The sequence below is a fragment of the Coturnix japonica genome, chromosome Z (assembly GCF_001577835.2).
Source record: "Coturnix japonica isolate 7356 chromosome Z, Coturnix japonica 2.1, whole genome shotgun sequence".
NCBI lineage: Eukaryota > Metazoa > Chordata > Aves > Galliformes > Phasianidae > Coturnix > Coturnix japonica.
The window spans coordinates 14028766-14147278 of NC_029547.1; the positions used below are offsets into that span (position 1 = coordinate 14028766).

The 118513-nt window shown below is 38.9% G+C and overlaps 2 protein-coding genes across 5 annotated transcripts; one reads left to right on the forward strand and one right to left on the reverse strand.

The window, feature by feature from the left end:
• Positions 1–9926: 9926 nt before the first annotated feature.
• On the forward strand, positions 9927–63845 carry LOC107305887 (interleukin-31 receptor subunit alpha-like). The gene is made up of 15 exons (XM_032441320.1): positions 9927–9963; positions 39008–39058; positions 42726–42837; positions 46727–46893; positions 48071–48210; positions 48949–49084; positions 49225–49307; positions 51566–51776; positions 52626–52784; positions 53817–53939; positions 54504–54656; positions 56290–56433; positions 57237–57333; positions 59588–59651; positions 61056–63845. Exons 1-15 carry the CDS (start codon positions 9927–9929, stop codon positions 61527–61529), a joined length of 2151 nt encoding a protein of 716 aa, XP_032297211.1. The 3' UTR covers positions 61530–63845.
• A 3095-nt stretch (positions 63846–66940) lies between these two features.
• Positions 66941–107304, reverse strand: SREK1 (splicing regulatory glutamic acid and lysine rich protein 1). Of its 4 annotated transcripts, none has more exons than XM_015848561.2 (12): positions 106931–107304; positions 99217–99350; positions 91456–91571; positions 89682–89846; positions 87923–88101; positions 87138–87268; positions 85584–85698; positions 82526–82645; positions 78856–79359; positions 74477–74572; positions 73685–73820; positions 66941–72705 (listed from the first exon to the last, which is right to left on the reverse strand). In XM_015848561.2, the coding sequence occupies exons 1-12, from the start codon at positions 107089–107091 to the stop codon at positions 72553–72555; spliced, it is 2010 nt and encodes a 669-aa protein (XP_015704047.1). In that variant the 5' UTR covers positions 107092–107304; the 3' UTR covers positions 66941–72552. The 4 variants fall into 4 exon arrangements, with proteins under 4 accessions (XP_015704047.1, XP_015704049.1, XP_015704050.1 ...); XM_015848563.2 differs by lacking the exons at positions 99217–99350; positions 106931–107304 and adding exons at positions 91861–91984; positions 93102–96422; XM_015848564.2 differs by lacking the exon at positions 78856–79359 and having other exon boundaries at positions 106931–107296.
• Between the last annotated feature and the right edge of the window lie 11209 nt (positions 107305–118513).

Below are 118513 nucleotides of genomic sequence, written 5' to 3' on the forward strand. Positions count from 1 at the left end.
CCTTGTGCAGGTTCAGAGTGTTTTCATCAATAGGTGTGCCACTGGGGAACCATCACTGAATGGACAAGTTACCAGTGTGGTTCCCCAAGGTACCCCTGGCCCTATAACAGGACGCTTTTTAATCAATGAGGTGGGAAAAAAATAAAGTCATTACAGATAACATTTCCAATGGTTGCAAAGACTGATGGAGTGCCACATGAGAGACCAGATCCTTCACTCCATGTAATTTTAATGTCTGGAAGCTGGGCACAGAAAGTGCATTAAGTGAAGTTAAATGAAAAGTCACACAGTGTTGAGGTGGGGACTGATGATTGGTCACCCCTGTGCCCATTATCACTCCAAAGTGATTTCTTTATGTCTTTTTTTGTGCTATAAACAACAACCAGTACTGCAGAATTCCTATTGCTGCCAAAGATGTGATTGGCAGAAGACAGGTTTTCGAAGTCTTACTGACTCTGTGAACAGAAGTCTATATGCAGAGCTTGGAATACAAGGTTACTCAGCTACAAAGAGCACAAGCAGTGATTTAGCTGGCGGCTGTCATTAACAGGTCATGCTAAGGCCATGCTAAGAGATATCAGTACATGGCCAATCAATTGGAATGTGAAACGATCAGTTTTTCAAAGCTATAGTTTTAGTTAATTTAACTTGCTGATGTTGAAATATTCTATTTCACACATGTATTAATTATTATTTATTTTTACTCATACACTAATTCTTTCCTTTACTCATTCTGTGAAAATTATGTTTAAGAATTATTATTAAAATATGTATTCATCAACATACATCACATAATCTTCACAAATTTCACTCCCATAAAGGAAAAGAATTCTCCACACCAAAGTCACCATAAAATCCTTGTGACAAATCCACTGACAAAGGTGGACAGTTCACACACAGTTCTTCCCCGGTCCCTTAACCACAGGGGAACCACACAGATTCCCTATAGCTGTTAACATTCTGACAGTGTCCAGCCCACATTTTGTTCACTCTCTCTCCCAGTTACTGTCCTTACTGCAAAGTCCTCAAGACCCAGTGTTGGCCCCCAGGAAGGACTGTGCTTGTTTAACACCATTAGGTAGTTCAGCTCCACCAGGCTATTCTCACATGCTCATTCCTCAAAAAGAAAAGAGGAGAAAATATGTAGAGAATAAGGTAAGAAAAAGGAGATCACTCAGCAACTACTGCCACAGATTTAAAAGACTCAGCATAAGGGATATTAATGCAATTTGTTGCCTGTTGCTAACAGACGAGAGCAGTGAGAACTAGAAGCAAACGTCAGATGCTTTTCACCCATCCACCCTCTTCTATCTCCTCTACCTGAGAAGTGCCAGAGAATGAGGGATGGGGGCTGCAGTTAGTCCATAATTCTTTGTTTCTTCATGGTCACTCCCTGCCCACATGGGACCATCCCACTGGATGCTATCCTTCCCCAGCTGATCCTTCATGGGCTTTCCACAGGCTGCAGTTCTCCAGGCGCTACTCCAGCATGGCTCCATACCATGGGGAGAATCTGTCAGTCCACCAGACAAATATATAGCAAAATCAAATAGCAGGAAACTGATGTGAGAGCTCAAACTGGTAATAGAATTTTATTAAGTTTATATTTTTTTAATTTGTTTTTCATTATTTTTAAATGAGGAATTATTAATTAAGGAATTACTGTACTGTGATACAACCTACCACTGACAACTTTCAGCTAAAGCTTCAGTGTTTTTCTGGGAGAGGTACAGTAGTTGAATAAGAGTTTGTTTATTTAATTGTACGGTCTGTGCTGTAAACTAAAAATAGACAACCACTGATTGATCCACTCTAGTTTGATTATTTAAGTGTCCACATAATAAAACTGTCTTTACCCTCAGTGAACAGGAAAAATATTCTTTTTTCTGTGTAAAAAACTGTGTATTCCAACTTTCATTGCACACTGCTAAAAAGCAGCAGCATTTCTGCAGGCTAATATATTTATTTATTTTTAGTGGAATAAGATCTGTAGAGTCCTGGAACCCTTTCAGTTCGAAGCTCATATTTTTTTACCTAAAGAAAATGTTTCTGTTCCTGCAGGGTAGCACAAGTTTAGCTAAGAAAACTGTCATTTCTCCTTACCAGAAAACACAAGCCAATTGTAGACAACTCAGCTGTGTATTCATACCGTAAGGCTGTTTTCTCTGCTCCACTACCTTGATTTTAATGAAACCCGTCCTTGTGCTTCTGCTCACTTTGAATTAGCTATTCTTTATCCAGTCAAACTGATTGACTTTTTTGTCTCATGACTGCCCAAGTATGGAACAAACTTCTTTCACAACCATCAATACCACTTACAGATTGTGTTCTTTTTTATTTCCATTTATTCTTGTAAAAACATTGAAACACAAGAGACCAAACACTACCATTTTTATCATCATTTTATATATTTTACATGCAGCGTGTAAATATCTACAGCTGGAGTTTTGTCATAGTATCAAATACTACATCTATGTTTTCTTATTTATATTATGCACAGATAAACCAGGACCCATAAAGGATAATCAAAGTTCAAGAATGAGAACCAAGAAATTTGGTGTAAACTTACCTCTTACAATTAGAATTACTGGACTTGATTTTCTAGTTTCTGTGTCTTCATTTATTCAGTTAGTGAAAACAGAACTGTATAACTTTTCATATCTCTCAATTGGTACATATTTTCCATCCAATAACTCTCTGGAGGCTCAAGACTGGAGGGAACCTCAATATGTTATTAAGTATATTATTGCTTTGCCCCAGAAAGAACAATTATGTCAATGTCATTTCTGACAGGTATTTTACTAGTTCACTCTTAAGGGCTTTAAAAGATGGAGATCCCACCAATTCTCTAGGTAATTTATTCCAGTGCTTCACTCTCCTTCCAATTAAGCTGCAGTTTATACCTATTATTTCCAGGCAGAGAACATGAAGAATGGATTATTCCCTCTTTTTGAAACCATCTTTTATGTATTTGAAGATTGTTGTGTTCCTGCAGTCCTCTGCTTTCCAGGTTAAATAACCCAATTTGTTCAATCATTTTTCATAGGTCACATTTTCAGACACCTGAACATTCCCATTTTTTCTCTACTGAATTCTATCCAACTGTTCCAGGCATAATTGGCAAATTACTCTGAACGAAGCCTTTAAATGCTGAATCAATAGGAAGAATTCCTTCATGTCTTGGAGGCTACGCTTAAGGTAATAAATTCTCTTTGATCCCAAAGAACTTTGGTCTTTTTTCCCATCAATATGACACTGCTGAATCATGTTGAGCTAGCCCACTGTATGCCCAGTTTTAACCCCTATGTCCTTCCCTGCAGAACTGCTCTTTAAATTACTTTTACCCGTCCTATCTATGAAATATATAACTCTTGCCTAATGTATGTTTCTCCATTGATCATTATCTGATTATTTTCAGATCGTACCCCCAATTTGTCAAGATCATTTTAAATTGTTATACCATTCTCAATATATTCGCCCTCAGCTTGGTTCCATCTACAGATTTAATAACCATACTCTGTACTCCATCATCTTGGTTATTAAAGAAATTATTGAACAGCATATAGAATGTATGCTGCTCTATACATCCTTCTATTTTGACTGGGATCCATCAATAAATACTTTTGCAGTATTGTTTTCAAACCAGTTCTGAATCTATATCCACACAGCTCATGTTTCTTTAACTAGCATACAAAGTTGTCATTGTAGAATGCTAGAAGTCTTTCTAATGAGAAGATACAGAATGCATTAAAGCCTTTGGTCTATCACACATGTTTTCCTGTTAATGAAGAAAGTTTTAACTAACTGAAAATATCACATATAATTGACTCAAAACAAAATGCAAAGCCTGACTGGGTGAAATCCTTACAATGGATCACCAAATTGTGATTCTCGTCCCACCTTGGGACTGTCTTCCTTCCTACTTATTCTTCTTTTATCTAGACTCCACGGTGTATTGGGAATTTGAAGTACTTGCCATGCCTCTGTAAGAAGCAGAGAAGTTGCATATAGCTTTTCTTAAATGAAAAAAAAAAAAAAAATGTTGCACATCAAATCACAGAATCGTAGAATGCTTTGGATTGAATGGGACCTTTAAGATCATCTCATTCCATCCCCCCTGCTATAGACAGGGACACCTCTCTCTAGACCAGATGGCTTTAGAGCCCAGTCCAGACTCACTTTGAGCACCTCCAGGGAACCTCACTGGGCAATCTGTTCCACTGTCTCACCACCCTCACAGTAAAGAATTTCTTCCTAATGTCTAGTCTAAGTCTACCCTCTTCCAATTTAAAGCCACTCATAAACAAAATATGAAGTAGTTAGAGAACAATGTATAGCAGAAAATTCAAAACACATACATATGATAAGTGAAGCTAAAGATGATAGAAGAGTCTGTGGATGATGGAGTTGAGTCAGATAAGAAATTGCATTTGAAGTTTATTTTGAACAAGTGAAATTCTAGCAATGGTGTAGACTCATTACTTGACAGAGATGATAGATTTATTCAGAAGTAAAAATGTTTATGAAACCTTTCCATTCAGTATTTGAAATAAAAGATCACAGAAGGATGATTCTTGCACAATGAAATACCTTCTATGTTATTTGTGACAAAGAACATTAAACAGCTAACTGCATTTAATAATTTCTTTACACAAACAGGTGGGGAAATCTTGCATCTAGTTCATAAAGGAACTGTACAAGGATCACTCAGTCTCATTTATCTTAACATTCATTAAATTCTGGGCTACCTGGAAATTCCAGAAGATAGAAGGAATGATGTTCTGCCAAGAGTCTAAGGGAGCAAGTGCTATGAGCAGGATAAATACAGGAGAGGAGGATCTACTGAAGAGGCAGCATACGGTTTTAATAGATAAAATTTCATAGTGTAACAGATTTGCAACAGATTTATCAAAATTACTTTAAAAAATATAGAAGAATCTGATATTTTGCCCAGTTAAAACAGATGGCAGGCACTGCAGTGTTTCCAGACACCAGCTTCGAGTTTTGAAGGAGGCTTAAATTGAGGTAAAACAAAAAAGTAATTGAGCTGTCAGACACACTCTCTAGTAAACAATTATTCATACCAAAGAACTTGTCACTGATCCATCAGTTATATGAGGAGCAGTCCAAAATTATCCTGATGCAATTGGCTCAAGTTACAATACTTTAACAGATCAGAGAAAATACATATCCTCCCGCTGAACTATGTTTGGTTATGCATCATATTATTGTGTTCATGCTTTTATAAATGTTATCATCGAAGCAGCTGCCTCCAAGACGTGCTTCGTATAAGCATTTTGTATTATGATCAGTCTTGTGATCCTACTTGTACCGAGCTATGCAAATTTAAACTTTGCCTATAATTATCAGAAAATGGGAAACTGCCATATCAATTACCGGTCACATTGCAGAGGAGCTGATGGGGCCCATGGGGAAGTTCGCCATTCTCTAGAAGTCAGTCCCATAGAAAATGTTTGAAACTGGAAATGCAAGAACAGAAACAACAGAACCAACCATTCCTGAAAGTCTGGTTATCAACTCTCATAGTCACTCAGCTTGCTAATCTTTAGTCCAGCTGAAAATAGGACAACTGGAGTTAAAGCAAATCCAAATCACATTCAGAAACAAAAGCAAACAAGTCAGGAAATCAACACTAACTCCTGAGCCTGCAGCCCAGAGGACATGGATGAGGGTTTTTGTGAATTCTACATGCAGCAGGTACTTGCCCTCACAAATCCTTATTTAAGTCCCTTGGATTCTGGATCTAGTTCCATCTGCCAACACCAGTGTTGTAAACATTGGGCTTCTTACATCCATATAATGTTACATACATTAAATACACATTCTTACAAAAATAAATCCCTGGGAGACTGAAACTGAATTCGGAGAGCACTATTCATCTTGTCCCAGAGGTATTTCAAGAACATGATTTGTGTAGTCCTAAAGTAAGCACCTAAACTAGGTCAGATGAATTGAAACTTAAAAACCTCTTTTTTCTCTCCCTTTTCTATAAATAGACCTTCAGTGACCCTTCAAGTACCATCGTCTTCACTGTAACTACATGTAGGAGACAGAACAAAACCTGTGCTATCACCTAGATTAGGTGATTTCATCACCAGATTAGGTGGTTTCATTTTATTACCAGTTCTCAGATCTAACAACCTAGCACACACTAGCAGCACATTAGTTACCTAATTCTTTTTGTGAGAACACATCTCACAGTATTAGTCTATTATTTTAAAGGTCTGAAGTTTGGATCATTATACAAGTGTTCCCCACAGCCCAAAGCTTTAAGCACTTATTTATTACCCCAGCAAGAATGTCTAGACACCTGCATAAGTAGGTCTACCCATTGCAAAGACTGCAGTTTTAAGTCCGTGTGGGTGAACATTTCCTCATTTTTCAATTTGGTGTACAAGATCAACTCTAATTCCTTTGCTCTAACATCTGAACCATTTTTGGCCCTGCTCCATATCCTATTTTAGGTCAGAATGTCCTCCATGTCATAAATGAAGGACATAATACTTTGTTTCACTTGTAAATGTCAGGAAATGTAGCATTATCACCTATGTTACCAGTAGCACTAATGACACTGCAGACTAGACTGCTTTGTCTTCATCAAAGGCCATGCATCAGCTGAGACACAGTGCTGCTGATAACCTGAGTCAAATATCAGTGAAAAGAGCTCTTTATCGTGTAGGTCAGTGCTAGGGCAAACATCTGCAAATTGTACTTCACAAAAAAAAATAATAATAATAAAAAAATCTCATTGTCAAAGAATTCATATATTTAATTAGTTATTTATTTATTTTGCAGAGGGCAGAGAAGACGTGAATGTACTGTGACACAAGAAGTTGTAGGTGTGCACACAAGAAGCTCTTCACAGCTTGCTGAATATTTATACAAACCTCTTTCCTCACACCATTTTGGTTTGCTTTTGCAATGATTCTTTTGAATCTTTGAATTCTTTCTTTCTTCTTCCAAGCCAAGCTTACATTCTACCTTTTCAGACACCATAAGAATGACAGCAGACCAATGTGCCAAAGACATCATAAAGCAGCATAAACAAATCCAGCAACAAAGAACACTATACAGTAAGACCAGCGCTGGACTCCAGCCGTACATGTACTGGAAAGAAATCCCTGCATATTAGCAGAGTGAAAAAGTCTTTTATTTGCCCTCAGTTAACATGTGTCTGAGACAACTACGCACAGAAAAAACCCAAGTTGCATGGAATAATTCTCTAAATGACAAGCTACATTCACCAGCCTTTTAAGTACAGGTTTTTCCTATTGTGTGTGTTATATTAATGAATTTGCCATTTTTTTAAGACTAATTAGTTTAGGTTTTTAAGCTGATTTTTAGACTAACCTGTAATTAGTTTGCTTTTTTTCCCCCTTTGCCAGTTATTAGAGGGGAAGGAAGTTTACAAAAACAAGCTCCAAAGCATTGCTCAACACTGAAATCTAATCAGCTTTCTATTTGACTTATATCTACAACTAGCACCTTTTAATAATGCATTCCACCCCTGGTTCTGTGTCATGGCCGCTGCCTGTAAGTTCTTCATTATCAAGGAAGGATGCATTCAGAGCATCTTCATAATCAAGGAAGGATGCATGTAGAGCACTTTTGTGTTAGTTTGTATTGAAATTACAAACAATATAAATTAATTTCCATCAAAATTATATTTTGAATTAAGTGAAACTTCCCCCAGTGGAATCCTCTTGCTCTTTTTTTTTCTCATATGCAGATAAATAAAAGAAATATCTTGAGCTACTATGCACCATCTGGGTAAATGTCAGCTAGATCCCTACCTAGAGGGTTTGGGGTTTATTTCTCAAGAGGGAGGGTGTTGGTTTTGCTTTTCTTGCCTACAGTTTGCACAGCTGAATAATTTAAAAAGGTCTACGTGCTGAAAGATAAAATGAAGATGGAGTATATTGTTTCTGGCTACAATCCCCAGTGCTGTAGGTGGCATTTTCTGCTAATACAGCTTGGAGTATTATTGCTAACAAAAATATACTTGAATCATCATAATTAAGGCTGTGTCAAGTAAGACTTCTCTTAACATAAATTACATACACAAGTAAAACTGTGCACAAGTACCACTAATATGTATTTAATTCCTGTATCTCTGTTACCTCTAGAAGAATTATTTTATCTTTCAGTGAGCTCACCAAAATTACTGGGTTCTAAATATCAAATCAAAACAGAAACCATATAAATATTCTGTGCGAACATTTATTGCATTTGAAACATGGGATTTTTCCACATAATTAGCAAACTGACAAAAGGAACTGCACCTCAAGTTGTCTTCCCATTAGAGTTACGTACAGCAGGGCTGAGGTGAGGGTCCATTGAAATAGAGGACAAGGATATCACATGGGGCTTTGACCAAACAGAATTTGCAGTACAAATAAGGGAAACAGAATTTTGGAAAGGTCAAAGTGCAGAAGTATTATGAGTAAGCACCAGAGAATGCTAGAGCACCAAAACAGCTCAAAATCCCTGGTTTATCTAAGTGATGTGTTTTCTGTTTATGGTATAGAGAGAGGTGCCTCTTCTGCAAAAATGCCATGATTCTGCACCAGGTGCAAGTACCACGTGTTTGTCTCATGGGTTGTTCTTGTCTGCACTCCCAATTTTGTGTACTCTGATTTTTTTCTGCGCAAAATTCAATCTTGGGTTAAAAAAAAAAAAACAAAGCTGTGTATGTACAGCTCTCGCACTCTCATTCTTCAGACTGCATCTCCCTGAACTATATATAGTGCTTTATTAACAATGACAGTATTTTGTAATTGAATATCCAGATAAATTCTGTGTCGGGTCAAAATGGTTTATCTACAATCAATCTCCAATTGATTTGCCTGTAGAGCTGAAATATTTGCATATCTCCTCAAAGACTGAAGAGAACACATTGGGCAGCCCAGTGAAGCATCCCTGAAGGGCCGATAGTTAGAGAAGGGTCAAGGTGAGGGTCAATACAATACCTGCTAGAGCAGCAGTGAAGTCATCATTCTGAATTTATTCTCAGCTGAGGGACAACCTCATTTACTCCTGTACATTGAGAAAGGAGAGAAAAACAGGAAGAAAAAAAAAAAAAAAAGAGAGAGAGAGAGAGAGAGAGAAGGCGTAGGTAGAAATGATAAAAGGGGTAGGGAAGGACAACTTATAGAGAAAGGGAAGAAAGTGTGAAAGAAGACCAGGAAAGGAATCCATCCATAAACTGTACATTTCTACGCAACATTAGGGATCAGCAGTTTGGTTGCTCTTTGCTGCCTCAGTGCTGTTCTCCTCCTGCCTTCATTGAACGAGTGAGGCTTATGTAAGCAGCTGAGTGGAACCTCAAGAAACCACTCAAACGGCCCTTCTACCTGAACAAAGGTAGCTGCAACTCTGTCTGTGTAATCATAGGATGTAATCATGGAATCCTTAGAGTTGGAAGGGACCTCTGAAGGCCATCCAGTCCAACTCACATGCAGTGAACAGGGACACCACAGCCAGATCAGGTTGTCCAGTAATCCCTTGTAGATGTTCTTCTAAAAGCCCAAATGCTGTCTAACTGTCCTTAAAGCTGTTAGACATTACAACTCCAGGTTGCCTTTTCCAAAGCATTACAAGCAGATTCTATTCTCTAACTTGGTATTTTAAAACTTTTCCTTTCAAGGTTCCTGTGCCTTTAGATGTGGCCAATTGCAAATACAGCATCTAGCCAAATGAAAACATACACCACAGCTAGTTTTTCTCAATTACTTCTCAAAAATCTTTTGAAGACAATCCACACAGCAATTTTTGACACATGCAAAATCTAAATTTTAATTATTTCTCTGTGAGTAAAATTTTCGAGACCTTTCAGCATTCAAAACTCTTTGTATCCCTCCTACTCTCACTCCAAATGCTTTATTGGACTGAGGCAATACTGCAATATGACAAGCACCCCAACTGAGGTCGTGAAGCTTCAAGGTAAGAGGGAGGATATCTGCCCAGCTAAGGATATTCTATGATTCTATTCAACACCTTTGCAGCTGCTTTACAAAAGCTTTCTGTAACTATGAAGATGCAGCAGTTTTTACACATTATCTCTGGGGAGCTAAATCCTTCAGGGAGCATGAGTGTTTGAGGATACTTGCCCTGAACCATTCAAATTGCTGCAGATTTCTGCTGCTGATGGAGATGGCTGAAGATCCCAGACATGAGCCAGGTTCTGTGTGAGGAGCAAGCAGTGCCTGGGGTTCTGGGAAGCACTCCTGCACTGGCTTATTAAAATTTAATCTGTCTGAAACACAGCAGCAAGACGCAGCCTGCCACCAGCCCTGACAGAAAGCAGTATCTGGAACAAGCCCTACCAGCAGTGTCTTCCCCCTGCTCCCCACAGCAGAGGGACAGAACATCAGGCAATTTCAATGACCTAACATCTTATGATTATTCAGCACAGAAATGTATGATTTTTAGGTACTCAGAGGCAGAATAACATAATTGCCTGGTGCTGCAGACCACCTGAGTATTGCCAAATTCCATTCTTTCTCCTCCTGGACCTGTAAATGCTCAGACTTCTCAAAAGACAAATCCCAAATCATTTTTCTTCAGCTGATGTAATTCCTAAACTTAAGGAAATGTGATGTCAAAAAGAATTTGATTCATTATTAGGAGTCTTTTGCATTTAAGCGTTAGTACCTATTGTCTTCAGTTGGTGTTTGTTTGGAGAAAAGGAACAGACAGATTTATTTCCAAACAGCATATTTACAGGGCTTCCCAACACCTTCAGCTGTGTCATCCACTTCAGTTTAAAAAGCAGCTTGTGAGAAGGCAGAATCATACAGGAGAATCAACCCAAAAAATACAGAATTCAGCCTTTCTATAGGTTATTTCTATAACCTTCAACACCACAGGGGGTATCATATAGATTCTAAAACATTCTGATAACACTGTCTTAGAAAAAAATCAACTCAAAACAAAGTGAATGAAGTATAGATTTATTTGACATTTAAAAAAAAAATACCCTTGAACAACAGCTGCTGTTTGCTAAATGTGATGCAAATAGATTTGTTCAGAACTGCTGAGAAGGAGAAGCTAATTAGACATTTAAGAGTCCATCCCCTTCTTTCATTCTCAGTTAATCAAATGAGCAGTGTTAAGGGTCAGAATAACTCTCTCATACTTAGACCAACGGGAAGAACTGGAGATTCTTGTTGGGTTCCTGATACAGTAAATTAACAGATGACTTTTTGATAGAAGGAGATGGATTTTCTTTGCTGGAAATAGAAGGAAGACATATTAGTATTAATAGATCTGTTCATGAAAAGCCCTATCACAATTAGTGATCATCATCTATCATCATCACAATTTCACCAAGAGATCCTAATCACTCGTTCCCTCAATTACTCACAGGAAAAAAAGCAGAATGTTAAAGTGTTGAATGCAGGTCACCCACTTTATGGCTGGTACGAGATATAAGATGTCTGTGGCATATCTGAACAATTAATTTTACATTCCGTTAGACTTACTGTAAGAAAAAATATATGCCCACTTTGTCATTTAAATTGCAGCAGTGCTAAGGCACAGTCATTGAAAGAAACTGGAAACGGACTCTTGTGGGTACTGAAAATCCAAAGGAAAAGAAAATAATCGGTTATTTGTGCTTGTCTTTTCCTTACAATCATCCTCATCTCACAAATTCCAAAATGTTTTCTAACACTGGGTACATTTTTTACCATATGTTCATTAAATTTCTTTTTATTTTCATTAAATTTCATCATATGTTCACAGGAAACTCAGCGATAGCAAAATTAAGTTGTTAGGATATGCAGGGAGAAAATCAGAAAAGCAAAAGCCCAGCTTGAACTCAACCTAGTCACTGTGGTAAAAGAGTACAGAAAGCTTTTTTGGCAAAGCTGGTAGCTTGTAGCTTGGATAGGCATGCTTTGCGTGGTTAAAAACTGGCTGCAGGGCCTGACCCAGAGAGTGGAGGTGAATGGAGTTAAATCCAGCTGGCAACTGATCATGAGTGTTGCTCCCAAGGGAAGGGTACTGGGGCCTGTTCTGCTTAATTTCTTTATTGATGATCTGGATTAGGGGATTGCAGATGACGCAAGGCTGGAAGAAAAAGTTAATCTGCCTGGGAGTAGGAGGGGCCCTTCAGAGGGATCTAAACAAGCTGGATCACTAGATTGAAGCTAGTGGGATTAAGTTCAATGAGACCAAGTGCTGGAGTCTGCACTTTGGCCACAACAACACCAGGCAAACCTACAGGCTTTCAGCAGAGTGGTTGAAAGAAATGGACCTGGGTGTCCATTTCTTCAAATTTCTTCAAATCCCCTGGCTGCTACCTGTGAAATCGTCCCTTCAGTCACTGGGGAACACTGAATGCAGGAGGGCTGAGTGAGAAGAATGCAATGTTTCTAAATATGCTTGCATATGTGCCCATCTCCAATAACATCTGAACCACTGGTAAGAAGAATACATTCTAAAGTCTGACTGCCCACTGGATTAAATAGTGAGCTCTGAAAGGAGTTTATCACGTATTGCAAGTGTCATACCTCAAAGCAAATGAGAAAAAATGGTCCAATAAATGAACAGATTGAGGTGTGACCAAGCTTTCCCTGCTCTTCTCCTACTGCCTGGTTGCGAAAGGCTTAGTTACACCAGGTATATTGACCTCCAGCTCTTTCCTACTGATTTGATAGCAGATAGTTGTATCACGTACTTCATATTTTCTGGCTCAAGTGTTCTTTATCACTGTAGCAGTGTTTTGAGCTTGCAGATCTTTTATTCCCAATGTTTTTTATGTGCTTCTTGTTACTTTCTACCATTTATTACCAGTATTGTCACCAATGTCTACTTCCATCCTGTGCAGAGAAGCTGTAGGTGCCCCATTGCTGGAGACGCTCAAGGGCAGGTAGGACCATGGCAGCCTGAGTTGGTGGGTGGTAGCCCTGCCCACAGCATGGAATTTGGAACTAGACAATCTTCAATGTCTCTTCCAAATTAAGACATTCTATGATTCCATGATTTCTTTGTTAGAATAAAGTAAGAAAACAAATCAGCATGCCTTATTGCAAAAAGTAGTAAACAGCTACATAATTCAGGGATCACTGTATGACCTTCTTGGTGTTCTGACATGCAATTACTTAAATATTGCCTGATTAGCAGAACAGAAGATTTAATACCCTTCAAAGTTGAAACTAGAACATAGTTTGTATGCATGGTGTCACCATCTCTTTTTATTCCACAGATGAAAATTATGTAAACATTATTTGGATGCAATAACATTTAGTGCCCTCATGTTTGTTCTAACAAATTCATTATTTCCTTTGCAGTCAGTTTTAGCAGTGATCTTTTATTAGAACACATAGTCTGTGTTTTCATTTAATTTTCTGCAGGCCTTTTTTGTTTGGCTCATTTATCTTTCCTTATCCCTTGAAACCATCTACAGTAATTCAGTTCACTACAGCTAGACTTTCTGACAGAGCAAGAAGTAATCAGCTCCAGGCACAGCTGATTCCAAAGTCTGCCAACGAGTATCTCATGATTCTGACTATTTTTATGCTTTTTAGGTTATTGTATACTTTTTGTTTGCATTTCTTTGTCCTTCATCCTACCAAAGAGTTACTCCTTCCTCTTTCCTCTCTACTGAAAAACAGTTTGAGCAGCGTTGCAAAGAGAAATAGCAGCAAGCCAATGAAATAAAGCTTTCAGTTTGCTGTACCTAGTAAGTAATTACTATTAAGTAATCTCTTAAAACATTTCCTTCCAAAATACAGTAGTGCTATAGAATATTTTAACATAGATCAATTTGCTGTTTAAAACATTTTGGAAGTAAACCAAACTAATACGTAGGTACAAATACCTGTTTTCCTTAAGCTCTGTTTAAAATGTGTCTGATTCTTAGAAGCTAGATTCTGGTTTATGGTCAAGTTAGGGGGCTTGATGTAAGTAATTTGAGTCATTTGTCTTTCCCTGTCAAAACCAGTGTTCATGAAGGCTTCACAAGTGACAGGTACACACCGAAAAATGAACGGCACGCAGCTGGGGCAGACACTGTCCAAGGTGCCTAGGTTATCTAATAGTGCATTATGTACAGTTCACCTCTAGAGTATCATTTTAGATAGGGAAGCCTTTTCTCATAGAATGAGACACAGTCCGTAAGAGTTTTTTTCTTATCTGAATATATGGATGGTGCTCCACTGATAACACCTGGCTGGTATTTCTGTTGTACAGGAAAACTCATATGTTGGCATTCGTTTTTGCTCTTGAACTGGAATGAAGACAAAAATCTCCAAAATCTCTTACACAGTGAAGCAAACAGAAAAATATACATACAGCTTCAGATGGCAACGTTCAATGAAAACAAATGCTTCTCTTATATTTTGACCTGTCCAATATGTTTGGAATCTATACTATTCAGTTTAGTTTTAGCCTGATAATTGCCACCAATTACCAAATGTAAAGTGAAACACAGCCACAAGAAATTCTGTTTAATTTTTGGTCTGACATTTGTTAACATCACTGTTTTCTTTGTATTTCTCCAGTATTTCTTGTTTCTTTATCTGCAGAAAAACTATTTGCCCTCATCTTCAGTGCCCCTTGTGAACTATCACAACCTGTGTGATCCCATGTGTTGAGAAGTTGACTCCAGTCACCAAATAGCCCACACTGATGGCTTCTTCCCACTCTTTAAATGTTTTCTTCCTTCTCTTTTTATTCTCCTTGTACTTCATAGGAATTCCCTGGACACATTTGCAGAAGTAACAATTAATTCCTATTCACATTCCTTCTTTATGCTCACCTTTGTTTAGGAAACATCTAGAAAATGACAGTGAATTGGCTTTTGCTGAGTTGAGATCACTGGTTAACAATCTGACTAATATCGTTTTACTATTTATATTTAACTCCTTATCTGGCTGTATTCATACACATTTTGGACCTCAATATTTGTAGGCCAAATGAGATAGGTCCTGTCTCTTTTCATAACAAACTGAAATCCATATCTGTGCAGGGATCCTCAAATATTATTTGTATAATAAAGATGGAGTGAAAGAAAAGTCTTACTTTAACCCTTAGACTTACTTTAAGATGCATAGCATTTCTTGCTATGAGTATATATTTTAAATATTTTAAAGCATCAGGAACATTACTAATTAAACAAGTATGTCTATAAATTTTAAGTGGGCTTCTTTAGAACGTGCCCTAGTGCATTAGAAACAACATTGCATAGAGTGGCTACAATTAACTGTTAATAATTGTTTTTTAAATTATTTATTTTTGAGTGTCTGACATTATAAACTCAATGTGGCACTGAGATTAAAATTTTGTAATGATTTTAAAGGGCTACCTGCTGAACTATGAGACTCAGTAGCTAGGGAAATAAATTACATTCTAGTCCACATCCCTCTGTAAAATAGATGTCATTTAGGAGAAGCTCTTAAAAAGAGATTTCTTAATTGGAAAAACATCCTTTTCAGTCACAAGTGGCTGAACTGGAGTGTGTCCTCAGAATATCAATATGAGCTGAAGCTATTAAAATGTCATGGTTAACCTTTTTAAAAAGCCTAATTTAATTAGAAAATAATAATTAGGGTATTCTTACCAGTAAGAAATGCCTGCCTCAAATGAACTTCCTGTACACTCTCAATTTCAATGGATAATTCTGCTGGAAAAGATTCAGCATATGAACAATGCGATTGAGTTTGCAAATACTGTGATTAACTTACAGGTTTTGCTATTGGAGGTAATTACTGGAGCATGCTGGAGGGCAGGGACAATTTACTTCCTGATCACACCTTGTAAAATGTTTTTGCACATGTCAGCAGCTCTTAAGCATAATGTAAAATAAATAAATAAATAATCAGAGCAATCAATGTTCTTATACCCAGTGCAATTTCTATGTCTTTCCTGAAATCAATGAGAGCAGAGATCTTGTGAACTGAAGGAAAAGGCAGCCTGGCACCCTGCAGGGTATTTCTTCATTTAAGCCTGCAGGACTTAGAGCTTCACTCTGGCTACCATTTTTCAGGTATATTTTCATCCAGATAAAACCATTACATCCCATGTCAGGGCTGGAGATGTAATTCCCTTTTAGTGCAGTGGCTGCTGGAATAAGAACAGTCATACTCAATGAAAATAGATTATTTGAAGAAAATTGTGGTTCCAGGGTATAACTCAACTGAGCAGTATTTGAAGACCAGTTGATGTAACATCATGGAATGGTCACCCACTATCTTCCATAATTAGAAACAAAAGTCCAATGAATCTCATTAGGTATGGGACTGGAGAATCACTGCCTAGGAAAAATAACATTGCTCAGTTGGAACACTGTTTAGGAAAAGTAACTGCTGTGTTGCATGAGTGCTTAGGATGAACAATTTAAAAATACTCTTTTAAGGTACAAAAGGACAGTTCTGTTTCCTTTTGCTGGCCAGCAACACTAGGATCACACAATCCAGTCTGCCAGCATATAGAAGTCGTTAATTTGCCTGAAAAGTGACCTTTGTCCACACTGTTTGTTTTTAATTGGACTGATTCTTTGTTGTGGAGCGATCCTGACTGGATGGCACCTGTCTGGCCATGGTTGGCTGACAAAATGTCTTTCAGGAACTAAGATTTTGGCCCTGTGCTTCCTGACAGAGGGTCTGGCCTTTGTTACATTCATTGTATTCAGCCCTGGTGGGGGCGGGGAGAAGAGACATTGGATTCAGGTCTCTAAAAAGCATTGCCAAAACAAAGTAAAGCAGAGTACTAAGAAATCACCCAGGGCCAGGTCACAGGCATCCTGGCCCATGCCAGTAACAGTGAACACAATAATGAGTTCTTTCATTTGGTCCCCTTTCTATTGTAGTTTTTAAACTACAACACACTGAACTTTGATCTTTGCTATCAGTGCTTCCAGCATACTCATAACAACATGGGAGAAACCTAGGCCCAATGGAAGATAAGCCACATTCAAACATTTCCTAAATTTCTCACATTAGGTGTTTGATGAGATTTTACCAGATGAAGAATTGATAGAAGAACCAACAAATGTATGTGCCAGAGACCTGGGGCCTATTGCAAAACTCAGTGAAAACAGTCACACCAGCTCTACATGTTGTCATCCATCATCTTACAAAACAAGGAGGGAACAAGGGCAAGGTCTGAATTGTCCTCATCCAGGCACAGCAGAGGAATTTCTCTCTGCCTGAGTGTCACTGACCTTCCGCCACACAACATGTTTGTTGTAGGAATTTCTTCACTGAATTTCTCACTGTGCTGTGAAGTCTCACGGCCATTGACTGCGCTTATCAACCATCTCAGCCCGGGTTACTCTGAATACTGCTGCATTTGAAGTGCTCCATACAAAGTATACAATAATGGTACCAGAGGGGTTAAAAAATAAAGTGCAGTCAGATCTCTATACCTTGACACAGAGACATACATTATGTGTTTTGCATTCAGCTTCAGAAAGCAGCAAGACCAATGGATGAGATGCCTTACATCTTTGAGGGTGTAGTCAGCCTTCCCTAATGCTGAGATTTCAAGAGATAAATGGCTCAAATCAGGCTATGGAGACATTTCAAAACTCTTAGTTCTTTTAAAGCATGATTATGTACTTTTCTCTGTAACAATGGCTAAAGAATTCTGCTAATTTTGCAGCTCCTTTTTACTGATCTGTACATACTACATGAAAGGAGTCAGAGCAGAGGTAGGCTTCAGACTCCGGGCTGAACTTATACAGCAAAGCAATGCACTCAATCCTGTCTCTGTGGCTGGCATTTCCTTCTCTTCCTGTCCTGGCTGGGATGTCTCTGCAGAGTGCTCAGGCTATCTCCTTGATCCACCCCTCCCTTCGAGCAGCACCCTTTGCAGCACAGTATCATTTACTGAGACATTCCCCTCTTTGCTCTGCACCCCACTGATCGCCTGGCTCAGGGTGCTGGGAGCATCCTCCAGCAGTGTGGATGAGCAAATCAGCACAAGACTCTTGTGAAGTCACTGTCCACCTCACTCTAAAAATCAGTGCAAGTCCAGCTTCAAACATACAGCTTTTGCTTCAGGACACCTGCGCTCGTGGTGACCCAAGGAGAAGTGTAGCTCCCAAAGGCATAAGGAACAGCATTGCAAAAGGTGTGATGGGAGCATGTGGGGTCCAACAAGATTTAGGGCACTGAACCCACAGGAGCTGATCAACCAGAAGGCAACCTCTGACAGCACTGACCATTGCCATGGCTATGAGAAGATTTTCAGAAATGCTTCTATCTTCTCACCACTTGGCTGCCCCTGCTGGATGTCCACAAGCACATCCTGTGCTGCCCATCCCTGCTGAGCTGTTTGGTCAGGATGCTGAAGAGCTGCTTCAAACTAGGCATTCTTATTAATCATAAAACCATATAACAGAGTGATACAAAGTGCATGCCTGTTCAGGAGAGCTGAAGTGTTGCTCTGAGAGCGGATAAATGAATTGATGCTTCTTCACCATGCAAAAATGGAGTGAGAGGAGGAATGATTTCACAGTTTTAAAAGGTTATTTAAGCAGTGCTGTTTTGAATAAGTCTGCACCACAGTAAGTACCACGGAGTGCAGTCTTACCTAAATCAGTTTTATGGCAGATAATTCAGGTTATTGTAGCAAAGAGCTCATTGAAGGACATAAAACTTACCTATGAAATCAGAGAAGCATTTGAATGATCAGTAATATCATCAGCACTTCCCGAGCTCATTAGTTTACAGCTGTCTCATGTGTGTCTGTGCTGTAATGCGGCCGCAGAAATAATTACAGATCTTGCATCAGCTGTATGCAACCTGCCCAGTCTTGTGCAGGGTGGATATGGAGTGGTTAAATCCTACAACTCTGTTTTGCTAAATTACAGGATTTTAGTTCCTCTAAGGAGTTGTGTAATCTTATGCATGCTCATGCTTCTACTGAAGACTGAGAACTCTACACAAGTACTTGACGCTTGGTATTAAGTGCTAAGTTTGAGCTTACTGTGACCAAACAAAGATTCCAACAGTCATGAGATGTCTGCACGCCAACAGGATGCCTGTTCACTGAGATTTCCCCCTTGTCCTGGCACCTGACAAGATCAGTTCCTAGACTTTTTTAAGCTCAACAAAAAATGCAGTCCCAAAGACTTTGTGTCACTCAATACTAAATGAAGGATGCAGCAACACATCTTAGGAACGCAAAGCTCTCTTACCCAATGCAGCTATAATAGCCCACTCTTCTTCCTTCCCTTGCTCCCATAAATTCAGCTTCTTTCACCCGTGTGCTTTTCTGGGTAGGGCTGCATGATGCAGTTGAGACCAGCAGAGATCTTTTCTCCTCCTACGAACTCTTCTGAGATGCAGTCCTAACATATTTTGGTTGTTTCAGAGTACACAGATTCTCTGGGGACTGTAACATTTTCAAGGCTGTCATAATGTTTTATACATCAAATATGATAAAATGTATTCACTGTACATTTGCTTATTAATCTTGTAATCTCTTAGCCACCTCTTGCCACTTCTTGCTACAAACCATCCATGACATTAAAAATACAGAAGACAGACTTAGTAGATGTACCAAGTCCTCCCCAGCAATCTCACATCAGCCATTATCAAATTAAAATCATGGGGTTAAAAAGATAGTATGCTTTGTGCAGTTGTTTGCCCAGTATGCTGTTTCAAACATAAAAACAGGCTTTTGACCAGGAAGGCTGGAGCCATAGGCTATTTTTCACTTTGCAGAACAGGGTCAGATAGCTGGCTATCAGGTGGACGATCTTTTTAAAGGGAATTTGTATGTATCAAACATAGTGAATGCCATTGCAAGCACCTTATTATCCTTGTCCAGTCATGGAAAACACAGCTGTAGCAAGACTTGGCAAGGAATCGGCTTCTGGGAAAGTAAGTGTAAAACTGCAGCCAGTGGGCTTGAAAAAGCAACATAGACCTGAAGCTGCTGCACTGAAGTGGCAAATGCTGCATCAATTTCACACTGCAAATTACTAGTATGGGAGAAGCACAGAGGAGCCCAAGTCAAGGACCAGACCCTATCATCAGGAGGGCTGCACAGATAGTGATTGAGAACAGAAGCAGTCACTACCTTATTACCACTTTCGTGAGAAGTAAAGATCACAGGGGTATGAAAACAAGGGGATATTCATTCACACGTGTACACAAGGATAGCATTTGTAATGAAGAGCTCCTGTTTGAACAGACCTGGGAGTAACATGTCTGCTCTTTCATTAAAAACAAACAAGTAACAACTAACTTATTACAGAACGTGCCCTTGGAAATATATGGATACCTAACTGCATGCTACAGTGGATCCAGGTTTTTTCTTTCTGTCTGCTTGGGATGAGATTTCCTGTTTTGAACCATGTTCAGAATTATCCAACATAACAAGATATCCAGAAAAACTGCAGGATTGCGAGATTTTATTTTTGCAGCTCAAAACTGGCACATAATAATAAATACAGAATCTGCTCCAGCTCACACTGAGGATCTCCCAAACAGAAATGCTAATATATGGCAGTTCTCAGTATCTTATAACTTGCATTGTGATTCTAAGTGCAAAATCCCCTATGGCTCTCTGAAAGAATATATACAATGAATTCAACACATTATTTATGTAAAAATCCATCCTGTTGAATATTCTGCTCTTAGAAGACATGGCTTTCAAAATTAGATTTGCCAATAAAACTCCCTTCCTTCATTGATAATCAGCAGTGTGTTCCAGTCATTCCCCTCAATTTATTCATGGCAATGGAGGAGAAGGAGAGGTCTACTAAGGAGTAATCTCTGCTCCACAGGATTACTCAGGGAAATCTATTCAAGGGAAATAATGTAAAAAGGATTGTGCCTTTTGCACATAAATTAGAGATAAAACAAATACTACTCACACTTGAGAATTTGCTAACCAGAATCACCATTTATTAAGAGTTAAAGTAAGGCTGGTAGCAAAGAGCAGAAGGGCCTGGGGCATCTTTGAGTGTCACTGAATTACTGGTGGTGCTAAAGCACAGTGTTGTGGTTTAATCCAGCAGGTGGCTCAGTGCCACACAGTCGCTCATTCATTCCCACCTTTTCCCAGAAGGATGAGGAGAATTTGGACCAAAAAAAGTAAAACCTGTGGGTTGAGATAAAACTATTTATTAAGATAGAGAAAAGGAAAAAAGAAAAAAAACCCAGTTATGACAAACATATATACATGTGTATGTATATAACAAATGATACACAGGCAATTGCTCACCACCCACTCACTGACTGATGCCCAGCTAGCCCCTGAGCAGCAGGAGACATATCGATACATCTTGAGATCAGAGCTACAAAGCTGTAACACCCTGAAAGGGCCTCTGATTTTCCAGGTGGCAGGTGTGCTATCACACTTTGAGCAGTTCCAGAACTCACATTTTCAACTACAGTTGCTTGTGTAATTTATTTAATCAAAATTCTAGTGCAGTTGGATTACAGCTTTATTAAAACTTTATAAAAACTTGAATTATTTTCCTGGGTAGCAATTAAGAATTAGTAACTGATGCCTACCTGCTATATACTTCATGACATTTTTCTAGTACGTGTCACTGTACTCATATTTTAGAGATTCCTTATTATAAATTGGTTTGCTTTGCTGCCAAGTATCCCATGAAAGGAACATAAATCAGACACAGCAGACCAAAGGTAAATTTCCAAATTTTCATGCAGTAAGCCAGTAAGATCTAATATCATTTATTTATTTAGATGGAACTGCAGAGTTTGTCAGTGTTACAGCTGAAGTTTCTCAAAGGAAAGTGATGCCCCAGGACTGTTTGTACTGCAGAGATTAACTGTTGTCTTCACAGAATACAGAGCCGTTAGACAGCAAGTTCTTCATCTGATTAATCTGAATAAATTAATAAACTTGGTTTTTAATCATACTTCTTTGACTGGATGAATGCTAGGCAAAAAACAAAACAAAACAAAACAAAACAAAAAAACAACAATGACCCCAAAGGATTAATAGGGAGGCATATTTTTTGTCTTCAGCAGAAGGCAAAACGTTCCTTAGAGATGAGTTAGGCTGAGTATCGCTCAGGTAACCAACACCCGGCGCACACAGGGGACTTACTCATTCCCTGTCTCAGCTATTATTTCTGAGCAAGCTGTTGATTTAATACTACACAAAGAAGGCAAGACTAATATTCATTTAGTAACAGCGATGCAAATTAGCTACATCTTTCTGAACATCTATTGATTGCAGACCATCTCTTGTTTTATTCAACATATCCTGGTTACATTACCAAGCTGGGTTTTCAGCCCATTTCCTTATGACTACTGGCAGCAACAAGAAAAGCTTATCCATGCAAGTCATCTATCAAGGTTCTGATATCACAGGGTTTCTTGTAGTGTGAATTTTGTGCAATAATATTGTACACTGAACAGAACTGTCAATAGGAACCATTTATGTAAGCTTCTTTACTGGCTCAAAGCATGTTTTCTTTACATTTGTATTTGCTAAGATCTGAGTTCTTGTTGCCATGCAAATATGTGACGAGGTACAAGGAGCAATAACCCACATGCAATAAGACTATGAAAACAGAGGTTTTGTGGCTGCAAGCTCCCAACATTCCATCTACCTATGTGAGAGTTCCACAAGCATGGGGACACAGAGAAAACCAGATCAGTAACACCCAGGCTGCCACTTCTCTGCTTCAAGGCAGGAAGGGCAGGGCAGCCATCTGGGTTAGGAAAGCCTCTAGAATGCACAGGTCCACATGGATTCCTGGGCTCTTACAGCACCTAATCACAGAGCATGCAACTACACAAGTGAAATGATGGTGTTTTTGTAACAGATGTCCTTCCATTTACTTTTTCTCATCTACCACATGAAAAAGACATAGGATTTTTTCCTGCCTTCAGTCAGCCTCTGGAGTGAGGCAGACCTTCAGCCTTTATCAGGCACTCAGATGTCACACAACCAGCCCCACTGTACTGCACTGCTCAGGAGGAGCTGAGGGCAAAAGATATGTGGGAGAAGGAAGAAAAGCAGCACCTGAGGCATGAGGAGACAGAGGGACCTGAGATAGGGCATGCGTGGATTTCCTCTTTCAGGATCAATTAGGATCTTGTCCATCTCTTACCCAGCCCTGGAATTTGTGCACTGTGGGTGTGCAGAAGTCTGTCAGGACAGGCCTTCAGGTGAATGTGTCACTTGGTGGGAAGGAAGAGCTACAGCCACAGCAGAGATGTCTTTGCTATGGAACAGGAAAGTAATTTGTGAGCTACAAAAGCTATCTATGCTGACAGGGAATGCAAGCAGGGAAAAGGTCACACAAAGAAAGAGGAACAGATTTGTCTGAGGCAGCTCATCTGGTTACGGGGATGTTCTTCCTGCACTGACATCAATGGGAAGGCTCGTCAGTGCTGTGATCGTGTGATCACTTGTATTAATGACATGGCAGTGGGAGGTGGCATTTTGCTCCGAGGGCAACTTCAAAAGGAGGAAAATGTTCATCTTTTTTTCTTTTTTTCTTTCTTTCTTTTTTTTTTTTTTTAATTTCAGTCACAGAAACTGCTTATAACACTCACACACACAAAGGCTCAGATTTCCACTGGAGAAAGAACACTTTAACACCCATATGACACTTGGATGAGCAAAGAATCCTGTTGGAAAAGCATGTTCCTTTGGTGCTGCCACAAAGCGGCTGCACGCTGGGGCCTGGACCATGAGTGAATGCGCAGACTGGCACAGGGAGAAGAAGTGTGCTGCCTGCCTGAGCAATGCACCAGCCCTGGGAGCTGATTTGCTGCAGTGCATGAAGGTGGCTGCTGCATGCCAAATAACATGTTCATGATATATGAAAAAAGATAAACAAATCCCTTTTAAAGATGGCACAGTCGATCTGTAGTACAGGGACTAGCTGTTCCTTACAAAACGTCACATATCTGGGGACACCGCTTGTGACCGGCCTCCACCCTGACACAGAACCATTGATCACAACCCTTTGGCTGCATCCATCCAACCAGTTCTTAATACACCAAAAAGTCCATCCTTCAAATCCACACCTCTACACTTTAGGGAGAAGGATGTGGTGAGGGACCATGTCAAAGGCTTTGCAGAAGTCCAGGTAGGTGACATCCATCACCCTTCCCCCATCCCCTGAAGCCGTCATTCCATCATAGAAGGCCACCAGTTTGGTCAGGCAAGATCTGCCCTTGGTGCAGCCATGCTGGCTGTATCAATTCACCTCTTTGTCTCATATGTGCCTTAGCATACATAGCTTCTAAGGGGATCTGCTCCATGATCTTTCCAGGCATGGAGGTGAGGCTCACCAGCCTGTAGTTTCCTGGGTCTTCCTTTCTCCCTTACTTAGAATGGGAGTAATGTTTCCTTTTTTCAGACTTCACCAGACAGCCAGGATTTTTCAAATATGATGGAGAGCAATAATAACATAAACATAAAATTTCTGGGCAAAGATTCTTTCAAAATTAGTCATCCATTAAAAAAAAAATTGTGTTGAAAACAAGTAGAAGCACACTTACCCTGTAAACAAGTTACAGAGCCTATACAAAATAATGATCTTGTTGGCTCATTACTTCTGGCTGTGAAACAGCATGGTACAAACACTGTGGAGGAGGAGTAATGCAGATGGATTCCTTACATTTCTTTTCCATGCACATCGTTACACTCTGGTCACCTTCACAGTGTCCAAGAAGCCTCAGAGCTGTTGCATTAGGCAGGGTCACATCTCCTGTGCTCGTTCCTTTCCTCTCCCTATAGGTTCCCTTATTCTTTGCAGGAAGACACAGGGGAATCTCCTCAAAAAGAAGTAAAAATAAGTAACCAAATAGCAAAAATAGTAAACACACCATATTACTTGCTTACAATACATGCTTCTTGTGTCTTGATATTCTTGTAAGATAAATCTAAAGTTATCCTATTTAGCATTATTAGTTAAAAAATAAATAAAATATAAAATAAAATAAATAAAATAAAAATAAAATAAAATATTTAGCATTATTTAGTTTTAAAATAAAAAAAAAATACCCTTGGTATTTTCTTTCTCAGATTCTCAGAAAAAACACAAAACTGTGATTCTGTTTCCTTCAGAATATTATGGCCTGGGTGAGGAAAAAAATCTGCAATATAAATGTATTTTCCAATGTCATTTCATTAGGTAAAGAAGTGCTTCATATTAAGGATTTATCTTTCATCTCACAGTCACAGTTTCAGTAGCACAGATCTCTTTATTCTCTTTTCTCTCTTCGTCTCTCGTCTTTTTTCTTTCTTTTTTCTTTTGCTTGTTTTTTTTTTTTTTTTAGTGAAATTCCATTTCTTAAAATAACAGCCTTCTTTGTGAGATGACTATGTTATCATTACCCCGGTAATCTCACTTTGAGATTTCAGACTATTCATTTTAACACCAATTCCAATCTGCCTTTTGATATTCCTTTCTCCTCTGTTCAAACAGGCTTCTGATTGCCCTGGCTCATCACTGAGGGGGCTGTTATAGAAGACAAAACCAGCTGACATCCCACAATGTCATTCAGTGTATCCCATGCTCTTCTCTAGCAGCAGCCAGCACTGAGGAGGTTAGGATATGGTCACATTTCACTGTTAAATTCTACCAGCCATTATCCAGATACAATTTTTAATCTTTGCATCAAAACATAGCAGTTTTGATATGAAAAGCTGTAAATCTGTTCAAATCACCAGGCCACTCTTTACAAGCATTTTTTGAAGTAGAAGGGATGCTGTTTTGCTTCCATATATGTAGCTGCTGATTTGTGTCTTTATATCGCAATATGCTCTTCTCTTACTTTTTCTATTTTAATAGCTGGTTATGTGTTCTATAACTATGCCTTTGGTTTCCTAGTTTCATAGTGATTTGTCTTAATAGGTAATAGGAGGTGCTGTGGCTTCACAGACAACTTTTAATGAGCCTGTAGGAGTCCCAGTCAAAGAAGTATTCTCTATTTTTCTCCATTCTGTTTTCAAAAAATAAAAAAAGTTCATAGCAGCGTGTGCTCAGCGGCTCCTTTGTAGTTTTCAAGGAAACTTTGTTTGCATTAAAGAAGTGTTGTTTACTGGGAGCATAATATGCTCACCTTTCACTCCTTAAACCAGGCAGGAAAGAGGGAGAAAGTAATACACTGCATATTTAACTGCTATCAGCTTCCTTGTGCTATGCTTTTGTCCCAGCTAGGATTCAGTCTCAGCAGGGGCTTATGTTCAAAGAGATGAAGTATGTTACACAAAGAAAGCTTCCATGCTAGTATTGCTATCTAGAGGTGAACTTTGTTTTCTGTCTTGCTATAACTCCCTTTGCCTTTAAAACCTCTTCAAAGACTTTCACCAGCATGAGCAAGGTCAGACACAGAAAAAGAATATATTAGAAAAATCACTCGATTTATCACCGTTGCCATTTATTGATTTGCCTAATGTGCCAGAATCAGCCCAGTAACAGCATATTTTAAGTTGCAGAATGCAGGGACTCTTGCCTTGCATCAGAGCTGTGCACCATCATCGTTTCAGAGAGCAGAGCAGTGAGCATCTGAGCAATCTCCCATGCACTGAGCTTTGAAGATGTCATGAATGCAGTAGCCACTAGCAGGTGGATATATACGCTTCCACAACTTATCTTACAAGCACTTCACAAACATCATTCATTACCCTTCAGTGTGCTGTACTTGAGTCAACCAGTATAAAAAAGGGAGAACCATAACACATTTGAACAAGGGAAGAACACATTACAGAGCATAGATACAGCATGCTTGGCTGCAGGGTATGCCGTTTCTGGGTTTGGAATTAATTTGTCTATTTAATTTTATGTAAGACACTTGAAATTCTTCCCACACACACACGCACAACCCTTCCAATAGCGTCCTTTCATTGTTTTTGTAAGGCATTAGGACAGGACATCTAGATTCAATTTTGCAAGCCTTCCCTGTCATAAGAACCCATTGTAGGCATAGAGGGACTCCCACACCTCTGTGCCTGTGTCACACTGCCCTACACAGCTTGCTAGCACACCATGCAGGGCCAGATGGGCAAATACAGGCAGCAGGATGTGAGCTGTTGAGCTGTTCGCACCTCTGTTGAGACCGTTCTGTGCCACTCTGAACACAAACTCAGGTTTTGCAAAGTATTTCAACTCTAACTAGCAAAGGATCATAAAGGAAAGGAAGCCACAACATCAAAACCAGCAAACCCAATGTAAATAAATAATAATAAAACACAGCAGAGTACATGCAGAAAAATACACATAGAATGCATATACCCTTTAAAGACTGAACCAAGGAAATGGCTTTTTTAGTCTCTTCCCTTCCTACCCTTCCCCCCCCCCCCCCCCCCCCCCCGTTTTTAATCTTTCACTTATAGGCTTTAAACTTACAACCTACATTTGTGAATTCAGCAGACATAGTTGCTATGGAAAATACGTAATGCTCCTCCAGGGTAGGTAGCAGATAAAAGTGAGAGTGTCACAACTCAAGTCATCTGACTGGAGGCTCAGTGGGGCAGTGCTTTTCCTCCCTGCCTACCTGAAGTTTATCAGTAATGCTTATGGGCACTGTGCAAATATTAACAAACCAGATGAGAATTTCTGAGCTGTCTGGAAAAGCAAGAACAATACAAATAAGCAGCAGGGGAGGTGAAAAAGCATGCAAATCAATCTATACTTTCCGGTCCACAGGTCCCAAGCCTCATTACCTCTGAAACTTTTGCTAGTGCTTAAGCAGCACTCTAGTTTCTTTCTCAAAGATGGAAGCGCGGTCTGCCATCCACAGTTTAATGAGCATCAAGGAGATCAAAAGAGCCAAGGCAGAGAGATTCCAAATGTCATCTTAAAATAAATTATTTCTGCCTTTGTTTACTTATAATTCTTACCTTATTTATCTTATAATTATTTCTATCCCTGTCTTATACCTATATTTGGGGGATATTTAGGAGAGGATGGCATTTATTGCTTTCTAGAGAGATGAGGAAAAATAGTAATGTGCCCTTTATGATCAAAGTAGATTTATGTTTATCATATATTGCTTTTCATCTTCAGTATTCTCTGAAATCATGCATGTATTAAACCTTAAAACATTCTTATGAGGTACATAAGATAAGGTCACACTCATTTTCTATGTGGAAAAAAAAACTGTGCCAGAGAGAATTTTATTCCTCTGTGTATGAGAAGAGTGACAGTTGGTCTAAGTGAAGGGAAGTCCATGTGGGAAAAGCAATCAGAGCAATGAGAAGCTTGTTTTTCTATCATTCCCTGTCAGTGAAAATTCTAATTCTAAAATATGGAAGGGTAGAGTGGTATTTTTTTTTTTAGAGGTGGAGAGGTTAGACTGTAAAATATATCTAAAAACATATATACATACATACACCTATTAAAAGGAGAGTACATGTACCAAAGCAAAAGCTTGAATGACATTCTCATTATGTGACAAAAGCAAAACTTGAGCAGGCAGTCTCAGTTCAGTCTTCCTGCATGTCTTACAAAGCAGTCATAACTAATAGTCACAAGCGTTACTTTTTGTTCTGCAGATCTAATGCTCTCTCAGTAGAAGCAATGATTATTCAGCATTCAGTTTACTTTTCATCGTCCAACACGTATTTCCAACCTTTTTAAATGTCAACTAGTTAACTATAGAAATACAAATATCTTTGGGAGTTTCCCTCCTTGTTTCTGCTAGCATGAAGAAATGATGCCTTACAGGGTTACTTACACCTTGGGTCAGCAGCCAGAGCTCAGCATTAATAACTCCAGCACAGACTTCCATAAAGACAGATGCAGCCACAACTCCTATGACTCAGTCCCTACTGCAGTACAGAAGTTTTTGGTGGCACAACTCTTGGCCTGGCTGCCACTTCTCACAACAATTTGGCCATTATACCCCTAACCTTCCTCTCCATGAACACGCATGCCTCTCTAAAAGATGAGTAAACCTAGGACACAAACTTTGAGTAGAAAGAGAGGTGGCACACATGATATTTATTCTACAGACTAGAGGAGTTGCACAAAACTTAGGCTGAGGCTCATTTATCAGCTTCATTCCTATCTCATCCATGGGCTGAATGTGCAAGTGCAGAAGTATTCTGAAAACAAATATGGTTAGGGCAGCTTTTGCTTCACCTACACTGAATGACAGAGTTGTATTGAGTGCAGCCTCGCTGAACAAACACAGCACAAATATGCAAGCAGTGCTGGCGCTGTGTTAGTCTGGAGGACAGTGCAGCTCTTCTCAAATGTGAACATGTATGACTTAACAGCTTCTACTGACTAATGCTACTCTACACTGTACCATAAAATAAGTCTTTTCTGTTAAAATTAAAGTGAAAGGTGAATATTTACGTGTAGTACTTGGAAACCAGATGTATTTCTTCAAAGAAACTCCAGTCTCACTGAAAACTGAAGTGACTTCACACATTAACCAGTGCAAAAAGCCAGCTATTAACAGGGCGTATATCCATGGAGTACTGGTAGTGTCAGCACGTTCCGGTAGGTCTTGGAAAGAGAACGGATTTAGTGGCATTTAGTGACACCTACTGGCCTATTCTTGAGCATCGAAATTACAAAAGGTTTTAATTTCGGCAATTTCTTTTGTCGAAGGAATGGCTCTTCGTCTTTCTCAACTGAATATTTCCTCCCTGCTTCCCCATTGCTTTCTGAATAGCACAAGATGATAGGGGAGGCCTCAGGGACAGCCAATAAGCACCATACAGTCATACTATAAATGTGAGAACAGCTTCATAAAGTACAGGAATGGGAGAAAAATCATCATTCTCAATGCCCAGATGTTTAGGAATAGATTTCAGTGCCCTCAGAAATCATGGTGGAGAGACACATGATGCACGGCTTTGGGGCAGGGACAAGACCTGGGTGAGGCAGGACTTCTGGCATAAAAATTGCTGACAATTTCTTTGCGTCTTAAGGACTACACAACAACATATGTTATGGGGGTCTAGTGGCTCTCATAGCTTTTGTAATGTTTTTCTGATCTTTTTTAGCTTACTTGACTTTTCTATGTCCTTTTCCAACTTGACATAATCTTCTGCTGGTGTCCAGTTTATGCTTAATTCATTCTAAAATTGCACCTTACCTGCCTAAGCGAGGGGTCTTTTCCAGCAGGTGTCACTATGAAGTAATAAATGCAATAAACCCACCCCCACTGGCGGGCTGTGTCAGGAGCTGGCAAGATTTGAGAACCTGGCTGGGGCAAGGGCCAGCAGCAAGCTCTGCACTAGCACCTAACCCAAAACCAAGGCTGCCATTAAACCTTGGAGGAAGAAGCCACAGGTTTTTCCAAGTGTCCAATGAAGGGCTGTAGGACACAGCCATCCTCCTTCAGCTGGACAGCATGGCCCTGCCTGAGATGCCCATGGGTTGATCCACTGGCATCTCAGCAGTGGTGGAGCAGCACTGAGTTTTGAATGTCTGAAGCCTTCTGCATGAGAAATTCTTGCAGCCACAGGGACCTGAGCCTATATTTTCTACTTTGGTCTTCAGGAAGGTCTTTGTTTCCTTTATCTGTAGAACAGGGCTGGTTTTCAGGAGCTGGTTTTCAGGAGCCATTTAAAACCATGGATGTATGTGTCTGCCCAGGACTGGCATTATGGAGCCAGATTCGAAAATGACAGTGTCACTTCTTCATTTGGTTGCAGTCAAATTTAAAAACATTGATGTCTGCAGGACTCTACCTCAGGTTTTCAGATGTTTTAAAGCTCCATACTGATTTTGCATTTGTGCTGTTATTAACAACTTGATACCAACATGTCTGGAAAATCAGCTAATTCACCTGCACTTTTATGAGCAGTTCAATTGTATACCTTATTTCGTTACTGTTATACAAAATGTACCATGAGTATACCTAGACACAGAAATGGATAAGGACGTCTTTTGATCGCACCTTTATTTCTCAGAAAAATATTAAATATTAATGACATTTTGCAAAACTACACCAGCCTTGATGAACCTTCCTTTAGAAGAGACCAAACGACAGGAGCTCAGAAACTGACAGTATCTGAAAGCTGAGAGGGCACCCTGCTGGTCTCTGCATGAAGCGCTCTCCTCCAGACGGAGCTTGTCTCTGATTCTTCACTGTTGCCTTTTAGAGTGCCAGGACAATAAAGTTCCACTATAGTGGAGATTTTACTTTATTCTCTGTCAAGGAACCCATCCTCAAGAAGCTTAACCTACTTAGCTTATCCATGACTGACAGCATTATTGGAGTGCAGGGGTTACACAAACAAGACTTCTGCAGATAACTTCTCATCAGCACATGGTGTTAAATCTAACCTGATATTTCTCAAATATTTCCCACTACAGTGGGAAGACCTAATATTTATTAGCATGAGTTAAAACAACTTCATTGTTCAGTACGGTATTTTCTGTATTTACTGTATTTACTATATTTTCAAACAACAATGTTCTGTTTTGTCAGCAATTTAGAAATGGCCTGGCAGATCTTACCTTGTTGTCTTAATTTAATTTAGAAAAAGAAAAAAATTCTTGGTACAAGAATCTTCTTGGTGAAATTTGGAGCTGTTGTGAATTTCTTCTCTTGTACCCCACAAAAACACTTTTGCAAAGACAATGCTGTCTCCACAAAGACCCTAAACAGGTGTTTCAAAACAAGCACCAGCTTTAAGTTTTGCTATTTAAAGCATGCAGTGTGACATGAGAGAACATATTTCAGAGTGCTACTTTTGTCTTTTGATCTCTGAAGATAAACTTTCTTGAGGTGAGCAGATTAACAAGCACAGGACACAGATTAATTGCTGCTAGTCTGCACTATAATTTTCACTTTTTAAATTACTTTTAATGAAAAAACCCCTTTCCCTTATATACGTTGTTATAAAGTAACATAAATAAATGTGACCTTTCTTGGATTTTTCCCTCCATTAACTGCTTCTTTTCTTGTGCAAAACTTATCCAGTATCATGAGTGAGAACATGATTATATAAAGATGTACGAAGCCTACACAACACTACTTAGAAACTTATCAAAGTTTCAGATCTGTGACGTGTATGTTATTTTCTTCTTACTCTTCATGACTCAGAAACTCAGTTAAGTAAAAATATTTTACTGGGTTTGTGTCTCAGTGAAACACTGGCATGTTTAGGAGATCTTCACCTAACTTATATTCCTGTTTTATATGGAAAAATTATGAAGGGGGAGACAGAGGGACAAGATTTTCTGCTGTCTGCCCAAGTGGAGATCCCTGCAGAAGGGACTCACAGAGACGTGCTGATTCCAACTTTGGTTTGAGAGCAGGAACCGCACCTGTACAATTAGCATGTGTGGTTCTTGTAGCATGGCTTGGACCATGCTGATGATACTCCATTCCATTCATCATGTCTTACACAGGATCATGTCTGAATCACACTTGGTTTGAAAACCAGTAGTTGCCTACTTGGTGGAAAATTCTAGATACTTTGATAACCACTCAAGAAAGACCAGGGGGAACTGAGGAAAACAGAAAAGTATGAAATGTTAGATATGTCAGATGTTTCATTTCACTAGCTGTCCATGTTACTAATTAAGAAGAAAAATTGCTGAAGACTAGTCCATCTCATAAAACTCTTGAGTTGTCAGTGCTTCTTGTTTGATGCCTTTGTGATGTCACTTGCAATATAGTATAATAAAATTAAAGAAATCCAGAGCCTCCTTATTGAGATATGCAATGAAATGTTTATGTCCAAATCCCTTTTGTGTTATAAAATGTCTTTTGTTGTGTCTTGCAAGGCTCTGAGTTGTCATTAAGCACGTTATGGAGAGCTACTGGGATAATCACTCAAAAGACATAAACTGAGCCGTGTCTTTCAAGATCAAATTCCCTTGTAATGAATACTGGAAAGAAAGAAAAGTTTATTTATAATTCTTCCTCTAAATCGTTAAAAAATGAAAAACAAACTAGAAACTCAGGCTTCTTTCCAACTATGTCTCAGAGACACATGGAACCTTACAAGTTTACAAACAGACTGAAAGTAAACAACTTGGATAGGAGTGGAGCTGATGACTCAGAAGTTTCCTTACTTCATTTCAGAACCCAAGGCATCAAGGACAAATGAAAATAAAGTTGTTCTCTTACAGTGTAAGAGAGACCTTCTCCACTTTGCTTCACTTCTAGAAAGCTGGATTAATGGCTGAGCATGGACTTAGTTCTCCAGCCTCTCTTAAGACTGAAGTGACGCTCAGAGAAAGTGGGGTCGAGTGGGCCAGGCCATGGCTTCTCTGCTTCAGATGCAAGGAAACATTGCTCTTTAAAACCATCTCAGCTTCCCTCCATTCAGAGTCAATCTGTTTCACTCACACTGGAGGATAAGCTCCAGCACTGGGTGAGGCAGGGAACACAAGGATGATCAGATGATTAGACACTTTGTCAGCGACTGCTTTCCTCAGCTATCAGGCATGCTCTCCTGTTCCTCCAGCCCCTGCCTCTGTGAAAAACAAGGTGGTATACAGAGATATCAGATTTCATTCACATCCTCTCATAACCACATAATGAGAGCAAATCTCTCAAACAATTGTATCTTCAGTGTGTTTAGTATGTTCAGTCAATTGCCCTGAACCACTGCAAGCTGTGTTAACCCAGAGTGGAATTTCTCTTTGGTTTGTATATGTATATTCTTTCATTATTTTACAGGAAAAAATATATATATGTTATCCAGACACCCATGTATATCCAGTTTCCTCTGAGCATTCATAAGGAACTGAAAGACCCAAACAAGAGAACTACAAGCAGGTCAGCTCACCTCCTAGTTCTTGCCTTGCCAATAGTCCAGTTTTGTAACTAACAAACTGTGGAGAAGCATTTTTAATGGAGTGCAGTTCTTTCTTGTCTTGCAGTGGCACTTTCTGTTACCTCAAATGTCTGTCTTTTACATATTTATACCATCTGAGCACCAGAGTCTACATATTGACTATATATTGCTTTTTACCTAGAACCTGTTTTTGAAGAGAAAACTGAGCACTAAAAAAAGTATTATATAAATGGACTAAATCCAAACTTCCCCCATTTCAAGGTTCCTTGTCTCCTCTACAGTTCAGGTTTATACTTCAGCATTTCTTGATACTATTCCTGTTTTCCTCAGCTTTTCCCCGTGCTTATGGGAGAACTCCACCCCCTGCCCAGGTCCCAAGTTCAGAAATGAAAAATTGGCCCCTGCGATCAGAAGGCTTCCCCTGGCATAAGGCAGATAAAATATGGACAAAACCAGCAATAGTGTGACAGTATTTTCTTTAGTGCTATTTCGTAAGCAGAAAAATAACAGAATCAGAATACACAGAGACAAGCTAATGAGATAATCAGGAAAATGAAATACTTTTAGCATAATAATAGTCCTGGAAAGAATGACTTGTTGAGGGAGGTAAGAAAATGTTTAGGGTGAGTTCACTGAAGAATGTACAACAATAATTCAGACCGGAATAAACATAAGGCTAGAAGCTAGGAGGAAATCTCAGGCATTTCTAAATTTAGGAACAGCCTCTGTTACAAGTGGTGAGGACCAAAAAAGCCCAACAACTTTTAAGATGGAATGATTTAAGTTCGTGACAGAGATTTCAAGAAGTGGTTACCTATGATAGCAGGCATTAAACTGAGGGGTTCACAACCCCTCTGATTCTCCTGTGTTAATGTGACTAATTGACACCAATCTTTGCTCAAGTGATTCTTCCGAATTAGCAGTGATATGAAGCAAAGTAATCTAGATAGGGAGATCTGAAATAGTCCGTGCCAGGCTGTTCTAAAACATGGTAGTTAGTCCCATAATAAAAGCCCTTGTCTTCTCAAAATAAGCCCAAACAATTGCACCTTCTGAGTAACTTTTGCAATCACGGATATGGAGAAAAACAAAAATCATGACAGTATTTCCTCAGTTCAGAAAACTCAGTCCCTCCTTGTCTTTCTGTTCTGTACAAAAAATAACAAAAAACATTTTGCGAATCATTTTTATATCACCAAAGAAAATTAAAGAACAAAACAAAACAAACAACAACAGAGGCATAGCAAGTGATACACAATACAATTGCTCACCACTGATGCCCAGCCAGTCCCCAAGCAACAGCTGGTCTCTCAGCCAGTTCCCCCATTGTTGCTCTTCAGCACAACACTACATAGTACTGGGCATTCCTTTGGCTAGGTTAGGTCAGCTGTCCTGGTCATGACCTCACTGTCAGGGCAGCACAAGAAGCTGAGATGTTCCTGGCTCTGTGCAGCACTGTACTGCAATAATTGGAACATCAGAGAGTTTTCATCACAAGTCCAAAGCACGGGACCATACAAAGTACTACTAAGAAAATTAATTCTATCCCAACCAAAGAAGAGCAGTAAGACATGATCAAAGGTGATCTAGAAAGGTCTTGTTTATAATTAAAAACACAATGCTTAAGGCATTGACTCTGTACGCAGCTATTGAATGCTGTTTTCATATCACTGGTCTGAAATACGCCAGGGAAGATTTCCTCCAATTAATCAGGAAACAAGACTGCAGCACTAGCTGTGATGCCGCAGTACATTGAAGATGCTTGTCTCAGCTGATTGTGTTGCCTCCGTTCTTATAAATATTCCTTCTGACACGCCAGACAAAACTCTGAATTTGTATTTAGGGAGATGTGGTATCACGGTGGTGACACCCCATATTTACCCTGTACAAGCAGAATTTAGTTCACATCTTAATAAAATCAAATTGGTTTCCTTCTTTTTCTTTCTTCCAAAGAATCTTTACCTAAATATAAAAATAGCTGTTTCTTTTATCATACACATTAGCTGTCCAGCTTATTTACCAACATTAATGCTTTTTTTTAATATTTTGGGGGTTTTAAAGCCTCTTGGAAAGACCTCTCTTGAAGCTCTCGGTTCAGCTAACGTGTTAGGGTGAACATTGTGATTTTCATGAAGATAGCATAAAGCTTTTTGATAGATAAGCTATTTCACAATGTAACTTGAACTTGAAAAGGATGAAACAGTGTGTTGGAGACTCCCTGTCACAGCAAGTTTCCCCCAGGGGGTGTGGCCAAGGGCTGTGAGTGGGATTTTTTTCAAAGGCCATATCAGAATTGCTTTTTGAATTCAGACACTGAAGCTGTTCTCTGGCAGAAAGTAGTCTGCATCAATCTGTCATACATTTGCAGACTTGCATATCTGCTTATTGAAAGCAGAGTTATGTAAGAAACAATTTGTGAGTGTAGATATTTTTAGGTGCATAGAAGAAAGATCCAAGACATCAGCATGTAGCACCAACAGGCCAAAATCAAGTTTGAATTTTTTATGATATTGAATTTGTTGCAATATGCACAAAACAGATCAACTGTAGCCAATATAGACTAGACCTTTATTTTATTTTATTTTGTTTTATTTTATTTTGTTTTATTTTTTCCCATTAGATGAACAGGAGGCTAATTGACAGCAAACACACACACACACTCAGCCAGAAGAAAATGAAGACTTCAACTGCCTGTATTTCAGAAAAGGTAAGACTTCAAATACAAGTGAGATATTCCTTTGCTGGTGCAATGTATTTTCAGTCTACATCCTGCTTCAGTTGCCTATCAGACTCTGCATAGGATTTAATGAGCATGCCTGTCCCACATAACCCAAACTGTCTTAGAATGTACTTAGGACTCTGAATACAAAAGATTACAGATTCCCTCTGTTTCATTAGCATCCAGGGTGCAAGGCCTGCTTGAAGAATGTGCTCTGTAGCTCACAGGCTGCTTCATCCTCTCTTTGATGTGCTTCACAGGTATAAAGCGGGACAAAGGGGCTGGCAAGATATTCGTCACCATGCTTGTCCATCTTTGGAGCTTCTTTTTCCTTTGAAGTGTAACAGCTAACAGGTGAAATTGGGCAGAGCAAAAAGATTCCTTTTTCTATTAATTTACTTGATGCAGTCCAGGCTAAATGGAAGAGCTTAATACTGCATACTGTGGAGGTTGACAGCCTGCATTGCCTTTTACCACAGCAAATAAAAAAAACATTGAGAGAAATGTTTAACCACATCTATTGTAAGGCATAATTCTGAGAAACCATTTAATTAACAGAAGAAGCAAAGAGATGGTGCTCTCTTCTAACACTTACTGTGATTTTAAGCTTATCATTGAAGATAGCATAATTTATCCTGGTCTGAATAACAGAAAAATGTAAGGCATGTACAATTCTGACACAAATCCATGCAAGAAAAAGAGCAAAAATATTAAACACTTGAAAAGGCAGTCCAGTGCAAAATGTATTTCAGAAATTATAGTTTAGCATCTGTTTAACATTAAAAGGTTACTATGGCAACTGTATACCTGAGCTATAATTAAAAACAGGTTCTTACTCCTTTAGCAAACTCTGGTTTATAAGATTCTGTCCTTTGTTTTGATTGGCAGTGTGTTCTCTGTATTTCTTACAGTTGATTTTTTCTTTAAATCGAAGTAATGTTCATACTGAGACCTGGAGCTCCAGCAGTCATCATATGGTCTTGCCTTACTGGGCTTCCTTCTCTTCAGTATGCCCCTGTCCCTGATGGTTACACTATTTCTGATACAAGACAGGATGCCATGGGCCTCCTTGGCCATCTGAGCACTTGTATTTTGAACTCTGCAACCCACTATCAGAATCTCTCTCATCTATGACCTGTGTTATCTCTTTGCCAGTTTTTCCTTACTACTCATGAATTATCACTAACCTCTTTCTGTTCTTTGCAAGAAGTGCTGTCAAGGCAGATATTTTGATTTCTCAGGTAAGAGGGATTTTAACTTTGCATGCACAATGTCAGTCTACCTCCCTTCATCATTTTGGACATTGTTCCCAAGTCCATACCATTTCATTACTAGGAAATTCCCTGTGCACCCAGTAGAATTGAATGTTCATTTGTATTTCATGAACATGCCCTTCAGAAAATCTGATAAGATATTGCTGGTGCAATTAGTCACACACTACCACTGTACAGCAGGCACAGAACCATGCCCTTTCTTTTTAAACAAGTGATTCACTTTTAACAGATATTTCTCTCTCTCTCTATATATATGTGTGTGTATTGTTATTTAATACTCAACCTGAAATACATTACGTTTGCCAAGATAATTTAAAAATTTGCCTATCACCAGGTAGGTCTGAATCCAGTCTCTGCTTGCAGCTGTCTGAACACAGAAGGGAAATTTCCCTAAAGTACTGAAATTTTCTGAAAATTTCCCTTTACTTTGGTAGCAGCAACTGCTATGCTAGTTTTGATGGCTTCCATGCCCAGAGTTATTTTAAATGTTCTGCAATCAGACTTCATAGATGTGGAACTTAAAGTCACACCTTATGTGTGATTTTTATCTACAGTAAAGCTCCCAGTGTTGCTACCAACACAGAAGATACAGCATCTTTGCTGCGTGGATGTTACTTTGAGTGGGTAAAGAAGGCAGAAAAAGAAGACAGGCAGGGTCTGCTGCTGCTATTATTTCTGCAGTATCCAAACATTCATGTTAGAGTAAGTCACAAACTTTGCCTTACTTTTGATATCAGTATTTCCAATTCACATTGATATTTAGCCTAGACTTATAAGATGCTTAAATCACCTACCTAAGTTTGCACTGCTGATATCCTATGCACATTTAAGAATCTACTTGTTACGCCTTGCAAACAGCAAGGGGGAATGTTTCTACTTTTCAAAAGCACAAAGTTAGGATTTTGTAAATATATTTAATAAACAGAACCTTGAAAGTCCAGCACACTAACAAGCAGGTTATTTATATTCAACCAATGCAACTATAGCTGGTGAAAAGGAAGTTAGAAGAGGAAATGTAAAGAATAGACTATAGATAGTGAGATGTTGATGGTAATCATTATGCTTCTTTTCAGAGAAGATGAAGAACTCTCTGCTTGCAGCTTTCATTTTATTTGCAGCAGGTGAGTTTTCATTTGATGTATGATTTACTACTGTTTATGCATAGTAAAAATTATAAAGTTTACTCAAAGACAAGAATGTATGACTTAAGTAAGTCATTACTGGATTAAAGGCTCTGGATAGGAGAAAATACAATTAGTAATAGATTTTCCTATTTATTTTACAGTTGTCTTGTTAAATGCATTCTTTTTTAATTCCCTAGATTCCTGCAACTGCTTAAGCTGGGATTTTCCATTTTGCAAGCAGCTTCCAGGTGCGTAAACATTTCTCACATGAATACTGCTTAATGACAAAGATGGAGATATTTGCTGATGGAAATCTACCAGCTGAAGTGACTGCATTTGAAATATGGCATAGGGCTTTTAGGTTGGAATTCAGAATGCAGAAGCTGTGAATTTCTGATTGCTTCCAAGACATAGTTCTCCACTGCAGGGCTGAAGGCACAGGGTCTATTTATGTTTCTAATTTCTGGGGGCTTCCCAGTGGCCTCCTCAAAAGATAATAAAATCTGCAGCATTTATATGAACAAGCTTTTATGGTTTAGATTTAATTAATACATTACCATCAGTGGCAAAATGGATCATTCAAATATGTATCAATAGAGTAAGGTGGTTATGCGGAATTTATTGAAGGCAGAAATTACCCTACTTGCTAAGAGCCACAGCAGGGAAGATATATTTTTTAGTACATAGACTGGCTGAGCCATCATAGTAAGACTGTATTTATCTGAAACTAACCATGAATTATTTTCTAAGACTCACTGTTGTCCCATTGAACTAAATTCAAAGTGCTACTAAGAATACCAGACAAATAAGAACAAAAACAATTCTATGCCTCATCTGTCTGCCTGTCTGTTTCTTTGTTTTAAAAAGGAAATTAGATTGTGATATCTTTGGTACAGGGGAAGTTTTCTCTTTGTGTTGTCTTGGTACAGGCCTAAAAATATTGCAAAGTATACAGGAAACAGCAATACACATTCTTTCAGGGAACCAAAAATGAACAGGGTAAAACTGAATGTGCATATGTACACTAAATCTCCCAATTGTAGGACAAGTGAAAACACAGTAATAAGGTATTGTGAGCTGAAGAGTGTAATATAGAACTTCAGTATATGGGCTGGGGCAGCAGGTGTGGGGTAAGCTCATAGACAGTTTCCACACATAAAAACTACTCTGATACTATTTTGCCTTGACTATTGTTAAACTCCCTCATAGAAGAAAACATCTTTTCCAGTAAGACCAAGAGCATGAAGAACAACACAAGCCCCCACTCTTCTTTAAGCAGACATGTCTGCAACAGTGTGGTCACCACTTGGATCTCAGTTAATAGAAATTATGTGAGGAAGAAGTTAACAGAAATTCTGTAGAAGGGTGAAAAGCTTTCCATTAGATTTCACACTCAACAACCTCTCCAGACCTAATATTTCACATGTTTTCAAAAGCAGCATATTACAAACATACTGACATGAATTGTTAAAGCAGTTCCAAAGAGGTTTCTTTTCCAGGTGTTTATTTAAAAGAAAATAAGAATTCCCAAGCCAATGAAAGGGTCAGTTCAGAGTAAAAGAAGGGGAGAATATGAGAGCAACTGCTCTCACATATCAAGCAGTTGCTCCTTTTCCCAGTTCTTAGAGCACCATGTACAGAATGCAAGTGAGCAAGATTTGTTTTGGTGGCTGGGCTAGAAAGCAAAGAATTCCATAACTATTTATATTGCTGTAGAAACAAGCAAGACCTGGTCTCCACCTTTCAAAAGGGAATCTGCATGTACCCATAAATTAATGCATCAAAATTTCAATGGAAATGGACATTTTTTCTGGTAGGAGACAGAGGTGTTGTGAAATTGTGGTCTTAAGTCAGAGCTATACTGACAAACTTTCTCATCTAAATCTGCTGTTAATATAATACAAAGAAATCACTCTGAGTATGGAAAAGAGGAGAACTGATCTTTTATCACATAACTGGAGTGAATTTGATAACTGGACTGTAACACTAATTCCAGAGACACATATTTACTTATTGAATATCAAAATTTCCTGTTTAATACTGATAAACTTATTGGCATCTTATTAAACTTATCATGCACAAGAAAATTAGGATCCTATTCAATATGGGAAAAAAAAAATTACATTGAGTATCCATGCATTTTACTTTTATCAACTTTTCTGAAACAAAAGAAAACATGACCTAATAACAAAAAAACACACCCTCATTTTCTTTCTGCACCTTTTTTCAAAAGTGTGGGTGATACTTTGGCTGATTCTTCTGAACTAGTACTTCAGACAGAAAAACACAAAGCAAAAGGACAGTCAGATTTTATGACTACAGTTTCTGATAAGAGATTTCTGAAATACTGAAGTACATTTAACCCCTACAGACTAATAGATCCTTTAGGAACATCATTAGTGTTTAACTCTGTAGTTAAACAGGCTGAACCACACATATGCTGAATTGTGAAAACAAACAAAACAACAAAAACAACAACAAAATCTTTTACCAAAAATTAATCAAAGTCAATCTGTCTGAAAGTTCATGCTCCTGCTTTCTAACGCAATCTTTACGAGTCTGGTAGCATACAGCAGACTATGTTTCTCTTCTGAACTCCACAAAGTTGGAGATGGACAGTTTTGGACTAAGTCTGGAGTCTGGTCAATATATTCTTGAAAAATAGTCCTATGCTCCACTGGTGTAATGATTTGCAAGAAATTCCCCAGTAAATCTTTCTGGTTGGAAACCGTAGAAATACCACATTTGTACTTAGTGTTGATCATCAAAATGCCAGCCCTCTCTCTGTTTTTCCCCCCACACTTAAAATTAATTGATCAAGAAATAAATTATTGCATGGAATTAATTTCTAAGATGTGAGTGAGGTATACGAGACCCTCAGTTTCTGCCTACACTTCCCAAAATGTCTACTGACTCATGTTTGACAGTCAGTAAGTTACTACTGCCAAAGCTGTTGCCACATGCATTTTGTAATCCTGTCATCAGGCAGGGTTTTCCCCCACACCGGACAGTTGCTCCTTGTTCTGCAAAGTTCTCAAGCCACAGTGACTCCCCAGTGAATGTGCTTTGCTCTGAAGATCTGGAGCAGCCTCCCAAGAAGGTTCATACATGATTTCATACATGTTCCAGCAAGAAGCTGAGTGGTGCCACACAGTTCCTGTTCCCAGTCTGTCACGTTAGTAGAGGCACTGAGGGCACAACAGACGCAGTCTAACAGGGGGAGAAGGTGTGAAACCACAGAAAAGATAGCTGGGAGGCAAAAACCAAAGGTATGCTAGGGTAGAGGTTTCATAGCAATTCTGTCATATGCTGTAGGGGAATTGCCTTACAAGAGCTTTCCTCAAAATCACCCAAATAGATGATAAAAAATTAGAAATGCTTCCTAGCACTCATGAAATTATTTTGTGCCAAGGAATGTAGTAGTGCTTCCTATAGCATGAAGGTACTCCAATCAGACTAGAATAAAAAGAGTTCAAGCTCAAAAGAAGTGCTGGGTCAAGCAGGAAGCAACATTGTCAGTGCTGTGGGAGAGAAGTGCCGATCAAAGGTGTCACAACACTGAAGCTGTAGGAAAGCAAGTGTCTCCACACTGCACTGTTTGGTGCAGAATAGCTCTTAAAGGAAATACAAAACATAGGGAGAATGGTCCTTTTTCTACAGTCACATAGGAAAACTATGTTTTAGTTGGAAACATGACTGCACTAAATGTTTCTACCCCTTCTTTAAATGTTAGTGAGCTGCTTACTTTGAGAATAGATGTGGCATAAGATGTGGCAGCAAATTTTTCCATTTTACGAAAGTACAGCTTGTTTTATTTATTTATTTATTTATTTTCCTATTTATCTTGCCCCTGTTGATGATAATAGTTGTTGCTCTGTGGTATATTTCATATATTTCATATATTTCATCTTACAGATTGGGAAAATGAATTATCCTGTTACAAAGAACTAAGTGAGGACTTAACCTGTACCTGGCTGCCAGCACCCAGTGCTCCAAATTTTATTAATTACACCTTATTCTTAAAATGGTAAGTCTAATAGTCACTTCAGAAAATGAAAAGTTATCACTGCTGTCTGGTCAGTCTTACCTGCCTAAATTGTTTCATACATATTTAATTGCATTGTAGGTTGTTACACAATTTTGATCAAGCCTTTTCTCACACCTCATCTGTTCTTACTGGCATGCTAATAGCTGCACATTTTAAACTGAAGGGAGAGTGACACTGGCAAGCACACTTGGTACTAAGCAGATACTTCTGTTTGCTTTATAATCAATGCAGAAACAGCTGGAATTTGTGCTTGAAGAGATTTACAGAAAAGTTTGAAATAGGTGCATAGAGTCAACAACCATCTATCTAATCTGACGAAGAGTGATGTACCATTCTCTAATTTCATGAGGAGTGCCCAAAAAAACTACTCGGGATTGGATTGAGAGGACCTCAGCTCTAGCAACTGTACTTACCCCTCTCTTCCACAGTTTCATTAAACTCTGAGCAAGCTGCAAACTCCACCTTCTCCCTTAGTTTTAAAGAATAGATAACAGAACAACATGTAACTTAGTAACCATATTTCAGAGAAGTGACACTAGCTCTTCCAACCAGTAACCGTCTTCACTATTCTCTGAAAGCATGGAAATCGTATTAGAACTACCCTTCCTCCACCCAGTAAACACTGTTTCATTCAAGCAAAGATTTCTTCTTTCTGCAGTTTGCTAGTCATTAGTCATCTTTCCAGGCATCAAAAATCTCTGTTTGAAACTTTATTTCCAAAGGCCACCTTAATTAATTGCTTTTATTTTTGTCTATTACTTGTAGCAAATATTCAACACTAATGTGATCTAAGTTTTTTGAGTTATCTTATTGCAGTTCCAGATTAGCAAGTTCAATAGGTGAAATTAAATTGTAGACGTTAATAACAAAATATGTCTATCTTCAGTAGCTCCATTTTTTTTAAAGAGAGCTAAAGCAAAGAACTCAGGTAAAATGTAGATGGGCAGATTAAATCAATATCTGCCCACTGGATTGTTAAAAAATAAAAATAAAAATTGAAGTATGTGCTGCTTCTGTATCTTCATCACAAAAGGGATTTTCCTCACATTTCATCTTTGTATTTGGGATTCGCCATGAGATTAAGGGCATGTTTAGAAACAGAGAACTGACATCAGAAACACAATTTTTACCATGAGACCATATGATGGGGCACACAGTTTATGATACTGTGTGCTGTTGGCAAATTCTGATACTCCCTGATGATTATTTTACCAGAGCACAATGCTCTTTGCATTAAAAAAGAGCTGTAGTTAGAAGCCTCTCCAAAAGCCAAGGAAATGTCTCTGCACTGGGAAATTCCCCAGGGAGATCTGCACACTGCAGAGCAGCACAGCAGCAGCCTCAAGGCTGAGACTGCTCTCCTGGCCACTGTGGCTATTTTCCCACTGGAAGAACAAGTGGATGGCGATAAATCCCAAACCACGCTGAATTTGTTGTCTTGCCTCCTTCATTTTTTCAGGAGCCCTTATTTCTTGGAAGGGGTGAAGCACTTGTGAAATGGCTCTTTTTCTACAGAGACACTGTCAGCTAGAGTATTTGTAATGTAGTTGCTCCTTGTATGTCCAGTCAAAATCAGAGTGTATAATGGGTAAATTGCAGAACTGATGTTATGAACAGAAAAGGCAGTAAAAAAATGGCTGGAGTCAGAACTTGAACCTTCAGCCTGATAATCCTAGAGAAAAATTTTCTTCTCCCTTTTTATTGTTTTAGAAGGAAAATAATAAGCATTTGAAAGAATGTTTTTTCTGCTTGCCTAGAAGATGACATCACTCCATCTGCAAGCAATGTTAGTTTAGCATTGATATTTTCCCTTTTCTTTGCTCTTTACAATTTAATTGTCAGGAAGACAAGGATTAAAGAATAACACTCCCACAGAGAAGTTCAAACCAAGCATTCAACATCATGGTTTGAAATATTAATGGCTGATTCACAACTAGTCTGAAAAAAAAGAAAAAAAGACAAGGGAAGCTTCCAGGAGTTTTGTTCCATTATTAAATATTCTATCATGATCAGCACATTTAATACTTGAAGTATCTAGGTATGCAATTAGTATGCTTATCCATTTATTTTTAAGAATGTTGAATTTGAACAGCTTTAGCCTTGAAAAATCTGTTTTGTATGCATCAGAGAGAAAGCAACAGAGCAGGATGTGGGGGGAAGTCCAAACAGATTTTTTTCTTTACACATTCTTTACATTCACATGTACTCCCAAATGATATGCTATTCAGGACTATGTTTCTGCAGCAGCTGCTAACATGAAGAACATCTTTGCAGAACTTGAGCTTTCACTACAGGTCACAGGAAAAGGCTAAAACCTCAGCTTGCTTCCAGAATGTTGCCTCTTTAAAGATAATTTTGGGACCGCATACACTGATTGCCTCCTGCACTTGCTCTTCTCCCTGCTGTTAACTGCTTTGAGCAGTGGTTCTGGATGATTTCCATATGTCCAGTACAACCTCAGCTATTTTGAGACTCAGTGAATTCTGGAATCCTGTCTGAATTAAATCACAGAATCACAGAATGACCCGGGTTGGAAGGGACCTCAAGGATCATGTAGTTCCAACCCCCCTGCCTAGCAGGGCAGGGGTGCCTGCTAAACCTAAATGGTTTGGGCCTTAGTAAAGTAAACTACCTAAATGGCTCCAGGTACTTCTGGGCAGTCAATACACATTATGTCCACTGGATATTTTAAAATTTATAATAGAGATTTGGCCAGCTGTTGGCTTCATTGACAATCAGGGTCACTCAAAGTATGTTTCCACTACCTAATCTGAAGCATATAGCAATTATGAAAATCATTTCTATGTAAAAGCCTTATTGTGCAGTCACATAAGTTGAAGGCACTTTTAATCTTGCAAATATACTCTGTAGATGGTAGACCTGCCCTACTAACTTTCACCATGACAACTTCAATTGTCACACAAGGCTGTTGAAGGAGAAGAAGGCTTGCAGACTTACTTGAACAAAACTAGTGATATTTTCTGCTGCTGGGGAGTACAGTTAAGCCTGCATAACAAATCATTTGTAAACAAAGTCACAGGGAGATTTTTTGTTTTGGTACACTTCTTGAGTGTTCTTGAAGGTAAGTGAGGATGAAGGGGTACCTGCTTATGCGCCTCCTGCGTAAATATTGCAGTATCTGTAGGTGCACGGGATACAAACTAAAATTAAAATTAGAGGTCCAACTTTTAGTTGGAGACACATGGGAGCATCAGACACCAGCAACCACCAACTCTGGAAGAAAACAATGAAACTTCTTGGACTTTCTGTACTGTACTCATACCTAGATTTACTTAAGAGAAGTCTATACAGCTGAGGAGAGAGGGGTCTTTCAAACATCAGTGTCTTATTTAAACATGAATGCCCTGTTTCTGCAACGCATCATTCATAAAACAGGCATACAACTCATAAAAACAGACATTTTTCATATGTTTGTCATAATTTCAATTCAGTAAAAGGGAGTATTCTGCTACTCAGAAGGAACTCATGTTCCACTGTGGTAGGTGGGAAGTAGACTTTATGCAAGTAATTTCTAATCTAATATTAACTTCTAAAAGCTGCTTGTGTCCCATTTTAGTCCCAAAGAAAACTACACAGAGTTTGTCTTTTATCACACTGTGCCTCATAAATGTAAAGAATTTAGCAGTTCTACAATACACAACACGGATTTGCAAGTTTAAGCTAGCTAGAATTGCTCGGGTACCAGAATGACATTTGCTGTTTCAAGCTGCTCAGTCCTCACCTTCAGACTTCCAAATGATGACTTTGTTTATGAGTACCTGGACAGCTATAAGTTGTACATACAAAAAATGGTGTAGGATAAACCAGCAAAATGTTTGGCTTTCATTCTTATTCCTCTTCTCTGAAGGGAGAGAATCACAAAACTTTTTAGAAGAAATACATCATCACCTTCCATCACAATAGAACGAAAAAATCTCTACATGAACCGTTCTGCATCTATTTGGATAGCAGTGAACTATGCCCATGCCAGCTGTGTGAAAGGAAAGAACATCTCAGTTACACCAAGAAAAGCAGGTATTAATTATATCTTCGTTATTTGTATTACTGCAGTATCCTGCTGAAGCAATGGTAGCATTTTCTGCAAATTATTGTCAAAATGTTAACTTCTGCTATACACTTATCCTTTTCACTGATTCAGCATGCTGCAGTTTGGCTTCCTTGAATGAAATCTTTATTGAAGTCCATGGCAGAAGTTCATCCATTTTCATGGTAACAGGACTTGAAATGATTTGCTGAACTAGAAAATACTGATACCCAAAAAATTATATTGTGACATTTGTGTACCATATTTCATCAGCTTCCTCTGTCTCTGATGGTTTTTGTAACTTCTTGATCATAGAACCATGGAACTATAGAATTCCTCAGGTTGGAAAAGTCCTTAGAGATCACCAAATCCAACCAAAATCTAACCATACTTCCCTAGCTCTAACAACTCTTTACTAAAATAGGAGAGAGTCATAGGTATACAAGGAACAGGCTGATGCAGTAGCATATATTCAAGGAATTTTTTCCACAGACATTAACATTTTGGGAAAACTTTTCAAATTTCAACTATTTTCTAAGACCAGTTAGCTATTACGCAGTATTACAAGGGACACATGAAAAAAATAAATCCTTTGAACTCTACACTGTAGATACCTATTCACTGATTCTCTGCAGCATACAATCACTGAGTTAACTACAAGTTCTGAAATCCTAACCTTCCCAGACTAACAGTGCTTCTCATTGCTGAAAGGCACTATCAGTAAAACCTAAATTATCACTATGACCTCCCTGGGAGATTTTCAGAGGGAAAACTATCCACTTGCATTAAGAATTACATAGCTAAACACAATTGCTGAAATTGGAAGCTATTAAGAAGTTCTGGAAATGTTTCTACAGTTTATGATTAGAGGTATTCTTGACATTTTGATTTTGCTTTTCAGACTTACTGAGCACCTGTTTATAGAAAGGATTTTCCTGCTATCAGAAGAAGAGTTCACAAAAGAATTGAACACACAAAAGAGGAACAGCCCTTATTTGTTGACACTGTAAAGATTTAGTTAATACCTATTTTCAGTTTTTTAAAGCCTCACAGTGTTCAGTATTCTCAGCCAACTCTTCCATTTTTAGTAAAGCACATCCAATTCACGCATAATGTCCAAAGTTTTCCTGCTTCTCTCGTACTGATGACATCTGTTCCCCATTTCAGGGAAGTGTTTGACACCATCTAACATAAAAGCATATCAGATCACAAAGCAATTGGTAATAAAATGGAACTTACCCACAACACTTACAAAATATGAGTTGAGATACAGAGAGGCACTAACAGAAGCCCCTCAATGGACAAGGGTAAGTATTTCCATATGCCTCTATAGAACATGAGGTTTATTATCAGCTCAGTAGTACATAGTACATACAGCTACATGACGGGATGTAAACAGGACATTGTTGTAGCACACAAAAATGTGGACAGCAAGTAAGCACAGCACATGATTTGCTCGCAAATCTCACAGTGGTCTCTTAGTTTGATGCTGACAGATTCTGAACTGTTTGAAAGAGAAAAGTTAGTAGTTTTATGCTGAAAATGAGAAAACCAGTAACACTATGTCATATGGTTCATTAACTTGTCAATAGGACACAACAACCAACAGAGGAAAAGCTGAAAATCCAGAGAGGGTATCAGAAATGGTACAATCCCAAGATCTGATTACACTTTAATTAAAAGACCATATTGCTTTCTGTACTATTATCATAACAGAACAAGTTGCTCTAATATTGTTCTTCAGAATGCCAGTAAAGATCAAAGTCAAATAAGTGATAATTTCTCAGTGCATGTAATGCTGAATCCATTTCCAAGAGGGGGTGAGACTTGCATTACTGCTTACATGTACTGACGGAACATAATTAGTTGAAAAAGGGAGTGTCATCTTTCAAGTATGAAATAAAATTTGCTAATACGTGTAGTGATTCTTCACCAATGATGGAGACTGCTACTTTTGGTCAGAATAATGCTTTTTTGATTGAGAAAACAGTTAATATAAGATTGTCTTATTGCTGCCACACATATTAAAAAACATTTGCTTTTAGGTACCCATAGAAAGCAATGCTGTCAACATCACTGTTTCAAATGCTACATCTTCGTATATCATTCAGCTCAGATGTATAAACAAGGATGGTCTTCACTGTGTTTGCATTTGGAGTAGAGAGATGTTGGTCCCTCACAGTAAGTTAATTTTATGGGAACAAGCATAAGTGAAAAACTCTTCCCCAATTTTATAATGTAGTAGTCAAATACTGTTGAAAATATTAAGGTCAACCCAATTTGTATGAGTGCATGTCTCCATCTTTTCTCATGTTTACCAGAGCTCATGAACAAGCCAAGAATATCATACAGTGCAACTACAGAAATATCACCAGGCAGAAGAAGTCTTCTTCTTAAGTGGGAGGTAATTTTCTCTTTGAGTCTGTGTACACTATGTTATAACCATACCATTAATTCATTACTTTATAGGGGAAAAATAGACTTTCTCACTGTATCAGGACTACAGTGTACAAGAAAAAGGTATTGAATATTGAACTTGTGCTTTATCTGTGCATCTTGTGCATCTGTATGGTGGTAAATCGGGTTCTAGAAATTAGCAAGGGAAAGCCACAATAATGTATAAACTTTTTAAATTTACAGAAACCTTCAAGCTCAAATCGCTGACCAGAATAAAGATTCTTTCCAGTTACTGGTGAACACTGATGCATCTCAGACTAGCTATGAAAATAATTTTCCTTGAAAAAACCTTATAAGCTATATACAAGTGACATATTTTGTGTTAGACACGTTCCTAAGCAGAATTCTTAAGAGAATTAAGAAGTAAAAAGAAAAACAAAAAACTTTATAGAAAAGTATTTTGTAAGACTGCTGATATAAAAAATAAAAATTCAGAAGTGCAAATACTTTATACTGAGAGAGTATACTGAGAAAGTAAATGATTCACTTTATGATAAATTGTACGTGGCAGTTCCAATGTTAAGAGAAGACATTAGTCACTGCTAATGAGCTTTAATTTAAAAATACCTATATTAAATAGAGAATCAAGGTTAGGACCTTCCTTCAGGATTACTCTTCTTCTAAACTAGTATACTAGCATCTGGACAGGGAGCTAGGAGATATGGTTTAGGGGTTTCCTGTAGGTATGGTAAAGGGAGGATGGTTTGACTAGATGACCTTATAGGTCCTTTCCAACCTTGTGATTCTATGATTCTAAGTAAGTATACCTTCAAAGGGGTGAGGGAAAGAGTATATTCAGTAATGACCATGTTAAAGTGAAAGGGAAACAAGAAGTAGGGGGAGAAGTGGGCTCACCTGCCGTACTTGTTTAAGCCAATCTCAAACAAACATTTAAAAAAAAAAATAAAAAAAACAAAAAAAAAAAACAGTTTTAAAATGTCAGAGACTACCTGTAGTTCCTCTGATTTTTTTATTTTATTTTATTTTTTATTTTATTTTATTTTATTTTATTTTATTTTATTTTATTTTATTTTATTTATTTATTTATTATGTTCAATGTGTAAGCTTTACATAGTTTGGACAAAAGGGCATAGAAAAGATGACTTCAGCTCTGAACATCCAACTGGGGAGTACACACTATTTTTATAGAAATAACAGATCTCCTGCAGGGCTGCGCAAGATAGACAGTGCTTCCCCTTCTTAGTCTAAACTCTGTTGGTTTCTTTTCATATGTTGCATATCCTAGGAATAATTTCCCCTGCATACACACCTTTTCCATTTTCAAAGCCTGATTAGAGGACACTATTCCCCAGCAGCTTCATTAGAGCTTCAAACAGTGGGATCAGTTCTTTCTTCAGCATCCTGGGAAAAACTTTTGTTGTTTCTATTTTAAGAGCTCCCAGCCTTAGCAGTATTCTCTCTCAAGACATATGTCTTTGCCTTTTAAGACTACTGGACGTCATCCTCTTCTTTGTTACTCTGAAATTATCCAATTATTTCGTTAAGAAACTCAATCTCCTAGCTTTGTGTTAGCTTTACACTATTAATTGTGTGCCAAGGTGACCAAGAAATAATTACCAGACTTGGTATCAAGTGTTGCAGAATCCCCAGACTTCGATGTTTTTATTTCTATTTCTAACCAAATTGTAGTAATTTCCATTTCTGTGCACTAATTTTCTAATCTCTCATGAAGATTAATACAATAGAATAATGACTGAACCACCACCTAAAAATTTCTATCAATGACTATAGAACATGTTTCAAAGTTGTAGTATAATTACCAGCATTTATCCTCAAAGAGACTAGATGCTTAACAGAGACTAGTAGATGAATACTCCCTGAGGCATAAATTGCAATTAAACACCTCTCATTAACTTTCAAGCTCCTAATTATGACGGATATATGTTCCAGTGAAGTGTAAAGAACATTGCAGCTTCTTCAATGCAGCTATTACTAATTGGATACACATTACTAAGATTCCAATTAAGCAAAAACCTTAATCCTGTGTTTAAATCCTTTCAATTTAAGAATGCTTTTAGTATTAAAAAAAGGGTTTGCTTCACTAATACCTGATAGTCCATTTGAAATAGTATGATATTATCCCCAACATTAAATATGATATTTTGTTTCTATAATTCCATTGCTCTTAATTTTCTATGCAGGACATAATAACATTTATAGAATAATAACCTTTTTTTCTTTTAGGTAATGCAAAGTGAGAATGCCATTGGATACTACATTGATGTTGAAAGAATACCCAATAGTTGCAGGAATTCACCAGATCGCATCATTCTAAAGGACAGAGAAGTTCTTCTGAATATCTCTATGGCTCACCATAGGATTAATATTTCTGCCTATAACAAAGCAGGACAATCTCCACAAACCATCTACACTGTACCAGACTTCTCTGCAGCAGGTACTTACCATTTATTGATTTGACTGGTGGAAAAGTTTTACAAGCAATCTCTAGACTACCTTTTGACAGTCTTTCAGATTGTTATTAACATACTTTTGAATATTCATTAGGCTGATATTTTTTCGTAGTAACAGTATTATATGCTAGAGAGAAGGGACACCATCCAGGGGGACCTGGACAGGCTTGAGAGGTGGGCCCCTGCCAACCTCATTAAGTTCAGCAAAGCCAAGTGCAAGGTCCTGCACCTCCCCTAAGCACAGACTGAGAGAACTGAGGCTCTTCAAGCCTGGAGAAGACATGGCTCCAAGGGGACCTTATAGCTGCCTTCCAGTACCTGAGAGTAAGTTTCAGCCAGAAGGTCTTCTCTAGCTTAATAACCTGTCTTAGAAAACAAAAGAATATTTAAGGCATTTTGCATTTTCTGCAAGAATGTGAAACTCTGTTACACAGCTACAAAATGTAATTAGCCCTATCTCCTCCCCCAGGTAAGAGCGATCTCACAGTTCTGACTATAGCAGTTAATAGCAGTACACAGGAGATTGTTTAGCAGTGTTAGACATCCCCTGCCTGAGGCATGGAACAGCCATTTCCCCTGTTCCAATTTTAAGGAATTAAAGGTCCTGAACAGCAGTTAACACTGGAGGTCCCAGATACTATGGCAAAGTGCTAGTTACTAAATTTCCTTTACTGACATAAAAGAGCAGGCATTACCACATGCAGTCATCCACATGTTAACTACTTAATGAAGAATCTTCAGATGAATTAGAGAAAAAGTGAGAAAAACACTGATAAGGGAAGGGACAGACTGCTTTCCTGTTCATTCATAACTAATGGTATATTTGTTCACAGATTTGCCTGGCCAAATCAAGGTTAAACCTCAGGGAACTAATGTAGTCATCACCTGGATTCCAGAATACAGTCCAAAATGTTTTGTGGTTGACTGGGGCACTCATAAAGAAGACATGCGCATGAAAATTGTAGCTACGGATGCTGGAAATTTCACTTTAGGTAAAAGAAATAGCTACATCTCATGAAGGCAACATTTCACTTGTTATTTTTGGTTGGGGTAGGAAGGATTTTCATCCTGTTTTTAAGAGCAAACCAAGGATCCAGGTAAGTGTACCCTGTCCAACAATGAGAGAATGTCTGCTTTTAAGAAACATCAAAGCAGGGAAAAAGAAGATCTTTTAGAAGGATTCTTCTAATCAGAGCTGGGCAAGAAATGTAGCTAAACTGCAGTTGCTGGCAAGGGGTCTCTCCCTCCCTAAATTTAGGCAGAGCTGTACAGCACTTGCTGGCTAACACAGTGGCATTGGAACAAAAAGAAGTCTTTCTTGTCCCTAATTTCAAATACAAATGCTCTGCTGCAGACTTTCCCCTGGGATATTTTTTATCCCCACAGTTGTTCTTGTCAAAGTGCAAATTCTCAACTGCTGTACCTACCAATCTGGGCATGAGAAGCCACTAGTGGAGATCAGTTTACAGAACAGTCATCCAAAAACTCTGTTAAAACCACATAAGTGATTCTTGTAGATACCATTCAGAACTGTCTTTTAGGTACAGTATAGAACATTTAAGTTCAGGTTTATGTGAATAGAAGCAATGTTTTCCTCAGTCCTCCTGCAATATCTGCATTCTCACATTACATCTAGTTGTTTTGCATGTTTTTAAATATGCTGGCTGGGGGAAATATTGGTCCTTGAACTTAGATGTGTAAACTTATTTTTGTTCACTACTTTTTATACAGCAGGTCAGCTTTTCCAGAAATGGATCGTTGTAATACATGGCATCTTTGATACACAAACCAGAACTACATCTTGTTCTGCGTTTGAAATAGATTCTGTAAAGTACTAAAAGGCAGTGAGAAAGGATTCATATCTTTTATGTTCAGTGTAAAGAACTGTATCTTTATATTGCATTTTGAGGCTCAGGAATATATAGGATCTCTACTGAAAAACTGTAAGGTTGCTGTCCCTCTTCCTCTTCTTTCTCATTCATAACGTTTCAGTAAACTCTGAAATATGTTTGTTTGTTTTCCAGACAATATTAATCCGTATAAGCTGTACAAAATCATGGTGCATGCATCTGATGTGTGTCAGTGTGAAAGTTTCAGAGCACATGAAAAGACTTTTGGAGTGTCCCACTTCTACTCAGTTGAAGGAGGTATTCCTCTTTTTAATATATTTATGTTCCTTATATTTCTTCTCATTTCCTATCTGCAGCAAAACAAACAAAGTCCTACATGTTTCTTTTCCTGGTGACTTAACATGATTCTACAGTTAGCATTGCCTTTGGTCCCAGCAATCATTCACTGGCAATGAATGACCTGACTGCTTTTCCTTACTGACAGGACTATATAAATACACACAACATTACAAAAGAACAGAAAGGAGGCACCTGAGTTGCTACTGCTCCTTGTGGCTCAAATATAACTGTAACTGAAGTCAGATTTTCCAACAGAAATTCAATGATATATAGCAAATTGAAATCAATACAGCTGTGACTGCTGGAGTAAAAGTGTTTGGAATGAGGTTTGCGACAGTGTTCACCTGCTTGGGCATTGCTCAATATCTGGGAGTTTTACTGCATGGAGTTCCTCTTTTGTTCTCCACCCTCTATGCTGTACTTATGACAACTAGAATGAAGCAAAGATCTTCCTGGGTAGCAGCTAGTCACGTATGTCTATAGCACTGATGTTAATGTGGATCTTATTTTCTGAATTTTAAGTTCCTAGGACAGGACCCACTAATATAACAATTCTGAATATCACAAAGCATTCAGCATTTGTGAAGTGGTCTGAAATATCTGCTGAAGATTGTATGGGCTTTCTCCAGGGATACAAAATCAACTACATAGATTCATCAAAGAAGAAGTTTTTAGGTAAGTCTCCATTGCTCAGAGCATAGCAGTAGTTCAGTGTTACAACAGAAAATTTTTCATACACAGCCATTAATTGATTTCAAAGCACTCTACTGATTCAGATTTCCCTGGGAACAGAGTGCTTCCAAAGATCAGCTTCTGGTTAGGGTTTTACTGCTCTTAATGACTTCAAGAAAATTATACATATTCACAGGAACACCTCAGATTAAATATTGATAAGAAAAATTCCCTTGAAACATACAGTTTTAAGACAACAATAGAATTTCCCAGTAACGCTGAAAGGAAGATATATGCTTTCAGTATTTCTGAGGTCTTACAGTTTCAGTCACAATACTTTTATGCTTCATTGCAATTCAGCTAGGTTTGGCTCAGAGCATTTTTTTTTAAACTCTATTGGCTATATTGGTAAATTTTTTCATACTTCTTAGCTGTTTTGAAAGACATGGTTGTTGATTTCATTTTTTAGAAACATTTTCTTTAATTGATAGCATTATTTATTGTTTAACCACAAAAGATAAACCTTTTACACATTGAAATACAGCTCATAGCTATGCAGCTGTGAGCTCAAGCTACTTAAGTTTGGGGGAAAAAAAAACACTACCTTTATCTCTTTTGTGAGACATGCCATAAATAATAATGCATTAATTTTGCACATATTGACTTATAAATACAATTAAGACATATTACGGAAGACAAATAGCACCTAAGAAAGGAAAAACAAGGATTCTATAGCTCTTCCTGGTATATGCATTCAGAAGACTACAAAAAATAACAAAAGCTTGAAGTTTTCAACTCTGTGTCCCCTGAAGTTAGCTGGAGTTTGATGGGGAGTCAGGGGAGTCTGCAGGACTGAACTTAACTTTTTTATTCATCCCTAATGATCACTACAACAGTAACACAACAGCAGATGGCCATATTTTCCAGGTGGGAATAACAATTTTACTGGAGAATCCTAGGGGACCTGCAGGCTACAGCACCATTTCTAAGATCTCAAGTTCTCAATAGCAAACTTGAAAAATAATTTCTGCCAAGTTTAAGGTATTCTACTGCACTGCTGATTGCATTATTCTAACTTGAGGAAAAGTCACCACATCGTCAGAAAAGAGGGACTGAGATCAAAGTTCTAGAAAGCAGATGAAGTTGAATAAATTGATGTTTTTCTGTACAAACCCCAAAATAATAGTACTGATACTGACTGATGTGAATAACTACTCAATACTGTAGTGAGGGTAACGCAAAGGTCTTGTCTTGCAAATATCAGGCATTGCTTATATGCAGTTCAGATGCTTTGCTCTTTCAGTGTCCTTATTTCAACTGTAACAACAAGGGGTTTTCATAAAACCATAGCACAGCATGTCAGGTGTATAGCCTATTAAACACAACCTACTGTACTTATTGCCTAATTATCCTGGTGTGCCAGAATCTCATGCTTTTTTACAACTGAAAGCTAAATGCATGTAAGTGTTTTCAAGAATCTTATACCCCCACCCAAGAAAATCTGCATAGTGTGATTTTCCAGGTGTGGATCAGGTCATAGGAATTTTGCCTTTTTCCTAGTCAGCTACACAGATACAGACTCAAATAATAGAGTTCTTCTCATCACCCCATTCTATAACCACTCTTGTGTTTTCAGCTGGTAGCATCAACTCTTCTACTACAAGTTACCATCTTACTGGACTTAAGGAAAATACCATCTACTATGTACAGATTTCAGGATTCACTAAAGCTGGAGAAGGATCACCATCTTTTTCACAACCTTTCAGTACTCTAAAATACGGTACTGTGGAATCTGTATGCTACTCTGTTGACCAGCAGCAATCTTGGCTTTATACTCCATTGTGCAAAGCATTATTCTACACCCTTTCTCTTTTCCCTGCTTTTCAAGGAATAACAAAGTGCTCATGCACAGGATTTATTATTCAGTTTTTGGCTTACTGATAACAAAGGCAAAATTGTTCATTTGCTACAGATGAACTGCGTATCATGAAACTCTGCCTCTATTTCTTTACCTAACATACAAAGAAGACTTAGCTTGGGCTCCTCATCTTTGTAACATTTTATGATCTTTTCATGTTAGTTATATTAACTGATCTTTATTTATTGCAAACTCTTATCACAGGTTTCAGTAGTAGAAATAATCCACCTTTGACTTATGAAGTTCAGTAGTCTTTTTCTTGGCAAAGTCTTTATCACATAAATCTGGTTTCCAGATAGATACCTCAGCCAAAACATTCTTTTAACAAAAAGGTCACTCTTTCTATTGTGGCTGGCAGTTGATCAAACCTTCTGTTTTCTGATAACTAGAGTCTTTTTTATCTAACATGTTCTAACGTTCACTGGCAAGAATTTGCTTGTTTCAAAGGTGCCTCAATAAGCTAAGGTCAATACCGTTATTTTTATGAAGTTCCATATATTGTATTCTCATGTCTTTTCAACACATTATCAGTTGGACTGAGCAGGAATCCCAAAATATGAGTAAAGTTTGACTTGTGTTTAAAATATATCTGCAGTGGAGACAATAACGCCTCTCTATACTTGACAGCACAAGTCTGATTCAGTCTTTCTGTTGCTCCCCATCAGAAAAAGGAGAATTTGAAGGCTTAATGACTGGCCTTTGTTTCAGCATGATGTTTGCTCTGATTTTTGTACCTATGACATGTATTCTGATGCTTAAGAGGTAAGAAGTGAATATTGACTAATGCTATTAATAACAACTCCCTTTTACTTAACTCTGATTTTCATAGCACTGATAGCACTGTTATTATTTATTATTTATTATTATTATTTTTTTGTCATTAGTTGCAAATCAATTTAAAAGTACAAGGAGAAAAACTTACCCCATACACTTACATAGTGAGAGAATTTACAAACCAGCAATAAGCTTATTTAAATACTTTGTAAAAAATCTATAATCTTTTGCTTTTGATAGAGTTAACTAATGATTACTTTCCATCTCAAATACCCTTGATAAGAGCAAGGATTACTTATCAAAATAGAAAATGGGCTATTGATAAGAAAACAATGGTGTATTTAATCAATTTATTCTTTCATTCCCAACTCATGATCATGTCTTCTCTATGGAAATGCAGAAATTCCACCAGTATGCATACATACAAATGCTGCAACCGATGCATTTTCCTCTGAGCACATGTAGCTGTTACTGTACAATATTACTCACGTATGAAAATAATTAGAAGAAATGAGGAAGAAGAGAGAATAGCAAGGGTGCCCACAAGATATGGATGAGGAAAGCGGTCTTCCCCTCAGATTAATCTGAGGTGCAGTACCAGGGCCATATACTAACAATGAGGAAAAAAATGGCTTGCATAGTAATTGATTCTGATACTCATTTTCTCATAAACTTAGTGGCATACAACCGCTCTGATCACTATTACAATGTCCTGAGATGCCACCTAGCCTTATTTTCCCTTTAGAAAGTACCAGCTTCAGAAGCTGACTGTGAAGCCCTCAAAAGGGACTAACCAGACACAAAATCTATCTTTACAGGGTCAGTGAGATCAGGTAAATCTACAGCTCTAGGCTTCACCTTAATAAAGTACTTAACATCTAATAAAGTCTAGATTTGACTTTAAGACCAGACAACACTGAAGTCAGTGCTGAGGCAAGGTGATGGCCTAGATAACCTCATGCTGTTTCTCACAGCTGTGCTGACATTTTTCATGTGGATATGAGTCATTGCCTGAGGTCCCACAGTGCAGCTCTGACAGCAGCTGCTGGCAGGGAGAAGCTCAAAGGAAACGTGCTGAGAGATGTTCTCCAGCAACCTGGGGTGGCAGGAGTAATAGTGTGTCACCATCATGTCCTGTCCTCCTGGAAAGGAAGGAGAAAAAAGACCCTTACCTCAGCCTGATAAATAGTGAGGGAGTCAGTTGGGCCTGCCCAGTGTCACTGCTTTCTAGAGATGCTCCTTCTCAAGAAGCCCTTGCTTTGTGCCATTCACAGGATGAAAGGCAGCTTCTTCTCCCCAAAGCTGTCAGAAGCAAAGCAGGGAACAGCCTCCAAGGCTGGCATGTACCTGTGGAGGTAACAACCAAGGCAGATCAGACGGCTTAGAGACCAGCTGTCAGTTTTGTGGTTTTGAGCCCCAGGTATAAGAAAGGAGCTGGAAAGAAAGGGCTATGAGAGGGCTAAGGACAAACAGCCACCTGAAACTGATAGGTATGGCACCACTCTGAGCCCTGGATCAGATCTGAGGATCAAGCTTTGAAAGAAACAGTGGATTTTGATTTTGCAGCATTTTAGAATAAATTGTCTCTTCTATGGTAGAAACAACCTAGTGATGGTATGTTTGTGTCAGATAAAACGGTGTGATATTACAGTTTCTTCCAGAAAGGGCTTGAACTCATAGTGTGAGAAAAGAACAGTACCCATGTTGCTCTCCATATTCCAGCTTGCATATCCTAAGGAGACCCTTCTACAGACCAGAACTGTGATCTGTGATTATGAAGAATTTAAAAACAGAAAAATATAGGTGGTTTTTTTTGTGGGGTTTTTTTTTTTTTTTTTTCCCCTTTAAGGAAAACTGAACCTCTATGTAGAAAGGAGAAAATACCCCCTAAAATAGAAGTCTGTGTGATTCTGTGAAGTCATCCTACAAGTCTTCAAAGAATATAGAGATTTTTGTGGTGGAAATGATAATGAATTAGGAATATGTGATGATAAAACTATAGAAAGACACAACATTGCCAGCTACTGTTACAATTAATTTGTCCTCAAATAAAGATACTAACTCAGCATCTGAAGGCAGTCTAACAAGTTTTTAATTGTTGTCATGCTTAATAGTCATTGCAGAATATCTTGTTTTGATGGTCATGAAAATGCCAATAAAATGTATATACAGCAGTTAATTTAAATGGACAGGAAGTGCCAGTTATTTAACCTGTCAATAAACTAAGAATATTTATTTACAGGTTGAAAATATCATGCTGGTCCAGTGTACCAAATCCAAGAAAGAGCAGTGCAATCCAAGAAATGGCAAGTACAATTCCATCGTGTGAAAAAAAAATGTACTCGGAAAATCTTGCCTGCTTATTAGTCACTAGCACTAGCTGTTACTGTTTTCACACTTCATCCTAACATAAATCTCATTTCAGCAGCTGAGTAGCATCAGAAACACACAACTGGGAAGGTTATTGTTTAGGCAGAGACTGTACACATCTTTTAGCTTAATGAAGGTTCACAGACTCCCTTTGAAAACACTGTAGAGCATATTTAAATGACTTGTTGTTAAAAGAACAAGTCTTTCCTCTTGTACATATCAGTTTATCTCCCAAGTCTCAGGCTGCTAACTATTATCGTTTTGGAACATGAACTTGTACTGTTTCCTTTTAAAATCATTTTGATTTTCCTGGCAGACCTGAACAAAGTTTGGCACTTGTCTAGGTTCTCGGGCCAAAACTGCATGCTATAGCAAAGCAGACTTGCGTCTATTTTGGACAATAAGCCTAAATCAAGTGAAATACATATTTCTTGATGTATCCTGATGGACAGAGATACAAATATGTTACTTCTTTGTTTCTAAGATTTAAGCTGATGAGAGGAATTGTATGTCATTGTCAAGTTAAGCTGAAGTCAGAGGTTGGAGAGCTTAAAGTTACATATTCACACAGAAAAAGGCAAGTGCACAACTAAAGATCAGAACAGAAGCTGGAAGATGATAGTATCTACAGCCCAGCACTGTCCAAATCTAAGACAACAGAACCAAATAACTAGCAATGACATTTATGAAGGTACTGATACGCTGTTCATAATCAAAAGGTTAGATGAAGATAAGGGTTTTTTTTCCTCTTTTCGTATAACACAGAAGTCCGAAAATCTGCCTTTCGCTTTTCCTATTTAATAGTAATCAAGCAGTTTGCTCTCCAATAGGAGCTGCAATCTCTCTACACATTAGTGAGACTAGGGAGATGATGAGGGCATGATTTAGTGCCGTGGCTGATGAGGAGAAGACTTTGTGGGCTTCAGTCATAATTTAAGACAGCTGAATTGAGAAGATTAATGTGTGTGTGCAAGGGCTGGCACAGACCATACTTTGGTGCTGTAACTTCTCAGAATACGATAGGTAGGAACAGATCCTTGTCATGCTTTGTCAGATCACATTGGTCCTGGGAGCTGGAAAGATTACAACTGATGCATATTCTTCATACATTAAAATAAGTAAATAAAAATAAAAATAAAAAATAGAAACTTGTGTAGAACTTATTTTAGATTAGTTAGTATAGAGTTAGGGCTGCTGACTTAATAAATGGAATAATGGAAGTGCATTTCATAGAGTCTACCTCCTAACTTTTCTTCTGACATTTACTTCAGTAAATTGACGATTTCCCTTTGCCAAAGTATTATACCAATGTTACAATTTCTTCTTGTCTTTCCTTGCAGAGCAATTGGAAACCCTTTTCAAAATCACTGCTTCAAACCCTGCCAGACAATGATACCACCAGCCTTTATGTCATAGAGAATGAGAGAAAGGCTTGTTTGAAGCCAGAACACTTTACAGATGGCATAGAAGATAGCAAGCATGACATCAGAGAGCCAGAAGAATCTAGCAATAATATAGGTATAAATATAATACACCCTGAAAAAATGGTTACAAGAGAAAAAGATGAGGTAATTTCCATCACAGTACCACTCATGAGCGACTACACCAGCATGGAGTGCAGCCAGAAAGCTCTGATGAGTCTAACAGTGAAGCTGCCTGCAAGAGCTGCTCATCCTCACCTGGAAATGGAACTAAGTAGGAAGCCAGCACAAATCGAGCATCAGGTTTTGTTTGCTCCCCAGGACTACATCAAACAAAGCCAGGTAGTATTTTTGCCATCAGAAACTTTGATGGGACAAGTCAGTTTGAACTAAGGAATCTTAAAACATTCAATTTTCAAAACCTCAGGTACATGAATGGAGGCATTAGAACCATATAAGACAGTTGCAGTGTGACAAGGGCTGTGCTCTAGTTCAGTGAGCATCCTTGCGAAATAAATTTACTGTACAATCAGATTAGATATTTCTCCATGGTCATTCTGCTGGAACTCCTCGTCTTAACATAGGCAAATTTTTCAGAGAACTGTATTAAAACCTTTCTATATGGTACATCTCCTTGTTCATTCCTCAGACCAAGGGCACTCAGACACCCATTTCTAGTCTTCTAGCCTAAAAACAACATTTTCTAGTCATAAGAAGAGCTAGCTAGATGGTGTGACCAGTGTAAGATCGGATTTTCAAGTGTAAAAATAATGTTCTTTAGTAAAAATTCTACAAAAACCACCTACCATGACCAAGAAGCTCTCCAGTTAGTTGAGAGAATGAAACAGTGAGATGCTATGAATTTAGGAATGGAAAATGATGCTCATCCATCTATGGAAAGCACTTAAACTTAGATGAATAGTCCTGTTTAAGGAAAGATGGTAACAAGTATTATTATTACTGAAGTATTACTTGCATTAAGTTAAGGCTATTTCTTCTTATGTTCATCTATACAGCCAGAAATCCAGTTATATTCTTGTGCAAGATGTAGTTGCAGATATTATTTCACCTTGTATGCAATAGCAAAATCTGTGGTACAAAACTAATGAGCTGAATAGCTAGTTCACTTAGTCATAGAGAAGATGCCATTGAAATATATCCGCTAAAAGGGTCTCCTCTGTATGATCTATATGTGACTATGTCACGTACCTCCACAATGCACTGAGTCTGAACTGGTTTTACAGCTTACAGTGGCTTCTCTCTCACCCAAAATCTCCATAGGCATTAATGGTTTGAACTTATTGTAGAAGATTGTTACTGTTTTCCCTATTCTGTGGAGCATTTCATTAAGATTATTGTGTGAAGAAATAAGTTGATCAACTTCTTAGCATTGGATGTTCCCTAGGCCTGGAGGCACATAGGCACAGTGATTCATAGCATGGGATAACATACTGCAAGGTTAGAAGGATGTAGTATTTCTTATTTACAGAGAAATGAATGTAGTATGTGGTGTTTAATACGGACTGTGTATTGAGCAGCAGTGGAAGGTTAAAAAAAAAAAGCATCACAGTATAAGACAATAACAAGAAAGAAGAAAAAAAATGTTGAATGCTGGAGGTAAGTGAATTCTCACAGGCCTGATGTAACAGAGGGTAACATCTGGCTATATGTCACCTTTTAAACGGGTAAGATATGCATACAGCCTAGATAAGGCCTATGGCGAAATAATTGCAGTTGTGCAGTGCAAGATGCCAGAGAAAGAGACATAGGCGCGAAACAAAATTGCTTTCACATTTACATTCCTGAAGATGAGTTCTCAGTTCTCACATTTCTCAGTTTTTCTCACATTTCTAAAGTGTCTCAAAAGCTACGTAACACAGACAAAGAGATTTGTGGATGCCAAGTCATGACACATTACTGAATCAGCTGTGACACCAAAAAGAGTATAGTTACAGTAGTGAGTCAATTAGCACCAGAAAACAGCAAAGTCAGTATGCTGTTTTTTCTGGCAATGAGAGTAAATCATTTTTACTCTTTTCATTTCATTCTTGAAGACTTTAATGTAGTATGAACACAGAGTTACATTTTCCCATGCTTTTTTTACACTTGAGTTGAGATCATAGTACAGTAACTAGACCTCACTCAAAAACATGACAATGTTTTTCATAAATGGGAAATATTGCCACTCAGCCTGAAACAGCAGATTGCAGCAACCACAATACTCCAGATCTTCCCCCCGCCCTCCCCCCCCCTCTGTATTAACTGTCAAGTAGAATAATAAGAACCACAGAATGTCTAAAATTTTGCTAAAAATCAAAGCTTTGTTGGTACTCTGACAGCCTTAGAAGCCACCTTACAGCACAATGGCACGTGCACTTGGACAGAGTCCTCTGTAGGCACAGTACAGGAGAAGCTCATCAACTTGGTTCAACTCCAGCTACTACTACAAAAACTGTGAAGTAACAAACCATTTGATTAAAGCCTTCTAAATACAAGAACATCTCAGATCTTCTGGATGTTTTGCAGGCTCTTAGTTTACTTGTTTTCCTCTTGCTCAATGATTTTTTTTTCCTTAAAGAACTGTGTTTGCACTGTTTGAATTATGATAACTGTGTTTTACTTACTGTATTGGAGATCTCTGTAAGAAAGCAGGTAATAAAATTCAGGACTGTTTGCATCAGTCACTTCTGAACATGGCTTGCCACTATACATTAGCTATCGGGTGAATCATCTTATCCCTGTATCTATTTTATTTCTACAGCAGAAGCACGAGTTTGACTGATAAAACTGAAAACAACCTGCTGTCCTAGAAACTGTCATTCTCATCACCCATCCTGTCCTAGTTTCAGCTGAGACAGCATTAATAGCACAGCAGTGCTTGGGCTGTTGCTGAGAAGTCACCACCATGATGGCGCAGGTCAGGGGAAGGGTTAGATGAAAGGTGCGTGAGTTAGGCACAGGGTTATTCCATGCCATGTGATGTCGTGCAGAAAGCTTATGGGAGGTGAATAGGGGTGGTCACAGCTTGGGGGTTGGCTGGGCATTGGTCAGTGGGTGGTGAGATATTGCATAGATAGCAAGCAGGCAGTTTACTGTGAGTTTGGCACTATTTGGCAAGTGGTGAGTGACTGCACTGTGGAGATATATACATGTGTATATATACCATAGAATCATTAAGGTTGGAAAAGGCCTGTAAGGTCACCTAGTTCAACCAGCCACCTACCACCAATATTGCCAGTACAGGCTAGGGAACGTGCCGCGGAACAGGTTTGGGTATTTACTGGACATACTGAAGTCTTGGTAAGCTGCAGAATAAATGACACATTACTTACCTGAAAAACTGCAGATTGAAGACCATTTTTTGTAGATGGTTAGAATGGAAATGGATTGCAGAACCACAAAGCTCTTGAGTACTACTTAGTCTTTAACAAACAGTAACTGACAAGGTTAAACTTTACTCATAGCGGTTCAAGTCAGGGTACACAGCAAACAGTAATATTCACCTTTTCTTGTTAAGTGGCCATTAAATACTTGCATTCATTTAAAATAAATGGTTGCTGGAAGATTTCTAATGATTCATAGCAGGTACTTGCTATGATACCTGCAGCTATGTGCTTTCACCACAATGAAAGACTAAAATAGCTAGCCTGATGTGGTTATAAATTGAAGTGTAATTTTGACCTTGGAGGATTAGGATTTTTTTACAGAAACCAGGTAATTTCATGTTTTACAACTCTGAAAACTTGAGAAGAAATCCAAGATTATATCACTGTGTAATCACCAAAAACAAAGGACATGCCACATTCTGGACACTTCCCATTCTTCAGGACATACAGTGACTTCCAAAAATAATTTCACAGACATGACCAAGAGGAAGCAATCCATCAGTACTTCAAAGGGCTAACTTGTGAGACTGCAGCTGTGCTATGAGTAGTGCCTGTAAATACTCCCTGTCATGCAGGTCTCATTAGCCATTTCTGTTAATCAAGGAAGACACACAACTTGATCGAGCAAAAAAAAAAAAAAAAGCTGCAAGTAAACTGAATAAAAGCAGCAAAACAGCCATTAAACACAGAGCACACAGCAAGCACAACGCGCCCCGCGCCATCATGGCGGCGGCTCTGCCCGCCCAGCGGCCCCACGCTCAGCTGTCCCTCAGCGCGGCGCGGTCTGGGTGCGCGCCCTGCATCAAAAGAAATGATAAAACCCTACAGAATATTTTGGCTCAACATAAATTAATATTGCTGGTGTATATATGTGTGCGTGTGGGTGGGTGTTTATTTCTGCTCAGATATATTTCCCCTACTAAGATAGCAAGTATGGGGACATCAATAAAAGCAAAGCATACAAGTCCTTCCCGCAAAAATAGTTATTTAACCTTTATTTGGTATCCACCCAACTCTCATAAGATCCTCAGGAGTCTGCATAAGAGAAATAACAAAATGTAAGCTATGTCAGTAGACTTAAATACTCCACGCCTGGACCATCTCTGTGTGCACTCGTAAACCCCACGATACAATTGCTTTGATGACACTCATAGAAAGAGCGTTTACTTTCATATTTCTTCAGGCATCAGAGTGTCTCCTGTATCCATACTTTTGTATTTAGAGCTCCGTGATTGCAGCAATGTTTACTTTAAAAACATCAAGTGTTTTGCTGGCAAACAGTAGGTTTGCTTTTGTTTATAATGCTGTGACTCAGTTTATGCTGTCTTGATATGGCAAAAAGCTAAGCTGATCCTACCCACCGAGAAGGAGCTATAGAGAGCCAGTTAGCCAGGCCTAACAGAGAATGCAACTTAATCTTCTGAGGACAGCACCCTTTGTAAGAGTGGTGTTTTGTTTGTTGGCTTAGTTAATACCTGCTCCAAGGAATACTAGGGAATAATATTGACCAGGACAGATGGCAAAAGGCTGCTGCTCCTAGCACAGGCTGTGTATTTTCCTTCTAGGCCTATGCTTGCATAGTCCTTCCAGCAGTTCCAATATCGTTAGGGTCTGAATGGGTTGTGCTGTGACATTGGCAACACTGTCCTCTGCCCAGTGGCACATTACCCATCCAGCCTTAGAGTTCTTATCTCTTCAGTATGCTGGTATTGCACCGGTAGACTAAAGACTACATAGTTTGGGTTTATAAGACTTTTATTAACTGTTGTTAAAGCATCTTCCTGCTTCCAAGCATTTGAATTCATCCTCCCACCAATAATAAATAAATGTCTAATCAGCCAATTAGCCATGCGCAACCAAAATGCAAGCCTTCAGCTTGACACACCCACCAGGCAGAGCTGAACCAGCCATACGATTTGTTACCAACGTGATAGCTGTCAAAATCACAAGATCCCAATTGACCAAGTAAATGTTTATAGTGCACTGAGAAGCACATTTCATACAAATTATATCTTGACAGGGAGGCTTAAGCACTGAAAACTGTGAACTGTAGTATGAAAATACCCATGACAGTAATTTGTCTGTTCAAGCTAAAATATTATGTGTGAAACCCTAACTCTACTTAATAAAACAAATTTTGACATACACTTCTATATATCCATGTTTATCAACTAACCATTTGTTTAAAAATGACAAATTCTGCATTGGATGGGTGGGTTTCCAGAAAGGCCTTAGCCTCTTGCTACCATTCTTGTGATATTCTTGGTAATTTCAATCCAACCGAGAAGCAAACAATTTGGGTTTAGATGTAGATGTAATAAATAAACAAACCAATAAATCAAAACAAAAGTCAGAACTGCTTCACAGTGATTTGCTACATCTCTCTGAACTTAGTAGAAGTGAGCTATGACACCAATAGAGCTTTGGGACATAGTTTATTCACAAAAATAACAACGTAATAGCAGCAGTTGACATTTCTTTACTTGTACCATTTCATAGTTGCTTCAATAATGCAAAAATATATTCTACTAACACGGAACAAGCTTGGATATACATTTATTGAACTGAAAAGGCCTCCTTTACTAACAAAACATCTGATTTAGAGGAGAGGCAGTCATATTTTTGCTGCTGTAGTGCACAGGATCCCCAGGCACATTTGAGCACAGGTTGTGATTCATGCTGTGTGAAACAAACTTACCATGGCTCCTGTATCACTGAGAAAAACACCACAAATGATCTACTGACAAGCTAGTTTAACTCTGCAAGTTAAATTCCCCTCTTGATGTTCAGGAGCAGATCACACACTCCTCTGATCAATTTATTATGAAAACTATGTATTTATGAAGCACTAGCTTCTAAGTAGACCATTATTTACCCATCACGGTAGCAGCAGTTTAAAATCTTTGTGCTAAAGGTTTTACTTAGTATAGCAACTTCGTCTTCTAAGAAATCTGCTTGCTTCCTGTCAATACCTTTATCCCCTTATCACTCCCTAAATATATTTGACATTTAACTATCAAAGAACACAAAAAGTACATTTGCATAATTCTACTGTAAATAAAAACAGATCTGCTGAGGCAGATCTGAGTTGTTATTATCAATGTATTAACCTTCTCAATAGTTCAAAACTAAAATACTACTATAGTCATTAGATTAAAATATCCTTTAGCAATTGTTACAGATTTGCTACCTAGCGCACTAATATCTGCATGATAAGAGCTACCTAACTGTCAGCTAAGGACATCAAGGACTGAATGACAGTAAGATTAAATGACTTTTTCCATTGGTGATAAAAAGTCTTTCTGACCAAGAAAGACAGGTAACCTCTATGTAAGAAAGATCTCCTTTGCACAGTTAGTACAGAACATGTTTTGTACTCCAATCTTAGGCCTTCCATCAAGTTTGGCACTTGTTTATCTTATAATAAAAGAGAAAATGCAGTGAATCCAAATTAAGTGTAAACTGCAGCTCTCCAGAAGAAAATAAACAAACAGCTAAAATCTCGGTTTTACTTCAGTGTCCTCCTTTACTAATCTCAAAAACTGTAAGATGGCTATGACAAATTTTTCTTAGGCCTTCTTGGATAATAAGAGTTCTTGGCTTAGGGAAACATCTTGAAAACTGGAATTCAAAGATAGCCCCTCAATGGTTTTTCTTACTCAGAAAGTACAGAACTGAAGCCTTAAGAGAACTGCTCTCAGACAGTGGGCAAAGGAGCTGTCTGCACGTATTATCAGACAGCTTTCTCTGGGAGAAAAATCCTTGCTAATGTGCTCAGACCCCGTGCTGCGGCTTACCTATACATGAAGCAATCTTGAATTTTAAATGAAAATAAACACTACATACAGAGACATTGTCAAGGAGTTTAAAATTAAACACAAGCGAATTTATCTCACATTATGCAAAAGAATCCCTTTTATACAATGCTTTCAGTATTACTTTAATTACACTTTTCACCATATAAAAAATAAACTTCACATACAGGCTGAAAACTTTTCTGTTTAGACATTAGCAAATAAAATCAGATTTCAGGTTGTAATAATATGAAGAATATCTATGAATTTCACCTATCCGCATGCTATCCACTGGTGAGAAAACCTTATCCCTCTCCACTAAGCATTGACAGATTTACATTATTTTAGCCACTTACAGCTCTCAGTATTTGTGTCACCACATCCAAACCTTGCTTTTGAAATAATGACAACACCTAAAAAGAGTAATTCAATAATATAAGGCCAAAAGTATCATCAGGTGCCAAACTGGATCCACAACACGCCCCAATTTGCAGTACTTCACTGTGCTGAACCTATGTACTTAAGAACTGTTTTACTCTCAGAATTCCATTTTCACACTGAAACAACATGATTTGTCTTTTATTTTTCTTTTTTTCCTTTAAGTGAATGGCTTGCAAAATTAAAATGCATGTTTCATTACAAACTTACAAAACGACAGTGATACAGAGTTGCTTCAGTTTAAAGAATAAAGAATATACACACCACCATGGCATTACTGCTTTCAGTGGTTATAATGTTAAATAGAGTAACTGAAAATAGTGACAAAGACTTGTATGCAGCATGTAAGAATTTGTGTCATACAAGGCAGCCTTTACTTTTTTATCTCTTGATTAGACCACGAGAGTTATCACAGACATTCCTAAATGTAATTGCTATTACAAACTGAAGGCAAAACAGAGAACCTACCATTAACAAACAGATCTGTAGACTTCAAAATTAAACTTATTGCCTTACACATACCTAAGCTAGAAAACACCAGCAAACAAACTGCAAGCAACACAGAGCATGATACAGACTGCAGAATTTACTTCAGCAGAGGAATAAACCACTGAAATGTTCAAACTCCCTTCAGAAGCCAGGCTGTGCCTGGCCTGATGCTGTTGGCCAGCTGGTTAGCTAATTCAGTTATACCTATCTGAAACTGACATTAAAAAAATAAAAAAATAAAAAACAAAGCAGGCGATTAGCATGTAGGCAGAACCCAAAGGCCAAGTTAAGTGAAAATACATCTAAAACAACACGGCTACCACAAACTACGCTGTTCTCAAACCCATCACTCAGTTTTATCAACTTATAGAAGTGCAGAAGCAAACTACCTGACACAGCAGCTCAGCATGCAAATGCATTATGATGAAGGCGTGGACTTCCACTGAAAGACAGACACATTTAATGGGTCAAACACACAAACGTGGCAGAGCAAGTAGGAACTTCGCTACTGTGTTCCAGCACTGGTTTAAAAAAACCATCTGCCCCCTGTGGTGATGGGTGTTCTACAAAATATTTATCATCTAATGGTGGCTTTTATTTTTATTTTTATTTTTTTTCCTTTTTTTTTCTTTTTTAACAAAGAAGGGAATCATTAAACACCTAATACAAAGAGATAAAACTATCCTCACAGAACTACACAGTATTACAAGGCAAAACAGAAAATACAGTATTTGTAAGAAAACACAGTTTAGGGTAGGGAGGAAATGTGTTTATTTGGGTATTTGGTGTTTAAACTTTTTTTTTTTTCTCCTCTTTTTTCTATACCTTTTTTAAAGGGACTATTAATTCACTTACAATTTAACTTAGTATGCTGCATATATATGATATATTAGCTAGTAATGCTGCTATCGTTACCTATGAATTTTAAAAGTCATTTTTCTTCACTAACTGTGCACAATCATCTACATACTCTAAGCTATGCAAATTCAGGATAACAAAACTAAGAAAATCAAACTAGGATGAACTGAAATGTGATATACTATGAAAATTCTAATTTCTCCCAGGGAAGGAGTAACTTATCTTTTCAAAGATATTATACATAATACAGGTATATTTTAACTTGTATTCACATTTCAAATCAAAAGAAGCTGCCTGAATAAGACCTGATGACCAACTAAAAAAGTTTCTTTAATAAGCATGTAACAGCAGAAACTTCCCTCTAAAATACTTAATTTTATTGGTGAAATGGTAACAAAGATAACAAGTATACAAAGAACCCCTTTGCTCTATGCTACTTACACATCATAAATAAGACAGCTGTTGCTTCAAGACGCAATCCTTCAGAACCTTTCTTTAAATGTACAGATTTAGCGTTCTTTTATCAGAGTAAGCTGTTAACCTACCAACAGCACGTGGCTTAAAAATGACAAAAATGACTGTCTATACTTTACATGGTAAAGCATTTCCTGTGGTCTTAAATGTACACAGTGGGAAGAACACTAAATCGTATCAAAAATGAAGAGTGATTAAGCAGCTTCGCAATCAAACTAGGTTTCATTACCTTAGGAATTAGACAGAATTTTTGTTCCCTGTATTATGCTTTTTGAAAATTATTTTCTTAAGAATTAACTATGCAAAAGAAGAGGAGATTGAAAGCAAACTGCTAATATTCTATTAAGCCTTTTCTTATTCCTAACTGAAAGAAATTCCTTCCACGAGGTAAGGCAATTTATTCATTTGATTGTAATAAGGTGTGTAATCTACCTGATTTTAGGTATAAGTCTGTAAATATGACTCTCAAAAAAAGTCTCACAACAATGAAACTGGTTATGTTAGTTCAGAGAGCACAAATCATGGTTTTACTTGAAAAAAAACAAAAACAAAACAACCTGCTTTGTCATTTGCTTCTTACATGCTTTCTCACCAAAGAATGAAAAAAGACCCTCTAACATACATCTCCTATATAAATTCCTTCCCCAAGCATTTTCCACCCCCAGCTCTGTATTAAATTCATTTTACAACGCCTGATGTGTACCAGAGAAAATGATGGAGAGGTAACAGTTAAGGCCATCCAAATGTAGTTAAGATTATCTTAAGGGCTGCCTGTGATGCAGGTGTTCAGAAAATACTTTGTATTCAGCTACTATATTTGTACAGTGGTGGTCCCCAAAATGCATCATTGCTTTTACCCTATCATTTCTGAAGATAATGGACTTGTAGTACTTAAACATGTGAACTAAACATCCATTCTGAAAAATCACTTGCATTCTTGTCTATAGTATGGTAGTGGCAAAACAGCAATAGAGATGATGCAAGATTTAGCTGAAAATGAGTAACAGCACATATATATTTCTAGAAAATACCACGTTTTAAGAAGGCACTAAAGCTTATGCTTGTGCTCTCAAATTTTTTAAACAAGTAAGAAAAAATTTATTTTCATAATGGCACCTGTACCATTTGCAGCTGAACAGACACACTGCAGTACATGTCAAAAAACAAAGCTGTTAAGTTCTCTTAATATACAGATGTGCTCAATTCTGGAACAGAAGAAAACAGCAAAATAAAACAACCTGAAAATAACTCAATAAGCTAACCTATTATCATCATACATGGCAATGTTCCTTTTAGGAACAGAAAAGTAGCATGCATTGTTCAAATACTTTAAGCAAATATTGAGTTTAGGGATATTAGTAAGAAATTATTTTAAATAATAAAACTGACAAACTGCAAGCAGCGAGCAAATTAATAACATTGGGCATATACCATAAGAACCATAAAAACTTTTCCAACAGTTGTCATTTACACCAAAAGAAAGTGTGTACGTTTATGTACCGTTTCCAAGCACATAAACAAGTACACGTTGAAGTTGCTGTGGACTTTTTAACCCACTAAATAAACTAACACAAAATTCATCAACAAGCAATATTTTAAAACAAACTTCAATGCTGACCTTCAGCTTCTATTTTATTTTCTTAGGGGTAGTAAAGGTTTACTTCTTTCAGTTTCTGTTTAACAGCCTATAGCAAAACTTAACATAAATCATTTTACCTATAAGTACAGCCATCATGGAAATGCATGGAGTTTCAGAGATGAATAGTTCCGACGGCATATGCTTTTTCATGGTTTAACTACTGGTCCGTGCTTTCCTGCTTTACAGCAAGAAGACAACAAAGCTATCACAAGAACTGGAAGAGCTACTAGTACTATCAACATGGTCAGGTTGATTGCTTTGACATTTTCTTCCTCATTCTGGGAAATAAGAAGCTTTGGATTTCATTCCTTAGTTGAGACAGAGGTTGATTCTTTGCTTTAAACTTCTTCCATTTTAACCGAGAGGTTATCTTCGTTTGGTTGACAGTTTCCATTCTGCTGAAGTTTGACTTCATCTGTCCTTTGCGTATCTCTGTTGTCAACATCTTTGTCTGTTTCTGAATCCTGATCCTCTTTAGCATGGTCTTTGTCCTGTCAAAACAAAATCTTTCTCTCAGCATTAAGGGCTATAACTTCCAATTAACTGCTGTTATTTTGACTTCATCCATTTCTCATGTGTACTCAGAACCAGCAATTTAGCTACATCAGCAACTTCACATGGCTGAAGCCCAGCATTGCAATCGAGTGTTACTGAAGAAATCACCATTGTAGAGAGATCTGTCCTTACCTCTAATATCCAGATAAAACAGCAAACAGTATAGTGGAACGTTAAGAATTTACCACATATCCTAAATAAAACAGAATTACTAATTCCATTTCATATATTTTGTGACTTAACTCATGCATTTTACCAGAGTTCTCCAGCAAGCAGACTGTGGTCACATATCACACATATCAGATGTTTTATAATTGCCGAATCATTCTGAATACAGCAAGCTACTCTTTAAGGCACACTGCTTTTCAACATAAAGGTTTAATCATCACTCTTTTCTTAATCAAACGACCTTCTATTTTGCAAGAGAAAATCCCAGACTATTCTTCCCCAGATCTTCATTTTACTTCCTGCAGAGTTCAACGCACAGCCCAGGACCAAAGCAACCAGGGACAGGCTGCACTGCAGAGTGAAAAATGCATTAAAAAAATTAATATTTTAACAGTCAAGTTGTCCCAGAAGCCGACTACAGAGCTACAGTCAGCTTCCTGGATCCTTTCACAGATACACAGCCAAACAATTCTTAACACTTGGCACAAAACAGAAAAGAGAGAGAAACAAAACCAACGTGTTTTGGTAGACTATACATACATGTTCCTGGTGGTCGAGTAAATTTCAAACACAAAAGCTGGCCTACTAATAATCACAGAAAACTTTCGTCTCCTGCAGAAGCTAACCTCAATTGTTTCAAGTGGCAATTATTTGCTAAGGAAAAAGAGGAAAATGAAGAAAAAAAGAAAGAAGGACATTCCAGTTATCATTTCACTCTATTTATCATCACTTGATTGCAGAGCTTACCTTCAAAGCAGTGGTGCTTTTGTCAGATTTCTCCCTTCCCTCTTTCTCTTTACTACTTTTTTTCTTGGAGGTGGAGCGTTCTCGTTCTCTTCCTTCATTACAAGTATCTCTTTCTCTTTTCTTTTCTTTCTTGTTTCTGTTCAAGAAAAATTTTTGCTCAAATCAGATTTGATCCAAAAATAGCAAACGAACTACCAGAGCTTACATGAACTGTACTGCACAGCACAGTAGCTATGAACGTTCGTATCCTGGTTTGTTTTCTCCATGAAAGGTTCAATCAAACCACTTAGTTGCAAAAAACAAACAACAACAACAACAAAAAACAGACAGAGAAGAGGATTTTTTTACTGAAGAGAGCTAAGGAAAACATGTTTAGAGTGCACAGTGATAGCAAAGGGAAAAGTGAACTGAACCTCACTTGAGGAAGGGCTTTCAGAGAACATTTGTCTCACAGACAGACAGGTGATATTTCAAAGTGTAACAAATCTAAAATCCCTGAAGTTTTCTGATTGTTTTTTGAATTAAAACTGGATCACGCTGACCAACAGAAATTGTCTGCATCCACTTTTTATCAGATATCTCTACGCATGCAAATAAAATAAAATAAAATAAAATAAAATAAAATAAAATAAAATAAAAATAAAATAAAAAGGAAGAAATTAGAAATTGACCTGTTTCTTTCGGAATGCTGGTTTCTAAGTTGTATTTCAATTCAACAAAACATAGTATCTTCCTTATTTCTCACTAATGTTTACGTCAAACTGACAATGTGTATGTTTACACCAAACTGACCTTCTTGGAGAAGGAGTTCGTGACGACTTTCTTTTTGTTCCTTTGGATGTTTTAGGAGACTTAGAAAGACTTCTACTCTTCCTCTTGCGTCTTTCTCTGCATGACAAAAAATTCAAAGTCAGCAAAAAACAACAAATAATAAACTCATGAACCATATAAATCCTCTTAAAATGAACTGTCCTAACAGCTAAGTAAACATTCCCGAGTTTAACATTATATACAATGATTTCTACACTACACAAAACAGAAGAATTTTTTCATGTTCCAGAGTGGTGGGAAAAGGGAGAATACAAAAATGAAGTAGAAAAAAAAGATTGTGTCTTTTCAGATTTTAGTTTCATGCTTACCCACCCGTGCTTGTACTTAAACCTGACAAATGAAACATCTACTAACACTGTATAAAATAAGAATCTCTTCAATCAAGAGAAGATTCCAATTGAATGAGAAGCTACATCAAGACAAAAGGTATAATTTCAGCAATATAAACTTTAGAACTTAAATACTCAGGATCACCAGAACTTCAGTTCAGCATGACTGAAGTTCAGAAGCAAACACTTCATAATACAGCTCAAGCTGTTGTCAAAATTAAAAACAGCCCATTTATTATTTGCCTATCGGCCTACGCTCAACAAACATATTTATCACCCTCTAATGTACCAAGGAGCTCTTAACAGCTCACAACAGCTTCTTTACACAAATGGATTTACTTAGTTTCTATTCTAGAGTTTGGTTTTAAATACAACAGAACATTTATTACCTAGTTAACATATAGAGACACATGTTAAAACACATCAAAACCCAAGGAATTAAAGCTTTGTTCAACAAAAAATGCAAATCCTCTAGCTGTCAAAGTACTCTTTCCGCTCTCTTCATGGAATAGGAAACATGAAGAGTTTCCTATAGGAATAGGAAACTGGTGAAGAGCAGAAAAGATAAATGAGAGTGCATTTCAACATATTCCCTGAAGCGTGTTCAAAGGGAGACAAAGTTGGTGACAGCTCTGGAGCACAGGCCTTATGAGGAGTGGCTTAAGGAGCTGGGATTGTTCAGACTGGAGGAGGCTCAGGGGAGACCTTATTGGTCTTTATAACTATCTGAAGGGAGATTGTACAGAACTGGAGGTCGGCCTCTTCTCTCATGTAATTGGGTGATAGGAATAGAGGGAATGGCTTCAAGCTGCCCCAGGGGAGATTCAGGCTGGACGTTAGGAAATATTACTTCTCTGAAAGAGTGGTCAGGCACTGGAATGGGCTGCCCAGGGAGGTGGTGGAGTCACTGAGAGTGGAGGCATTCAAGGAACTTTTGGACCTTGTGTTGAGGGACATGGTTTAGTGAGAACTACTGGCGATGGGTGGATGGTTGGACTGGATGATCCTCTGGGTCTTTTCCAACCTTGGTGATTCTATGATTTCACAAAAGATATAATTATGCATTCCAGCATTTGCAATCAACATCTAACTTCTCTGATCTTTATAAAGTCCAAGGAACCAAAAGTTAATAGATGAGTCACAGAAGGATATATTAAGACATGTTTTTTAAAACTAACTAGATTAATACTCTGACAGTATCATGTGGCCCGACCTTCTGAAGGACAGAGATATAAACAGAAATATAAAGTACTCTCAAGGTTACACTGGAGATAACACTGGTTTACTGGTTAACACGCATCTCATTTTGAACACCCCCATGTTTATCAGTGCATTTTTTCATTTTAAGAATACTGGAAATGCATTTTTATCTACAGACAAAATGGACATTTTTACTGCTTTCCTGCATGTCTATGGATAACCACGTAACTTATTTGTGTTCAAACAGTACCAAATCTGTATTTTCAGACTCTGATTTTCAATTGTCAACTAGGCAGTCAGTCACCAAAGTAAACAGACTCCCTTAAATACAAGCTAACTGGGGCTTAGCAGCCCAACTTACTGTCAGATACTTTTAGAGACAGTAATAGCTACAGAAGCTGGAATAACTCTGAAATTTGCTTAACCCTATTCCAGGCCTCACTCAAAACAAGGTCAACTACAGTAGGTTACCCAGGGACACATCTAGTCAGGCTCTGAGCATCTCTATGGATAAAATCTCCTCAGTCTTTCTGGGCAACAGGCTCTAGGCTTCCCAGAAAACAAAACAAAACAAAAACCGCCACAACTTAATCATTAGAAAAAAAAAATATTTTGCTGTATTTCAGTATCACAGAATGTCAGGGACTGGAAGAGACCCTGAAAGATCAACTAGGTCAATCCCTCTGCCAGAGCAGGAAGGAGCACCTAGATCAGCTCACACAGGAATACGTTCAGGAGGGTTTTGAGCGATGCCAGAGAGGGAGACCCTGCAACCTCTCTGGGCAGCCTGATCCAGTGTTCTGTTACCCTCACTGAGAGGTTTTTTTCTCATACTTATGTGGAACCTCTTATGTTCCAGTCTACACCCACAGCCTCTTGTCCTGTAACTGGATATCACTGAGAAGAACCTGGCTCCATCTTCCTGACACTCACCCTTTATTTATTTATAAACATTAATGAGGACACCCCTCAGCCTCATCCAAGCTAAAGACACCCATCTTCCTTAACCATCTTTGTGGCTCTGCACTGGATTCTCTCAAGCAGTTCCCTGTCCTTCCTGAACTGAGGGGCCCAGAACTGGACACAATACTCCAGATGCGGTCTCATCACGGCAGAGCAGAGGGGGAAGAGAACCTCTCTCAGCCTACTACACATACCACTTCTAATACACCCAGGACAGATGGCTCCCTTCTCCCTGTGCTGTTCTCCAACAGGTCAGTCCCCAACCTATATTGATACTTGGGGTTCTTGCCCAGACACAAGACTCAACACCTGCCCTTGTTACATTTCATTAAATTTCTCCCTGCCCAATTCTCCAGCCTGTCCAGGTCTTGATGGATGTCAGTACAGCTTTCTGGCATGTTAGCCCCTCCTCCTAGTTTTGTGCCACCCTCATTCAAGTCATTAATGAATATACTGAATAGTACTGGTCCCAGTACCGCCCCTTGAGGGAATCCACTAGATAGAGGCCTCCAGCTAGACTCAGTCCCACTGACCACAACTCTCTCTCACTCCTTTCCTTCAGCCAGTCCACCTTACTACCTGATCGTTCAGACCACAGTACGTGCCTACTTCCTTTAGCTCTTTCCCTGGCCAACCCTGAAAAGAATCTGCCTCCACTCTTCCTACATTCTTTGTTTACACTTTCCCACAGGAAACTTGACCGCTCTGTTAGAACATTCCCCAGCCTTCTCCTCTCCAGAATAAAGAAACCCAGCTCTCCCAGACTCTCCTTGTAAGACTGGTGCTCCAAGACACTTCATTAGCTTTGTGGCTCTTCAATGGATACATTCCAGTTAGGTCTGTTTCTCTCTTGCAACTGGAAGGCCAAAAACTGGACGCTGGATTCCAGATTTGGCACCACCAGCACTGAGAAAGGCCACGTGTCACCTTCCTTGTCGGCTCACAACTCTCTTCTTTTTAAAGAGCTGCTCAGCATACTGCTCTTTTTCTTGACTGCAAAGGTGCACTGCTGACTCATGCTCCTCTTGGGGTCCAACAGAACTATCAGTTCTTTCTCTGCCAGCTGGCCTTCCAACCAGTCAGCATCCTCACTGTACCGGTCCATGAAGCTACTCCTGCACAGCTGCGGGACTCAGTACATCTGTTTGTTCAGCTCCAAGAGATGTCCATCAGCTCATTTTTCAACTCTGTTTATGTTTCTTTGACTGGCAGCACAGCCCTTTTACACACTAAAAGCTCCTACCAGTTCAGTATTGTCTGCAGACTTGCTGAGAGTGTGTTCAGTCCCACTGGCTAGGCCAATGATAATTTTCAAGAGAACTGGCTCCAGTACTGTCACCTGGAATATAAGGCCAACGATTGCCTTTTTTTTTTTTTTCTAGCTAGACTAGCTGCTCTGAAGAGACTGTTTCAATTTCTGAGTGGTCCTACTGGAGCCAGGAGTCTGTGATTTTTGAATCAAAGCATACTGAATGACTCTATACAAGTAACCAAGAAATTATGCAACAATGACTCATACTTTCATCAGGACAATGTGTGATGCCCCTCCATCAAAACATTTGTTGGCTCCAACACAGAGAAATGGCACAACAACCATCTACTTATTGCCCTCAAATACTCTACTGTATGTTTAAGTGAAAGGCAAGCACCAGCAGCCCAACAACAGACTACACTCCTCCAGGTATGACACAGATTTTTTTGTAATTCATTTTACTTCACTGGGAAATACACTAAACAAAAGAACAAAAACTGAATTATCAAAATGGTAGTACTGACACATGAAAAAGAGACTTATTTTGTTGTGCTTCTAAGTTCAAAAAAGCATTAAAAAAATTCAAAATAACAAACCTGCTGGAGCTACGTGATCTTCTTGAAGAGCTATAGCTTCTTGGGGGAGTTCTGGATCTCTTATCTTTCTTCTTTTTATCATCTCTCTCTTTTTCTCGCTCCCTCTCCCTGTCCCCATCTTTTTCCTTTTCTTTTTCTCTGTCTTTGTCCCCTCCCTTGTCCTTATCTCCCTCCCTATCCCTCATCTTCTCTCTGTCCTTCTCCCCATCTTTGTCATCATCTTTTTCTTTGTTCTGATCTACATCTTCCCTGTCTTTTTCCTTCTCATCTTTCTCCTTTCCCCTTTCCTTGTCCCTGTCTCTATCCCTGTCTTTGACTCTCTCTCGATCTTTGTTTCGATCTTTGTCTTTCTCCCTGTCTTTATCCCTACTTCTCTCTTTATCTCTCTCTCTTTCCCTTTCTTTGTCTCTATCCCGGTCTCTTTCCTTCTCCTTGTCTCGGTCTCTCTCCTTTTCTTTGGTCTTTTCTTTTTCCTTGACCTTTTCTTTGTCTCTTTTCTTGTCCCTGTGAAAAGCCAAACACAAATCCATTAACTCATCTTAGAATTTCCTGATAAAAACTAAAACTTAGTCTTCAGCATACAGTAAATGCTCAAGAGAAACTATGTCTGTTGAAAAAGAACTATTATGTAAAATTCTACTTTTTCACTCAACTTTACCATGAGGGATAGACTACACAGCTACAAAGTGTCTGGAAATTAGAATTCAAATTCATTTGTACTGAGAGATGGTATTAAAGTTTCTTTACCTTGTAATTCTTATTATACATACACAGATGTTCTACATTTGTCTGAGTCCTGAGACAAACGCTACCATTTCTAAATCCATTTCTTTCTAAAATTGGATCCATATAACACAGACTGGAAATTAACCAGCCCCATACGAATAATGACAGAAATCTTAATTCTACAGTGCTCTCTCACATCAACATCCTGGAACTGCTTGCAAGTCCAACACTAGTAAATACAGAGAAACCAAAACCGGGGTGTAAATTTCACAGATTAAGTTCCCTTAAAAGTAAAAAATGTAAGGTCAAAACTCAAGACAATTCAATCATCTATGATGTTATCAGGAACTTGAAAATTATGTAACTATAGGAAAATTTTATGACAGTAAAAATATAAGCAAGGGTAACAGATAAGGTCAACTTCTATAGAACAAGCAGAATTACACCTGTTCATAAAAAGAAATACCGTGAGAAAAACTTAAGCATGTGTTCTAGTAACCAAGTCAAATTGAAAAACTGACTAAATTATAGCTCTGGTTGGAATACTACTCTACATTTTGGCATAGGATTACTTGGAAGTGCAAGACTCCCCAACATCCCACCTAGTGGATATGCATGTGACCTGCCTCAAGGATATATGAAAACCAATAGTTCTTCACAAAAACAGGATAAAGCACATTATAAGAAGTTCATCAATAGGCCTTTTCACATCCACAGGAACAACCAGACTTAATTTGCTTTTTCTTTCAGTATTGCTGTCTAGCCCAGGATTTTGAAAGATTCCCAAAGAGACCCATTCAGACTGGAAAGACCCCAAGCACAGACCCCACTTTTCTTCATTCAATCAAGCCTTTAGTTACATATTTCCTCAACTCCTAATGCACAGCAGGTTGTTTTATGTTCTTTACCTATCAGGTTCTGGCAAATATTTATTTACATGTCTCACAGATACAGTCTAAGTCCATAAAGATGAGACGGCAAGCTATCCCTACAATAGCAAGGGATCTCACAGTGCCACCAGAAACACCTTCCAGTTAGTTATTATACAGATGTCACCAGACTTGGCCCTTACAGTGAGTAGATATCTTAATAAACTCTGTCAGACAAGTGCAAGAGAGAATAAAAACATTTTGTCAGCTATCAACAAAGCCTGACTACATAAACTACTCATAACTGTTCCCACCAAGGTACAAAGTCTCGCAGTTCTCTTTCCCAAAGTACTCCTCTTAAAAAACAAAAACAATGAAACTCCCTTTAAATGAGTCAGGGCATTAAGGAGATGAAAGAAGAAAATTACCAAGATTTCTACTATGAAGTATCCACATGCGCTTTATAAATATTGTGTTGGAATTTCCCTGGAAATCACTGAATTTCCAGTGACTGAAAAAGGGGAAACATAACCTTCATTTTTAAAACCAGAAAAAAAGAACCACAGGGCACTTAGTCTCACCTCCATGCTTGGTGAGATCATGGAGCTGATCCCCCTGGAAATGGCAAACAGAGATTATAGGGGACAGCCAGCATAGCTTCTCTAAGGGTAAACGATGCCCATCAAATTTGGTGGCCTTCTATAATGGGATTACAGCATTGTTGGAAAAGGGAAAAGAACTGATGTAACCAACCTGGACTTGTGCAAAGCACTTCATACATTCCTGCATGACATTCTTGTCTCCTAATATGCAGAGACATTAATTTGACAGACCACTCAGTAGATAAGGAATTGGCTAAACAGTCACATTCAGTGGGCTGTAGTCAATGGCTTGGGGTCAAAGTAGACAGCAGTGATGTCTGGCATTCCTCAGGGTTCAGTGTTGGGACTGATACTGTTTAACACCTTTGTCAGTAACATGGACAGTGGGACTGAACGCAACCTCAGCGAGTTTGCACCAAGTTGTGTGGTGTGACTGACATGCTGGAGATGACATCCAGAGGGACCCTGTAAAGCTTGAGGGGTAGGTCTCTGTGAAACTCATGAAGTTCAACAAGGCCAAGTTGCAAGGTTCTGCACCTGGACTGGGACAATCCAAAACATGAATACAGGCTGGATGGGGGCCCTGACAGACAAGTCCCACAGAGAAGAACTGAGGGGCAGTGGGGGACCAAAACTGAACATGGGTTGGCAATGTACTTTTTAAGCCCAAAAAGCCAATCATATTCTTAGCTACGTAAGAAGTACACCAGCAGCTGATTTTCCCATTCTAATCCTCTCTTGAGACCCCACCTGGAGTACTGCATTCCCATTGGAGGCTTCATCATACAAAAGACATGGAGCTGTTAAGAGTGGCTCCAGTCTGTGAAACTCATCAGAGGGCTGAAGCATCTCTCCTATGAAGACAGGCTGAAAGAGCTGGTGTTGTTCAGCCTATAGCAGAGAAGGCTCTGGAGAAAACTTAGAGCAACCTTCCAGTACTTAAAGAAGGTCCACAAGAAAGATGGGCAGAGATTCTTTATCAGGGAATGTTGTGACAGGACAAGGGCTAATGCTCTTCAACTAAAATAGAATAAATTTAGCATAGATATTAGGAAGAAATTCTTTATTCAGGAGGTGCAAAGGCAGGGGAATAGGTTGCCCAGAGAAGCTGTGGATCATCTATCTCTGGGAGTGGTCAAGGTCAGGCTGTACAGGGATTTGGGCAACCTCATCTACTGGAAGGTGTCCCTTCCCATGGCAGTGGGGCTGGAACCAAATTATTTTTAAAGGTCCTTTCCAACCCAAGCCATTTTATAATTTTACGTAGATACAGACTTCTATGCAGAAATTTAGGCAATTCAATATAAAAATCTACATTCTGTTCTTTTGCCTCACAGACAAAGCCTAGGGACGGGATAAGCATTTACTCTCCATGCTTTACTATCACCTAAAACATTCATTAGATTTTTTTCAAAAACTTTGTACTGCAGGCTAAGAAGAGAACAGTATCATTTCTTAGGAATGGAAACTCACCGAGAACGAGATCGACTTCTTGATTTCCGCCTTTCCCTAGATCTAGATCGTTTTTTCAGGGGACTTCTGGATCTGCGTCTGTCCTTGTGTCTCGAGAGTGATCTGTTGCCAGACCGACTTCTATACGAACAAGATCAAAAAGAATACTTTAATACTGAAGCTTCATTAAATTAGGTCAATCAAAACAGGAAAATGGCATAAAAATCTGGCCTCACTAAGAAAAATTACATAGGATGGCATTTCACATCTGTTTTTACAGATAAGCTTACTTAAACTGGTGCATATGCTCTCCTTTGAGATTGATTACTTAAGTTGCAAGTTTTATTAGAACCTTTAAGAATAGTCTGGAAAATATCAATCCATACTGAAGGGAGATATTATTATATAATTATTTCCTTAGATAATTAAAGTATATAAGATATAAGATCAGCTTGTAAAAATAGTTACATTTTTTTTCTTCCTCAGGTACAATCATTTATTGCAGTTTTGTCACTTGTTTGGTTCCCCAAAACCTACCACCCATGGCTCAGAATTTAGGAAAGTTATCACTTCAAATTGAAGGATTTGTGAGCATAGATTTAAAAATTCTCAAGATACAGAATGAAAACTTACTTTGTGATAAGTAAGGAATGAAAATAATTAAAATAACTCCAACAGAAATCCAACTGAAGTCTTCCAACAAAAATATTTACATCACTCCAAAAGTAATGCCTCCTATTTATTCCCATGTAAACTATAACACATGTAAACTAAAACAAAGAGCACAATAATAATACTGGGCATAGCAAACTCTCAGCTACATAATACTCCTTTTCAATACAGTCAACACTACTAGCTATGCATTTTTACCAGCGATGAACAAAAGCCTCCTCCTGCAATCCTCCAAATCTGCAAGGCTGTCTGAATTATCTTTCATGTGGCTGTCAGCCCTGCTAAAATATACTACCCAAGGCCTCACAGTGCTCACATGCACTGTTTGGTCTTCATAAACATTCAGCAAGCACCAATGAACATCACTGAGTGCCATTTTTTCGTGCACAGAGCAATTCAATGACAAAACTTTGCTCTGTATGAGTATCCTTATCAGATGCCATTTTGTCAGACTGTACCTCTGCTGCCATCTGTCACATGGCAACAAAACACAATGGAATATTGGTGGGAAGCTTCAACTTCTACTGACATACCACCAATATTCACCTAAGATGTTGCAGGCCAAAATAACAGAATAAGAGTCGTTACTTTTGGAGCACTCCTGATATATATTCTCAGATTTGATCATGAAAACAAGACTTCTAAAAATGACTATAGTCTGTTTTCCTCAGTGTTCATCATTTTTTGGAAGATTACATTACTAGGAAAATCAAAACAAAAAGGTGAATTTGAATATTAAATTTCAAACAACACATTACTTGAATACTTTGCCTGAAAGGTTCACGTATAACAAAGTTCAACTTACCGAAGACAGAAAAGCCATGTATATTACTCAATAAATACTGAAGAACAGGAAGACAGAAAAAATTAACAGTTCTACCTGTTTTCTGCAGCTTGAGACACACAGAGCAAGGAAATACCAAAAGGTGAAGAAAGGCAACCCTTTTTTAGCTCCTGCTTTGCTCCACACATCAGTGTAGCGTAGAAACTAACTTCAGGGCAAATTAATTACAACTGAGCCAAAACAAGCTCCTGAATAAAACTTGTACCATAAAGATGAAAGAGATATATGGAGATTATTAAATGCTGAAACAGGAAAATGGCAAGGATATTTTATTCTTAGGGATGCATCTGCTTCAGTGGACCAGTCTGGCTCTTTTCGCAGCATGTAATTAAAATCATTGGTAACAGACAAAAACTGTATTTTTAAAAAGCGGTATCAAGAGATATTTGAAAGCAGATTTCTTAAAGTAAGAAATGCAAACTTATTTCCTAAAACTCAGTCTAGTTTGTGCTGATACAAAACACTGCAGACATTGTGGGAATATTACGTTAACACTACTTTTCAGTTAAAGCCCATGTTACAGAAACAGCAGAGAACCATGCAATAAGGAAGTGACCAAATGATTATTCTGGCATTACAAAGTTGCCCACTGGTCTGATGTCAACAGATAATGTACTGTGCTGTCTCTGTACAACAAAACCAAAACCTGCACTTACACCATATTTTGCTGGGAGTACAACTGATGCGGTGTGCACTTCTACTCAAGCTTTTTTTTATATAAAAGAACAACAGAACTCCCATCAGAATACAGTGTCAGAAAAGATGCAACAAAGTCGTTTCTGCAACATGGACAACTTACCTTTCTAAAGCATAAACTATCTAGTAAGTTCTGAGTGTCTTTTTTTTGACATTTAACATACCCAAATACTTTTAGATTGATTACATAAATACTCATAAACCACTGAAAAAATACAAACCATTTTCAGGACGTGTCTGTTAGCATCATATACCAATATTGCCTCATTCTTGAGAAATAAATTTATGTACTAATTTTAACAGCGATCTAGTTGCTTCATTTCCTCCCACACTCCAAAGCCTGCCTCAGAAGTTAAGAAATTTAGCAAAGCAAACAAACCGAAGAAAGGAAAACTGTCCCTAGAGCTTTTTTCTCTTAGTTTCCAAAAAAATTTAACCACATTTGCGATACAGTAAACAGAAACACTGGTTTTATTAACTCCGTGTTCAGAAGTTCAAGACAGCAGGGGAACTTTATACTTGCAAAACCAGTCAACTTATCAGTTTAGAGTGTTAACAGTCCCAGCCATATAATGCAGACAACTGTTAAGTTTTTAAAATACCAAGGTCATAGAATGAAATATGTTACACAGCATTAAAAGTACCTTCCACTGTGCTTTCACTGAATGTAATTTTGAAAACACTTAGCACCTAGAGCAAAAAAGTATCTGTTCGGATGTAAAGATTTCAGTTACTCTGATCTGACCAGTATAAGCTATTTGTGTTTTTCACAGCAATACTTACTTTAGAAATAATCCCAGTAATCATCAGTACTGAAGAAAAACAGTATCACCTCTTATTCCAAAAGTAAAAAAAAACCAAACCTACCTGTGTTTTGAATGTGATCTTTTCCTTCTAGATCGGGATTTTGAGCTAGACCTGGATTCTGAACGAGAATGGGAACGAGATCGACCGCCTTTTCTTTCACTGCTCTTTCCAGACTCTGAGAGGAAAAAACCACTTTGCAGTGTAAGCTCAGAACATTTAAAGATCCCAGTTAACAATCTGGCACAAGTGGAATGTACCACACATAGTACAAGGGGCCTACTCTTTGCACATCTTCCTTCTTTGCAAATATCCTTCAGAAACATCCAAGAAAGTCATTGCATATACTCGTTGAGTGCAGCCATCCTGCAGCAGTACACATAAACCAGATAATTATAAACAGCTAGCTCTATTAGGAAGGGATTTATGTTGCTGCCACAATGCACAAGATTACAACACGTTTGCCTCTTGGTATATTATTAACGTAACTATTCAGAAAAAAAGATAATAACCTGAGAAAAACGGAATAAATTAGAAGACAGGGTATAACTTTGAAAACAAGTACAAAATGTAATCTATAGTGTTTTCTGTTCTTTTAGACATTTACACCACTGTACAAATATTCAAATTATATTCCACAAGGAAAGGAAGGCATGGAGAGAAGAGGCTGAAAAGTTTGATCCAAAGGCCTGGAAGCCACCTCAGTGACTTCAGCAGACTTTGGCATGGACTCTTTTCGAAAAGATTGACATTCTGCTGCTTTACACTGAGGAAATGTTAGAGCTATTTTTATTTCAACGCCAAAAATGAGAAAAAATTCAACTGTCTCCAAAAACTCAAGACTTCCCACAATGTAATGTATATACACTGAAAACTAGGTTTGTTAATAAAATGACAAAACCTCACTGATCTACCGAAAAAGGATGATCTTAAGAAGTTCAAGAAAATCAGACTGTCTTATGCTGTGATTTAGAATTCAGAACAAGTCTACAGAAATCAACACTGAAAAGCCCCGTCTAACCTCTCAATCCATGAGAAGTATTTCTCCTAGACCAGCCATTTCAGTGTTAACAGGGATCAAGCAACTAATATGGATGAAAAAGAGTTCATTACAACACATTGTTTTATCCTAAATTCATTTCCTGAACTCATTTGCTCATTCTTGGGTGAGCATGAAAAAAAGCACGGCAACAGGGACTAAAGTAGTCTGCTGTAGATTAAGCAAGCATAATATTGGTGCTTCCACCTGAATGCTAGCTCCCTGATCAAGAAACCACACCACTAATGTGTGCTAAAGAAGAACCAAACAAAGCATAAAGCAATTTCACGGTAAGAGTTTCAATGTACTTTGAACTTAAGAAGCATCAACATTCAATACATTCAAATTGTCCTCCTGGTTTTTAAAATGTTCAATACCCACGTATGTGAAGACAATATGTGTCAAAACAAAAAAGCCAACTTCTACTGTTCTGTTACATGAAGAAAACAGTGATTATTCTCACTTCTTCCTACACGTTATTCAGCTACACTTTTTCCTGTGTCTGAAAGTGCTCTTAATAGCATGTCCCAAGGAGCACAATGAACATGCCTGTCTAGTACTAAACGTAATATACGTACCTGGCTCAATAGCAGCAGATATGAAAGACTGAGCTTCCCTTACTCTCTTCATCACTTCTTCCAGTTCCTTGGCAGCAGCCTGTGGTGTCATTTCAGGAGGCTTCACTATTGCATTATTGGAGTGATTTATTCTAAATTAAGGAAAAATAAAAACTTTATTTCACAAATACTTGAAAAAGAAAGTGAAAAATAAGAAAGGAAACTACCTCAAGTTCCACGTCTGACTAAAAATTGCGAAGTTCATTGAACTACATATTTTACATAATGATCACCTGCCATCTAACTACCTGAAATGTGTGCCTTTTACTCCTTTCAAATATTTAAAATAAATGAGGTACTGCATTTGTGTGTCATTCTGAATAAATAAAGGTTCAAGTCTAGGAATCTCAGTTTCAATTTTAGATTAAATTTCAAATTTAAAACTCATTACAGAGTCATCTATATATGATGACTCCGATCAGCTGCTGTGGTCTAGAAAGAGACAAAGAGCACAGCTGAAGAAAAACATATAATGAAAAGCTTAATCAGCACATAGGCCTTTGCAGTTTCTCTCCTTGTTAAAGCAATCGCTGCCTCAAGATTAAATGTAAGTATATTTTACTCTCTGCTAATCACATTCTTCTTATTTTGAAATCAGAGTTCATAAGTGTTCCAGGGTGGTAACAGTAGATACTTATATTGATAAAATATGTATTATTATGTTTACATGCAGATCAGAGTCACAAATACATAACAATATTGAGAAATCTCTCATTCAATATTCATATGGATAATTAATTTCTTACTTTAGTGGTCTGTCTCCAAACATAACTCCATTAAAGGCAAGAGCTCGAGGTACAGAATTTTGGTCTGCAAATTCCACAAAAGCAAATCGTGTTGGCTGAGTCTCATCACCTGCCATTCGCACAAATTTGACTTCTCCAACTTGCTTAAAGAATTCAAGCAGCTGATCAGCTGTTGTGGTCTAGAAAGAGCCAAAGAACATAGCTGAAGTAAAATATATAATAAAAAGCGATCATACACTATATTAGGTAATAAAAAAATCTCTATGTTTTGGAAAAACACCTCACCGTTGTTTCGCAGGTGACACTAATTTTGGCTATTTTACTTTTTTTTTTTTTTTTTTGAGACATTGTTTTTCCTTCCTTTAATCTAAAAGAAAATACTGCAACCAAAAGCCCCAAAAGTTCAGGCTATAAATAAACTTGCATAGGATTCTGAGCTTTTCAAGCAACCGCTCTGAAATAACTGATATGGAATTTGCTTATACACATATGTCCAGGCTATTTCTGCTATTACAACTTTTAATCAAGTAAAAACAAACAAATGAACAAAAACCAATATCACAACACTCATCTTTTATCTGTTTTTCTGCTCTCTTACAGATTTTATTTTATTGCAATCAACTGAACTTTTACACTCTAACAGCTCCTTCAGCAATAAAATAAAACCCTCAAACAAATACTTCTACTGCCATCCATCAAAGCAATTGCTTTTTGATCAATAACTGCTGAAATTAAATATTTCAGACACCGAGCATTTCTATCACAGAAACGTGAAGATTCTCAGGCTGGTTTTGCAACTTCAAATAAGAGAAATCACTAACCTTCTACTAGGGTTTGGGTGAATGCCTTTTTACTGTACTTAAGATCCGCACAGTATTACGGTGAAGGACAGCTATCATAATCTTGCATCTTCAAAGGCATTATTCAGCTAATACGACACAATTGATCAACACACGCAATCTTATGTACATATCCTCAAATCTGCTGCACTGAGATTTCTCCAGGACCCTGCTAGAGCAACTTCCACAATCTGGTCTGATCTGGTGCAGGACCATTCAGAACTAAAGATATCGCTAGTAACCAAAAACAGCATTATTCGTTTCTTTGTTTAAACCTGTTGTGGTTTTGTGACTTCTGTTGTCAGTATTCCACATCAGAGCACCATGCAGAGCAGTGGCAGTTAACAACATAACATCCTGGTTTTGTTGTACTGCCTTTTTGGGCATTCTGAGTTCCTGGAAAGGAGGGGCAGCACCCCTGGAGGACTCGGTGCAAGGAGGAAGAGGGGTGGGACTCTGGACTGGACCCCAGCCGCTCTCTGCATCTGGCCATCTCAGCTCACCACCCAGTAAAGCACGTGCTGCCCTAGCACTGTCGTGGCTTGACTTGTACTCTGGGTACTCTTCACTCTCTCATTTTGTTTGATTTGGTTACATTTAGTAAATTACTGTTCCTCCTCATATCATTTCCACTGTGTTCTCTGTGTTAGAACTATCTGCTTGTTTTCTGTTTCTTAGAACTACCTGCTACCTCTCTGCCCTTCCCCATCCTCCGGAGCTGGCTGGGTCACACGGCAAATGCCTTCTTTTTTTCCTTTTTCCCCAGGCCTGTGCCAGGACTTACATCTAGGGATAACCCCATGACAAAATCATCATAATCTAATGAGAGCTCCTATGATTATAATTCACAAATAACAATTCTGAGTCTTCCATTAGTATTTCCCATACAAACAACAACAACAACAACAACGAAAACCTACCTGTGAATTCAAATTTCCAACATACACTGTTCTCCTGATTTCATCAATTTTAGATGGGTCCACATTCCCCATTATTGGTGGCTGGGGTATTTCTCCCAGGGCAGTAATGTTAGGGTCCAGTGCTGCTGCTGGTATTGCTCCCAAAGTGCCAAGTGAAACACCAAGCTGAAGGAGAGAAAAAGAATATGGTACAGTCATTTATTTCCAAAATACAATTTACTCTTAAGCAAAACAATGAAAATATATCTGCAGCCTTCTGGGAACGGTTTCATTTTCCCTGCTGTATGCACAACATATTTTCTTTTGTTATGTTGTAAAATAACCATCACTGTAACAGTAAGATGCAGTGTAAATGGCTTTTCCTCACTTAGAGAGTGACCCATAAAATTGGCTGAAAAGAATAAAAAAAACCTTTTTATATATATTTCTATTTTATTTTTAGATTTCTTAAATATCAAACATATACTACAAAAGTTTTAACACAAGTTACATACTTTCCTTTTCAAATGTATCAGCTGACAATGTTATGCCACAGAGTAGAAAGAAACATAGATCAGCCTGAATGGTCTAGTTTGTCCTCTTTATCACGAGCTGTCTCAGAACTTAGTATACTATAGTAGCATATAGTAACAATTTCAAGATCCAGTAAGTGATATTTACCACAGCTTGCTACTCTCCAGAACACAAAATTTAAATAGAAATGGAATACTGGTTAATAATAACCTCACTTAAAAAAAAAAAAACAACAAAAAAAAAACCAAAACAACAATTTGTACATAAGAGCTAGTCTAGATAGAAAAACAATCAGTGGTGTTATGTTCCAGTTGACAGACCTAAACAATTCTGTTTAACTTCACCAGTGGCCCATCCAGTGGAACTGAACACACCCTCAGCAAGTCTGCAGACAACACTGAACTGGTAAGAGCTGGTAGTACACCAAAGGGCTGTGCACATGGACAGGAACAGCTCCCAGTACAGTGAGGGTACTGACTGGTTGGAAGGCCAGCTGGCAGAAAAAGAACTGATGTTTCTGTTGGACCCCAAGGGGAGCATGAGTCAGCAGTGCACCTTTGCAGTCAAGAAAAAGAGCAGTATGCTGAGCAGCTCTTTAAAATAGAAGTTGTGAGCCGACAAGGAAGGTGACACGTGGCCTTTCTCAGTGCTGGTGGTGCCAAATCTGGAATCCAGCGTCCAGTTCTGGGCCTTCCATTTGCAAAAGAGAAACAGACCTAACCAGAATGCATCCATTGAAGAGCCACAAAGCTGAAGTGCCTTGGAGCACCAGTCTTACAAGGAGAGTCTGCGAGACCTGTGTTTCTTTATTCTGGATAGGAAAAGGCTGGGGAATGTTCTAACAGAGCAGTAAAGTTTCTAGTGAGAGAATGTAAATAAAGAGTGTAAAAAGAGTGGAGCCAGATTCTTCTCAGTGGTTGTCAGTGAAGGAGCTAGAGAAATGAAAAAGCACTATTCACCTTGTTCACATGATTAATTGTGAAGTATTATATCCGTAATCCTGTACATGTATTGAGTTCCCTCAATAAATTTACACCCACTGTTCTGCAATTTAAAAATACGAAAGGAACACTCAGGAAAAGTTAGGCACAGACACCTCATGACCTACCTTCAAAAGGGGCACCACAGCTAAACCCTGAATGACTTTATATACAGGAGGACATCACTGATGTAGCATGTACAGCTTTTATTCTCATAACATTAAAAATGTTTTTCAACACAGATGAAACCCGAAATCAAACAGCAAATGAATTTTACTTACTGTTGTTAAAGGTGTTGGTGTAGGTATTGGAAGCAACCCCGCACCAGGCATCAGGCTTGTCATAGTAGGAGCAGGCGCCAATAAAGACAGGGCTTTGGCTTCATCTGGGATTTTACCTGAAGAAGCAAATGAAAGCATTATACAGAGCTGGAACACTACACAAATGTTACTCTTACTATTATTTTATAATTACCCTTGCATTTAAAAATGTAATAAATAAGAATGAATCTATCTACCAGATCCTTACAAATAAACAAATAAGAACTTAAGATTCTCCTTTTACCCTGCCCTACTAGGAAAAACAAAAGTGAGAAAAACTTCAAAGACTAGCAAACTCATTAATGGATCATTATTTTAAAAACTGAATATGTACACAATTATTTAACACTTTGAGCTATGGGTCACCTGTACTGGAAACTTAATGTTCATGAACCAAACGATATCAAGCATGGACGCTTTCCCAGGGCGGTGCTTTCACGGTGATCGAAAGTTGTTTTACACATGACAACCGTTCGTGTTGGCTGCATCACTAATAGCACACAGAACATCAGATACAGAAAAGAAGAACATTTTTTAAAGTTTAATCCCCAGAAATGGCAAATAACCAAATCAGTAAAAGAAAAAAAAAAAAAAAGAAAAAGAAAAAAAGAAAAAACATGTATGAGCTAATTGAAATTTGTGCTTTTCTCTACTTTGACGCTACCTACTTTTGATGCAGAAATAAATAAAAATTAAATAAAAGCTACTGTGATTCAATACACACTGCAAGTGAAATCAGGAGTATGGGAAGGAAGAAAAATCTATATTTGTACTGTCATATATTCTAAGTCATCTCAGTTTATATGAAGCTTTAATGAATTAGCTGTAAATTTCACGAGGCACAAGAAAATCCTAACTGATCAGCTAAGCAATCCGTATTTTCCTAAGCTATGTATTTTGTACCCTTTCAACCAGATTATACTCTCCCTGTCATGCTAGCAGTTTAAACAATAAGTAATCTGTTCTAAACACAGGTTTCTTTCAAATTTATTTATAATAAGACTGCTAAATTAACACCATAAAATCTTCAAAAATTTTAAAAGTGGTGGTAGGTCAATAGTAATGTAATAGATAAAACAATTAAATGTATCTATCAGATTTGAAATGCCAAGGGGAGTAAGCAACTACAAACACTACACAGGAAAAACTGCAGCAGCAACTTCTGCTTATACCAGGTATTAATTATGTTCTCAAAACTCCTGGCATAACAGTATGTATGCTGGCTTCTGAGCCCTTTGTTATTACCACATGCATTTTAACAAAAGTTTTTATTTAAACATTTTTTTAATACTCAAAGGATCTACACGACTTCTCTTTAAATAAAACTGTCTATGTTTTTATCTGCTAATCTCTAACTTCAATATATACAAAACACAATGTAAGTCCCAAAATACTGTCTAATTTTAACTATATGAGTTCCAGTAAAACCTATAGGAATTGTACTACTTTAAAAAAAAATAAAAGCAAAAAAAGTATTGCAAACCAGTATTAAAGATCTGCAGCAAGGACTGGGTTACAACTGGATGTGACCAAAGAACAAAACAAATCTAAATTAAAATAAATTTATATGTAGCATATATGGAATAGAATAGATAAAATAACAGTACCCATTTTTCTCTCATGCCTCCTATTTACATTATTTTATTTATGTTTAGTTTTGAGGCACCTTGCTCCTTAACATGTAACAAAGCACTTGATTTTTCTATCTAAAGGAGAAAAATAGGAAAATAATTAGCGCTCAAGAATTAACTGTGCAATAACGTCTTCCAGGGCTTTTTTTTTAAAAAAAAAAACATGCATGAATCTGAGTCATCACAATGTTCAGCACTCATTATGAAGTCAGGCATGCAAGGAGAGGTGCACCTGATCTGCCTGACTGCTCACAATAATTGGGTACTTCACTGCATACCCTGCCTACTACGTAGCTAACTAAACAGGCTTTCAAATATACAGTTCTAGTAACCGTGCATGCAAATTAGGCATACAGTTATATACCAGTTCTTCTGCAAATCAAAGTATTGAGGTGCTTTCAGGTGACCGATGAGCTAGACCATTAACTACCAGACGTTTTCATGAACAGGCAGCTTCTTGCCATTAACCACATCCTCATGCAGGTTTCCATAGAGTCTACACATGTGGATCAAGTAAATTCAGTCACAAAAACAGCTCCTAGAGTGGTGTGTCCGCACTCTCTTTTTGATCCTTGGCCAGCAACGTACATAAGCATATGCCTAATTTAAGTATGCACTTACATACAGCCAATTCAATACATACTTAACCAAATAAATTTTTCAGATGTTTAAGGCATTTAGCCCTTTGAAACAGGAATGAAGTTAGGCACATAATTAACAGACAGTGAGTTAAATTTAGAGAATTAAATTCGAGCCTAAACTTCAAGCACACAGGCCATCTTGCTGAAATAATACAAATTATTCATTTGCTCAAGCACTGCTTAAAGAATCAGGTGAGCACTTTCACTTAAGCCACTTCTAACAGAAGTTCAAAGAACGAAGAGTACATGTGTCTAAATAACAAGCTAGCAGCATCATTACCCAAATAACCAGGATGCCTAACAATGTAATGTTTTCTTTTAACTGAAACTCCATTTGGTCAGTTCCACAGCACAAAGAAAGATCTGCTTGTGCTTTGTTCTTCCCCTCCCCCTGAGCTACTCTCTTTTCACAGGTTCCTTCCTCCAGCTTTTAAGCTTTTTTTCAAACCTTAAATCAATTTTATAGAAAATAAACTAGGGGCAAATCTGCCTTCCTGAACAAATCAATAGGTGAGGCCAAATAACCTCTTAAGTTAAATACAGCCTTTATGTTTTGGAGTTTTAACACAACAAATGTATGAATAAGAGAATATGTGGCCACAAAGGTACAAAACTTGTGGCTTGTGAAAAACCAAATTAAGACACTTTAAAAACTGTTTAAGATAACCAATTTGGATTTAAAACTCATTATTTGAAACTGAAGCTAGATGGAAATGAGCTAAAAATACGTATTTTCTAATAATGGAAACATATGTCACATATATATCATATCCACAGAAATATTTCTTAGATGCTTTTGTTTGTTTAGAAAATTATAGACTCTGTGACCATTTACTTCATTCCTCTCTGCTTCGCAATGTGATCTGGAAGCAAATGTAGTTTGGCTCCACACTGCCTAGAAGCATCTCAGGGTCTGTTTCAGAGGAGGTGGTCTCACACTAAATACATGTTACAATTGTTATTTTCTTCTATTATCCAAGGGCTTAAGGAGTCTTAGCCAACCTGGTTCAAACCAGCAACCATTTTGCTAAGTGCTCCAAAAAAATGTTTGTGTTAAGCAGGCAGTAAATGTAATTTTTTTTTCTTTTAAGTGTGCAGAAGAAAATAATTTCCTGTTCTTCATACTTAACCTATGTGCTTAATCCTGCCTGTAGAACAACCACAGTAGTAGGTTTGTTTTAAAGGTATCTTTCATTCACATCTACTTTAAACATAATTTAAAACAGTTGTTACTTTCCCGCCATGTTAAGTCAGTGGCAAATGCACACTTCAAAATAGCTTCTGTGTGATCCAGTTCATGACTCCTATTGGATTTAGCAGCAGTGATTAAAGAGATTAAAACTACTGGCAACTACCTCAACTGCCACAGACAAATCCAAGAGAGATCATGAAGCAAAGCTCTTCCCAGTTCACAGCTTGCTGGGTTACCAAAGTGAAACCAATTGGTATTAACACGCTTAGCTGAGAAGAGCAGTGCCTGAGCATGAGACACACCACCTGCCCACTGATTCTGCTTTAGGGGTTCCATTCCAAAGTAAGAAGTAAGAACATCACCTAGAGATGACAACCTTCTCAATCACTCCAGCATCAGCTGCCAGGGCTTGTGTGATGACTAAGGAGTCTTTTTAAAAAAAATAAAACCTCCTCTTCAGGTAACAACCACCGAAGCATGTATAAGTGCAATACACACACACATACACATGCATACAGAACTGATTCAGTCTTCCCACAGACAACAGTGTTAAAAGACAATGTGCCTCACATAACACGTTCTAATCAGAACCTCAGGCTGCGTTTGTACTTATGAGTGGTAAACAGTTTTTCTGAAAATTGTGAAAACAAAAGGATGACATTTTGCTGCCACTGACCTCACTGGAGCAAGATCTCATCAGAAGCAAGGGTTTCAACACATTCAGTATCCATTAAATTTCAATTTCATAAATAATTATTATAAACTCTTTATATTACACATAAATGGAAAGCCTTCTTTTAAACAGACCATGCAATCTAAATAAAACCACTCTGCTAAGAGAGACAAACAGCAGAGAAAGGTTATGACTATATTCTGCAAACTTAATGTCTCCAGAAACTAAGAATTTTAACTGTCTTTTCCAAGAGGAAATCGTAAAGCATAACATATGAAAGAATGCATCTTAAAACTCATGTATTTCTCACTATTTCAGTCTTCTGTCCCAGTGTGCTCATCTGCTGAATTCAGATGCTTAAATGTACTCCAAGTGAAATTTTATCCAAAATTTGCAGCACAAAACTCAGCTAATCACACTTTGCGAATACCATCCACCATTCATAAGCAGCTTCAGGTCAAACTTTAAAATGAAACACTGTGAACCCTTTACAAAACACCATTTTTACAGAACTGAAGTACCAGTTCACAAATACAAGGGAAAGAGATTTAACAAAACAAAAAGGGACAAAATAAAATAAAAACAAAATAAAACAAAATAATAATAATAATAATAATAAAAACAAAGGAAAGAAAGCAAAATAAAATAAAAACAGAGACAGGGCGTCCATCTTCAGCAGGCCAGACTTCGATCTCATTTCCCCCATGAAGGTTTCACTTGACGGCAGGTTTAGTGGCATGGCAAACAATGCCTAACTCAGGCAAGTGTAACAGGTCTGCCTTGGCCAGTCTAGTCATCTAATAATGCACAAATATCACACAGAGAAAACATACAAAACCAAATTAATAGTCAAAATCCATCTACCAGATAATGTGGACATAAAATTTAGAATGATTAGGGTGGCATCTTTGTTATCTTTCAACCTTTGCATTCTCAAAGCATAACATTTAAAGAAAAAGCTACTCATACACACAAAGGAAAGTCACATTTTGACAGCTGCATAACGTTACTTCATTTACAGTTACATTTTTTGTAAAACTGTTTATTAAATGTCACAAAATTAACATTGATATCATTGTATCCCTGTCCTCATGCCCCCCTGATTTAACATTGTTAGAATACACTCCAAATTTCAGATTTTATTCTGGTTTTTAAAACCAAATTTTCAGAGTTTCATTTTACCTCTCACCTGTGTTCAATTCGGCGCATGAAACATTTCACTCTTGGCACCATTAGCTAACAGTATAATTTAACAATATAGTGGTAAAATATAGCCGTTGCTACTTTTAAAACTTGTGATACACTCCACTGTCTCCATTACCAATGAATCCTATCATACATCGTGAATCAAAAATGTTGTCCTGTGTTCTCCAAAACCATGTCTACCCCACACAATAAACTCCTCAGGAAGTCAAATCTGTATGTATTCACATTTTCATAAATTCACATCAGTGACCCTGTTGGAAAGTTGCATAAAAATAGCATTATTACATTCTAAAAAAATTTTCCTCGCAACCCAGTCACTTGTTCACTTACTTATACACAAACCTCCGCAAGATTTGGAATTGTTTGGAACAGTGGCAATTTATGTGCAATAGACTGTCTCAGAAACACCCGCTAAGTCAGCTACAAACGGGTCTAGAACAAGAGTTCTCAGAACTTTCATTTCATTCTCCTTCCACTCGCTGTCTACCATCAAGAGACAGAGGAAAATGTAGCTTTACCTGCCTGTTGCCAAATCACGTCAGGCAGTGATCTCATCACAAGAAAAACACCAGGATGTGCTGTTCATTCATTTGGCGACAATCTTCCCTCTCTGGCAGTACTGAACCAGTGTTAAGGACTTTTGGATGAAAAATAAAACTACAGTCCTGAATAAGCTGTAGGCAACTGTTCAGGGGCAATTTTTTAATAATCAGGGCTCTTGTTTCATGCATTTTGCCTACCCAAAATTTTAAGTGGACAGGGCACTCTTTGCAGTTTAAGAACAAGATCAAAGAAAAACAAAAAACTAAAAATGCCACAAAGCAAGGCATAATAAAAAACTAAAAATCTAGGCTTCAAAAAGTCAAAAAATATGTGCTCACACTAAAGGCTTTGAGAATATGCACATGTATTATAGATCATTATGATTGTTACTTAGTGTAGCTTTAGAGTCCAAGACATTTTGTAGACTTGTCAGAGTTTGCTAGAACATCTCAGACCGTGATCACTGCAGCACTAACCTTATACTATTCAGATGAGAATGGAGTAAGACTGGGAAAAAAACGGTGCTCTGAGATCACCATTAACAAACTCCAAAAAGTCATCAGCTTTTCTTAAAACAAAACCTGACTCTTGCAGTAAAGGAACCCATGCTAATAGCAAGTACTTCTGAATTTGCAGCAGTTTACTGTTCAATCATTTAAGGCTCTTTTTTTCATGGCAAAACAGCTACCATACTTCAAGTGAAGAAAGCCTCACTTCATCATCTGGAATGTTTCTATTCCAGTGAGGTAAAAAGTCTTCTAGACCCAAATGGGCCAATGCTCAATTCCACAAGGATCGCAGTGAAGTCAATGGGGCTCTGCCAAACTCCAGTTATTTGTATACATGGAATTCAGCAACAGTAGTGCTTTGTAGGACTGCATTCAGATTTGGCGTATCAACAATAAGAATACCCTCACATTCTACACACCTGCAAAGTATGGCCTCGGCATTCTTAAGGGAACGCTCGTAAAATTACTATTTACCAAACATCTTTACTAGGAGTTATAAAAATATTTTATTCTGGAAGCATTATATGCAGATAAATGCATTTTTCAAAAGGTGCCAAAAATTCTAAGAAGAACAATTTCTTACATACTTATGAAAGTGTGTAAGAAAGTCTTTTTATTGCAAAGTATTACTTTCAACAGTAACAGCAAGGGAAAACTGCAATCTTTTTATTACACTAGGAGGCAAACACATTCAATCAGTAATTATCACCATGAATACTAACTATTTTAAATTATGTAAATCTAAAATGGCCAAATGCATACAGTGCATGTCAACAAGACAAATTTTGATTTGAAAAATAATAACAATAATAATAATCAATGTAACCAAAAGAAAAAAAAAATAAAAAACAGAAACAGCAAAGAAAACAAGCCACAGACCAAAAGTTATACATTAAAATCTAAACTTCCATGTTATCTTTGCAAGGAAATTACTTAACATATTCAGTGCCCCATTGACTTCAGTGAGAACTTTGTGTGGGAATAAGCTTGCCAAGATAAAAATCACCTTTAAGGGGACAAAATTACCTTTGTGTCCTCCCAAATATGTAAAAACAATGGAAAATTGAATTATCCTTATTTATATCAGATCTTCTTTTTCCTAATGCTGAATTTAAATTAAATCTCCATAGCTACGTTTCTTCACTCTAATTTCATTTTTCTATCAAGGCACTTTTTTTTCCCCCACCCCCAAACACTAAAATAAAAAAACTGTAAAAAAAGGAAAAACAAAGTAACAACAGAGAACCACCTCCTTACATTGAAAGCTTAAAACAATTAGCAGACAGGACAAAGACCAACATTACAGAAGAATGACTGAAATACTAACCTTCTGCACAGGGCACAACTATCAAAGCTCTGTCAATAAAAACCGTGTTGGTTAGATGCTGGGCCACACCAACACTTGATGCTTCACGAAACTTAATATAACATACTTTGGAGGAAAAAGCAAGAGGTGCGTTGCTGCAAGACAAAAGGGAAAAAGCAATCACTCATATTGAATAACGTACATATGCATATTTTTAACCAGAATTTCTTAAATTAAAGACATTTTCAGACTTCCTGGAAATGTTACCTGAAAGGCCATAATTTGACTTTTACGGCACTAAAAAAAAGCACATCATCTCCTTCTTTTTAATAAAAACTTGCATAAGCCAAAATCTCAAATTTACAAGACTTACTATCTTTACAAATCTTACTATATGGTGTTACACAGTTCAATATTATTGTAAATAACAGCATGAATCAAAGTATCTCATAGTAAATCTACAGTTAATATTTCTTCTGTTTCTTCTGCATAGTCCCATTTGTAGGAAATTCAAACAATAAGACCAGTGAGTCCTTCAAATCTTAGTCCACACAGCTTAGGGAGCAGGAGAGAAATAAATCATGCCTGCTCACATTCAGAATGGCCTGCAAGGTCTTGATTCAGAATACTTCCAAACATCACAGCTGATAGCAGATGACTTTCTAAGTCCTCATCAGAAATGTTTGCACACAACATCTAATCTTACACATTATAAAGAGTTGGATTTCAATCACTGCAAAGATGTTTGCTACAGCATCTTTATGATGGGGTTGTTTTTCTTTGGCTTTCTAGGGAAGAGGAATTCATTTCTTTGTTTAGGTTTTTTAAACACACATGCTACCATCACAACCCAAACAGCAGAAGCCTCCAGTGAAAGTTCCACAGTCCAGTCTGCTGAAGACTTCTAACATCTCTTGGCTTTTTTCTCTTTAAAAATCACTGCTAACTGAAGAATATGATTCTGGACAAGGCAGAATCATAAACAATCCGTGTAAATTTCAACAGCAATGGAGGCAGCTACGTGATTTCAATCTTGAAAGCTATTTGGAAAGTGTGTTAAAAATATTAACAAAAGAACAGTGTTTCAACTAGGCTCCAAGAAGTAGTTTGGGTACAAACTCTCTTCTGAGGATTAAGCTAATCTGGTAACTCACTGGAAAAGTGAAAAGAAAAATTCTCTCAGGAGGAGATATCTGTAGAAAGGTGCTAGTGTGGAATACACTAACATAAATAACCAACTAAAGTAAGATCTCATGGAATAACTGAATGCACCTCTAAGACCTCCTCTGCAATACAGTCACTGTAGAACACCGTGAGGTCTAAAAAATGGCCACTCTATTTGATCCAAAGGAAAGCAGTATTACAGTGGGGCTTTCAACACTACACACAGTTTGTCTCCCCACTTTCAAACAACTTAGCCTGCAAAAATCCAATTGGCTGTGAGCGTGTGACAAAAAAGTACGACAACTGGGACTACACACCTCAGATCTAACTTGTCTCCTACGCTGAATAACAACTCTAAGCTGTAGGAGTAGTTTGTGGATTAGAGTAAACAGCCAAAAGCTGTCACACCCTGCAAACCAGCTTCAGATTTCAGCTGTACCTGCACCACAAACAGAAAGTCTCTGCCCTCTTTACTACTATACAAGCCACACTTCCTGCTCTTACGAATGTCTGTTTAAACCAAAAGAAAGATAACAAATTAATACTTTCCTGAACAGCACATTTGGTAAATTTCAATGTAAATAACTTTAGGACATCTGTAAAAACAAAAACAGAACACCACTGCCATGCAGTATGTTTCAGAGAACGCTCTATAAAGCAAAGAGTACAGCATTTCCTCTTGCAGACTCACTGCATACTGTAAAGTGGGCGTCACTTCCCACACAAGTGTGGCTTCTCAGTGGCTTTTCACAAACACAGACTTGCAGGACACCTCCCTCCTATGTCAATGGAGACATAACAGGCCTCCCTGTACTGCCACTGTAGGAGCTCAGTAAGCACTGGAAGGTTTGCAGATGGTAAACTGACTTGTGTGCATGTAAACAATGATAGCAGTTGTTCTTTTTTAGTATGGGAACTCAGACCTGCAACCAAACCAGGACCACGCACATGAGAAGCTCTATTACAGACACTCATCTACACAGAAATGACAAATCCAGACTGAGGTCCTGAGGCAGAACTAACAACACTCACTAGTTTAAAAATTTGTCCTAGATGGGCTGTGACTACAGTATTCCCCATCCTTGGGGATTTCTGCATTCTACCTAACCATAATTTTACACACAGTTTTCACCTGCTACCTCTCTTTACAATTAATGAAGTATTTCGCTTCAGGAGGAAAACAGATCTCATTTGATTAAATGAGTAACCTATAATTCACCCATCCTATTTTCCTTTAGGCTTAAGTACAACTACAGTATGTACCAGTAAATTCAAAAATAAAAATCACAAGAAATCATGTTTCCTGACAGGATTTTATAATAGCTCCTTGCTTTTACTTCTGAGCACTTTTCATAAAAAGCTGGTTAAAAAAAAAAGGAAAGGCAATTCTCAGAGTCTCTGCATTTCCTTTCTCTCAAGGTTATAGCTTTGTTTATGGAACAAAGATTCGCAGGTCTGGTAGTAAGTGGAATAAAAGTGGTCCTCAGGCACTGAAAGCCACCTGCACAAGTCTTCAGGAGAAATCTTACACACAAATTGTCAAGAAATCAAAGCTTATTGGCCAAGTTTTTGAAGCCAACAATCAAGAATGTTAAATCAGTACAGCAGACAGAAAAACTCTGCTGGTCTAACATTTAAATACAAATAAGAGAAGATTAAAAAAATCTTTTTCCCACTTCCATGACTTCTACTTGCTAATTGCTGTTACTGAAGACCCTTACACATAGGTTATCATTTTTACAGATTGAACCTTCACTGCAAAGCCTTCCACAGATCAGAACAGCATATTTGTAAGAAAATAGGTAAATACAAACAAAGGCCACCATTAACAGTCCACAAAAGGAAGATTCATATTAATGTTTTATTTTGTTTTCCAATAAAGGAAATATTGCTTTAAGTGCCAATGAAACCTCATTGACAGGTAGCTAAAATTAGGACCATGACCATATGGAAACAATTTCTGCAGAGCCAGGAGTCCCCAGCGCTCCCAATGCTGAATCCGAAGGTGATTTACTCACAGTTCTCATGTTCCTTTCAGAAAAATAAAAGTAACAAAGTAGCTCTTACAGCTGCCTGAGAAATACCTTCACTGAATACAAGGTTTTCAGTATTGTAACAAGTATGGGAATCATCCTTCTAAGAGGAGCCTAATTAGCAGGGACTGCAGAATTGATAAACTGAGGTTTATCAATGAAAATAAAACACATCAGGACAAAGTACTGAAGAGCACAGCATGAATTAACACTCATTTACAAATTCATCCCAATCAAATAGGGATACAAAATGAAAGACCCAAACAGAAACTGGTCTCTAGATATGAACTGAGAGGATAAGTCACTGTTTTCAGGATCCCACCCAGAACACTGAAGAGCCATCTTAAAAAACCTCTATTTCATTCAATACTTTATAAGTCAAGGTGGCTTCTTCTTCTTCCCCTCCAAAATCTGTGTAATAACAAGAACTTTACATCAAGTATTCCAGCACTATCTAATATAATCTGTAAATAACTGTATTTCTTTTTAGCTTTTCAAATAGAACAGTCCTGCATCCCATAAAGCCAAGTAGTATGAATGATAGCAGTCTGGAGAAATGCAGAAAAATGTTTGAAAAGGAATCATTCTTTCCAAAGGTAACAGGTCCACAAACCATAGCGTAATGCTTCTTTTTGTTCTACAGTCATGAAAATGCAAAATGTGCAGATGCCATCCTTGCTCCCTACTAAGTCAGATACCTTCTCCTTTTTCATCAAGTCAGCAGCAGGGTGGTGCACAATGAATTACAGTGAAACAGGGCTAGAATTAATCATCACCTCATAATCAAAGCCAAGATGTAATGCTCCAACTTCAAAAAAGGGGAAGAATAGAAAAAATGAAAAACCCAACTAATACCAACTAAACAAGGTCCAAGATGGCACTTGACTCTGACCAACTTAATTTACAAATACTAGAACACAGCTTGCTTCCTCTCAACTAAAAAAAGGCAGATTTGTTACTGGAATTAAATTTCAATAGACTACAAGAAAAGTATACGACTGACACATGATTGACTCAGAAGAAGTGAATCATAACCTGTATTTTTTACTCAGAAAGACCATAATTGATTGAAAAAAGGGAATATATATGCTTTATAGAGTGTGTACGTAGATATTATCTTTGATTCAGCTGAAACAGTTTATTTTCCTCACAGAGTCCAGTGTGATACTGTTTTACCTTCAAGAGAAAAAACAATCAGGATAACACATCAGTGTTTTAGTTGCTGCTGAGCACTGCTGTTCAGAGCCAATGAAATTTCACCACCTCATACTGCCTTGCCAGCAAGGACAGCCCAGTGTGGGGCTCAAAGGGTTGAGATAATGACCAATCTGACCTGAATGCATTAAATAAAATTGTTATGAGCAGCATAGTAGCTTAATAGCTGCTGGTCACAATGCTGATCTTTTCATTCACATTGTTTGCTTGCTTCCAAAGCTATTTTTCTTAACTCTGGAATGTTTATTGTCTCTTGAGGGCAGGCCTAGACTTCTTTATGGTTTTGCTAGTTTATATATACCATGTGCTCATGCTATACCAATTATGGGTTTAATTTGGTACTTGTACTCAGCAGTGTGCTCATTCTCAGATTTCAGGAACCTCACTACAGAACCTCTTCAGCAAGTACACTCTCAACTCAAAGTAGGCTAAAATAGTTGTGGAAAAACTGAATATACCTGGGATATTCTAAGTAGCATTATCTTATTGTTTGTCTTTTGTATGTGCTACTGGCTTCATTTCTGGGGAAGAAAATATTTAAAAATACCACCCAGAGATCTACCCTGAGGCAGGATGGCTGTGGGTGGCAAGGTGTGTGGGAGGATGTGGGTGGGTATCTATCACAATGACCAGAGAGCATCAAGTATACATGATACATGTGGTGGAAGTGTGTATGGAGTCTCCTATCATCATATGCCAAGTCATTGGCAGCAATGACCTGGAAAGACTGAGAGGAACAAAGATGGAGTGGTGGATTAATTAGCTGACCAACTCCAACAATTCAAATAAAGCTGATTTTTCTCCCTACTGACCCATGTGTCAGTTCTGGAGGAATTTTCCCAACAGGTCCAGCAACTCAAAAGGAATATAACCTCCTCACCAACCGCATGAACCAGAATCTCAGCTACCAGAACTAAGTTGTTTTTGTTCAAGAGATAGGTGAGCACATGTCACCCTGTGGTTTCACCTGCATGACCACAGAGAGAATGTAAGGAGGCAGTATGGAAAACTCACCTCAACCTTAGAGGGAAGAGTACATGAGTTGGCAGGGAAAACAACCACAGATTCCAGGAAAACCGCTACTCCAATTTCCAGTGAACAGTTCTCTGAACAGAGTGGAGGGTACAATCCTATTTCTCCTCTTGATAATGAGGCTTTTGGTTCACGTTCATGTGAAGTGAGTTACAAATATAGTAACCAGGACTAGAAGGGCCCTGCCTCCAGCCACATGGCGGAAAGGGCAACTGTCAACTAATGGCCTGGCGCATCAGAACCACAGGAGCATAAGGCTCAGAACAACAGACTTGTGTGACATACGTACACAGACTTCACAAAGCAAATAAATTCCCTTTTGTAGTCTCTTAACTGCTATGCTTCACTAACTGCTGGAAGTTCACATCCATTAATATTAAAAATGTGCACTTCAGGCATCAAATTATGTTTTGTTTTTTCTTAAACAGAAGATGATGAGTACAGAAGGGAACACAACTTCACCCTGTTAAGCTAAACTAAGGACAATTATTTTGTTTGTATGCTGAGTATCTTCAATGCAGAATCATAAAACAAGTTACAATGCTATGCTATGCAACATGAAAACTTTTTTCAGCATTGCTTTATCTACAAAAAGCAATATTCTCTTAATACTACGTGACAGATTATCTTATAATAAGACATCTTACAATAAGAACTTATTGTTTTTTTATGTGCTTCCAAACAAAGGCTAGCAAACGAGATCCAATCTCAGCAGAAGCTCCTGCTTAACTACTTACTATCAAAGCTTTCAGTTGTTTGTTTCTTTTCTATTTATGCTATTAAAGTAACACAAATATTCTGGAATTACTGAAAGCTGAAATGCCCTCATCTCCTCATTCTCAATGAGAAACAAATTTCTAAAAGTACATTAACATTTGTCACTGCGTGTTCAGTATCCACAAGATTTTACTTCACCAAATTCAACCAACCAAATCCTGCTTTTCAAATCCAGATCTGAACAAAGAGCAAGTTTCTCACTGTTCTGTGAAGGTAACAAAACTGATGCTCCAGAAAACACTACAACTTTAAGTTTCCTACAGAAATACATTTGAAGCTAGGACAACATGAATTTCTGCTTTATGTCACCTATAATATAAAAATTCCCTTTTAAATCATAGGAACAATTGATTTTTTAAAAATTAGGGCCTAAATTATTCCTTACAGAAATAGCAGCAGCTATACACAATTTCAACAAACTGCAGACATAAACTGTAGCATCTTTTTGCTTGGAATTCTTCTGCTTCCCACAGACTTGTCGGTGAAGCACAATTACCTGAATTTTTCATTATGCTGTTATAAAACATGTTCAGAGAGTGAAAAGCAGTACATATTTTCTGTTTAGCAAGAAGGGGATTGGATGAAACCCTTTTCCTTTTCCAAGATAGTAATTTGAAAATCAGTTCAAAAGCCCAGACCTGTTTTGCAAGGACAAGTGTATTTCTAGAAGTTATGTGCATGCACACACACAAAGTAAATAAGATTAACAGTAAAATATGTAACCACTATTCTGTATCCTATGGAAAAAAAAAAAGATGAATTACGAGGAACTGATGTTTAACACAGCATAACCTTGACGTTCCCAAGTCAAATCCTACCATGGCGCTGGATTTTAGTATTTCTTGTAGGTACACATACAGGAAAAATTTTACACACAGACAGAAAGCCTCAAGAAAACATCCATTTGCCTTACATTCTACTACATAACCCGGCAAGACATGGAAGTGGAAAAACACCAACATTTTTAGCTATTATGGAAGTGGAAAAGCTCCAACATTTTTAGCTATTTAGAAGACCTAAGTCTTATTCCTCTGAATTACAAAATAAAATGTATAAAGCTCAAGATAACCTGGATGCAAACGATGTACACTCTTTCTGCTGCCCTATGTGATTTTTGCAAGGGGTAAAAAGGGAAAATTGTTCTAAAGGGCACGTATGTCATTCACACCGTAGGGCAACAAAGGCAACAGTATAAATGGCCTCTTCTCCTCCCCAGCTTTGCTGAAGCATCAGGGCAAGCAAACCGCACCGCCTCCTATCTATGGGCCCGTTATGTGATCAAATGCACTGGGATCAGACGCCAGGAGGGCACAGCCCCGCTCCAAGGACGCGGCCGATCCCCCAACCCGGAGCCGCCATCTTAAGTGCGGCCATACAAAGGCGGAGGCACGTGACCGACCCGCGGCGGGAGGCGGCGGTGCCCGTAGTCAAGATGGCCCGTCGCGCCTCCCGCCGCCCGCCCGCCGCCCCGCCGCTCCCTCGGCCCCCATAGCCCTGCAGCCGGCCGAGCTTACTCTGGGGGATAGAGGCGCAGCTCCTCGATATCTCCCAGGAAGCCGAAGAGAGTCCGCATCTGCTCGCTAGTGACCGCCGACGAGAGGTTCGTGACCTGGATGACGGACGTGGGGCCCAGGGGGAAGCCGAGCGGCACCCCGATCCCACCGCTGTTCATCATGGCGGAGCCTGCACGACCGCGGCACGGCCGCACGCACCGCGGAGGCGGGACCGAGGCGGACAGCGGCGCGCGGCGTATGGGCAGAGCGTCCCTGCGCGCCGCCGCTCTAGCCGCAAACTCGACTGCTCCGGAGGTGCTGCCGCGCTGCCGGCCTCCTGCCGCTGGAGGCGCTGTTTGCTCCGCCGGGAATGGCGCCGCTCCCTCCGGTGCCCTTGGAGCAGGCGCTGCGGGCCGCGAGGGGCGGGGACAGCGCGGGAACGCGCTCCAGAACCGTTAACGGCTGCACCAGAGTGTGTCCGCCAGAGCGCGGAGATTCGCGATAGAACGCGTTGTTAGACGAACGGCTCCCTCGTTCAGTGAGGGGCAGATTAATCCCCTCAGGGAATAAAGCCTTGGAAACTTACATCGTAGTGACACTGAACGGGAAGGGCTGTGAGGGAATGGGTCGGCCGTGCTTCTTTTAAAGCTGGACTGGGAATCTCTCCCAGTTACAGTCTGCCCAGATTTAGAACCATAGAATCATAGAAGTGCTCAGGCTGGAAAAGATCTTAAAGGTCACTAAGTCCAGCCGCAGCCTAACCACCGTACCCTAAGCACCGTACCCTACACCATAGTGCCCTACACCATAGTGCCGTAACCATAGTGCCGTAACCATAGTGCCATAACCATAGTGCCATAACCATAGTGCCATAACCATAGTGCCATAACCATACTACCCTAACTCTAACAACCCTCTGCCAAATCATGTCCCTGAGCACCACAGAATCACAGAATCACAGAATCACAGAATTACCCGGGTTGGAAGGGACCTCAAGGATCATGTAGCTTCTTCTAACCTCCCACTGTCCTAGCCAGGGTGTGGGCCACCAATCCATACACATTTTTACTAGATCAGGTTGCCCAGGGCCTAGTCCGAACCTGTGTCTGAACCCTCCAAGGGACGGGGCTATCCACAACCTCACCTGGGCAGCCTCTACTTCTCCATGACCTAACCCACCCTTTCTAGTAAAGAACTTTCCCCTAAACTCCAAACCTAATCTTCTCCTTTCCCTCAACCTTTAAAACCATTTTCCCTATTCCTGTTTAATCAAGTCCCTTTCGAAGATGTTTACTCCCCTCCTTGGGGTAAGGTTCCTTTCAGGGTATTGAAAGGCTGCAATGAGGTACCCCGCCAACCTTTCTCTTCCTAGGCTTGAACAAACTTCATAACTCCCCAGCTCTGTCCTCATAGGGGAGGTTGGCTCCCAAGCCCGCTTGATCATCTTTTTGTGGCCCCTCCTCTGGACACCTCTTTTTCTCACATCTCCATATCTTTTTTGTTACTGAGGTGGACTCCACACCTGGACACAGTACTCCAGATGGGGCCTCACAAGAGCGTAGTAGGGAGGGATGATCACCTCCCTTATCCCTGCTGACCACCCCTCTCTGATTGGAGTCCTCTGAGCCCCAGGATCCGGTTGCTTTCCGGCAGCCAGAGCGCACCTGCTGGACTCATGTTTTAATTTTCTCATATTCTATCAGGACCCCTAGGTCTTTTTCAAGCGAGTGCTCTCAAGGGGAACAACTCCTCCCAGCCTGTACAGGTGCCTGGTGGTTCTTCCGGCCCCAAGCTGCAAAACCTTGCACTTTTGCCGTTCGTTGAACCTCATTAGGTTCACCCGAAGCCCAGCTTCCATAAGCCTGTCCAAGGTCCTTCTTCGAATGGCATCTGTTTCCCTCCACCGTATCGACTGCACCACTTCAGTTGGTGTCATCTCACAAAACTTGCTGAGGGTTGCACTTCCTTATTCCCCTCATCGATGTCATTAATTAACAGATGTTAAAAGAGCACCCGTATTATTTTCCGTAGATTTACGGATTGAGTCCCAAGACAGACCCTTGAGGTGGAGCCGCTCCGTTACCTCCTCCACCTGGACTAGAGGCCATTGGACCAGCCACCCTCTGTGTCTGCGGCCTTTCAACCAATTGCTTATCCATCTAGTTGTTCCACCATCAAATTCCACCTCCCTCCAATTTGGAGATTGTAGGATGTGATGGGGGACCATGTTCAAAGGCTTGTCTCAGGTCCAGGTAATATTTATGACCATCGGTCGCCTTCCCTTCATCCACCAACGCCGTCACTCCATATAGAGCCACAAGTATTAGTTTAAGCATGACCTTCCCCTGGTGAAGCCCATTGCTGGCTGTCTCGGTCACATTGCTTCATTCTTATGTGTCAAGCATGTTTTGTCCCAGAGATCTGTTCCATAATCTTCCCAGGCTACTGGTGAGACTCATCCGGCCTGTATTTACCCAGGGTCTCCCTTTGCTCTTCCCTTCTTGTAAATGGGGTGACTGTGACCCTTTCTCCCAATCATCCGGGACAGGGAACTCACCTGGACAGCCACGATTTCTCAAATATTGAACAATAGGAGCAGCCAGCTCAGCATATTTCCACCTCATGCCAGCGCCTTCAGGACCCTGGATGCACGCCATCTGGCCCCATTTAGACTTATTATACTCATTCAGTCTAATGGAGGCACTTCTCGGACTGCTCTGTAAGCCGCGTTACAGTTGGAGCGGATTTACCTCCTTGGTCCCCCACATGGAGGTATTGGGGGCTGCAAGACTTCAAGGGACGTGGAAAAAGACGTAGTTTGAGAGTCCTGGCCACCAGTTTGATAGACCGGGTGAAGATACTCATTCAGCACCTCAGCTTTCTCTTCATCTGTTCGAAGCCATTTCTCCTTTTTTTAAATTTTTACCAGAGGTAGGCACGCCCATTTTGGCCTGTCTCTTCTGGCAATGTACCTGTAGAAGGTTTTTCTTGTTGTTTTTTCACATCCACTTCGCCAAGTGGTTCAGTTCTGCTGCGCTCTTGGCTTCCTGATCCCACATCTGCTAAGTTCGCGGCAGCCCTGTATTCTTCCCGGGTGACACAGCCTTGTTTTCAGAGCTTTACACCCCTTTTCTTCACTTCCTTCAGTTCTCTTAGAGGTCCTGCTGAGCCATTGCGGTTTTTTCTACGCCCTCTCCTGCCACTTTCTTAATCATGGGGGAAATGGGAAGACCTCTTGTGCTGCCAGGAGGGCATCCTTGAACAGTAGCCAGCTCTCTCAAACTGTCCTTATCTTTGAGGGTATGTCGCGCCAGGGTGATTTCTTGGCCAGCATTCCATTGTGAATAGCTTGAAGTCTTGCTCTTCTAATAGTTGAGCATCCTGGTCTGGCTCTTTGCCAGGCCCACATCGCTTGAGTCACAATAACTAAGCCAGGGCATGATCGCTGGAGCCCAGGTGCAGCTCCATACCTTGACGCCTTTTGATGATCTCCTCAGCGTTTGTGAGCCAGCAGGGTATCCAGCAACGCTTTGACCTTCGGCGGTCTGTCCAATACCTGAACCCAGAAAGCTATCATCAATTTTGGATTCCAAGCCTTCTGAGCTCTTTGCAGCTCGCCGCTGTGGTTTTTCCCATTATACAGATTGTCCGGATGCGTTGAGTCCCCCACCAGACAAGAGCCCGTTGAGCCAACGCCTCACGCATCTGGGAGCAAGAAGCCTCATCAAGCAGCCTCCCCTTGATCAGGTGGCCTGTTATATACCCCTAATTACCAGCTGAACCCTTTATTAGTCCCATCTCTAAATTCCTAAACCCGCAGGCCCTCAACCTGTTTCTTGGACTGTTTTCATGGGGAGCTCCTCTACTAGTTATTCTAATCTCTGACATAAAGGCCGGACCTCCCTCCACCCTTCCTACCTCGCCTATCTCTCCTAAAGAGCCCTATAGCCATCGATGGCACGTATCCCATTATGGATCATCCCACCTATGTTTCTGTGATAGCACCAATGTCTATTTTCAGAGTGATGTCTGCCGGATTCCTCCTCCTGGGTGCATCACAAGTTTCCAGTTCCTCCTCTTGTTACTCAGGCTCCTGCATTCGTATAAGGCACTTCAGCCGGGTGTCCGTTCTCACCACCTTCATTAAGCGATCCAGTGATCCACTAGTACAGCGGCATCCCCAGCATCCCCCTGCCTCCTACTCCTCCTTTTGCACTCTGCAATCTTTGCCCCACAGCGTTTGGTACAATCCTTCAATTGTACCGTTTCAACCCAGTAGCCCTTATTTTGCCCCCTTCCCCTTCGTTTCCTAAGTTTAAAGACCTATCAATGAGTCCTCTCGCTACATTTCTTCAGCTAATACCCTCTTCCCTCAGGGACAGGGCTGCTTGCACCTCAGCAGCCATCATTCCAGGTGCAGTGTAGATTGGCCCCATGTATAGGTCAAAATAGGGCCGAATAATTCTTGTGTTGCTGCACCAGCTCTTAAGCCAATCTGTTTAAGAGCGATGGTTTTTTTGGATCCTCCCTGTATCTTTCTGACACCACGGCGCATAGGAAGAAAAAGATCACCTGCACCCCAGTCTCCTTCAAGTATTTTCGCGCCCATTCCCCTGAAGTGCTTTTTGATGGACCTCAGGCTTTGCTTGTCAACTTCCTCACTGCCACCTGGGATTATTAAAAAGTGGAGGTAGTTAGTTCTGAGGCATGAATCCCAATCTAGAATTTTTCTTTGAAATGTCCCTGACCCGTTGCCCCAGGAAGGCAGACACTTCTCTGCGGGTAGGGTCAGGCCGGCATTATAGGGCCTTCTGTTCCTTGCCAGAAGGGAGTCACCTACAAACAATCACCCTTCTGTCCTTACGTGTAGAAGTAGTCATGAGGCTTCGGGGGTGACTGCTTCACCTGTGGCACCTTCATGGGTGCACTTGTTTCACTTACTCTCACTTAGGTCCCCCCCTCAGTCCAGGCCTCAAACCGGTTTCGCAGAGGCACCTGGGGAGCCCGGGGATGGTCGTGATGGAGGATGCCCCTATCCGTCGAGCAGGTACCCGCTTCCCACTCCTCCTCCCTTCTCAAGTTACTGCTGGGGGGAATGAGAGGACAGGGGCGGCCTGCAGTGTTGCAGCTGGCTTGGTTACCCTTTACCACCTTGTGTGTGAGGTGGCAGGGGCTGACTTGGATGCTCCTTAGGGAGCCTCGACTATGTGCTGAGAACTTGAAGCAAGATGGGACTGACACCCACCCAGTCAATCTCCCTCTCACACTCTTTTATTAGTCTCAGCCTCCCACCTTCCCTCCTTCAGGTCAACTACGAGGCTGAGCAAGTAGTTCACCTGGTCACAGTGAACACCAATCACTGCCTCCCTACCCGCCTGCAAGGGCCAGGCTCTGGACTCAGTACAGCCAGAGACCCTGCACACCAGGGCATCTTGGGTGGGTGGGTGCTCAAGTCTTGAGTTTCCTCAGAGCCATTTAGGCAGCAGCCTTTCCTATTAAGGGCATGTCGCAGCAGATGTCTATTTCTGGGTCTCTGCAGTCTTCTTGGTTGCTGCCTCCCGTTTCTGTGAGATCGGGACCCTTGTCTTGGCCTCCTCAGTGTTTCTGGCAGCAGCCTTTCGCCGGGGAGCACCCATGTTGGAGCAGATACTTACCAGAGCTGAAACAGGAAGCACCACATCCAAACGGTTTTAAACACAGCCAGGGATGGTGACTCAACCACCTCCCTGGGCAGCCTATTCCAGTGCTTAACGACCCGTTCTGTAAAGAAGTTAGTCCTGATATCCGACCTAAACTTACCCTGGTGCAACTTGAGGCCATTTCCCCTTGTCCTGGTTCCCAATGAACATTAAATTGGAGAAAATGGGACTGCGTACTCTGTTTTGGGCAGTCTGTATTCGCAAATCTAGCCGCAGTCTGAATTGGGAGATAAATACAGTGTATCCTAGCACTAAAAGGGTGAGGTTATAGGTGTGAATGTTTGGACTCTTTTAGACCTTCCAGGCATCAAACCTAAACTGATTGGTGCAGTCTTGAAGCTGTGTGTGCTGAAAATAGATCTCAAATTTGTGATACTTCCCTGATCAAGTAGGTCAGCTGGAACCAGCGTGTCTCTGACTCTTGTTGCTGCTTCTGTATTTGCTCATGTACTTCACTTGACAGTAAAGTAGGAGAAATATGTTACAGAATTTTAAATAAATCTTGGACAACTGCTTGAAATGTCTTTAAAATGAGTATGTTTCAGGTAGGACTTATTTGAAAATAATCGTGCACTCATACTTGTGGGAGATGGAAAGGTCAGCTTGGCCTCATCAAATGTCTGATAACGAGGCTCTGAAAGGGTGCGAGAAGGTCTGAATAAACAGGGGTGTTTTGTACCTAGGCATAAGATAGGCTCTCTGATGATTATGAAGGCTTGTTACAGAAGTTGCTTCCTAACCAGTGGATTAATAGTGAAAATGTACTGAATGTGTGTGTTAGAATATAAAAGGCTTGCTTAGCAGTGATAAGCATGGATACACAAGATGATGCAGATACACATCATGTTCATCACAGCAATAAATAAATCTTCCTGGCATGAGAACCCTGTGTTGTGTTGCTAACTTGTGGCACATACTCTTCCTTTTAAATGAAATCCAGATTCTAAAAGCTTCAATATCCAAATTAAATCTTTTCTTTCAGGCATTCTGTAATCCTATGCTGACTGTGACGGTATGTTTAACTGGAGAATTCAAGGCCTTTCATTATATTTTAGGCAAAGCTAAACTCTATTATGATTGTTGTATCTGTAGAGATGTTACATGAAGATTTCTCATGTTCTGACAAACAGCCATTGAGATGGCTAGCAGAAAGAGAGAAAGCACTACTGCTGTGAACAGTCACGTTGTTTCTCTTTGCATGTCTTAGTAGAAGGTACAGAACAAAAACAAACAACCAAGCTTTAAAATGTACTAAGAGAAGACTTCCGTGATGTCAGAACTGACTGGGACGTCCTCCCTGAGGTAACGCCTTTAATAATAAATACAAAAATCTGAACTACTGTTCTCTGCCCCCAAAACAAAACAGAAGGAAAACACCATTTATATTTGGTATTAGTTTGGGGAAAAAAAATGGGAAAAAAAAATGAATTTGGACTTCAGAAGAATATGAAGGAAAAAACCACAAAGCTGGAAGCCTTTGTTCTGTCACAAAGCTGTCATTAAAATGTCAGAAGCAAACAATGAATTTACTTTAGCCAAATGGTTTGAGGCTTAAGAATATGTAATAGTCACTCTCTCTTATAATTAAAAAAGAAAAAAGGTATAGTGTACCAACTAATGTGTGTAGAAATGCAGGAAGGGAATCAGTGTACAAGTGTTTCATGTTAATTACTCAAATGGGGCCTAGAAATTATAAGGCAGTCATGTTTTTAATTCTTCTCCCAGGTAAATATTAAATTCATAGCTGGTCAGCTGTCTGAGGTTTAACCTTGTCAGGGAGCTAGACACCACGTCTGTCTGCTAACTCCCCACACTGGGAGGGAAAAGAGAGTCAGGAAGACTCAAGTATGAGAATTTATTGGCTGAGATAGACTGCTGAGAATCTTTTAATGTGACAAATGACTCTTAACATCATCAAGTCCAGCCATCACTTGGCACGATACCAAGTCCACCACTAAGGATGCCCAGTCCTCAGATCTACTGAAGTAGAGATTTCATGCTGACTGAGAACAGTCAGCTGAGTGTCCTATGAGCGCCATGGCACTCAAGATGATGCACTTCATGACCTTTCCTGGCATCAACATTAGACTGATGGGTATGTGGATTCCAGAAGAAGCTCTCTGTTCAGCCTGGTTGGTATTCTTTCATGTTGGCTGTGTTCTGATCTGTGTTAAAAAAGGGGTGGCCAGCAGGAAGAGGGAGGTGATTGTCCCCCTCTACTCAGCTCTTGTGAGGCCCCACCCGCAGTACTGCATCCAGGCCTGGGGACCCCAGTACAAGAAATATGCGGGACTCTTGGAGTGGGTCCATAGGAGGGCCACTGAGATGATCAGAGGGCTGGAGCACCTCTCCTCTGAGGAAAGGCTGAGGGAACCAGGCTTGTTTAGCTTGGAAAAGAGAAGACTCTGGGGAGACCTAATTGTGGCCTTCCAGTACTTGAAGGGAGTGTATAAAACAGGAGAGGAAACGGCTGTTTGCATGGGTTGATAGTGACAGGACAAGGAGGAATGGTTTTAAACTGGGACAGTGGAGGTTTAGGTTGGATATTAGGAGGAAGTTTTTCACACATGGCCTAGTGATGCACTGGAAGAGGTTGCCCAAGGAGGCTGTGGATACCCCATCCCTGCAGGCATTCAAGGCCAGGCTGGATGTGGCTCTGGGCAGCCTGATCTGGTGGTTGGTGACCCTGCACATAATGGGGGGTTGAAACTGGATGATCATTGTGGTCCTTTTCAACCCAGGCCATTCTATGATTGTATTACTCTTTACTCAGATACAGACTGGATAGGATATAAAGCAGTGTGATTCAAAAGCAAGATGGGTGCTGCTAATTGAAATTGCAGGGCAAACATGAACAATTTCTTTTGTGTGTTTTTTTGTTGTTTTTTTTTCTTTCTGCTCAGTGCTTGACCTCCACCATGATGTGATTTATTACACGCTGCCTTTCTGCAAGGCAAGGCAAGCTCTCAGTTGCTTAGTTAATGTTGTAGCAAAGAATGTTTGGAATTGCTCAGTAAACCACATTAAATAATATTCTGCATTTGCAAGCAGAAAACACTACTTATCATTGTGTTTTTCTGAGTTACCAGTTTTGTGTGACATTATAACTACTGTTACTCATTTGACTTACTACAGTGCTCAGCTGAACAAAGAAATGACTCAGAGGCACATTGTTTAGGGAAGAACTGCACAGGTAGCCATAGGGTGGCTGTGTAACCGATACTCCTTTCAGTGGGCATTTTGTGGCTGAGTGCGGGTGTTTTAGTGTAGGCAATTTACACATCAGCAGACATAAATATTGTTGACAATACATTATTTTTCTGCTTCTTAGTCTGCCTTCCATAGAACTGCAATTATGTGCAAAACTCAAGAAAAAAAGCCAACAGTCTCCAGGGGAAAATAATGTTTAAAGATTAAAATAACCATTGTATAACACAGCTTGAATTTAAGGAACTTCTGACCTGTTACTGAGACATCAATAAATGCTTGAGTGAATGGTACAGATATTTAAAATACCACCATCCAGCCAAGGATGCACCCTGTTTCTCATTAAAGCATGCAGGCTGTATTTTCATTGCCTTTGTGTTGTTTTTTTTAAAGATAGTGAATTGTTGTATTTAACTTATATATTTCAAGAGATCCAAATAAGGATATATAAATAAATAAATTCACAAGGAATACCAGAATGACACTAAGAACCAGCACATTTTCATTGCCTTTGCTGCTTAGGTTTGTTTCTGTAAACGTTAACATCACATCGTTTATATCATCACACAACCAGTATTCCAAGGACTTGCACCAATGGGGGATACAGAACACAGGAAACAAACCTACCATTTACAGGATAGATTTTACAGAAAACAAACCCTTGATTCTAAGGAATCATAATCTACTCGATCTGCAATCTCAAAGATGAAATAAAAATGCATTTGAGAAGACATTCTACAACAGATGACAATAACTTCATATCCCTGCCCAGCAATATCATGGGAAGGTTTTTTCTGGCATATTTCTCAACATCATCTTCAGATGAAACTTGATCTATAACTCTTGTAATTGCACACATAGTGGCAGTAATGGACAACTCAGCATGATCGATTTTAGCAGCTGAAACCTTTTCAAACATCCTCCCTCTGCCTGGCAGTCATCTATACAAAACAGCATTGGAAACCTGAAACAGCTGTGACATTTCTGCACCTGCTTTGTATCTCTATCATGGAAAAAACATCTCCAACCTTCACACACCAAAAACGAGCACAAGCAGGTGAAAGGTTTGAGAACAAACTGCATCCAGTTTCGGGCTAGCATTTCTTAGGTCACTTATTAGTCTAGTATTAGTTTTCCAGCCAACGTTGAGTTACAGAAACATGTTTTCCTCAAGAGGGTTTTTAGAAAATCCGCTATAACATATAAAATTCCACATACCAATTTGGTGCATTCCTACCGAACTAAAATTGCTAGGAATGTATTTTTATTATGATTACTATTACTAATTGCCATCATCATACTTATTGGCTTGGTAATTTGGATCATTTTTGTATTATCTTTGGACAATCACCAGCAGTATTAAGTTTAGCAAGAAGTATTTTTCCTCTGTTTGGAAGCCTTGCAGAATGTTTTCTGGTCTTTGTGTTTGTCAAGACCAACCCCTCTGCTCACTTCCTGATGTAATTATTAAAGGAGAACGTTTTACATTATTAATTCTTTGCCAGTCCATAATAGTACGTCAGCTGACCATCTGCTAACATTTGTTTCAAGATCGGTTGGAAATCCTGACACTTTCAGTTTAGGAGCCATAGTTTTCGGTCGCAGTGCTTCTGGCAGAAGCTTTCTCAGCAGAAATACCTTCTCCGTACTCAAAACCAGTTGCTGATTATTCTGTTGTGAGCGAAAGCTGTTGCAGACAATGATCAATCACACATGCTAAGCTGTTACGATTTTAGGAGCCTGGGCACACATCACGTGTTTTGCCACTGCGTATTTATAACCCATCCATAACTCATTAGAAAGCTTCTCACCCCCTCACCCACTCCTTTTTTCTTTTTTTTCTTTTTGTGCTATGAGAGCACAGTGCCGGCTCAAGTCCAGTTTACCATCCACCAATACTCCCAACTCCTTTTTGGCAGAACTGTGCTCCTTCCTCCCACCTCCCGGCTTGTACTGATAGTGGAGTTTGCCATGACCCAGGTGCAAGACCTTGCACTTGGCTTTGTTGGACCTCATGAGTCCTAGGTTCACATCCAGAGCATGTTTATTTCTCTCTGGATGGCATCCCATCCCTTGAGTTGTTCCACAGAGCTTGATGCCATCCACAAACTAGCTAGGAGTGCACTCAGTGTCACTGCTGATATTATTGATGAAGATATTAAAGAGCATGTCAACTGCAAACCCTCAGACTAACTTGAGGATCTGCTGCCGCAGTTTTTGGCCTGCGGAAGATTTATTGAGCACTGGCAGCTGCACCTGACTTAGGTTGCCTGAGGTCTGTATTGCAGCTGCCCTGCTTTCAGAGGGGGAAGCACCCACCTTGAAGCTGCTACTCTGTGAGTGGGGCCAAGAACACAGCCAGCAGATCTAGCAGTTCATGCAGGTGTGAATGAGGGCTCCTCATCTCAGAGGGCAGCATGAGGCCAATGAGCCGTCCTCCTCAAGACTCCCACTGGTATCTCCCACAGGCGGTGAGGAGGACAGGGGGACCAGTATTGTGCTTCAACAACTTGTTGCAGAGCTGTCAGCAGTGTAACCTGAAAGTCCCAGTTACTGAATGGGGAATATGGGTGGCAAAGATGAGCTGGTGATGTGGTGTGGAATGTGATATTAAATTCATTTTTATCAGCCTCCAGTTTTTGTTTTTTTTCTTAACTCATCATTACACAAGCTTCCTTTCCCAGCCAACAGTTGTTAT

Bases quoted from the DNA above. Each gene is read 5' to 3' on its own strand.
- LOC107305887 (XM_032441320.1), top strand. From the start codon at position 9,927: ATGACAAGCACCCCAACTGAGGTCGTGAAGCTTCAAG. The intron at 49,085-49,224 runs GTAAGTTAATTT...CATGTTTACCAG, and splicing joins AGAGATGTTGGTCCCTCACA to AGCTCATGAACAAGCCAAGA. The intron at 59,652-61,055 runs GCAAGTACAATT...CTTTCCTTGCAG, and splicing joins GCAGTGCAATCCAAGAAATG to AGCAATTGGAAACCCTTTTC.
- SREK1 (XM_015848561.2), bottom strand. From the start codon at position 107,091: ATGATGAACAGCGGTGGGATCGGGGTGCCGCTCGGCTTCCCCCTGGGC. The intron at 85,699-87,137 runs GTACGTATATTA...TTTTCCTCTCAG, and splicing joins ATCTGCTGCTATTGAGCCAG to AGTCTGGAAAGAGCAGTGAA. The intron at 73,821-74,476 runs GTCAGTTTGGTG...TTTCTTGAACAG, and splicing joins CGAACTCCTTCTCCAAGAAG to AAACAAGAAAGAAAAGAAAA.